This window comes from Aythya fuligula, chromosome 1 (genome assembly GCF_009819795.1).
Source record: "Aythya fuligula isolate bAytFul2 chromosome 1, bAytFul2.pri, whole genome shotgun sequence".
Lineage (NCBI taxonomy): Eukaryota > Metazoa > Chordata > Aves > Anseriformes > Anatidae > Aythya > Aythya fuligula.
In genome coordinates this window covers 115,357,657-115,499,335 of record NC_045559.1, presented here as the reverse complement: position 1 = coordinate 115,499,335, position 141,679 = coordinate 115,357,657, and the positions used below count along the sequence as shown (strand labels likewise).

Genomic DNA, 141,679 nt, shown 5'->3' with positions numbered 1-141,679 from the left:
ATTCCTGGGTGTGGCCGCTGGAAATTCTCAAGTGGGCAAAAAAATTTTCAGCTACGTCACGCACTGCAGGTGTGTATCAGGGGACCACTTCCAACCATGTATCCAGAGTCACAGCAGCACAGCACGGTCCTGCTGGCTTCACCACTGTCCCCTGACCTTTTTTGCTTCAGGGCAGGAGGACCACGCCGCTCCTTTCCTCTAAGGGCGAGCCTTAGTCAGCACGGCTGCGGGTTGCAGCCTCCCCGCCGCAGCCCCGATGGGCAGATAAAGCATGCTGGCAGTCCTGCAGAAGGAACAGCGGGTCCCCTAGCAGCTCCCACCACGTTTCCATCGGGAGTTTTGGGGGTGAGGCCTTTTCTTTGCAGCTTTGCTCAGATGACGCTGCTGGCAGTCTTGCCCATCTCCTTCTCCCTTTGTGGGTTTTTCTCGAGCCAGGTAAAAAGTTCAGTTCCCACGGCGGCTGGTGCAGCTAGACACCTGGCTTTTACTCACCAGGGGCTTTTATCTTGTTTCTTAGGGCCTGTGGTAAATGGCAGTGCGTGCGAGACACCACTCACACTACGGTTGTGCGTGAAGCCTCCTCTGGATGATCTGATAGCTTCATAGCACCCGGCAGCCTAATCTGGCTTTGAAACATGGAGTTTCTCCCTCTTCTGACTCCACGAAGACAAGTAACATTTGGAAAGCTTTCCCAACAAACCGAGATAAGGTTCGCTGCCTCTGAAAGTATGCATTGTTAGTAGCCGCATGGATATTTACAAACCTACCGTCAAAAATAAACATGCCGTGGAACCGGACTGGAAGCCAAGAAAAACTGATCTGACATCCAGCAACACGGGCTGCAGCGCTGGGCTTCACGAGCCGTGCGTGGGAAGCCTCCCAAGTTTAGATGCTCCACCGGGACCTGCAAGCAGAGAGGTGCTCCGTGGCTGGTTTTCTTTCAGTTTGGTTGACTGGTCTCTCATGAAATTTGGCTTGGTTTGGTCTTGTTCACTCTTCTCAGCTGTTTTAGCTCTCCTGGAGGGACGCGGATGAAATTGCAGCCTCGTGGTGGAGACACGTGCCTGGTCGATGGGTTGGGACCCCTCATCTCTCCTTAAGTGTGGGTTTTAGGTTGTCATGCAAAGTGAAATGTTGTCAGTGGGTGAAACTGAGCTGCGCCTTCCTTCCTCCCTTTGCGTGTCATCTCACACGCTCAGGACAGGCATCTAGAGGACACAAGGTGGGGGGTCGGGCTCCTTTGCATAGAGAACGGGAAAATATCGGATCTCCCGTGGTAAATAGGAAGCCTTTATCTCTCAGCACTGAATACGTAATCCTGCAGAAATACCGAAAACGATCAAAGAACAAGCGAACCTTTTAGCTTTCCTTATATTTGCTTTTCCCGCTTTTATTTTCCTTACCATCAGTTTGTGTTTATTAGGTCCTGCAAACTTCTGATTTATTTTTCAAGGATACCCGATGAATATTTGGTGCCAAACACCCGATAACTTAGGCCTGTGATCCAGAACTGGTGTCACCAGCCGTGCTCAGGGCTGCACTATGTGTTATGCAGCCCTATAAAAGAACAAATCTGACAGGTAGATGAGAGGCTTTGAGCCGATCTGGAGGTGATACGATATGATATGATGCGATATGCCGCTACCAAAATGCTTGGTGTGGATTCTTTTACTGAAAAAAAAATAAAGAATTTGCAATGGTTGCTCGCATTAAAGAGAAGGCCCAGTACTATCACAAAGCAGGCAGAAGTGTGGACAGCTAATGGTGGTAGATTCCTTGCTATTAAAATAAAAGGTAGGCAGAGGTTCCTGGGACTTGCTCCTCACAGTTTTTATTCCTGGCAAAGGGCTCATCAAGGACAGGACACATCGAAGGACTGAGAACTTTTTTTTAGTTGTGGCAACAAGAGCGCCGGTGACACGTAAACACAAGCCCCAGATAAGCTGGAAAGGTTATCTTTCATTCAAAAGGCATCCTTGCCATAAACCAAGCTGGACACAGCTTGTATGCTTCCCAAAGGGAGGAAATCTTCCTCTCGTGTGCCCAGGATCAGCAACGTCCATTTGCTGTGTCCCCACTTTTGCCTGCCTCTGAGCGAACACTGCGCTGATCTCACTTGGGGATGGCGTACCTCTGGGCACAGCAACAGCACCCATGGACACGCACGGCTCTGTGCTACATGTACTTTATGCCAGAAACATCAAGGAATCTCTTAAGCACTCATGGGGACACCTCAGGAGCCAGAGGATTGAAGGAGAGCTCAATCCATGCCTCAGCGTCTAAAGAAGGGACAGCGTTGCAGCATCCCGTGCCTGTAGCCAAAGAGGTAACTTCTGTGAGCAGGCAGAATACTTCAGAAAACCCAGTGTCTATTTTCAGTGCTGAAAACATGTGAGAGGCTCTGGAAATCCTTCTAGAGCTGAGGCTTGGTGTCCCTCTGAACATCTGATCTCTCGGTTTTTGTCAGTCTCTCTCTGCAGTGAATGGAAGTAAATCATGCGGCCACCGGGGTTTTCGGACGGGTATTTTCTGTAGTTTATCTGCACACGAACATCTTGCCGTGCTCTTCGAGTGGCCACGTGCCTCGATAGAGCAGCTGCCTCTTCTGCTTCATTAGAAGAAACAAAGAGGGGAAACGGTGCTGCAATGCGGGCTGGAAAATGCCAAGGGCAAATGGTACGATGCTGGCATGGCCACTGAGAACTCGGTGTGCTGGAGGTATGGACCTAAGAACTGCCATTATCGAAGGAGAAAGGGCAGGATACAGTAGATTATAGTGGGGAAAAAAAGCCCTGGGTAATACAGGTTGTGGGAAATGATGAGTCTGGATGCCTGAAAGGGTCTTCATGGGAGCAGCCAGCATCCAGCCAGCTGCGGGGCCGGGTTTGGGTCAACACGGCCTTACTCCTTTGGGTCCTCCCAAACGCATCTGGAGCCCACCCCACACCTGCACCAATTGAGGGAAATGACACAGCAGCCGCTGCCGAGAGGGTGCTGCCGTGCTTCCTCTCGAGCCGCAGAGAGGTTTTAACTGCTGCGCCTCGCTTCCTGCCCCCTGCGATGCTGCTTTCTCCGTGCTGCCCTGCATTCGCCCTGGGGACAAGGGCAAGGAGGAAGGAGAGCCCAGATGCTCGCATTCAAAAGCTCCCAGAAACAAAAGGTCCCCCCCTTCCTCTTCCTCAGGGGCTGCTGGCTGCAGCTGGCTGCCCCTTCGCCTTGGCTTTGCCCTGCGAAAGGATGCAGTGAAAGGAGTTCCCCGAGCGAAGCGCCGGGGTTTCACCGCGCTCCTGAATCACACCGCTTTCTCTCGGTGACGTGCCGGCGGTGCCTGCCAGAAAGCCCTGCCAGCCACCACCTTCCGCTCTAAAGGTTACTCGGCGGCGTCAAGGGATTCCCTCAAACGGCTGCGAAAAGTCTCTCTGAGCAAATTACGAAGCTTTTATTTTTTATATATATATATTTTTTTTCCCTTTCTGAAGGAGAGGATTTGTGTTACCATAGCCGTTGAGCCCCTGTCCTTCTCCAGCTGAGCCTGCGGCTCTGCCCAGCCTCCCAAAATGATCTAACCACGTCACCAGATTTTCCCAAGGAAAGCCTAGATGCAGCTACAGGTGACCCTGAAGACAATCCTCTCTGTGACCACAGTCTCTTTTTCAATCACACAACCGTGACTCAGTCGCTTACAGGAGGTCTTTCCAGGCGCCTGGGCACGGTGCAGATGGGGTGGGTGTACCTCGTCCCGCTGTGAGTGCCTGCAGATAGCTCTGTTTGCTCTGGGCTCCCTTTATCGTCAGCGGGGAATAGCAGGCATTCCCGTGCCGTGAGTCATCCCCTCTCTTTTAGACGTCGTCTACCCAAGGATGAGGCCAACTGTGTCCTAGAAATGCCTGCTTCTCCCCATTTTCCATACACAGCTGACTCAGGTGTAAATGTTTCAGGCTTTTGTTTCCTATTTGTTCTCAAACACAGATGTTTTCAAAGGAAAAAGGAATTTCCTCCTCCTCTCCCCTCTTCTTTTATGATTTCTCATCCATGGTTGTTTTGGGACTGCAGATGAATTCTGTCCTGTGATACATCGGGGACTAGCCCTCCCTGTTCTCTCCTCCCAGCTGCGATTTAAGAACCCAAATCTGGAAGACTGGTTGCATGGCATCCTTTGAAGGAGCGGGTGACCGACTCTTGATGCAATAGCTGTGCTTCGGCTAGGAAAAAATGTTGCTTGCCTACAAGAATTTCGTCTCTTTGATGTGTTGAATGCATATTTACATTCTGCCACAGATCAGGGAGCTGTAGGCACCATACAAAAATAAGCTGCAGATACCATTGTTCTCCAGTTGGTCTGCTCCTTCCTAGCCACCTCGCTGGAGCAGATAGCTGGATTCTTGTATGGGGGCCTGGGGAGTTTCAAGACAGGGCTCCTGTCTGGTATTTCCCCATTATCGTGGCCCTGATTTGGTGACACATCTGCATGCCTGGCTCCAGCCAGAGGGGGCCACTCATGAACATGGGATTGGGCATGGGCTCGGGGCCTCGGCTGTATCAGGACCTTCCTAAAGGATCAGACACCATGCGGTTCCTCTCTTTCCTGCTGCTTACTTATTGCTGGTGTTTCTACTCCCCATAGGTGCTGGGAAAGACATGTTCTTGCTTTCAGTCAGAAATGATATCACCACCTGCCCTTAGCAATGTTATTCTCTTGCCTCCCGAGCTTAGGCAATACTGCAACATGCCTAAACAGCGCATCCACAACAAGTAATGGCATCATCTTGCTTTCAAAACAAACCTGTGGTGGGTGGAATTAGCCATGCTGAATGATGTTGGCCTGATTGATAGCGATCAGTGAAGAAACTGCTTCAGCTATTCAGTCATTCACCTCTGGTCACCCTCATTTTGGAGAGGGTGGGAACTAGTTGTACTCTGTGTCTTCATACCACCAAGAGGAAGAACTGCTGATGTTTTTTAGTCAAGTGCCCATTTAGATGGGTCATTGGTAAAGAATGGGGGAAAAAGAGGGGCATTTCCACATCACCTGTTGTGGTTGTCCCTAATCTGTCTCCTCGGCTTATTTCTGCCTTCTGCCCCTAATGCAAATCTGGCTGCTCCCTTGAACAGCACAAACCACAGAACACCTGCCTGCAGCCTGTCCTGTGCACATATAGACGTGGTATTTCCTTCCTGAGCTAAAAGGATATCTGAGTAAAGGGAAGAGCACTCCGTTTGTGGTAAACAGTTTGGCGGAGTTTTTGCCTGTTATGTGCATCCAGTTTCTCAGAAATGTGTGAGAATGAGTTCAAAGAACATCCAGCTGGCTCTGTTGTCTCCAAGTCTGATCTTCCACCTTTCCAGAGGAGAGCTGCCTGGAGAGCAGTGTAACTTGGAGCTGCATTCTCCATCCAACACGAAGCAGAAGAGATGGGCCTATCTCTGTCCTTCACTTCTCCATAAGCAAAATTTTTATAGGTGGGGCAACACAAAAAGTCTATGTTTTAGGATGCCTAATGTCTCCCATTACATAAAACCTTGTGTTAAGATGGATAGACATTTGCCAGACTGCAACTGTTTGAAATCAAATTTTTCATTGCAGGTGTCTGCATCAGCTGGAAGGGACGTGCACTGAAATGTTTCCTAGAAAAAGGTTAGGGCAGAACAAGGTATACTTCTTGTTTTTAAGGGCCTGTTCTTCAAACTGCTGTATTGGTCCCCTTGTTATAGAACACAAGGTCTGATATATGGCAGGAATTGTGTTAGGGATGAATGTGTGTTTCCCCTTATCTAATTATGAACCTGCCCAGGAATAGCACATAAAGAGGAGGCCAGGTGAAGATGGGAAACTGGACTAGAAGATGGTAAGTCAGAGCTTTAAGAGAAAAGAATAAGACCTGAGAGAAGGTAGGGGAGGTGAGATGGGGGCACATGAGCAGAAGAGAACGGGATACGGGTATCAAGAGAGTTTGTGAAGGGAAGGCAGAAAGGCTGGTCTGATTCAGATAAAGGATGGAGGAGGAGGTATCTGGGCAAGGAGGTGGAGATGGGGTCACTAGAAGAAGGCTGAGGTTTCCTCCAGGAATTTGACAGAAAAGACTGAGGAGAGGTGAGGTCCTTCTGCAGAGTGCAAAGGGACAGGTTGTCCAAGAGAGCAGTGCTTTGGCCTCTGGCGTTGTAGGACAGGGGGACATTTTCAGTGGGACACAGGTGGCAGAACCCTGTGGTTAGATAAAGGTTGCTTTTTCTCTTTTTAAGAGAGAAGGCTAAACAGAAGCTGAAGGGCAAAAAGAGAGCATTATCAGAGGCTAGACTTCAATGCCAGGATGCTGGGAGACAGGAACTGGAACCAGGAGCAGGTCTGAGCTGCAAGGAGGCAGGGCTTGGGCACAGGGCAACAGGCTGGTGCCTGGCAGAGCAGCCGAGGGCACCTGGGGAGGGTTGTGTTGTGGCTGGAGAATCGTGCAGCTAATCCTCAGCTGTCTGAGCTTGTTAGACCTTAGATGCTAGAGAGGCTGAGTGCTGCCAACTGCAAGGCCGGTAGCTCTGGCTGGGGGAAGGCTGTCTGGAAGTGATGGGGACTTCAGCTGCAGTCACAGGAGAGGACAGACAGGGAGCTAAAGGGGAGAAGGCAGGGATGGCAGAAAGATGCTTTCTGACCTCTTACTCTTCCTCCCAACTCCAGGGTGTCAAGCCTGCACAGGGCACACAGAAAAGCACTTACTGCCTTGAGTGTGCGCTGCTCTCAAACACAGAATGGAAACCAAGCTGGAGAGTCCTACAGTTGTTCTGCTGCCAACAAAGCCTCCTGAAATGTGCTAATTGCATTTCTGCCTATGTATGGTTTGGTAACAGGGATGCCCAAACTACATATATATGTAAATTACAAGTAAGTGTATCTAAGAGTTTATCTTGAAGTGCATAGAAGTGTAAAATGAATATTGTATATTTTCCCAGTCTGAATCTCAAATGTCTCTTGTCTAAAACGATATCTTAGAGACTGGAACTCTATTTGAAGCACATAAGCTGCAAAGCTTGTGTTGCAATGGGAAACAAGTGGCTGACACCGAACTGTAACCAGCTGTTCCTTCAGTTTGGCAATAAGTGGAAGCAGTAGAGTTTGACTTGCAGACATGCTGCAGGCTTTCTGATGCAGCTTAATGTGGTGCTGTCTGTCCTTAAAGACACTGAGCCCTCTATAATGCTGAATGCTGGGAAAGCTCAGGCTCTGAGAGTATCTATCACACTTCCAGCATGAAAACTAGTATATCCATTCATCTTCTCTCTTCCTCAGCTTTCCAGCTTTAAATGGATCTTGTGAAGCTGGGCGAAGCCACTAATGATACATTAGTGATGGGGAGCTCAGAAAACACTGTGAAATAATTGGGTTTTAGAGCAGTGCTGGAGAGAGGTGCAGCACACAGGGCCTGCAGCCACAAGTTCACGGGTACAGAGCAGGCCAAAGACTGAAACAGCAGCGCACCGGCCATCTTGTGCTCTGAGCGAGGCAAGAACTTGAGGAGCAGGCAATTAGAAATTGTTTCCCAAGGCAGACAGGCAAAGACGATGATGTAAGGCCACAGGTGGCCTTAATCACAGCATGTCCTAACTCTGGACTCCGCACCTCCATTAACGTTGTTTGTAAGGGGTGCATTACGTGCGGTGAGGAACTGATGCTGAAGAACAAACATCAGCTGTAGGAGCAGGATTTCTCTGGCATGAGGGCAGACTTTGCCTGCAGGACCGCCCTGCAGACATTCCTCACGCAGACATGTCTGTGAGCACCGCTTAAGGAGCTGGTGCTTCCATAGGAAGGCTTCATATCAGGTGCCCTTCAGGACGTAATCTAAGGGCAGGGATATAACCTGTTTTTAAAGGAGATACACCTTTCTTCCCCTTACATTTACATCTGCCAGGCCTTGAGGACACTAACAACCCTTAATGGCCTGGGCCAGACGCACCTGGGGCCTTCCCCCACACCCAGCCCCTGGGTCCAGGAGACCAATTTCGGCTCAGCCTGGGGCTGTCTGTCCCGGCCTGGTACATGCTTTAGGTGTGACTGTCTCCAGCCCTGTCTCCTAGATGGCCATGAGGTCTGTGTCTCCAGCATAACATGGGCTCTTTGAAAATCTCCTCAGGACAGCTCTGCTCATTCTGGTACCTCCTGAGCGTGAAGATTTCATGCTGGTCATGAGCTAGGCCATCCTCACCCTGGTCAGGAGAGGAAGGCTTAGAAACCCTTCTCTGATTCAGTAGCTGGCTGATACCATCCTTTTACTACGGTCCAGCCCTCTGCCTTGCCATCTCACCTTGAGGCTTTGCAGCCAGAAGGCAAAATGCTCTGTAAAAGAGAGCTGGTGACCACGATGAGGACACAGGTGTATTGGGCGGGCCGTGCACAGTGCCTGCCTGCTTGCCAGTTTTCCTGCTCACTGGGCATAACAGCATGGGTCAATGTGTAACTCGGGGTAATGGCTTCAGATGACACCGAGAACAGCAAAGAAACATCCCACACGAAACTGTGTGTGTGTGTGCCGTGTGGTTTTGGAGGCGAAGGGGGAGGCCTGAGGTGAAAATCCAACCTGCTCAGCTACAGCTGTTTTGATCCTGCTGGGCCAAAATAAATTCAGGTTATGGGAGGTTTAGGAACAGACTGACTAGCTGTCCCCTCTACAAGTCTCTTTCTAGGCTAGTCTGCAGGAGCAGACAGAGTATGAGAAATTTTCCTTGGGATAGTCCCAGATTGCTCTGATCTAAAAAAAGGGCATGAGGACTCTCAAAAGAGACCACACTCCCTTGTGACCTGAAGCCGTTGTGCGCAGCAGAAGGAGAGTTTTGACCGTTCTTGGAAAAAGCCAGAACTGGGTGGACATGGGCTCAGAAATTTGCAATAAAAAAATGAAGCCTCGGAGATTTCACTCTAATAGCTGTGCGTGTCCAAGCGTGCTGCTGCCCGGCTGGCTCTGTCTTGCACCGTCTCCCCTCCTCGTGCCCCTTCCACCTGCCCCGCATCTGTGCCTTCCCGTTCATCAGGCACTGCTCCTCATCTAATCAAAACCTCCGGCACGGCTGCAGGCCAAATGGCACCAACCCCTCTGGCCAAACGCCAGTAAAGCCCAGGAACTTGCCAGTTTGCGTTGGCTGCCTCCGTGTATTTAGCTTTCTTTCACATTTTTGTGATAATACATCATGTGGATTTTGTGTGTGCGTGTGACTTTTCCTCCACCTACTCTGGAGCATTAATTTAGATCCGGTCCTCGTGGATCTTAATTGTCTCATTGACTGAGTCCTGTCGGTCCCTCTCACTGGACCTCACTGCACACTGGATTGTGAGCCTGTGAGGAAAACCAAAGTAAAAGGGGGTTTTATAAAGCTCCTGGCAAGGTGACCCCCCTGTCCTGACTGAGGTGTAGGCAAATGCCAACATAAGACAAACAAAAGGAAAATAAGTTTGACTTCAAATAGTCCTTGAAGCCAGTTCTTACAGCACCTCATCAGTATTTGCCTGTGTAAGGTGACACTGTCAGGCTGCCTTGCTTTGTGTCAGCGGCAAGTTTGGTGATGGTTCTTTGCTCTTGTGATCTATTGTGGATCTTGTGATATTTGTTGCTTGCTAAAAGCCTGGATGTTTGGGGTCACATGAGAATCTGAGCCATCAGTTTTTCTGCTGTTTCCAGGCCTCATGGACACAGGGAAACGGTTAAGGCCCTCCACAGTGAACCTGAAGACAAGGATATCAGAAGACAAATAGACCTTTGGGTAGGCTGAGGTTTCGTTGTTTACCTGTCTTCTTGTCCTTTTCAAAGCACACTGCTTAAGTCACTCTAATCCAATGTCACGGAGTGGGGAAGCTTGAATCATGAACTTTCAAGCACGCAAGATTGGTTGTATTTTATTTAGGTAGCAGCCCTGTGTTACTCTCCTTGCCTATACATCCTCCTCAGGCTTGCTCTTTATCCTGACATTAGTCCATAAGTGTTTTTTCCTCAGGAGCAGTGAGTACAGAAGTTGGATAGGAGACTGGTAATCCATCAGAGGACTCATCTTTTCTTACCCACAGTTTTCTAGGGAAAAAAGACTGCACCACGCTGAGGTTATGGACAGCTTTGGAAAGTCCAGCACTGAAGTTCTGCTGTGGTTGCCCCCCTCTCAATCAGTATGGGATTTCCCCCACCTCGGCCTGCAATTTCTAGCTCTCCTAAGTATGGAAACTGGGAAACAATGGAAAAAATGAGGCAGCCTGCCCTTTCAGAAGAAATTTTTGTAATGTCACTGTGCTTCCCTGCTCACAGCCCATAGGTGATGTTGATCGTGTTTACAGGAAATGCCACGAGCAATTTGCAAAGCGAAAGCAGCTTACTCTCGGGTTGGGGCTTGCCTGGCTAGGAAGTGCAGCGCCGCTTAAAGTTGCCAACCTTAGTGGAGGAAGCCATTTCTAGACCCTTTTTCACCTTATCCTGTTGTATGTTTACTCCAGGATATGGCACTGACTAAGCCCAAAAGCACACATACCAACTGCTTCTGTCTGTCCCAACAAATTTGCTCCCTCAGTTTATCAACTGCTAGTCTGGAACTGCAGATGGGTTTGGCATTTCTGTGGACTCCTCAGCCACTATCTGGGAAGTAGAAGAGACACAGTGTTGAAAAAAAAAAAACTCGTGCTTTTCTATGCCTCTCAGGGGCCTACAGCTCTTGGGGGCAGCAGGTGGCTGCTGAGCTCTCCAGGTAGCCCTGCTCATGCCTCGGTGCTCTCACAAACAGTGTGATTCTCGAGCATGTTGGGAGCTCTCTCTGCTCTGCTCGTCCCTCTCCATGTTTCCTTGAAATCCCCTACTTGCCATTCAGAGAGGAAATCTGGGTTATACAGTGCAGTTTCTTCCCAGTAAGTGCTAGTACAAAAACTGGGGGGAACTGGGTAGGGGTTGGGAAGGAGGAGAGCGATGGAAATGTACAACAGCACCACATCTATTCGTCTCCTTGTTTCACAGTGGGGTTCCAGCCTAGTCAAGAGCTCCTAGTCAGGATCTCCTACACCTTCTGTGGGCAGGGTGGGTGACACCGAACCCGGCCATGCCCTCAACACCACCTGGAGAGACGCCAGTCGGCACTGGCTTTCCACTGCATGCACCAGCAAGGAGGCCAAAGCACTAGCTGCACGTGGTCCCCAGCCTGCATCAATCACTTTTCAACCAACAAACAGCATTTTCAGCCTGCAGAAAATGAAAATAAATAAATAAATCATAGCCCCAGGAGGTCTCTGTGGAATTGCCGTGGATTTTAGATGTGCTGTGGCTGCTTTCAGTCCCTCCACTTACTCTTTGCATCGCCCCACTGCCTGCTGCAGATCCCAGTCTGTCTGTGCCTTTTCCCCAGCCCCTGCAGGGCTGGTGAAGCTGGCGACATTGCACAAGACACAAGCCTCAGCAGTGGCTGGGGGAAGGAAGCAGAAGCCCGAAGATGTGCCTTGTAGCAGGACTTAGTCAAGGAACATCTTCCTGTTTGCAGGGTAATCCTGTTAAGTAACGCAGCACCTTACCTTTCCCTATTGCACATTTGACCCGTTCTGTCCCCACTACAACCAGCTGCACTGGATATTGACAGGGACCAGGACCCGCCTCCATGGGGAACCACCTTCCATGAGTGCTCAGCCCTGCCTGAGACTACCCCGTGTTCCTTCTCCTCAGCACAGACACCACTTTGTGCCTGATTTTGACGGGCTGAGCTGTGTTTCCCGTGAGCCAACGCGCTGTGGTTTATGCCTATGCTCTCCGGTGCTGCCGTTCCCAGCCCACTATCATTTCACATCAGGGTGCTCTGCACTCCACCTTTCAGCTCCTGCTCATTACTGTGGGCACGCACATGCCATCATTAGTACTCCGAGATGCAGAGCAGGACCGGGTCCCTGTGCCAGGATCTGTAAGGAATGATCCTGCCAGGGAGCAAACACAGCTGGGCTCAAGAAATAGGGCAGGCAGGGAGCACACACCCAGCATTCAGAGGCAAGGAAGGCTGCCTGAATTTGTGCCATTCTTGGCATTTCTCCTTGTCCTTGCCGAAAGGAAAAGATAAAAGAAGGACCCATCCCAGCAGAACACTTGATTTAGTGCTCCCTCCTCTTCTCAAGGAATAGCAGCCTGCCAGGGATGTGGAGGCACACAGAGGGAGGTGGAGAGACACGGAGGAACATGGTGGGATATGAAAGGACATGGGGGGCATGGAAAGACGTGGAGGAATGTGGAGGGACACGAAGGGTCATAGAGGATGGCAGGATCTGGGGTAGGTGTGGAGAGGCACCCCATGAACTTGCAGCTGGAGGCACCTGGTCAAGAACCCCGGGTTGATCTGGGAAGAGGGAGGTTGCCTAAGACTAATTTCTTGTACTGCTTGCTGGGCTCAGGGCAGGGAGAAGGCAGCTGGTGCTGTTTTGGCCATGTGCTTAGCATGTTTGTACCTTGCCCGTCGGCAGGAGGAAACCTGCCTTGTGAGCATCGTGCCTGGCTGACAGGATTGGTATCTGCCCCATCACCCTTTCCAGCAGAGCTTCTTTTACACTGGGTAAAGAATCAAAATGTTGACCTGAGTGCAGTAGAAATAGCAGCAAAATGTCTAAAGCCAAACGCCTCTCTTAAAAAAGTGAGAGCAATACCCTGGAATAAATGCAGCTTTCTCATAAGAATGTGAGCAAATCTGTGCTTTGTTTTCTTTGGTTATTTATGCTATAATCATTGTTTGACTTGACCTAGTAGCTGTGGCATGCTTCTTGCCAACTTCTTGTAGCATGCAGCACACAAGGAATAGGCATCAGCTTTGTCTCTGCTGTCTCCCTTTGCCTTCATTTCAAAAATTACAGATCCTGTTAAGCTGTGCTTACACTCACATGAAAGATTTAGGCAATGCTGTGCTTTTTCTTTTCCGCAGCCAATAAACCAGCCAAGAAGTACACTGACCCCTGAGTTTGCGTCACTCCCTGAGATTTCTCTTTAGGACTCTCTCAGCTGCAAGTATCACTATCCTGACTATTTGGGGACTTCCAGCTTTGGCTCGGTTGAATTTTCTTCTGTCTGGAAATACATCCTCTTCAGTTGCTCTGGCCACATTCTCCATCGATTACCGGGTCTTACTAAGCCCAAAGATTTCCTCTCACCATAACTACTTTTTTTTTGCCAGGTTCCATTATAAACTGTCTTCTTCCAGATTGTCAGGTTATCCATTTGTCTAATATTTGTACTCATTTGCTGGTTGTGGAAGTGTGACGTGTTCATTTTCTGGTGTCTTTGTGTTTCTTGGGATGGGGCAGACCCAGTCTCGTTGAGCTCACACTGCATCACTCAGACACGAGGCACTTCCAGCCCAGAAGCTGCGTGACTCTCTGCAGGCAGCACCGTTCCCTAGCCAGCACGAGGAATAACCTGCCATTTGGCTCTATACCCACCCGGCAGTGCCTACAAACAAGCTCCTGAGTTCTGTACCAAACCCGCATCTTGGCCTGCCTTTATCAGCTCACTGCACGTGGTGCAGCTGGGCCCTCCGCTGAACCAGAAAGCGTGGCATTTGCCAGGACTGAAGTGTGTGTGAGTGTGTGCCTGTGGAGAGGAGGGAAACATTTTGTTTTGTTTTGTTTTGTTTTGTCTGAAAACCCAGCTCCTCTGTGCATCATAAAAGGCATTTTGGAGTCAAGAGGTTTGTGAAGGTTGTGAGTCGGGGTCATTAGAGCAGTGCTGTGCTGTTGAGACTCTTGCAGGCTACCTCTATGCTTACAGCTGCACAGAAAGAGCCAGGCAATCTCTTCTCCCGTTCGCTAAGCCTGCCTGAACTGGAGTGCTTCTGCATGACTGTGAAGGAAGGAGCTTAATTCTTCCCCATGACCTGCTTCGAGCAAAGCTGCAGCAACGAAATGGACCGTGCTGCGTGAAACGCAGAGTCACGCTAGCGTGAGTCAAACATCCCCCTCTGGTGCTGGAGAGCTCAGCTAAAGAGCAAGACAAAGGCAAACACATCAGCAAACTGAAAGCGGGTGCTCTCGTGCTTTCTTCATGGCAACAGCCCAGCAGACTCCGGCTGAGATCAGAAAGCACCGTGTCACCTGGAGGTCTGTGGAGAAGCAGAGCGATGTTGAAGCCTCCCTCCACCTCCATCATCAAAGCCTGCAATAGGTTTCTTTCCACGCGCTTTTTCATAGCCGCTTTTTCATGGCCCCTTTTTCAGTGAAAGCAGCCGTTCAAAAGGCAGCAACTCATGAGCACAGGCATAGCTTCGTGTGGCTGAACCAATTAAAATTACCCTTCAATGTCACAAGGTAGGGGAAATTCAAGGAGGAAAAGGGAAACCAAAAAAGTCCCACCTAGGGGACTGGCTAGTTTACAGGGACTGGTAGTGATGAGATCACACTGCCACAGTTCAAGGTTACCAGTTTGACTTTAGATAAGGTTTAGCAGCAGCTAAAATCTGTAATGGTGGCTGTTCAGTGGCCTGTGTGAAATTAATGGATAGTCTCTTGTAGCCATTTAATCTCAGTAGGTAATTGCTGTGTGTTTAGTAAGAAATATCACCAAACAGAACTATGAAAATCATTGGTGGACTGATGAATGATAATGAATAACAAAGTTCACTAAAGTCTGATATATCAAGTACTGATATATCAAGTAACAATTTATTCACATCTCTTTGCTCCTGAATTTTTGTCCTGTTTGTTGGAGATGGATGGTAGAGCTTTAGGGCAGAAATGTCAGCAAAAAATGTTTTCTATGCTTGCAACATGTCAAAATCTTATTATTTTTTCTATCCCATGCGACTCCGACTTTAAATGTGCCATAAGATAGCAGCATCCAAATGCTGGGCCTCTTCTATATTACAGCTTACAGAGAACACCTTGTCTGAAAAGATGCAGGCTGCTTTATGCTCTGTATCTCTATGTAGGGAGAATTCAGAGCTTCTGGTGCAGTCCTGTGGTGTGCTCTCCTTTTGCAGAGCTCACCGTACTAAAGATGAAGGTATTAGTAGCATTCAGTTTTGGCTTTCACATATATTTTTACTACTGTAAAATACTTTCAAAACTTCCGTACAGTAGCAGCCTTTTCATTTGTGTGCTTTAAAGGCATCTTTGGGTAACAGAAATTTACACATGCTGTAAGTATCAGCAACAATATAAAGACCAAAAAGAGGCCTATCAAATCTTTCATTCCTGTAAAATAAGGTGAAAGAAGAGACTAAAAATGTTATTCTCTGTTTTCTGGTGATAATATATGTTCATCAGCAAAGTACCAAATCCATTGTTAACTAAAGTGATAATCTCTGGTAACAAAGGTACTTTCTGGGTACTGGGGATAGACGTGCAGGATGCCTTTATTTTCATTAAATTTCTGATTAGTCAATTTTAGGTTCTTGCAAATATTGCTGTTATTTGCTCTTAGCAACACTGGAAATCAAACAAAAAGGCACTGCACTTTGTTGCTGTAGGTGTAGTCCTGACACCTGGTTCTGTGTATACACCAGATATTTTGAATCCTGGAGAAACTGCAGTCCAAAGCCACTGCTAGTAGGCAGAGAACACACTAGTAGGTGGCAAAGACAGAGTTCACTGAGTACATTTTGCGAAATGCTTTAAGTTATTTTTGTTTATTGCTTGGGATGGTACAAATAGATCCAAATTTAAGCTCAGGGATTCTTGGGTATTTTCCGTGTGAGATCTGTGTCTGTACAGAGAGAGTGTTATAATGTGCTTTCTTCTCCTTGGAGAGCGGATAATATCCCCCTGGCAACATGACAGATCACTTAAATGGAACAATAATATCAGGCAAGTGTTTGCAGTTGTCCTTCAGGGTGCGTTAGCATCTGGAAACGAGAGGGAACGGTGAGCATTATATTGGTAAGCAATTAGGAAGATAGAAGTGTGCTGGGGGGAGAGCAGCATAGTTCAAAACTGGAGTATTTCATAAAAAGAGTCAAAAGCATACCTTTAAGTAAGCAGTTTGGGGAGATCTTGTTCTGTGAGCTACTGATGTGACCACTGAATATAAGGGACAGTCCCTTTCTCTGTGGTGTAGGCTGTTGTCTGAGAGAAGAATTTGATCTGGCTTTCCCACCTGCCCAAGGTGGGAAAGACCCAGTCAGTTCAGTAACTGTGTCCGTGAAGGGCATATCTGTGCTCACTGACTTCTCTCAGGCTGGAAAGAAAATGAAAAATGAGCACAGAACCACCTCTTTGCATCTCTACGTGAAACAAGTTGGGAGACCATCTTCAGCTAAGCCTAATGGGAAAGCTCCATCAAGAGCAAGGTGCCTTGTATAGCAAGTCCTGGTCATAGTCATTGGCATTCAGCTGAGAAACAGTCCCCTGCAGTGCCCCTACTAACATTTATAATTTGTCCCTTGCATTGACTGAAAGCTGCTGGGATCCATGAGGCCCTGGCCTGGATCTGCTGTGGCCAGATGGGATTGCTGGGCCCCAGTCCATTTCATGTAATGCCATCACTTGCAGATCTATGTGCTTCAGCTCAGCTTTGTTGACCAGCCCAGAGTTTCTGCTACCTCTATGCTAGCCCTACTGTCTGCTACAAAACTCAGATTTTCACTCAAGTTCACTGTGGGTCCTCACCATGAGGTCCAAGCGCCACTGCCCCACTTTCCAAGGTGGTACTTTCCTTGAGACAAAGGTATGAAAGGTTGATGTCTCCAGCAAGGAGGAGAAATGTCTGAAGTACTAATCACATTGCAGCTGAAGATGGAAATTAGTGTTACGATACCAAAACAAGCAGCTAAAATATGAAAGTCAGGCAACTCGGTCAACTTAGAGTTTGACATAAGGACAGGATGATTCCAATTAGATGTTCATGCTTTTATTTCACTGGTCGTTCCATTTTTTTTCCCTGCTTTTCACATTATTTTTTTTCAAATCTAAACTGTTTTGAAGGTCAAAGCCTTACGAGGCAGAACAGGTAGTGAAGTTTCAAATAATTTTGCAGCAATGGTCTATTGCCCACCCATGCTAGGAACCCACAATGTAAAATAACTCAAAAGTCACACTTCAAGCATTCATTGCAGGCCCAGTTTGTCCCCTAGGGGTTTTGTTTTTCAGGATTCATGTCCATATGTGCTCAAATTTGCATGTTGTTTTATGCATCCAGAAGAGCTAACTTCCTCCTGTTTCTTTCCTTTGGATGGATGCTATGGTTTTCTGTGGGGATGAGTGACACTTATGACAGACAGGCTGACAAAACAAGGCAAAACCATGGGAGTCTGCAACATCAACAGTTATGTTGGTGTTTCCATGTCCCTGCTGAGGATGGGAAATGTTTTGCCATCACTCTTCCTACGTACAGAGTCCTAAAGTGTTCAGAAGGGCTAAATTTCTCCTGAAATGATCTTCAAGTGTTGTGCTGTTGTGATAGGGAGAGAAGTTGGACTCAGTTCTCACACGCCATAGTATAGCATGGAGCCTCTAGCAGAAATACAGTGGTGTAGTAGGACCTTTTTTGTGGACTGGCACCTATTTGAAGCAATCAAATCCCCAGCCACTGCAATCAAAATAGCCTTTTCTCTGTATTGTTAGGATAAATTCCTGCAATCCATACCATACCTTTCTCTGTGCTTGTCTGCTAACTATTCAGAAAGAGCTAAGCAATCATGCATAATTCATTACTCTTAATTAAAATGTAAATTTATTGTCAGCCTTTTTGGGTAATTAAAGCACCACTGGGGGAATAGGTTTACGTTCTGTATCTGGAGCTCCTTTTGCTAAAATAAACACATGACGCTTTATGCTCTGTTTGAAGAGGTGCAATTGATTACCAAGTGGGACAGAGCTGAACTTCTAGGGGAGGTCCATCAGCTGGCGTGTGTCTAATATTCAACAGAGTGCGAATCCACTTTGCCATAAACTGAGCTGGCTTATTCTCTGTGGAGTTAGATGCCTGCATTTCGGATCTGGCACAGACATAAAGTATTATTTATAGGTATATTTCTCCCCCCCCTCCTCCCATCCCCTCCCCAAATCCAGCCTTTTATTGGCCTCAAGCTGTTCCTCAGGAGCCTTCAGAGCTACTTTGATGGATTGCTGTGCTTACTGTAAACAGTTGACTTACTAGAGTGTCTTGCAGGTTAGGCTTCATTCTTTATAGACCTTGAAGCTTCCCATGCAGTTGGGTATCCATTAAACGAAGGATTAAGTGCATAGAAAAAAAAAAAAAAAAAAAAAAAAAAAAAGAAAGAAAGAAAGAAAGAAATGTGTCTTCCACAAGGACATAGTGCGAGGGTGCTCAGCAGGGGACTTGGTTGTAATTGTTAGCATTTTCCCCTCCCCTTCAGTGCAATAAAATCTTCAAATTAAAAAGGGATGTAGTGAAGGTGGTCTTGGGATTGTGGACGAAGTGCAAAGAGCTCCTCATGAAAGAAAACTGCCATGGGGCCATGTGGGGGGAGAGAGAGGGAGAGGCTTCCCGGCTCCCCCTTTCAAAGTGCTGTGGGGATTAGGCGTGTTTCAGCACTGCTCTTTGGATTATTTCTTCCCTCCAACAAAAGCATGACCTCTCTGTCTCTGCCTGTGTCCTGTCTCTGTCTGTCTCTGCCTCCCGCAGACAGGCGGACAGAGGTCATTTCAGCTCTGGGGGAGGGTTTGGTGCTGAAGAGAGACAAAGAAGGGAGGCTCTTTGCTGTGCCATCCCCTGAAGTCACATTATTCTCATGCAAAGGCTACGCACATCTCTCTCAGAAGGTCTGGCATTCATTACCTGCCTTCTGCCATAACCTTACGGTTTCAGAAATATGTGGGGAATTTCAGGATCCGATCCCCCAGCCTAATCACCACAGGGGTTGACCATGGTCTAAGCCAGGCCTGAGTGAGCCTCGCCATGCAGCCCGAGGGGGTGCGGGCAGGGTGTGCGCAGCAGGGCGAGGGGCAGGGAGAGGACCAGCATCAGGGCTGGTTGGAAGGGCCGTCTCTGGACAGCCGTCAGCTCTGCTGCTGAGGGAAGTACCAAGTGAAACTGATAATTATCTACTGCACGTGTACGAGCTGCAGGCCTTTTGATGTTGGGGCTCATGTGTGTTGAGTTAGCCAGCACATCTTAATCTGATTGTCTTTGCTTTTTTAAATGAAGATTCAGAGAGCTCTTATCTCCCTGTGTCCCTTCCCTGCCTTTGAACTTTTGTTTCACTGACGTTTTCACAGACGCAGCCTTCCCCCTGCCAGGCCCCACCAGGGCCAGCTCACTGAGGTAAAATGGCAGGTGCCGCTGGCTCGGCGAAACAAGGAGCTCTTCACCTGCCACCGCCTTTCAGCCTGCGACCTTGAAACCTGTTTCATCGGTGGCACCAGGCAGTAGAAGGGGGAGGCAAAAAGGAGAGACAAAACCCATGGAAGAGGCTCTGATGGGTTCAATAAAACCCTGGCTGTTCTGGCTTTCCCTGAGCACCAGCCATTTCCTCATGGGTGCAGGGAGTCTCCAGAAAGCAAACCCTAAAACTCATCAGCTCCTCTTGCAAAAGTCAGAGTCTTTGTCCTAACCACAAACACTTCACCAGCACCCCACCCGCCACAAAACACAATAGCTCATTCCCTCCATGGTTCTCCAAGCTTTTCACAGATATTAGTCAACATTTTCATGTTATTATTACAGCTTTACTTTATTACTCTCCTTTTTTTAATAAAAATGCTCATGCTGCTTTGGCCCTTTTTTTTTTTTTTTTATAACCCAGTCTGTTTTAATAGCTGCATATAAGACTGAATTGAGGGGAAAAAATGGATGCGTTTGACTCATTTCAGAATCGTTTCTGAAATGTTTTTCCAGCAGTCTTGATGGCCTGCATCCCTCTAGGGAGGCTCAGGTGCTGGCCAGCATGAGCTGACCTTGCTGTAGCTTGGTCCAGGATAAAAGCTTTCCCTCTGCATCATGCTGCACTTTTCCTCCTGCCTCTCATTTCAAGTCTGTAGGCATCTGTTGCCTGCTACACAGGCACCTTCAGTGGGTACAGTCCTGCCTGGTGCCCTCAAGAGCCCCTCACATGGCCAGGGAAAGGCCTGGATAGGGCTCAGGTGCCTGGGGGACGGTGGCTGAGCACATGCGATGGCTTCACAGCATTATCTCACAGCCACACCGGAGTAATCTCTTAGGTGGATTATTTCCAAAGCCACAACGAGAGCGTGCCATTTCCAGAGTCTCATGCAAAGCACTTGTGGAGCCATTTCTCTTTTCGTTTGCCCACCAATGAAGGTTGGCTAAAGGCTGTGAGACTCTCAGCCTCCTCACAAGAAGATCGGCATTGCACGCCTGTAAGGGTAGATATTGATGCTTGTTCTTGGAGCCCAGAGGAGGGTTAAGAGCCCGGCCGTAGCTCATCTGGCTCTGAAGCCCTTTGAGCACTGTCGTCAAGGGAGGAGGCAGCCAGCTGACAACTGCTGGGTCAATCCCAGAACAGCTTGCCAGGGAAGCCTATCAAGTCACAGTAATCGGGTTTGATTTAAATCTTTCTCCTTCTCATCACCCCTTCTGGATTAAGTCATCTCCACCAAAGACGAGAGAGGCTGTCTTGGAAGAAGCACAGACGTGCTCTTGTATGGGTAGGCAAGTCACCATCACTTTTAGATCTTATCGTCTTCATCCCAATTTTGCTGCTCCATTGGAGATGACACTAATCTAGGAAGCAGAGGCTTCTGAGCCCGATTATTCACCCTGGGGTCATCTGATGGATAATGCATGGAGCTCTTACCCCGGTACTGCAGTGGCTACAGTGGGGTGTGTGACACTGCAACAAGAGGGACTGTGAATCCTGGCCCTTTGGGAGTGCACATACCGGGGAGGCCATTTTACAGAGTATTTTTTTCTTCATTTTGCACACTGTTTCTCACACTGAAAAAATGCAGCTCTTTACCTGAGGCTACAAGCTAGTACAGGCTTCCCTTGTGACTAAGCAGCACACTGGTTTGCAATACAATGTTTTCTGTGTGGAGCAAGGACATGAGTGCATGGGAGAGCTGGCAACCTAACCTAGCCCGGGTCTGTTCTTTCAGCGTGTCCCACTGCTGTGTCAGGACTGAAGACGTCAGCACGGTGTTGCCTTGCTCGTGGCCTCAGAGGAGGAGGGTGGGTGGGAAAGGTTATCGCAGCACAGAGAAACGGATCTCAATGACAGGCAGCAAAAGCTAGCTGATTAAGTGAATAAGCACCACCTTTGTTGTTGGTACTGCTCAGGGAAGAGTGGTCTCATGGCATCAGAGTGAGAAAAAGGGAGCCTAAACTGCCCTGGCCTTTTGGGGGGACGAGCAAAAAGGGAGGTTTTCTTTGCAACATGTAGGAGGATGTCAGGAAGAGTGTTTTCTCCCAGACTCATTGCTCTCCCTATGAGTGTGAGGGAGGCTGCTATATGCAATGCATGTGATCTTGCAGAATAAGAAGGATCACTGAACGGGTGACGCAGGAAAAGGAGGATTACACTGCATGTGATGGCAGAAGGAGGATGGAAGAGCATTCTTGCAAGCAGTGTAAGGATGGGGATTACTAAGGGATTTTCTTGGGGATCTAGGTATAACAAAGAATCTCTACCCTCTGCCTTACACTTGGGGTCTCTGAAAGGACAACTGGGAGGTCATAAGAAGCCATCTCGTGTATGAGTCATGTCAGAGCAAGTACCACTTGCAAGTGAGTATGATTTTTGGGGCCATACCCAGCAAGGATCACATCACTAGTGGCAGGAGAAGGTGTGGTGGGAAGCTTATTGCAACTGTGACAGTGACTTCTTCACCTTAATTGCAATAACAAAATTCCCTAGCTGGGAGGGGAAGGCTGAAGTTTGGTTGTGAGTCTTTAGAAGTAGCAGCCTCTGTGAATAACCCAGCAAAAATGGTCGAATTTTGGCTGAGTTATGAAGTTCTGACAATGAATAATTGCTGTTGTTTACATAACACCCACGCACAAACCATAAACGTTTGGCTCTTTGACCTTAGCCATGACCACAGAGATCTGCGATAGATGTTCTTCACGTCCTCCCTGCTACACTGCGCTGCTGCCTTCCTTCCAGCTGCCTCAGCAAGGCTGCTCGGGGCAAGGGGGAGAAGCGCTGCGAGTGACACCAACGGCAGGGACAGGGACAGGCTCAGCTTGAGGGGGGAAAACAAAGCTGGCAAGGGGCCAGGCTGCAGGAAACACAAGAGAAAATCAAGGCCCGAGGAACAGAAAAGGATGAAGAGAAGAACTGAAAGGATAATTGCAGATGGGGAGACTAAGCTGTCTGCCAGCTCGGAGGTAAGAGCAGCCTTTGTATTGTACATACAGACTGCTATCCGCACATCATTTCATAAAGGACAGAGCACAATGCACGCGATGACAGTTGTATTGGCAGAGCAAGAGACAGAAAATTAGCAAACACTGAAGCGGAATTACCAATGGAGGGTCAAATAACAGGAGGGAAAGAATGGGCAAAAAAAAAGCTGGGAGAAAAAAAAAAAAAAAAAAAGAATGTCTTCTATTACAATAAAAAGGCTGTAACAGAAAAAAAAATGTTACATTCTTCCTAAGGGTAAGGCTGATTTCCCCCAGTGCTCTCCCTTGTCCCTGTCACATATCCCCTCACCTCCTGCCCAGTCTTTGTCCTTCCCTGCACCCAGCCCTGTCCCTCTCCAAGCCCCTGCTGAAGCCCCAACTTCTCCTGCTTGCCACTGCCACCCTGTCTCCCCACCCAACCACCCCTCCATCACCCGGCCTTCCTTCCTGCACCCTCGGCCTCCTCCATCAGGAGGGGGAAGGTGGATATCACCCGTGCTGCCACCTCCACTACCCACCACAGCAGTAGGCTAAGCCTCGGCTGAGCCCAAACCCACATGGAGGGAGGCAGAGAAACTGCCCCAATATTCCCTCAGGGGGCTGTGTGCTGGTGGAAGGGGCACTGCTGCCCCGAGGCCTTCTCCTCTGGTGGCAGAGGACACTCAGGGGCAGGAAGGGATCTCCACAGCAGCACAGTGTGAGGTGCCAGCAGCACAGACGACAGCAGGATTATCCCTCTGCCTGGCAGCAAGGATGAAACCTGACCGGTGGCCACCGCCACAGCGTGCAAGCTGATATTTTTAAAGCTGAAAGGAAAAGTACCGTCCCCGCGTCTCTTCAGGTCCAAGCTGCATTTTGGGACCCTGTGAATGTCACCCTAACTGTTTCACAGCATTAGTCCACCCAAGACTGAGCAGATGGGGATGTGCTCTCCTTCCTCTCCCCCGCACAGCATGGTTGTGCTCTGCTGCTCCCTGTGAGATAGTGAAGGTCAGATCAGCTGGGTGCCTCTTCCCCAAAACCGCTGCGGTTACAGCTGGATGGGAGCCACAGGAGGGTTTTCAGAAAACAGACAAGGAGTAAATAGGCTGTCCTTGCCTTCCTCCTCAGTTGTGAGGAGAAGCAAGGGCAGGCCCACACCGTGGCCTCCCTCAAAATGGTGGGGCCTGGGCAGCAGGAAGCTCAGCAGGAGCAACCCCCTGAGCATCTCCAGTGGGTTTTGGAGTGAACTCTCTGCTCATGCCCATGCTAGCTGGTTAAATGCCAGCTGGGTGTTATGTATTAGTGTTTCACTTATAGCACAGACAACCTGGCTGATCTACCTAAGACAAAGCAACTTTCATTTGCAGCCCTGGCTAAAATATGCACCTTCATCAAGGTGCAAAAGGGCCTGCATGAGAGAGTTTTCCTTCACTTCTAGCAGTTAACCATGCACAAAATGGTTTCAGTCTGGAAAGGAGAAAGCTCAGGGGGATTTTATCAAGTATATAAATAACTGAAGGGAGGGTCCCAAGAGGATGGAGCCAGGTTCTTTGCAGTGGTGCCCAGTGACTGAACAGGAGGCAGTGGGCACAAAGTGAGGTACGGGAGGCTTTGTCTGAACACCACTAAGCACTTCTGTGCTGTGAGCAGGACCAAGCACTGGCACAGGTTTTCCAGAGAGGTTGTGGAGTCTCTCACCTTGGAGATCTCTAGAAGTCATCTGGATGTGGTGGTTCTGCTTGAACAGGGGGTTGGAGGAACAAGAGGAAAATCCAAGCCCCTACTGACCTTTCTTTTATCAGGCTTAAAAAGGAAGCCTCTGCCCTTCAGGCTGGAAGTGGACTCGTGTCAGACACCAAATCCCACAATATCTACTCAAACAAATCTCAGGTGAGTGCTACGATAGCAATTCTGTGTGAGGATGCACTCCAGCATTTGACCAATAGCGGTAGATAGATAGGTAATTCTGTTAGCAGTGAGAAGTGTAGGTAATTTGTTGTGGGAATTTGGGATTGTAGCCACAGTGGCTGCAACAGAAACTCTGAGCTATCCCTGCTTAATTAGAAACATAGCTGGGTTTTGTCAAGGCAGGTAGCTTCTCTGATGTCTGCTAATGGACTAAATTGCATTTGTTTAGACTGGAGTGTTTTTTTGGCCACCCTGACTGCTGGGAATAAGAACCAGACTAGGCCCCGACATAACCAAATATATCTCCCAGTTACTCATTCAGGGGTTAGAGATGTTGCAACCTGCCAGCTGCTGGGCACGTATTTCCCATTACAGCTTCCCCATTGACCACACTTAGCTAGAACTCGGTCTGATCCCGTGTCTTGGTCTGATCCTACAGCCTAGAGATGTCCACACAGCTCTGGGCAAATCGAGGTGCTCAGCCAGTCTGAAGGTCTTTGCTCCACCTGCCCAAGCATAAGCACTGGTGCCTTCAAAAGAACATCCACATCCTGTTGAAGAGAGAAAAGCACAAAGGAAAGGGCAGATGCTGGAGCGTTGCTGTGTCCTGCATCCTGCTGAGGCGTGTCCCATGCTGTCACAAGCATTTCTGATGAAAAATTGGAGCAGCTACTGAAGCTGAAGTGACGAAGTGTAAACACCTGTCTGCCGAGAAGCATTACAGCACCTAGTTTCTCTCACAAGGCATTCAGAGCTAAGGTCATTCCTTTTCCTGGCCGCCCGCCAGGTTGTCCCTCTCCTGTAACACCACTACCTTCGAGGAGCTCAGTTCTCTCTGTCTCTGCAGCTCTCCTGGCTCCAGCTGGCCCAAGGAAGAAGAAAGAAAAGGGGAGATTTCCCAAACTTGCTCCCCTGGTCTGAGAGGAGCTGACAAAAGTAAGCTGCAGAGCCAGGAGCTCAGCATTTCACTTCAGCTGTCTCGCTTCCTTTAGCTACTGTGCTGAGTGCTGTTATTAGACTTGTTGCTCCCAAAAGCATCACTTTTAGGACTAACTCCAGAATGACTGTGAAATAAAGGCAGCTTACGATCCAGGCATAGTTCCTAAGGTTTCTAACCCTATCAGAGCGGTTGAATAATGAGACCAAGAGGCAGAAACCATCTGGAACAAATCCTTCAGCCTCCAGCACACAGTGTTTTGATATTCCCCCGTGACCTGAAAGCCAGTCCAGAGCTACTTCACCTACCCAAAGCACAGATGTCCTCATGGATGGGAAAGCTGTGCCTTTCTAGCACAGCTGAACTCCCCTGCTGCATGGGAAGAGCTTTTAGAAAAGGTGCAGACAAGATTTTTTGGTCCAAGGACTTTGTGGGGTATTCTCTTCACCTTCTGCGGGGGGCTGTGCACAGAAGCACGGAGAAATTGTCTGGTATCCAGATACTGTCTGGGAAAATCAGAGAGGCTCAGTCTGAACTGTGTCCAGGGGAAAACCATGCTAACAGCCACTCAGCAAGGCTGAATGTCCTTGGCAGCTATTAATTATTATCAGCCCTTTACTTCAACAGTGTGTGAGAGGCTTTAAAATGCAGCATTCCACAATCCCTGCACAAGCGATTATTGATTTGGCACCAAAAAAAAATAAAAAATAAAAAATGAGGGTGATAAGTTTCTGTTTGGAGTGGGCTGGAAGGACATAAATAAAACCATAAAGTCAGGAAAGTATGTGCTTCTTTTGAAGGACGTGTTGCTTTTTGCTTGTTGGGTTTAACTATTCCTTCCCATCAAGGTCTCCTTCCTACTTTTGGGAGGCAATTGATGGATGGGGAGGAAGCTTCCCTTTGACGTATTTCGTTGAGGAATCTAGAATTAGTGGTCACGGCTTGCTGGCAAAGAAATCTAACATTAATTTCTTTATGGATTTAGATTCAGTCCTTTTATAACAATTTTCAGAGGGCCCTTGACCAAGTTTGTCCCTGTAAATTTTTCCGTTGTTCCCCAGGATCCTTAGTGGTGGGAAGGGAACGCACCGCAGCTGTACAGAGATGTGCGAGGCTGTTGGATCTCTAACAGGGGAAAAAGCAGGGATCTTAATAGCTGTCGTCCTAATGAGCCTTGATCTTTGGCACTATGGTATGCCTCGCAGTTCCCTGGCATGGCAGAAAACCGAACCACCCCCACTTGCACAACAGCAGAAGCCAAGCTTGTGATTTGCCTTTAATTTGCAGTTTGTGTCCCGCTCTCCCCTTCCCCTCGCCCTCCTCCTTTTGTGCTCCTCGTTGGCACTGCAATCAGAGGTGGGTTAGCTTAATGCCACTGTGATTCAGGTTCCGATAACCGCCACCATCTGGGATGAATCAGAGGAGATGCGGCGGGGAGGAATGGCTCACGAGGAGGTGACTTTCCCTTTCCAGCCTTTAAGCACGACGGATTCACGCAGCCTCCATGGGGCAGCCCTGCACGCTCCTGCCCAGCTGCCTCCACATCTGATCCAAAGGTGATGTGCGAGGTAGTCGAGGTTGCAAGATAGGAAGCCTGCTCCTCTTCCTCCCTGTCACTGGCCTGGTCCTTCACAAATCGTCTAGTGCCAAGGGGCATCCCTAGCCACTGCTTCCTGCTGGTACGTCTCTACTGCAGGTGCATCCACACTATCAGGATGGTTCCTGGCATGCTTTTGGCCCAGATCCACTGGGATTCTCTCCCCAAATTCTCCTGGGCAGCTTGGGAGCTGGTGGGAGCCACCGGGCACTTTGCAGGAGCCATCTTGGGCTGCGGGGTGGGCCAGCCTGGTTGTGGGCTGGTCCCAGCCAGCTTGCCAGGGAAGGGTCTCAGGCAAATTTCACGTCCTAGCATAGAGCCAGACTATTTCTCTGAGGTTTTCCTTTATTTTCTTCCTCCTCGTTACCAGAAGAGCCCTGCACATGCCCAGCAGGTGGCACTCCACCATGGTTTTACACTGAAAAGCCCCTCCAAAATAGCCTGGCCCATCTCAGGGGGCACCAGTGCCGCTGCTGGCCTGGGGAAAGCCATGCTGGGGCACGCATTTTGAGAGGATGGGCAGGAAGGGCTTGGGAGGGCAGAGGAAGCTCAGCATTTCGGAGGCTCTGCGGGTGGCTGTGTGCTCACCATCTGATGATGCCGTCAGGCTCCAAATGAGATCAAGCTTTTGTCTCACCAGGCCTTGTGCACAGCCACTGTAAGGGACACGTTTTAGTCCACGCTGACAAGGGAGGACAGCGCTGCTCTGTGCATCTCTGGAGAGGAGCTTCCCTGCCTGCGGTCACGTCGGTCAGCCTGGCACACCACCTCCATCTCAGCACCCATTGCCGTAGCTGCAGAATCATCCCTTTCTTGGTCTCCTACTTATTTCATGACTCAGTGCTCCCCCGACTAAAAAGTATGGCTCAGAGCATCTCCTCGTCAGGAGAGTCAGGGAGCGAGCCCTTGATCCACCAGTCTTCTAGAGATCGCCTTCGCAGAGCGTGACAGGATTACTCTTACGATTGCTAGAAAATGTTAAAAATAAAGGCAGGCCTGCCAGATTCACTCCAGTGAATAGTAAGCCCTGACTTCGTGAGTTTAGTCATTTTTTTATTTTTTATTTTTTCTGAGCTGATTCCCTCAGATAGCTCTCCCTTTTGTCATTTCTGCTGGCTGTTCACCCAACTCTGTGCGGTGACAGATGCTGTGCAAGGACAAACTCACTGCCTCCCCGGTGCTAGATTAAGCCCAAAGCTCAGCTGTTCTCACCTCCTGTGGATAGCTGGATACCTCGGTGAGCTGGGATATTACTTTTTCTGTTGTTGTAAGCAGGCTTTGGGCTTGGAAAGCAGAAAGTTGCTGCTTGGCACCAGCAAGAAACTGCAGCTCCTGGGGTCAGTGCCTCCGCTCAGGTTCCTTGCATGAAATGGGAGTGGTGCAGGGAAGACAACACCACCCTACAGGACTGCTGAGCCAACAGCCGCGGCTTCCCACCAAGCACTTTGCCTGAGAGGATTTAGATTTCACCAGTCTCCTTTTCCCTTCTGACATTTCAAAAAAAGTTCAGGCTGGTGAAAATTTGTGCTGCCCTTTGGAAACAGTTGCCTCCACGGTCCAGATTTCTATCTGAAGGACGTGAGATGACAGGGAATAAGTAATTTGTTATTTCTGATGCGTGCAAGTGCGTGCTTTTCACTTTTAAATGTATTTTTGGGGGTTGTTTCATGCACAGAGGTGCGATTATTGGGCTTTCAGTATCCTTTGTCGTCCAGTATGAATGACACTGCTTACCTCTGGTACACGGCAGATGGCAAATACCCAAGCCTGAGCTTTGAACCTGTGTCAGAGGAGCAATACATCTCTTTACCTCAGCAGAAACAAGCCTTGCACTGAGCACAGAGTTTATCAATTTGTTGTGTCTGCAGTTTAGGTCCAGGTCTGTGCACAAAAATCCTGCAGGTGGGCACACCAGGAGGCTCTGCAAGCACTTCAGCTTCGTCCCCATAACACCCAAAGTTTGGGCTCTGATGCTTCCTGGGTTCTCTCCATCACAGACACCACCTCAGCTTCATCTCCTCCCCTGAAGTAAGTTGAACTGAAACTGCCCATGCCGGACAACCTGCAGGGTTTGAGACAAAACATCTGCAGTGTTTCCAAGTCTGAGATGAAGAGGAAATGCATCCTCCTGCTGCTGCTGCTGCCTCTTCTGGCTTACATCTTCATGGAGCTGGAGCCTGGAGGCTGGCAATGTCCTCAGTGACAGGTTAGATTAGGATTTTCCTTACCAGATGTGGGGCAAGGAGGGTCTGCTAGCACCCAGGCACTGAGAAAGAAAATAATAAGCAGCCTTGCTGGGAAGAAAATAAATTCAAATTCAATTTTTTGAATAAATTAAAAAAAAAAAACAGCTGCCACCATGGCCTATTCCCTCCCTCCTGTGCAGCTCTGTGTGGTGGGGCCACCCCCAGACACGAGGGGAGGCTGCTTCATGGCTCGCCCTGCTAGCCACCCTGGGTGGCACGTAGCTACAGATAATTACGGGGGGCTTGCAGGGCACAGACCTTGAGGTATTTTTGCCTCCCTGGACCTGTTCCAGCCTGGTTTCGCGTGCACGCAGCGCTGATCTCAGGGCTGCGATCAGAGAAGGGACTCGCAACCACGCAATTCCCTTTCCACGTGGCTTCCTAGGTTGTCCACCACAGTCTGACTGAAGAACAAGACACAAATCCCGGAGAAGTCTGTGGGACACGGCACTGTAAACTCATCACACGATAACCTAAGTTGAAGGGATGTCAAAAACAGGCAAGGAGAGAATATTAGTAAGGGTAGGTACAGCTCGTGCACAGCCAAGAGGTCTTCTCGGGCTTCTTCTGCCTGCTCTTGTTGCAGGCAAGAATCTCACATATGCTGGCAACAGGAGGGAGAAGGTAACTTCTTATGCATGTGGTACTCTTGAATGTGTGCCGTGTTTCTCATGGCATATCTGCTCTGTGGGCACACAAAGACCTTTCTCTGCAGGACTGTCATTTCAGCATCTTTCACTGGAAGCTTTGTTTCTCCTTAAAGTCAGCAGAAGCAGCCCTGCTGTTGGCTCAGACAGGGGCAGGAGGTGGATGTGTGTGCCTGTGGGATTTTTTCCCTACAGAGCATGAAGGAAAAAGGGGCTCGTTCCGTAAATGCAATCCAACTGACCCAAAGTGACCACAACCTTAGAGGAAGGAAAGAAGGGAAATTGTGTGTATATGATATTTGGTTCTTGCCATCTCAGGCAGCTGACGCAAACCTAATGAAAAGCTGCACTTCTCTCGCAGGCTGAAATGCCAGCTCTGGGTGCTGCTGCGATAAGCAGCTCCCAATTTAACTGAAGGAGAGGACACAATAGCAAAGACAAAGAGACAAAATGTGCTGTTTTCACTTTGGCATTTCATCCCTGCCATCCCTCCTGCCTAGTCTCTTGCAGCTCCCCCCTTGATACTTCACCTGGGAGCCAGAGGGCTGCGTGCACACACATCCAGACAAACCCAGCCTACTTTTGCATCACACCCTGCAGGCCCCCAGCCCCGCCGTCCTCCCGTATCACCCCTCGCTGTGTGCCTTTTGTCTCTGCAGACCCCTCGGGCTCAGCACCACCGCCACGGGGGCTCACAAGGCAGGTGTCCCAATTTCCAGCCCCGCCAGCAGCCCTGGAGCGGTGCGGCTGCAGAGAGCGATAAGCCACATTTATCTCTCCCCAGCGGCGGCAGCGGGCAAGAATCGTTTCTCCTTGACCCTGGGCACACCAGGAGGGCTGCAGCCGAAGCTATCTCAGACACCAGCTCCTGCTGGAGCAGCCCGAGCATCCTCCTCCCCCCCGAGGATGAAGGGGCTGGGGGGCCGTGGTGGATTTGCCCCGAGGTGGCAGCCACCCATCCACTTTTTTTTACCCCTCGATCTGCTTTCTTGCAAAAATGAAGGAGTTTTAATCATGTGAGTTGCCATCTGGAGGTCAGGCCGCTGTGAACAATGAGCTTAGGCCGTAATTATATTTATTTTGGGTTGGTTTCTTCACGCAGCTCGTTTTAATGCCTTGGGCCTCCCATGTACATTCGGCTAAAGGAACAGAGTTAATTGGAGGAGTCTGGCTCAAATACTGAAGGTTACTTGAAACCTGCAATTTCAGGCAGATTAAAGAAATCTATGAAAGCACTCAAACGAACCACAGATCCTAAAGGGTGCCCGTAGTACAACTCCTATTAGCTCGCAGTATACCGCAGACCTGGAAAAATGCTTGCAATGAATTTTGGTTGCAGGAGAAGCTAAAAACCTGTGGTTTAGAAACTGCCCGTACCAATGAATTGACCTGCCGGCCGCGACACAGCCTTGGCTCCCTTGCTAACACGATTGTTTTACAACAGCTGGGGAAAGACTTGGCAGGGTAAGGAGTTATCTGTAATACCTTTAAGATAAGACATTTAAGAAGCACCTTCTCCCCACAAGTTCCTCGCCCTCTCCAACCCCTCACAGCAGTCCTCTCACCCTCCTCCTGCCCCTAGCCCATCTCCTGCGGATCACTGGCTCCCTGAGCAAGATGAAGGGCATCCAGGAGGGACAAGGAGAAGGACAAGAAAGGCAACTTGCTTAAAGCCAGTTGTCGTGCTGGAGGGAACAGCAGAGAGAGCCGCTGGCAAGTTGGTGTGTGATTAAGCTTGACCCAATGGTTGGTCCTGTCCCCGTGTGGGAGCGATGCCCTTTCTGGGGGAGAGGACAGGGATGTGTGCCCAGGCCTTGTGGGCTAACAGGCCACAAGCTCAAAAGAGACTGTCGTCCTTTTGTCTGTCCTGTGTTTTGTGTACGCTGCTCTTTGTGGCTGGAGAACCATAAGAGACCTCGTTAAACACAGAATCCGCTCAGCGTGTTCACCTCGTGCTCCTGGGATGATGAGGTGGCCAGGAGGAGCTGAGGTCAAGAGGTGAAGCTGCTTTGGGTTGTAGATTGGAACTTGTCGGTCAAATAAAGATGAACGGCCTGGCAATGAAGAATGGCAGCACCCTCAGATGTGTTGTGCCCTGCAGCTGTGTCCTCCCCACACTTTGCCCATCTCAGTTCTGTTGCTGAGAAAGCTTTCCCCAGGAGAGATCTTGCAAGAAAGAGAGAAAGAGAGAAAGGGAAAGAAAGAGAGAGAGAGAGAGAGAGAAAAGAAAGAAAGAAAGAAAGAAAGAAAGAAAGAAAGAAAGAAAGAAAGAAAGAAAGAAAGAAAGAAAGAAAGAAAGAAAGAAAGAAAGAAAGAAAGAAAGAAAGAAGAGACGGAGGAAGAAAACATTCACAGCTGCCTCTGTGAGGGCCTCTAAAATGCAGTAGTTCTGATTAGAGTTTCTCTGAATTGGGGAAGAAAGTCTGCTTTTATTTTGACACTTTTTGTCTGTTGCCCTTTAGGAAATTTCAGTCAGCTGTGCCGTTTTGCCTTTCATCCCATAGTTCTGCTGCTTTGACATTCAGGTTATGGACCAGGAACACACTGGCACCAGTGACAGCCATTGTTTTCATCACAATGCTTGGGTTGCAAGCTCGTCGGGGAAAATTGGCATTCTATTCATGGCAACTGTTGCAAAATCCCAAACATCGCAAAGCAAATGCCCCGTCTTTCTTCTGGTTTCTTGTCTCCCAGGGAATGTCTGGTACTGTGAGCACTTTGCTGGGAGCCAGCGAATGACCCAAAATTTATTTTATTTTTCAGATGAATAGGGGCTTTGTTTGGATATTCCGTGTGCAACGATGTCAACATTAAGGTGAAAAGTACTGGAGGGGAAGAAGATACAGCAGGACGATAAAGGAGAAAAGAGAACGAGGAGTAATTGTGAGTGGAGGAAAAGGAAGGGGGTGGCTAGGAAGAAATGGTAAAGGCAGCAGCAGAAGTGAGAGAGGGAAGGGAAACCAAAATCCCCAGTCCACAGCAGGAATCGACGTGCCTTCACCTTAACCCTCACGTGGGGGTGAGGAGGGTGTGCAGCCAGTTATACCATGGGTGGCTGAATAACCAACGAGTCCAGTAGCATATATCGTCCTCACTGTTAACAGGGGCTTGAAATCTTTCTTTGCTCTGAGACTACCCAGCCCTCTGAGACCATCCAGCCAAAAGCCCATTTATTTTTCTCTCAAGCACGGTTGTATTAATAGAAGCAGCTCAGGAAGCCCTCATCCCAGCACTGTTTCAACACTTTATACAGCAGGGGGTCTTAATGGGATCTCCTCCATCCAGGGTGCCATTAGCTTCCTCCCTGTCTCTCCATTTTCCCCTTTCTAATAAAATGCTAGTCTAAACACACACTAGGGTGTTAAGAGGAGTGATTTCTACACGGGATGTGTGTGTGTGTATGCATGAAGGAGCTCTGACTTGTTCAAGCCTTTAGCTTTGAATGTTTTCACCCTTTTCAAAAGAATTAAAAAAAAAAAAAAAAAAGGAAAGAAATAAAATCCTACAAAGCCTGGGTGCCACGGTGCCCCTGTGGTAACCCGCACGGGGCCTGACGCTGCCCAGCTCAGCACTCCAGCATCCCAGCCGGGCTGAAAGATGTCTTCACATCTGGGCTGTGTGAGAGAGCAGCTATTTTGCTTCCAGAAACTGCCTTATTAGCATCGCTGCAGCCTACACAGGCATCTCCTTACCCAGTGAGCACTCACCTCCTCCCCTCGGCTTTCTGCCCAGGAAGGCAGGAGGTATTATTCCCGTCACAAAGGCACTGATGTCTGCGAAGCCATCAAAGAGGCTTTTCTGAACGTTTATACACCAGTGCGAAGAATGAGCGCTTTGGAAAAGGATTTTTCCTCTCTTCCTTGGCCTGATTATTGCCTGGCTTCTTGCTCTAGCTGTCTTATCTCACTATTTACCAACTAACCTGGCACACTGACCTTTTGGACTTCATGCCGGCTTTTTCCTCCTTCTTCCCAGAAATGACGGCCGGCTTTCTGCGCAAACGCAGCCGAGCATCACAGGGCTTCTGCTCAGGAGACCATGCTTTCTGGACAAAACTAGCTTCTGGCTGCACATTTTCAGGCAACTGGGGCATCACAAGGATGCACTGTTCAACTGCTTCCCAACATGAAGCTGCATGACAGCTCGCAAATTCAAAGAAAAGGAGTCCTCTCCTTACACCCACCTCCTGCCCCTGGTTTCCTCCCATTTCTCTTGAACCATTTGGAGCCAGAAGTCTAGGGAAAGACTGCAGACAGCTTCCCAAAGGGAGCTGTAGGGAGCAGCTTGCTTCCACGTATGTGCCAGCCTGGGCTGCGTCGTGCCTCATCGGCTGTGTTTCGCTGGACTCCCGCACCCGTGTGTCCAGCAGCTCTCCCCCTCCTGCAGTGGGGAGAGGATGGTGAGTTGGCAGCATTAAGGCAAACACCTCGCATCCCCTCAGGTCTTTGCACTTCCAGCCATCCGAAATCAGACTTTCTTGCCCAGCCAGAGCGTTGTGACTAAGGAGCAGAGACCCCCAGTAACTGTGGCTGGTGTCAGCAGGTGCCTTGAAACAAGCCTGTGTCTGGGACAGGAGGCAGAGCAGATGTGGACACTACTATCGTACCAGCCTCTTTCCTTTCTGTCTCTTTTGTTCCTCCGAGTTCGTATTTTTGTGGGTAAACCAAGCAATGCATGGCTTTGCTTCTTACTGTCACACACTTGGGCCACCCCAGGGAGTCACGACGCAGATTTTCCATTAGCGTCAAATGTACAGGGATTTATGAACTCCCATAACCTGGAGCTGATGAGAGCAGATTAGGGAGCAACTGTTTTTAGATAACTCGCATACCTAAGAAATCAGCTAATATAGGGCTGCCTGCTGACAGGTCACTTATTTCCCAAAGAGCGTGAGAGAATATCACGGTGACCTCCTCTTGTTATATTGTCACTTCATTATACACAGGCACGTATACGTGGAGGGTTTGGTATTCATTTCTCTCCCTCCTCACACTGAGCTAATGCCCCAAGCTTTGTGCAGAAATCCTGCCCTAGGACTTCTCCTTGGTACATCCCTTTGCATTGTGTCTGCACCGAAACACAAGACCAGACACATCCCTTTAATTTTAATGTTGATAGCCATGCCAGTGGGTCCCAAAATAAATATATCGCCTTCACCACCTCCTCCAGATGTGTTCAGGCTGCCAGTACCCTGTGTGAGTCTTGCCCATCTTCATTGCTGTAGGTTACCTCACCCTCCAACCACTCTGCTAGGCAGAAAGGGCTGTCCCGTGTTTATATGTCCCATGGCAAACCATGTCCCACACCACAGAGTGTGAGGCTTTAAGGTGAGTGTCTTGTGCCTGGTCACGCAAGAATCCCCCCCTACCAAAATGAATACCTCCAAACCCTGTGCCTTTGACATGGGATCATCACCACGTCCTTAGCAATGCAGATTGTTTGTTTTTAAGAAAAGTTTGGTTTAAAGCCCGCTGTTCCTTCCAGGATCGTGCTGGCGATCTTTAGCCAAGGGAAGTGACGAGAGATGTCCTCGGCCTTGGTGCTTTACCTGATGGAGGGGTTGTAAAGCATCAGAGCTGCCAGGAATGAGACACGTGGATTTTTTTTTTTTTCTGTAAGAAACACTGCTGTAAGGTTTTTCTGCCATGAGGAAGCAGTGCTAGCAGCCTCCCAGCACTCCCCCGTGCCACTTGAGGGATCCTAGCAGCGCAAAGCCACGCACAGCTGCTCACTGCCAAGGTCAGCACCGCTCAGGCTGGGAGAAAACCTCCCCAAGATATCCACGACAGCCTTGTCCAGCTCAGATGCCCCTGCGTGCTTCGCATTTCTCAGTCGAGGCTGTAGCCCTGGGTCAAGTATTTCCTGGAGGAGCAGGCATTCAAGTAAAGCCACCAATGTCAGCAACAAAAGCCCAGAGCATTTGGAGAGAAGATGGATGGACCAAGCTGAAATGTTGATGCAGCTTGCCATAACCTCAAGCAAAATTGAAGTAGATCTGGTGAATGGAGCTTAAAAATGTACGTTTCTCCCCACTCTGCTGCAAGGGATGGCTAAGATGAAATGAGCGTTCAGGTGAATTTTTCAACCCTAAGAACGACCTTTTGGTGGCAGCTGAAGAGCATCAGCTGTAAATGTTTCTTCTACCCAGCTGGCTGAGAGTGGAAAGGAGACCACAGCCCTGCATTGGGCTGAGGTCCTGGACCTACTCTGCTGAATTTCTGGGAATGGTCAAAAGTGGCTTGGAAGTAGAAACGAGCTGGGAAGTGTCTGCCATCTGCCCCAGCCATCACTGCTGTTCTTGTTAACCCCAGGCTGAAGCGGGCATCCCTGCTGGCTGGATCTGTGTGACCTGATGAGGGCAGAGAGAGTCCTTTCTCCCCCTGAGTGGAAGTAACAGGGCACAAGTGTGATTTTCCAGCAGATGGCAGGTCCATGGAAAGCAATGCTGGCTTAATGAGTTGTGTGCCACACGCCTCCCAGAGGAAAGCAGTAGCAAGCTAAGGATTTCAAAACTTACTACTCCGGGTCATGATCTGAGCTGCTTAAAAATCCAAATGGTGCCTGGGAGGCCTGACAGGGGCAGAAAGAGCAGCCCGGAGTCCTGCATGTCTTTATATGTTCTGCTTCAGGTGTTTTGCTCCGTTTTGGAAGAGGCAGAGTAGGGGAGAAGAGGGAGTGCTGTCAGGCAGCTGGTTTAGCACCAGGAATCCCCCAGGTTGTGACCAGACCAAGTTGCCTGGTGTATGACACGCCTGCTGTATTCTGCAAAAGCACTCTGGTGCTTTTTCTGGTGCTTTTTCTGGTGCTTTTTCTGGTGCTTTTTTTTTTTTTTTTTTTTTTTTTTTTTTTTTTTTTTTTTCATTTCAGACCGGCTGGTGGGGCTGCACTTTGATTAGCAGCTCTGCACACTTCTGCCTCCTGGGATCAGCCCAGCCACTGCAGTCACTTTTGGCATCCGCAACGGAGGAAACATCTCCTGCCAGAGGCCACCAGATTCCAGCCTCCCCCTTGCTGTCAGTCTGTGTTTTCTTCTGCTCCTGCCTCGTCTCTTATCTTCCTTTCCATCCCCGGGAGCATAGCTCATGCCTCCGCAGATCTCTGTGCAGATCACATTCATCTCTTCTTCGTTATCTCTGGCGCGGTGGGGATGGCTGGCTTCTCCCTACGGCTGCGGCGTCCTTCAGAAGGGGTGCTGGCATGTCCTGCATGATGGCTCTGCATCCCCTGATCTGAGCAGGATCCTAGCTGAGGGCTAGGCTGCTGTGGCACCTACACAGCCAGGCACTTTCTGTGGGCCAGTGTCCTGCTGACATGAGGGCACAGCCTCCACTGTGCTGGGGGAGCAGCGGGGTCCAGCATAGTGAATTGGGGTGGGATTCGGGTGATGTCAGTGCCCCTCGTCCCCACACAGCTAAGGGATGCCGAGCACTCTCATCCCTTTGGTGGCTCTTGCACCTCTTAGTGTCAATAATTTGCTCTGAGGGACAGCTGACCTGGAGAGAAAAGGTCAAACCCGAGCAAACCCTGGTAGCACTACCCTGCTTTTTTTTTTTCCTCGGTCTGAGCCTCTTTTCTGAACCCTGAAGTTTGGAAAAGGTGGTTGCAATTGTGGCTTGAACAGCTCAAGTGGATAAACCATTAGTCCTTTCCTGCTGTAGTTAAAGGCTTTGCAACCCTACTCTGGATGAATTGTCTTTTTTTTTTTTTTTGTCTTTTTTTTTCTTTTTTTTTTTTTTGAGGTTTTTGCTGTTTAACTTGGCTTTTGTGTGCATGAAATGTAGTGGAATGGATTACGGATGTGTGCAAAGATCTGTAAATAGCTGTTTCTTGCTTACAGCTGTGACTGTGTACTGTTTATCATGCTAAATGCATTCATTATTTCTTCCAGAATCAGCTATTGTTAAGTATTTTAAAACTAGGAGAAAAGTAGGAGAAAATCAAGCAAGGTAGGGGTTGGTGTTTTCTTTTTAAGACTTAGTAGTAAAAAGTCAGGCACAAGCCAAGGCTTTTGGACAGTCTTACATCCCTTGAAAATAATATGCCAGGTTAAAACTAACCATATAAAGAACCTACTTTTAAGAATATGCTTTTCTACCATTTTACACTACCAGAGCTTTTTTACCTTTCATGTGTCCCCTCTGTAATGGACATACAGAATTCCTAGGAAATGGTTTTCACCCAGAAAAAAATACTGATAAACCATCAAACATGCTGCGTTACTCCTGGAGAGGGAAAGCAGTCAAAGGAAAGCGAGCAGTGAGTTGGCGAAACAAGTGATTCTCCTTTAAGAAAAAGGAAAAATGCATGATATTTTGGGGGAGTTGCTAGTAATTAATTTATATATTTGACTTCAGTCATTTGTTTTAAACTTTGACCGTTTCCGTAAGATATTAATGACAGGAGTTTGGACTCGCTTGTCCTGGTATGTCATGCCTGCTTACTAACTGTAAAACAAATACAATTTTAAAATGGCCTGGAACGAAATCCAATTTTTAAATGACAATTTTAAAAAATGACTTGCATTTCACCCTTAGATGTAGAGTGAATGTTTTCAAAATATCCTTCAAGTGCTAGCTCTTTTTTGGTCTGTGTTCTTAACAAGTTCACGGAGCCTGGCATCGTGTCCCCCCACGTGCACGAGGCACACGTGCTGCACCTCTTCTGCTTGAACCGAGGTGTTTAGAAGAAGACCCAATGAGTGTGTTGAATCTGCATTAATCACCCTTTACTGCCTGGAGTTTCAGCGTGAAGCACTTCCTTGTCGTGCCCATCGATGCAGGAATATCATTGCTAACAAATTCCTGGAGACCCAGCTCACACGGATGGAGCCTGTGCAGCATTTGTCACGTTGGGTTTGAACTCAGCTGCACCGACGGAGCCCCACGAAGACACCGGCAGCTTTATCCACGTCCGGCCAAGCCTGTCGGTGCTTTATTTGCACAAGCCTTATCTAGCCTACCCCAATTGCATGCGAAGGCGTTTTGCTCCTGTGGCCTGATCTCTGCTATCTGCCACACAGAGCGTTAAAAACGCCCTGGCCTCTTGTACCTTTTCGTAAAGAAGGCGCCGTGCAGGGCAGATAAGGGGCAATGCATGGCAGAGGCTTGGCAAACACTTTATGGTGCCACTGCCTCTGTGAGGCTGGGAGGTACAGGAGGCACGGAGTGTGCCTAAGGAACTGCGCCACGATTGCAAAACGCCGAGCGGCAAGGTAGTTAGGGCCATTTTCTGGGCACGGACAATTGCACAATTTTTACCCCAGAAGCACTTAAGTCAACCTGCTTTGTCTGCCAGAGGTGGTACCACGCTCACCTACACGCAGAACCAGCCTTGGGTTGGGATAGGGACGGATACACCTTACACCTTGTGCTGGACATAAGTAGCACCCAGCCAGATCTAAGACACCGTGGAGCCAGGTGCTCACCCAACCCAGCCTGGTCACATTCATGTCAAGCTTGGCAGGTGTCTGAAAGAGCCACAGCACGGCCCAGGCGGCGGTGGCATCCTCGCAGGGCAGCAGGCAGGTGTGCTTGGGCGTGCCTGCCTTCCGCAGGTATTTTATAAACACAGCGTGCCGTCCCATTTGCTGTAAATATGCATTACAAAGCAGGGAGTTATGTGTACCAAACACAGCTCTGCAGCGCGCAGCTGGACCGGGAGGGCTTTTCTCAGCGCATCTTAGCAGGAGCCCTTTTCTTTTTCCTGTGATGGAGAGGAAACACATCTGAAACTCTGCTGAATGGTTACTGGCATCAGATGTTAGGCATAGCTCAACCACAGCAGCTGGGGCAAATGGGTTCTTGCAATATGTTAATGGACCTTGCAAGGCAGCAGCCCCTTGAGACCTGCTCTGCCGCTGCTGAAAGACTGAGCTCCTCTAATTGTACAAGAGGAACAAAGACCTCAAAAGACATCACGCCGGTTGTTGCGTTAGGGACACATGGCTTTCCACCCAAACACTAGGCCAGATCCCTACTCTGGCAGGAAGATCCTGCTCCCCTAAGCACTCGCACATCTAGTTCTGCTTTCAGGAGCTGCCTGCTCCAGGTGGTGCGAAGCTGCTCAGAGGCACATTTCGGCAGTGATGCAGGTGTCCCCGTCTGTACTGCCTTTCATCTGCCCAGCCTGGGCACCCCACAGTGAGCACAGCCACTTGAAAGCTGCTCTGAGCATGTGGCACTAAGCTGGGCAGGCTACGAGCTGAGAGCTTCACTGGGCTCTGCTAGGAAGGGAAGGGACTGCTTGGCCCTCTGTGCTGACCAAAGTGTAAAGTGTCACTGGCTGGGCACCAGCAAGCTTTGCAGGCCTTCTCTGTTGCTTACTTAAGGAAAAAAGAAAGAGCAAAAACATTTAGCTAATGCTTTGCAATGAAAGGAGTTATGTTCCAGATCCAGGGGATGGAGTTACCTGCCCAGGGCTGCTTGGGAGCTGCCACAGTGCCTGTAGTGAGTGGTAATGGAGAGGAGATGATGGAAAGCAGGGGTGAGATGAGGGAGAGGCACCTGCAACAGCCTGCACCAGGGCTCAGCCCTTCCTATGCATGGTGTAGGCAGGGGGGGCTGCGAGGACACGAGCACAGGGACTCGATACAGCCTCACAGTTAGCACTGACCTGCCCCAGGTGTGCTGGGAGGTAGCACACTGAGGCTGGGGAGATGCTGGTCAGGAAACCAGCTTGCCTGTGATGGCTGGATGTTTGTGTGTGAGGCACAACGTGCCTTTCCTCGGCACGGTGGGAGCAGTCAGCAGCCAGGGAGGTTCATCATCTTCAACAAATACCCTCCACTTACAAATAATTGCATATCAAACCTGAAAAATAAATCTGAAATTATTTGCAAAGGGTCTAATGGTCATCATGTCACACTTAGTGGGGGCTTCCCACTGGTGAGAACTGTCTTGTTTTTCTGGATGACCCATATGGTAAGAGACGGAAAGGAAGAGATGTGAATGTGTCTGGTGGAAATGGAGATGACAGGTATCAAAATACGTGAGTGGAGAAAAATGTAATCTATTTAGCAAGTGCCTGCCTTCCTACGGCTGCGGTTTTCAAAGAGCTTAATTAGCTGAAGGTTGAGTCTTAACTCAATGACTACACTGTGGTTTTTGTTCTGAGATAAAATCATTGTGAAAGTCTCGGTGCTGCTAATAAAGAGTCCTGTTTCTCTTCCTTTACCTCTTTCTCCTCCTTTCTCCTTTTTTTTTTTTTTTTTTTTTTTTCTGGAACTGTGAGTAGGGAGGTCTGGGAATCTGAAAACTGGGTGGCTCTTGGCACAGCTGCTTTTGTGCTATCTGGACACGTTCACACAGGCATTTCTAATGTACGCGAAACGCTTAATAACAGCATCGGGCTTCGGCTAGAGGGACTTGAAAACAACTTCACAGAGATCGTGAACCGAGATTTAGTGGTGAGAGGGGCCAGCTCCTGAGCTGAGCAGGGCTGCTGCCAGAGCTGACACGCTGTTGCGTCAAAGGCAGCCCTGCATGCAGCACGTTGTCGCTCACGGCGCAGGCATGAGTCACGGGAGACCCTTCGGTTTTGTCTCGGCACACAGGCTGTATATCAGCTTAGGACACACAGCCCTCAAGCTGCTGTATAACCTTTTTCTGCCGGAGAACCCGCTATGTCGACGTCTGCGATGCAGAAGGTGACTGAATGGAGAGTGCCTGTGAGGGGAGTCGCCCCGAACTGCCCACGTCTGTTCCTAATTGCACTGCGAACCTCTTGTGGTGGAAGAAGTGGTTGATTTTAAGATTACTGAGGCACATGTGGTAACAGTTGATGTTGTACTGTAACACGGTGCCCTTGCTGTGAACAGGCCGAGGGCCGATTGCAGCCGGCCTCCCCTCCAGCTCCCCGCTGCAGTGCCAGAGGGAGCACTGGAGGTGAGCTGCTCTGCCTTAACATCCGTGGAGAAAACAGGGATCACAGAAGGGATCAGAGGTGGGCCTAAATGCCCTCAGGAGGTGTCTGTGTCTTCCCTAACACTAGAACAAAGGCATCTTCCCCTGCTCCCAGCTGCCCTCTCCTGCCTCCTCCTCATGCACCAGCTCTGGCACTGCCTTGACCCCTGGGAGAACCAGTTCAGCTCACGAAACCAGCAGTGAATGGTCCTTCTGTCCTCCTCCCGGTTCATTTCCAGCTGTTTCCATGAGCTGGGATGAGGCAGGTGGGGGCAGAAGGAGAGGACACATCTGGGAACCAGCCTGTCCTTCCCCCTGCAGTGAGGCATTGCCCTGGCCTCGGCTGTACCAGAGCCTTCACACTCTGGATGCGTACACCGGGCATCTCTGCCCAGTGGCCAAACTTTACCGGGATGAGTCAGGTCCTGACTCTGTAAAAAGGGGTTGTATGAATGAAGGATCGCGTCTTTTGCCTCCGTTTACAGATGAGGACAGAGCTTAGGTATGACTCATACATGAGAACTACAGGTGACATTTAATAACCGGCCATTCCTCGCTGTTATGAATGCACTTAGTGATGTATTTCCCTTCATTTTCTACATTTCCTGGTTTAATATATTTTTTTTTCAGTGATCTGGGTTTCTTGTCCTCCTTTCTATCCCCTTTCTTCTCCTGGCAAGGTACCTAACATTTTTGTGTCTGATTGATTGTGAAATCAGAGTAACAATACTGCGTACGTAAGAGAAACGCTGGACATATTAACCTTTGGAGGAGGCGAACTTATTGTCCCAGCTCCCACTGAAATGTCCCGAACTGGAAGAACTTTCAGCAGGGAAAGAGGAGAACAAGACCACAGCCACGGACACTGAACTCTCCAGCTGTGTGAAAGATTAAAATAATAGTCACAAATACGTCTTTCAACACTTGTTTCTTGTCTTAAAAAATTGCATGAAAACTCCCAAATATGTCTGTGAGCACACTGAGATTTCTACCGATATTAATAATCACAAATTCGGTTTGTTCTTGCAACTAATAAAATAATTAACGCCAGCTACGTAAAACGAAGAGAGAAATATGCTAATTCATTCTGGCTTACAAATGAAAACCAGAAAAAAAGCTAACCCGTGAAGCTAGGACGTGAAGGCTCTTCAGTTCCCTCCCAACCCAATTTTCTAAGGGGCAGTGGAAGAGCATCCAAACCTCCTGCTGCCAACCCTCCTGCCTCTCACGGCCGACATGCGGCCACCCGGTCTGTACGGTTATTATCTGGAAGTGCAAAACCTAACAAAACAGAGCATTAAAAAACAATCCAGAAAGCATCTGCACACAGATCGGGTGCTTATGAAAATCTGGAAGAAAAAAAAAAAGCAATGTTGAAGCTTTCTTCTTGGCAGCTGAAGCGGTCCTCATGATCCCTATTAGCAGGCTGTAGCTGGGGGACAGAACATTTAACTGCTTGTCAGCGGGGAAGAATATAGTGTTGTGTTGGTTACGTAACTGGAACAGAAGAGCCTCCAGATATTCATCCATTCATTTATTTGTTTCTAATGACTTAGCTGTGAAGTTGGAGAAATAAGGAGAGAAGTCATGGAGGCTGTTTTTTCCCTTCGACCTGTGCTTCTCTCCTGGGGAGAGGGCGGTGACGTCCCATTGTTCGGGGGCTATTCCTGGGCTCTGGAGATCAAGGACAATTTCTTATTCCATAATTGCAACCAGCCGCTGAGGACGACTGGCTTAAGGCCATCCCTGCCACATCACTGTCCCCACCGCTGGAGAAAGGAGCAGCTCTGTCCACCTTCCCAGCCACATGCTCCTTTCTTCTCCCCACTCACCCAGCCTCTGGCAAGCCTAAGATGAAAACCAGTCCAGCAACCTGTTTTGGAAAAACAGCCCTCATCTCCCCAGAAAACAATGGTTTTCAATGAGATCAGGTGCCCGAAGGCAAGGCTTTGTTTTTCAGCAAAATTTCATGCTTAAATCAGCTCAAACGGGTCTTGAAACTGCACCTTTTATCTTTTTTTTTTTTTTTTTTTTTCCTGCATGCCTCAAAGATGATGAAACTCTCCCTTTTCCCAGAGGTCTTTGTTAAGACCATGAGCAGGAGACGTGACAGCACGAAGGCTCAACTTGTGCGGTCTACCACCACCCTAAGGCGCAGCAGCATGGTGCAGTGGTGCATTATTTGGGCGCATCGTGTTCAACACTCTTACAGGGATGTTAAGCACAATTTTGACCTCCGTATTGTAAGAGTCGTAAGAATCACAAGTCACTGACAAGTTATGTACTTTCAAAAGTACGTGCTTCTGAGTCAACTTCATTTGCTTTTAGATGTTACAGCACCGGTATTTTCAAGCTTTTCTCTGCCATCAGAAGGTCTTGAAACTGTCTTTCTCTCCCAAACCATTTTTTAATTTTTATTTTTGTTTCTAATTTAACCAGTGAAAGTTGACATCCACCCTTAAGAAGACATCCAGCAGGCTTTGGAGGAGGCCACCAGATGCACACTTCCTTGCGGTGGCCTTGCTCCAAGCCCCGGCAGGACAGATGGGCAGGAGGGTCCCAGCCCCTTCTGCGAGCACATGGAAGATCACACGCCGCTTGTACAACTGGCAAGGAAGGGTGCTTAAAACTTGTGAGCTCGAGTGTTTGTGCCAGAAGTGTTAGCTTTTATAGGAGATTAGACACCGCTTGACACAGCAGGTCCTCTTGCCAGATCCCTGGCGCAAAGACAATTAAATGAGCCAAATAACCACATCCATCTCAGCGTGTCCATGCATGCACAAACAATTACTCTGTGGGACTGTTATTAAAGAAAATTAAATTTTAAGTCTGCACCCGGCCAGGAAATCTTAAGGGAGCCTAATTTTCTAGGAACCATCAAATGGGCACAGCCTGGGTAGCCCAGGAAAGGTTTATAAATCCACTCTAAAACTCCCTAATCCTGTTTATCTGCTACTGTACTTCTCTTAAAAACCTAGCACTTCTGAGAAATTGAGGAATCCAAAGCCCCGGGGACTCCTTTGGACTGGTAAGAACTGCGGCATCTGTTTCCAGTCAAGGCCATTTTTGGTCGCTCAGGGCTTCGTCAGTAGTTTCCTTTTCAGCTGAAATGAGACGGGTTTCTTGCCCTCCCTCAGCAGCGAGCTCAGTTTTTAGCATTCTGTGCGAAATCTCCTCACCTGTTTTCAGGGAGATGAAGACTGGCAAAACCTTACCAAAAAAAAAAAAAATGTATATATATATCCTTTTGCCTCTCAAACAGATGGGTGTTGGGTTTTGACTGGTTGCTGCCTGGAATTTCACTGAGGGAGGTGGGACTCTTCTTGAGCCTTTGCAGTGGTCCAGTGGATGGGATCTGTAGAAGTGGAGGGAACCCTAGAGCCCCTGGGAGAGCAAAGCCTGTAATAACTACTGTAATGGAGGTACCGCACACTTGGACGTCTCTGCAGGAACCAGTGCATGAAAGAAAAAGGACAGGGATGGAAAGCTGAGGATGCTGGAGGGGTCTTCACAGGCCTGGCAGTCCAACAGACTCATCTAAAGGGCATTTGTTTCCAACCCGCAGAATCTCCACTTGAAAATGCTTGAAAAAAGTGGCCATGGGATAAGGAGAAAAATGGAAGTGTGTTTATGCCTTTAGACAGGTAATGTTGACTCTCCAGGGAATTGGTATCTTGAGGGGGAGGATGAAATGGGGCTAAAGAAGGGCACTACACTGGAATTAGAGAGTATGAGTCTCAGCTCTGCTGCTTGGACCCCAGGGACTTTCAGCACGCCCTTTCCAGGCTGCGTGTCTCTGCTTCTCCATGCCTAACAATAAAACCGACCTCTGCAGACCTTTCGAGATCTGCTGTTGCAAAGAGCCACACAAGTGCAGGGTACTTTTTTTTTTCTGTACATGATAAATGTTCCTTTGAAGTCTCCTCGGGCTGATCAGATGATTCCCACTCCTAATGGGGACAGCTGGCTCATAGATGTAAGAGGCCATCCATCAGGCTGACCCACTGAAAGGTTTCTACTGTGGCTCCGGTTGTAGCTGCCAAAAGAAGCACTCCCAAATTGCCTTTGAAATACTGTATTTTTAAGTGGATAAGGAGGGACTGGAATGTCCTCATCCAGCCTTTATTATCTGGCCGCTTTTGAATGATCCTTTTCAAAAAGAGGTTGGGCAGCTATGGGTAAAAAAAAAAAAAAAAAAAAAAAAAAAAAAGAGAGAGAGAGAGAATAACAAGGCTTAATGCTCCTTTATACATTTTATAGGTTCGATATAAAAATAGTTATAACAAAAACACAAATCCCACGGTCTGCCTTCCTATTTGCACAGGCTGTAATGAGTTGACATTTGAATGAGTCTGGAAAATTGTATTTAATAACTCCTCAGAGGCCCCAGAGTGGGAAAACCTATTATTGCAGCCTGATTTGGAAGTTATTGTTTTAAAGACATTTTCAGAGTTGCACACCTCCTTCAGGCTGTGAGTTTACATCTTCTGAGCATGCCAGTCTGACGGCCCCCGCTCATGATGCCTGTATGGCTCTTTGTGTTGCCCCATATTGTGAAGCTTCTGTAGATTGCAAAGGATGAGGAACTGCTACATGAAGGTTGGCTGCAGATTTGTTTTCAGAAGGGAAAAAAAGGGTGAAATCCATTGATCTCTAATTCCTACTCGCTTCATAGACTGCTGTATTATAGGATGGGCCATGATAAGCACGTACAAGACTAAATGTCACAAAGCCTTTGGGAGAGAACAAACTGCATGTCAGTGACAAAGCAGAGGTTTCTGCAGCTTGCCTGGGCTTACTGCTCACCTTGTTTCTGTAGGGAGATTGCTGGAAGAACTCCTGACATTGTGAACAGCGGGTTCACATTTGCCTGGTTGGATGCTAATCGTTAAAAATGAGTCCACAACCCTTCTTGGGATACCAGGGTGGGATTAGAGGAGCCCTCAGGGTGGTCTGGCTGGCGTCAGTGGTATCTGGCACCCAGGCCTCATGGATCAGTCCACACACATGTTGCTCAGAAGTGACCCCGACTGCATTTAGGAGGGGAAATGGGAGAGCTAGATATCCTGTGGGAAGGGTAGGGATATGGGTGGGAGATAGGGCTAAGGCTGAACTGTGATTATTTTGGTAGGACGTGTGAGGCTGTGCAATAAAATACTAAGAAGCCAGCCTTCATTGCCTAAATAAATTACCTGAGTTTTGGATGCACATCCTACAGCTTCAACAGAAGTTCCCAAGGTATGACTAAGGTATGATGAAAACATATTATTTATTTTAAGATCCCAGATGTTGCTTTAAAGCCCAAGTTTTAAGTATCTACACATGAAAAAAAAATGTGATCAAGGCCCAATGTATTGGAAGAAGGAAGCAACAGCTATGGAGGTGGTCTTTCTGAGACAGAGAAACTGCGTGGCTTCTGGTGGGAACATTCGCAGAGCATTAGGAAACCCCACTTACTGCTGGTACGTGGGGCTGCATGATGCAGCACTGACTTGTCTGATCCCCAGGTCCGCCGGTGAGCCAGTCACATAACTCACAGCTGGAGCACGGACACCCCGTGATGCCCGCGAGCAGTAAGTCATAGCCCTGACTAAGGCGTACGCGTGTGCATGCGAGGTGAGTGTTGGTGCGTTTGGATGACAAAGAAGTTGAACGTATGTGCAAACATTCATTATGTGCATACACGCTGAGCACTGGGGGATTAAAATTTCATTAGCTGCTGCAGAACTCCTGGATGATAATTTCGGGATGGCAAGCACAAAGATCCGCAAATAAGCCTATACAAATGGATTAATTTCTTCCAAGTGGAGAACGGTTTATGTGATTTGAATTAAAAAAAAAAAAAAAAAAAAGAAAAAAAAAAGGCACAGAGGTAAACCACTCATTTAAAATTTTTTAGCTAATGTCTGGATAGGGAACTGCTCCTAAAAATGAATTTTACAGTGAATGACTGAACCGTCTGTCTCTTCTCTATGCATTTGCAGAAGCCCAGTCTTGCATTCAAACACCCAGTTATTTCTGCTCATGGGATGCAGCTCTCGCCCTGTCCAGCAGCCCCAGAAGGACACAAGAGCCCACAGTTTGTAAACAGGGTGCAGAAATTAGATAAATGTGTGGAAAGCTTGGGCCAGCACCCTGATCCCTTCCAAGGGTGAAATCACCCTGCAGAAGAGGGCAGGAAGGAGCTCCACGGCCTGTGGTGCCTTTGCACTGCTTCATGGAGCCCCAGGCCAGGGAGACAAAGCATCATCTTTATAATTTTGTGATTAAGAGACTTAGTCTGGATCTGGATTTGCTCCACTTTTGAAAATGCATTTGTAAATGCTGGTGTGAAACAGCTTTATGGAGCTGAGATGGCCTGTTCTTCCCCTCCTCCCTGAAATTTCCTAAATGTCTCTCTTCACAGGGGTTGCGCGTTTGTATATAATTATTTCTTTTCCTATATATTGATCCTTGTCTCCTTCTCCCGAACGCACTGTAATTATATTTTCTCTCCACGGGCAAGGCGCGATCTATCTCTGTCACACAATGGGCCTGCTCTGTCAAAGCGGGGAAGAAAAAGCCTCTGTTTGCAGGGTGGTTTCAGACAGGGCTCTGACAATTGCAGGTTCTGATTCATACCTGTGCAACCGCTACTCTGTAATCAGGCAGTGATTAGTCACTGCCAGCCAATTAGCCTGCCCAGCTTCCTAAAGCAATTTGTCTATCTGCAACTTTATAAATTCTGATTAACTACTCTGTGACAGGGCCACCAGCTTGCGAGCAGGGAGCTGGACCCTCCTCGTCCTTCACACAGTTTTGGTCCCAATTCAGAAAGGATGTGGACAAAACAGAGAGGGTCTGAAGATGACCAAAAGGACAGAGTCCAAAGGAGTGCCACAACAATGGCCAAAAGGGCTGGAGAACCTGCCCTGGAAGACCAAAGGGATCCCATCTTTTCAATATGGGATGGGACAGAGTGCTCAATAATCTCATCTGGGCTCCCTTTTCCAATGAAAGGGTGGACCTGGTGATTGTTCAAGCTCCTTCCAACCTGGCCTGTTCCACAATTCTGTGACTCCATACCCATAACCAGAGTTTTATCAGAGCCTTTATTGCTTTGCTTAGCCACGGGGAAGCTCAGGGACCACCTGCAGCCCTCTCCCCCCAGCTCTGTGAGCCGAGGCATGCAGTGCCACCAAAACACAGAAGTGTGGACACCCCAAGGTGAAGCGGGCCAGAGCTGACCTCAGGAGGGCTGAGCTGTGCCACGTCCTCCACTACTTGGTGATGTTGCAAGGGGATTTATGTTGAATCCACACAAATCCTTGCCTGCCCCAGGCCTCCTCCTTCTCCTCCCCAGCGCCGCTCCCAGTGGTGAGCATTGCTGCCGGGGGCGAGCAAAGCTCTCTGAATCACCAGCAGGTTTTCCGTGACGAGCTGGCTGTGCAGCCCAGCAGAGTTATCGCCAGCCATTGAAGTATGTGGGATGAAGTGTTTTCAGCTGAGCCTCTGCTTGCTGGTACTCGGAGCTGCCCTGGACTGCACTCAGGCCTAGGTGGGCCTCATTGAGGTCACCATGTTGGTGAAAACCCAAATACACTGTTGTAAGGAAAGGTAGCTCGTTCCCTTTCCAAGAGAAGTCCCAGGGACACACACAAAAGGAAAACAAGGCCCTGACACGTGGTTCCCACCTTTCTACATGGCAGACCCAAGCTCATCGCTGTAACCACTCTCTCCTGCAGGCACAGCCAGCCCTGGCCCCATTTCCCTGCCCATTCTCTGGGGCATCCTGGGCATCCTCATGGTGCTGGTGGCATCCACCAGGGTTTGGCACGTGGGGCTGCCTGGCAGCTTGCACCCTGCAAGAGTGTGCTTTGAAGTAAAACTCTAGTGCGTGACCTAAACACATACTTACTTTCTTTCACAGGCTCACATGAGTTTTTCCTGTTATCAGAAGTCATCATGCTTCCCATGCTACTGCAGCACATTTCCATCCCTTTCCCTTTTTTTTTTTTTTTTTTTTTTTTTTTTTTTCCCCTTTACTGACTCATTTTCATTGAGAGTCTGAAATTTAAGGAATTTCTTTTGTCTTTGTGACAAGAGAACTTGGCTTCTTGGGGAAAGGTTCCCTGCGCCCTCTTGGTTTCCACCACGCGCCTGATGCCAGCTGAGTCAGACAGCTATGCTGAAGCAAATTAGAAAAACAGGAAAGATGCTAGGCAGCCTAATCCAAGTTCATCAGAGCAAAAAGCTGGGAAAAAAAAAAAAAAAAAAAAAAAAAAAAAAAGACATCCTCGATACCTCAATAAAACTTGGATACCTTTACCTGGCTTCATTCAGGGTCCCACCCCCTGAAGGTAAAGAGCAGAAGTTCTGACCTCGCATTTCACCTGCTCTTCTCACAGCTGAGCAGCTCCCAGCATACAGAAACATTTCAACAAGGATGATGCAGGTGCTACTAAATCATTTATTTTCTGTCAGCTGCAGGATGGCATCAAAGCTATCAAGGAACTCCCAGGTTCAATTTTTAGCAATAAATCTATTTTTCAGGATTTTCATTCTCCATCCATTTTTGCTGATGTGTTTTCATTTTTCTTTATCTATTCACCTAGGTACCATTACAATTCAGAAACTAAAAGAAAAGAGATCATTACATTATGCTGGGTAGTGGCCATGGCAGAGGTAGAAATGCATGTAATGCATATACTGGATGCTTCCTACCAAGCAGAGCAGAAATACAACTGCTGGTGCTCTTGCTGTTCAGAGTCTGGTGGCTCAATTCTCACATCCATATTGCACACTCTTTCTCACTGCACCACGGCTGTAGAGGAAAACCCTCCATCACAGGGTTCATCTGACCACCGAGATGGCCCCCAGAGAGGTGCCCGTGGTTGACATATCAATGATATTCACTATTTCTGCTTCTTCTTTGTTTTCCCTCTGCAACAGAAAGCACGAATAACACTAGCCTATTTTCTCATGCCTTGCATGTTATAACTGCCTCAGTCCCTGAGGCCTCCAGCCCCCAAGGTGTTTGCATTTCACTGCATTATTTGTTGCTGCATGCTAATCCAATAAGCCTGAACTGACATGAATTACCATACTGCATAGGGAAGGCTAAGTTTAGCACTTGCGTATTTTAGACATCTGTCAAGATAGACTTGGACTGGAGGGAGTCTCTGGCAGGCTCGCCTACACTGCAAGTGGTCAGGGACAGAGGCATTTCCTCCCTGTACTGCGTCTCTAATATTAAATCATTTTTACATTATTAAGTTCACATGAAGTCTCTTGGTGCAAACTCCAGGGACCTGCTGGAGCCTAGTGCCTGGTTGGAAATGAGCCGTGAGACCTCATTGCTCCGAAGCGTGACCTACTGTGCTTCCTCTTCCTCTAGCAGCTTGGGTTTTTGGTCACTTCACGCTGGGACTTATGGCCTGCTTGTGTCAAATGTCCACCCTCTTCCCCAGGCATTTGCTCAGTAGAGCTGAGAATTATTTTGGGGGCTGAATAGAACGCATGTGCTGGAAATTATGGTTTAAGGGACTTCTGGTGTATTTATTTGTGCTTTATTTATTTATTATGCTTTATTTTATATAGTTTATGCTTTATTTATTTCTTTATATTTATGTATTTATTAATACATCAGCCACCTTTTAAAGAGTTAAAAGGGGTGATATCATTCCACAAAATTAAAAAAAAAAAAAAAAAAAAAAAAAAAAAAAAGTCAGGTTTTGGATGCAGAGAAGCATTTTGCAACAACTCCAAATGACTTTTTTTTCATTTTTCGCATGTGACTGAAAAAGCAAATCCGCTTTGACCTCAATATTTTTCCTTTTCCTCCTCTTTATTTTAGTAACTAGATTTTAAAATGAATTAGACATTTCTTACTCCTCCCATAGCAAGCCTTGGCCAACTTTTACCTGTCTTTATATGCATAGTTTCTTACTTAGGTTGCTCCCATGCCAATTTGAAATCTCTTTAAATAGTGGCTGGTCTTTCTCCCCCTTCCTGCTACAGTTTTGGTCTTCCTTCCTTCCTTCCTTCCTTCCTTCCTTCCTTCCTTCCTTCCTTCCTTCCTTCCTTCCTTCCTTCCTTCCTTCCTTCCTTCCTTCCTTCCTTCCTTCCTTCCTTCCTTCCTTCCTTCCTTTTTCTAAACCTGACATTGCATGATTATAACAAGCACAGTCCATACACAACAATAATAAAAATGAAAAGTCCCTGCTGACCAGCATTGGAAAAGCATCCTCAGGCAGTTCCTGCATGCTTGTGCTCCCTCATGCTGCCTTCTCCTGCATCAGGCTCCTCTGCTCGGCAGGGCAGCGAGCAACCTTGACTGCTCCAGAGGGTCCCTGGGGGCCAAGCTCCCTTCCCAGTTGTGCCAGGTCTTTCTTTCTGCTGGTGAATAATTTTTGACAAGTTCTATGTATCCTAGCTTGCTCCTTTTAAAAAAGAAAATTATAATGTCTACCTGACTGAGGAAGACAGATTGTTATGATTGATTAATATTTCAAAAGGGCCTCATAAATCTATAATCTCTCCACAGTATTACAATTCGCTGCTATTGCTCTGTTCCCCTGGTTAGTCTCTGGATCCCCTATAGGCAGTTACTAGTCTCAATTTACAATAGAGATATATTGAAATGTACAATAAAGGAAACAGATAAAGAACATCAAATGACAGGGCTGTGGAGCTGGAAAAGTTTAGTAGCCATTTCCTATTCTGTCAATAACCTTCTTTTTTTTTTCTTATAAATCAAACTTAGCACCACATATCTGACATGCATTTGATATAAGTTTCTGGTTTTGGTCTTTACTCCTGATGAGATTTTCAAAATCTCTCTCAAGGCACAGAATTCAATTTCTGTGTTGGGAGTGCTTCAGTCTTGAGCAACAGGTGGAAAATCTCTTGAAGTTCCCATCCACAGATCTATTCCTCTGCGATGTTCACGATGGGCAGCGAGATCTTGGCATTGCAAGTGAGTGAGGCATGACAGCCAGGGTACGGCTCCTTGCCTTCACGGCCCAGCAGGGCAGGAGGCAGGCATGGGGCCAGTAGACAACCAGGGGAATGGTGGGGCCACCAGGGGCAGGACTGCTCCTCAGAGCCACCTGGGCAGGTTGTGGATGGGGGCTACAGGACTGCCATGAGGTTCTCCAAGGCCAAGTGCCAAACTCTGTAGGTTGGAGGGATGAAACCCATGCAGCAGAGTGAGCTGGAGGCTGACAGGGAGGAAAACAGCTTTGCAGGAGAGGATTTGGGGGGTATGGTGACAGCAATGATGGTTGAACCAGATATGTCTTGGATGTCTTTTCCAACCTTAATGATTTTATGAACAATCCAACCTAGTGCCAGCTTGTGGAGAAGATGGAGCCAGGTCTTTTCTGAATGCCCACAGTAGAGGAAAATAGACAAAAGGTACAAGAGGGATAACTCCGGTTAGTTTTACTTGACTGGTTTGGCTTTAGAAGAGGCTGTAGAAAGAGGCTGTCTGAAGAGACTGGGGGATCTCCATCCTTGGAGATAGTCACAAGGCCCTGAGCAATGTGATCTAGCCATGGAGATGGCCCTGCTCTGAGCCACAGGTGGGGCAGACAACCTCCAGAGGCCCCTTCCAACTTAAATTATGCTTTGATTCTTAGCTCAGAATAAACAAATTCTGACATTAATTATCCTGCCTTAGCTTTTTCCTATCAGCCAGTCTCGGAAGTAATTTATTGCTCCATGGGCTTTGGGCGGCTTGGAAGAGCTCTCACTTCTGGAGCAGAATGAGGGGGAGCAAACCGAGGGAGACTTGGCAGGAAGCTTGAGGCTTTCATGATTTAATTCAAAGGAAGGTGAACTTTATGTGCCTTGACCCTTATTTAAATCCTCCACTCTCATGCTCTGAAGTTCACAACCCCTCCTTTTACTCTCACCGCAGTTACACCTCCTTCAGAGCCAGCGCCGGCGTGACTCACCCTGGCGGGCACTGCTGTGCAGTCATCTGCCCGAGCTGTCTCCCTGCTGCGAGAAAGCTGCAGTAAGAGAAAACTGGGAGCAAATTTAACCTTATTTTGGATTGCCCGCTGCCATCTAGGAGCGGTGAGAATTAGGAGTCCATTTCCATTTACCCGCTTCAAAGCGAAATGTGCTCTCTGCCCAAGGAAGTGTGGGGCGCAGCTGAGGATGCTGCTGCTTTTGTGCTGGAAATGTCACGAGGTTCAAAGTGCATCTAGGTGCAACGTGTGTGTGGATGAGTCAGGAGATCCTTGCTTCAAACGTGAGCTCTTCAAAGCGGCGCCTTCCTTTTCTGGTGCGTCTCGTCTCACACAGACCTCTCCTTTAAAGACCACAAAGCTGTAACAAAATGCTGAACGGCTCTTATGTGTGAGCTGAGGCTGCCATCCACTGCAAAGCAGGACTCCCCCAGGGTTTCTTGCTGCCCCAGGCAGATAAAATGTGGCTGCCCATCTTTATTGTTCCCTTTGGAGGTGCTGCATGTGGCCATCCACCTTGGAGGTCTATTGCTCCTGCCAGCCCTGCCCCAGGGCTGCCTGCAGGGGCAGAAATTCGGGCGCTCATTAAAAAGAGATAAAAAACAATTAGGTTGCAGATAAAACAAGTTATCTCTGCTGAAAGGCTTGTCAGTCCATCGCTTTCTCTGTGGTTAGAGAAGGTGTCCTGCCAAGCTCTCTGGTCCATGCTGGTTGCTCCATCACTCTTTGCACCAGGCGTGGTCAGCACCCGAATGGGAATAAGGTCTGCATCTGAGCCTGCTCCACAACACACAGGCTTGGAGCCTGGCCTGGAGCCCTCAGACACAGCGTTTGTAATTAGTTCTGGTAATTAACCCCGCACCCCTACACCCCGTGCCACACCACTCTCCTCCCGGCTGGTCAGAATGGCACTATCTCTTGCAGCATTACTTCACAAAACACAGCCCTGTCCGCGGCTTAAACCCTGGCCTCTTTAATTAACTGACAACTTTAATCCATGTGTTACACTCTGCTTATCTGGAAACTGACTTTTACTCCTGATAAGCCGTGATCTAATTGCCCTCCAATGGGGCCCATGCCCTGCTCCACCCTGGCGGTTACCCGCTCGCTGCAGCGATAATCCCCGGCCTTGAAATGCTGCAGCGGTGACAGCGAGGGAGTCCTGGGTCCTGCTGGTATCAATATGGAGGAAACCAGTGTGAGTTTTGCTAGTGGATTCTGGATTTATTTGCCTTCTGGTTTTCTACTTTTAAGGAGAAATTCAGAGTCCTCTACCTGGGAGAGTGACTGGTTGACCTTTATTTTGTTAATGTGTTTCTCAGCCATTTGCTCCTGTTCAAAAATGAGAGCTTGCAAAAAATAAAAATAAAAAAAATAATAATAAAAAAATCCCTCCTCAGTTTGGGGATATTTTTCTAAGTGTTTCTAAAGAGTTTTGATGCTGGAGTCACATGTAGGTTTTATCTGTCACTGGATCCTGCCAGTTTTAGCCTATTCGGCCAGCTTTCTGCTGTTGCACTGTTATGGAGATGTGCAAACCATCCTGGGTTCCAGGCATGCATGTGTTCCCTTTCACTCTTCCCTTGTGGAGCAACAAATGAGAGAGCAGCTTTGCAGGGAGATCTGGAGAAAATGCGTTATCAAAGTGAGAGCTTGTCTCCATCCAGTACTGCTGGGAACTGGGAAGAGAAAGGATGGGGAATGGGGGAATGACAAAAATTCCTGGTGGCCACAATTCAGTAAAGGGGTCTCGTCACAGGGAGCTCCACAGCCAGCAGCAGTAAGAGGAGATGAAATGGCAAATGTGCAATGTGCCCATGCAGGAGAAGCAGGGAGCTGACTGAGGGGTGCACGTGAACCCTGCCCGAAGTCTCTTTGCTGGCTGAGGCCAGCAAGATGGAAAACAGCCAGCACACCCCGGTGCTTTCTGCAGCTGAAGCCTGGGACGCTTTTCCCTCCTTCCTTATTTCCTCACCCTCAGTCCGTCCTGGTGCCCTTTCAGTCACTCAGTCTTGCAACGTCAGCAGCACGGGGATCCTGAAATGCTCCAAAGTCATTTCCGTCTTGCAGTCCCTGACACGGAGACCTCATTATCCCAGAGTCCTGAGTCTGTCTGCCCTTTCCTCGGGGATTTTATTCCTGTGGGGTCCAGATATTTTTACAATCAACACAGGCAGTGCTGTGGGAACTGGGGAAGGTTGCATGTCCTCCCTACCTCCAAGGGGACCTCTGTGCAGGCAGCACACACACAACGTGGCTCTGGGCAGAAAGCTTCGTTAGCATTGACACGGCTCCTAGACCTTGGGCTGCCATGCAGGGCAGAAGAGAAAGGCACAGGAGTGTGTAGATGTCACACTTGGGCAACAAAAAGGAGATATTTTGACTGCCTTTGCTGCTGGCACTCGCAGGATTCCCCCAGGCCCTTATGGCACTGACCTTCTGATGAAATTCGGTGGAATTGTGTTTACCTACTTGTACATGGACCGAAGGAAAAGGGAAGCTATTTCATTATCAGCTTCAAAGCTATGGTGTAGCTGCACGCATAAAATACCCGTAAAAGGAAGCAGTGGCAGACTGGGATTTAATGAGAAAACCACCAGCAACCCCGGCGCAGCACCGAGCTGTTGCAAACCGCCCGCAGCAGCCCCGGCGAGGCAGCCCCAGCCCAACATTGGAGGTTTTCTGGGTTTCTCCTTCCCTCTAACTCCAGGGCAGTTTATTATTTTATTTTATTTTCACTTCTTTAATCTTACTTTAAACCAACAGGCTGAGTAAATAATGGGAAGTGTTTTTAAGCAGGAAGATAGCACGTTAATTGCTGTGAAAGACTTGAGAAAAAACACCCCCCCTTCCCGCTCCCCCCTGCCCAAGGTATCTGTGACGTTGGGCGTGTAAACACAAGGAGAAAATCAACAGATAGATCAGGTTGTTTTGCTTCACGTACAACTTTATTACCAGGCCAAAAAGGAAAATGTGAAAAAATTGAGAGGAAGCCTAAACGGTTTGTTAACGTGGAAAGAGGCGGCCAAGACAGAAAACACGTCTCCTTTTATGAAAAGAACATCTTAAAAAAATCATTTTTGAGGCATTGCTGCTCGAGGCAGCCATTTGGCTCCCGGAGCTAGAATATGGGCCAGAAGTAATCAGGAATGGAGGGCAGAGGCAGCATACATAACGAGGGAGCCTGTATGTGGGCTCTTATCATTTGGAAGCTAATAGATGATGAAGGCAGCTTAATCCATGCAAATATAGAATAATGACAACCCTGACTTTGTGCGTCATAAAAATAGGGGGAATAGGAAAAAAGAGAGAGAGAGAGAGAGAGACAGAGAAGTAAAAAGCACCAGCGTTTGAATCGATGTGCGTCATTAATGGATGAGGCTGGAGAGGGAGAAATAATCAATCCCAAGGAGCGACGGCTGTGCTCCTGTGCCCACGAAAACCCGAGGGAGGGGAGACGGAGAGGAGCAGACGTCAGAGCGAGTGCTGCACGGGGAATGAGAGCTGCTGACCGCTCTGCTGCCAACCCAATTTTGCATCCCGGGTGCTGGCAGTGCTTCCTCGAGCCCAGCGCCCACCTGCCAAGCCCCACCAGCTGCCAGCCCCTGGAAGGCTCTTGTCACTGCCTCAAGGGGACACATGCCAGCCTGGCCCAATGCCAGTGGCATGGTGTGGCGGGATGGATGTCCCTCGGCTGAGCCCCAGCATCTCCTGGTGGACAAAACCTTCTCTTCCCCATCGGTGGTGGAGCAAAGGCTGCGCTTTGTGGGCATCTGGTGAAAAGGCAGCGAGTGAAGCCCTGCCATGGTAACGGTGAGATTAATTAATAACCATTGGAACAACTTAAGAGGGGTTGTTGCAGACTTAGTCATCGCTAGAAAATTTTATTTGGCCATTGGATACTTTCTTAGCGTTGTCTATGAAACGATACATCTGGTGGGCAGGAGGTTGCAGAGTCCTCACCAATGTGGCAAGCTTCTGACCACCAGAGGTGCAAGGACACATGGCCATCCACCTCCAGTGCCACCAGCCAGTGACAAAACATCAGATCCGTCCCCGCATCCACAGAGGGGACGGAGGTGTAGCTTCAAACCCCAAAGCTGCTGTTTTTTACGGAGAAAGCTTCCAGTGCAACCTGGCGTCACCTCATCCTTGGCCTACTCCTTACCCCCTCGGTTCTTAGCAACCCACTCCTCCGCTAATTAGCAGAGAGGGGGCTGGATAATTCAGTATGCTTGGAGGCCAGTGAGATGAGATCCGAGACATTTTTCTTGTCTGGAATCTCTGCTATTTTTATCAAAATATACACTGAGTTAGTCAGGTCAGATCTATTTTTGGTAGCCTCCCTGTTGCATTTTATACCACTTTCTATTAAACTCCACATCTTCCATTATTCCTCTCTCCAGAATTAGTCAAATGCCTGTCATACCTCTGGGGTTAAGCTCACAGACTGATTATTGCCTGGGTTGGTTTCCCACCTCCCACCCCCTGCACGCAGTCCTCGCTGTCCTCCGGTGCCGTGGCCCTGCCTACATAGGGCTGTTACCTTGCTGCCCCACAGGTGACACAGGTGAAAAGTGCCCATTTTCCTAAGATTTGGGGACGGAGTTTACTGCCCAGCTGAACGCATGGGTCTCCTGTGCTTCCCCCTGAGGTGCCAGTGCCCCCCGTACTGGCAATCCCATTACACTTGGTGTCTTTGCCCCCGTCCCACCACATAACCCATGCCCAGGCCCTGTCATCTCCATACCTCACCCATGCCCTGCTGTAACGAGGCCTTCTCACCAGGATCTCGCCCAGGGCACCATCACCCTACTTGTCTGCAGCCTCTCTGCCTTCCCCTGGTGAACACACTCGAATGGACTGAAGCTCTGCCAGGTTGTTTGTGTCGAACCGGTACAGGCTGTTAATAACCACGTTCTTAATTAACATCTCACCCGGTGTTCCTGAGCCTGCGAGAAGGTTCACCGGGCTGGGCAGTCACACTGGCATCCTTCCTAGGGCTGTGTGCAAGGTATAGATTTCTTTTTTTTAGATTCTAAGATAACACGCTTTAAAGAGAGATTACGTACTTTCTTATCAGTTTAACTTTTGCATTTTTGACTCCTTTGCAACACTTAGATGTGTGCCACTTTTTTTCACGGGTGCAATTTACAGAAGCAACAGGGTATCCAGCTCCTGAAGGACACTTTCAAAAGTTTGGGTCCTCACAACTTGTTATTCAATGCATTGGTTTGGGCACCTCAAAGCCTGGCAATGCCTCAGCCTCTTTTAGCCTTAAAATCAGGTATCTGGTGTGCAAATATTTCTCCAAATATCCTCTGCAACAACTCAAAGAGATCCTTTTCTCCACAGCATCCTCAGCCTTTTAAATTACTCTGTCAGCTAATTTATAGACCAGTAGTTCAGCAACCTTCTGGCAAGCTTCATGCTTCCCTATTGCCCGAAATGATCTTGTTTGCTTTCACATCTTCAGCAATTGCATGTCGTGGCCCCTTCTTGGCGTCACTGTTTTTAGATACCATATCTCACGTGATGCTGTCCATGCCCCTCTCCCTTGGCAGCAGTCACTGTGGGCCGCTGGTTTCAGAAGGCAGCATTTTTTGGCTCAGACTTCCTTATGGCCCTTCCAGGGTTTCAGGAGGTGTTAGTTATCACAGGTGGCACGTAATGAAAGCCGAGGTGAGGCGAGTCCTGGTGGCGCCGGGAGTGCACCTGGAGGCTTTAATGCCGGTCGTTCCTACCGGACTTTGCTAGCAGGAAAGATTGCATCACCTGCCCCATCACGCTACCGTGACTTCAAAGGCCACGGCAATTAAACTGAAGATAAAATCTGCTATACAAACCCAGCTGCATTCACTTGCACTGCAAAAACACCTTCCTGCAATGCTCCCTGACACCGTCTCTGGATGTCCAGCAGCCTGGCTGCTCTGCTTGTGGATGGCCAGCAGGCAGCTGGGGACGTGCAGGTGGCCCTTACTTACTTCTTACTCCTTTCCCCTCCTCTTATAACAAGGGACTTTTGGTCTCTCTTCCCTGGTGCTGAAAGTGGCTCCGTGTGCTGGTGGAGGTTTGAGGCATTTGGGTTTCCTAAAAGAAAAACATGGTGTCCTGCAGCGGGACAAAATGTTGCTCAGGAAGGCAGTCTGGCCCTGTGGGAGGGATGTCACTTGTCCAACCTCCTGCACCAGCTGTGTCCTACAACATGGGCTCCAAGCTCTTGGGCACCCTGCTGGGACAGCCAAAACTCCCCAGTCTGGCTCTCTAAAACACAGCCTCTGAATAACCCATCCAGGTTTTCAGGTCAGTCACAGTTCACACTCAGCCAGAGCATTTGGAAATATACTTCCACTTCACCAAATGCAATCGGCCAGGCTGAAGAGTTCAGGACGGCTGCCTCCTCTTCACCCTCGGGCTCGTGGCCCAAGTGCTTTAATTTCCAAGCTTTTTGGCAGGCTTAACTGGGTCTCCTGCTTATTTGCTCTTGACAGTGGGAGCAGTGACCCCATCATGGGGGATTTTTGGTCCAAAGTCCCACGTGAACTTCTCTGGTATTTGCACATGGGGCTGAATGTGCCGTGTGTGGCCTGTCTGTGCTCCTCCGAGGGAACAGCTAAAGCCTGATAGAAAGAGACAGAGAGAAATCCTATTATAGTTTCACCCGTCTAATCTGCAAAAGCAGAGCAGGAACAATTTTTAATTTTATAAGCACCCACTTTTAACCTTATTCAGTGATATTGCCCTTTTCCACAATCAAATATTAAACTATCTTCAGCTTAACACCTTATTACACAAAGCTTCTTAGAAACAGAAATAAAATAAATAATCTCACACAAAGGAGTGCCAAACCAAAAGGGCCTGTGAACGCATGGCTGATTCAAAGCCAAAGGGATTTCAGATGTAAGGTATGCACATTTATGAAGCTATTACTCACCCTCCTCAGAAAACGCTCTCAGTTAAAATTTTAATCCAGCTGAGGTGTTTGCTCGAGGGGGGCTTTCCCTGCGAGGTGACAGAGAGAATTTTCCTCTGATTTCAGCCAGTCGGGAGTCCTCCTGTTACAAACCGCGATGTTCATCTTCTCACCCTAACTTTGCAACATTTTCATTTTGTTGAATATTTACCCTCTGTTGTTGTTTTTTTTTTTTTTTTTTTTTTTCAGGCTTCTGATAAGAATTTTCCTTTTAGAAAGGCAATTAATCCGAAACAAAGAGCTGAGCCCTCCTGAAAGCTCCAGAAGAGATCAGACCACTTTTGCATATCACTCTAGAGATTATAAGAGCTCTGGGAGCTTTTTGGGGAGTTACTTGTTGGACATCATAACAAGACTTTGGCTGGGGCTCTGGTCCTCCACATAGGCCGGCCCACTCTTGTATTCAGTGATGTAGCCAAACAAATTGCCCAGAAGAGGCAGAGTCTCCCTGAAGGTTTCGGGGGGTTGGACTAGATGACCTCCATGGGTCCCATTCTGCCACTCGTTGTCCTTATGTGGTTTATCTTTAGCCACTCCTTCATGGACAGAAATGCTGTAGCCCAAGGGAAGGGTTTGGCAGGGGTACCGATTGCTTCTGGCATTACACAGGTGGGCAGTAGCTCTGCCTTTTTAAGATGACAGGTGGGGATACCAACATCAGTGCCTTCAGCTTACATCATTTTGCAGAGAAGTCATCCGAAACCGCTATCACTTCTTACATAGCCCTGAAATATGGAGCCATAGATCCCTGTTCTGGCTCCTATGATGCTCCTTGCATCGTGCACCTCCCTGTGATGGTATATCAGCATGGGGAAGGGTTGGCAAGGAGATAAGCTGTGTACCGTGCACTCTGCTGATTGCCATGAGATACTCAGGAGCCAGCGCACACACGTGCCCTCTGCAAGAATCGAGTTTCATCATGGAAACTTCATGGTTGTTGTTGCTTTTAAATAATCCCCAACTGGGTCAGTCCTCCCTTTCTCCCCATCTGTTTCATATCTGTGGTGAAGAAATAGAAAAGTTGTGCTGGAGGAGGGGAGGAAAGCTCGTACCTTGCTCCTCACTGACGAGCCCAGCATCCTCCAAACCCTGGGCTTTGCCTTCACTTCACCTTCACCATTACGTTTTTTTGTTGTTGTTGTTGTTGTTTTGTTTTGTTTTGTTTTTAACCTTCTCGTGTAAATTTGTTAACATCACTTTTCCATCTGACCCACTTAGAAACCTGCGTCACTGCTGATGTTTCAGCACTGAGCAATCTTTTCTCTTTTTCTCCCCCTTCTGCACTTCGCTGTGCGCATCCCATCCGGGGGGGGCAAGCACGCAGGGCTCCCGGCTGAACCTTTGCGTGCATGGGGATCTCTATTTATAAGTTCAATGCCTGAGCAGGCTCAGCTTCACAGGAATTGTCTAGAAGGAGCCGTGCCACGTTTGTGTCAACGCCTGACGGGGCCCTTCCCACCTCTGGAGCCCGGCGTGGTGAGGGGATGCTGCTGGTGCAACGCCTGCTCTGCGCCGTCAAGCAACGCGGCTTTTTTTAGGCTGACAACCTGTAATGCTGCTGGTGCCGGGGAGAAGTGATGAAGGTAGCATTGCACATCGCCAGGCAGGAACCGCTTCTCTTAGGAGAACTTGGAAAAAAAAAAAAAAAAAAAAAAAAAAAGAGGAGGGGAAAAAAAAAGCACAAAGCAGAGTGCGCAATTGTTAGCAGCGATGACGTCCGTGGTCACATAATCTCTCCTGAGCTACGTTTTGAGCAGGATTGGGTGACAGCGTTCAAGGGAAAGGAAGAACCAGCCCCTGAAGGGATGCTGGAGTCCTCCTAACACAGCCCGTCGTCCTCCAGGCTGGAGGAGTACTCTGCAAATTGCACAGGCAGTATCTGGCTGTAAAAGACGACCGCCAAATATGCATTTTTCTGTGGGGAAAAATGGTGCTGCCAGCGAGGGGACCATAGCAGGAGAGGGCCCCCAAATCCACCGTGTTTCCCTGGCTCCAGACCTTGCTCAGCTTGCACGGAGAAGGCAGCAGGCAGGATGAGGGCTTGTCTCTTGCTGCCAGCTCGGAAACATGCCCCAGGCTCTGGCAGGTGACCTGGGATCCTTCCATCCCCGGCACTGTCACCTGTAATGGGGAGCAGCTGGCCACGTTAGACCCTCCGGCTGTGCCAAGAGCAGGCTGGCTGCCCCTGCCCAGGCCTGCAGCGCTCCTTCCTGCTCTGCCAGGGGACGCCACCCCTCCGTGAGGCAGCTCAGAGAGCTGGCAGGACTTCCTTGTGCAAGTTTTGGGGGTTTTGGTGGCTTTGTTCTCGTTGGATTGACTTTCTGGAGCTCTGTAATATGGTGTGTAGGGGCATTATGCAGTGTAGGCCTGGCAGGAGCTGGGGGCGGTGAGTTGCAGCGTGGGGACGTATCTTGGAGAGGCTTTGTGTGAGGACTAATGGTTTTATTTTTTGTTTGGATACTTTGTGTGGTGAAGCCTCTGTGGGGCTCAGTGCCAGCGGAGGGACCTCCCAGCTGCACCTTCCCTTGCTCCTGCGCCAAGCCGCAGCCCCAAGGGTCAGCAAGCCCTCCTCACCTCAGCCAGGACCATCTCCTCGTGTACCTGCACTCTCCTCGCCTGGCAGACCATGCCAGGTCCTACAACTCCTTTCCAAACCACTGTCAATTTGTTTGGAAGTCAAATGACTTTGGTACAGATTTTTTATTTTTTTTTTTCCACAGCCAGTGTTTTATTCCTGCCAGTGATCTGCTTGCAGGAGAAAGGGCGACAGAAAAAGGCCCTGAGCTCAGACTCCTCCACGTCATGAAATCATCAGGGAGAGACTCTTTGCTGCTGTATTATGAACCGGGTATGTGCTGCATCCTGCCAGAGAAACCACCCGCCAGGGAACAGTCAGGAGGGTCTGAAAATTCATTGCTCAGGCAGGGGGGGAAGGGTCATTGGTTTGCTGTTGGTTTGTTTGGTTGGTTGGGTTTTGGTTTTGGAATAGGGCATTTTAACAAATGGGTTTGCAGCCCCAAATGCTGGGTGTCCTCATGCCTCCTAGCTGCCATGCCCTTTCTTTGATCCTCCTTCAGGGCCCTTCAGTGTTTGAGGTCAGAGGAGAAGCGCTGATCAGCTTGGTTTGGGCTCAGGTGCAGGAGCAAAGTTGCAGAGGGAGACTGCAGACGATTGATCCAATGAGATCTGAATGAACGTGCTATTTGATCTGTAATTATATAGCAGACGAGGCTCCGCAGGGCAGGCAGAGTCAGCATGGGGAATCGGATGCGATGTGCTTTTTTCCTGCTCCTGTAAATTAGCTGCAAGTGCACCTTTACCTCTCATCTTACCGTGCTCCCTATCAGACATCTCTGCCTCCAGCTCGGTGAGCAGAAGAGGAGTACTGAGCACAGGGAAAGAGAAAAAGAAGAAGACAAATGTTGCTGCATCCCCTTTGGCGCCCTTTTCAAGTGCAGTTACGAAAACCATTCTGCTCCCTTTCTGGCAAGACTTCACTGGGCAGCATTAGCTGTGTGCTGCAGTGGTACTTTATAAGGCTGCAATTTAATTTGGGAGTTAATTTATGCAAGTGATGCATCTCTCCCTCTCTTCCACGAGCAGGCAGCTGTTGGGCACGCTCCCCGCGCAGCAGAGCAGTGGCTGCCGAGATCAGATGGAGAGGGAGCTCCGCAGGAGATAACAGAGAAAACCACAGAGTGAGTCTTCTTGGAGGATGTTTCTGGGCACAGGAAGGAGGAGAAAGTAGTTGGGAACAGCCAGCACGGATCAGCTGAGGGTAAACCATGCCAGATCAACCTGGCTGCCCGTGGTGTTAAAAATCCTGAGGGAGGAGTCAGCTCCTCCATGGCACTCAAGGCCAGGCTGGATGGGGCTTTGGGCAGCCTGGGCTGGTGGGAGGTGTCCCTGCCCATGGCAGGGGGGTGGGTCCAGGTGGGCTTTGAGGTCCCTTCCACCCCAACCCATCTATGATTCTCTGATTCTGTGATAAATGCATGCTTCCAAAGGGTTTGAGTTTCACAGCACCTTGGGAGCAGTGACGCTGTCTGATTTGGCCGGGAGGCTTAACAGGCAGAGAGCTTGTCAACGAGCAATAACAGCTCCGCCAGAAAATCTAGGGCAGCGTCTCACCTTACCGGGGACGAGTGCTCGGCTGGTTGCAGACACATGAGACTGCAGCTCTCGGACACTCCAGAAAGCCTGGGAGCTGGGATTTCAAAGGAGATACAGCCTATTGGCTTTCGGGCCAAATTTTCCATGAAAAAGATAAATCCAAAAATAAAAAAAAAAAAAAAAACAGACATAAAACAACAACAACAAAATAATAATAATAATGTATTTCCCCCAGCTAATTGCATACTTCAAGATCAGAAGTCCTGTGCTTAGGCACAAAATAAGCTCCCCGCAGATTTTTCAAAGCTTGGCATTCTCCCGGGAAACAACACTTTTTTGGGGGGACCACTGCAGCCGGTTTCCCATGAGGAGGAAGGTTTGTTTGTACATGGCTGCGGTCCTTTGTACCGGCCCTTAATTACCGCATGCTAATAGGCTAAAGAAGGTCTTCATTTTCAGAGGATGAATATGGATGCTTTCGCATTCATCGCTGTGCGTTATTTGCACGGCGTCTGCAGAGGTTTCCGTGCCCTCGTGGTGATAAATCAGCGAGCACTAATTGCTGGGGCTTGCTCTGAGGGCCCTGGACTCAGCTGGACTCATACCGTCGAATTTGTGAAGGCAGGGTCCAGTCCAAGAAGGCCGCTGAATTAGGCTGTAGTGAAAAATTCTTGAAACTTGCGCAGTTTGGCACCGAAATGCAGCATCAGCTAGGGTTTCGCAGGCAGCTTTGACAGCTTTCAGGGGTCTTCCAGGGCTCAAGGCTTCTCTGCATGTCTCCAGTAGCAGCATCGGGGCAAAAAAGCTGAAAGCATGTTGCAGAAAACCAGCCTTGCTTTTCTGGCAACGTGCCATTTAGTGTATCTAGCATTTGGCTCGTACAGTTGCTGTCTCGGACGTATCTGCAGGAAGGATGCCTTTTGGATCTTCTTCTCTTGGCTCAGAACTTTCTCAGCAGAATTTCCCAAGATCCCAAATTAATCTTGGTTAGGGGGGGAAATGAGGACCTTTTCTCTACACTGTGTCCATCCGTGGACGTGGGCAGTGTGTTTCCTTGAGCAGAGCACTGAAAGCACTTCCCCGACAGATGCACCAAAACCTCTCGTTTTGGCAAAGGTGGGTCTGGCCGAGCAGCCAGGCAAGTCCTGGTGATCAGCAGCACAGGGTGAGGGATGGGGTCGGTGCTGGAAGGTGAGCATTCCCCATGCCCTGCGAGCACAGCCAGGGTGGCTGCGCTGGGGACACGCATTCCCAGCCGGCTGGGATCATTATAGCAAGGATTATTATCTATAACCACCTCCTGCCATCTCCCATCCCCTTGGGCTCAGGAACAAGCCCCGTGTTTAAAGCAGGAGTGCCTGCGGTGGCAGGGGGGACCCTGAAATGCAAACCCTGCTCCTGCCAGCCCCTCTGTGTCCCCCCCTCGATGCGTCAGCGTGCACCCTGCACGGAGCAGCGTTGGGGGCTGGGAGAAAGGCACACAAAATGCTGCTGTCCTGCTGCACACACAAACCAGCGAGCAATTTGCATAACTGGGGCGATGCTGATGTCACACTCAGCATCTCCTCCGGGTGTACGGCGAGCTCGAAAGGATCCTCCTAGAGCTCCGTGGCTTTTTGGTAAGCTCTTTTTTTTTTTTTTTTTTTTTTTTTCTGTCTCGCCTGAGCCGATTCCTCCGCAGAGATTTCCCTTTTGTGTTACTGTTCTTCCTCCTCTCGATTCAAAGTGTGTTTACCGCATCTCATTGCATCTCGAGCTGCTCCTCAGCTGGGATGCAGGGAAGCATTTTTGTGCAGGGCACCGTCTCTCCTTCCCCGTTCCCAGCTTTGAGGAGCTCACCCAGAGCCTCTTTGCTTTACAAATTGCTCCAGCCCAACTCCTTTCTGTTTGCATATATATATTTATTCTGATTGCTTTTAACGCTGGTTGCCTTTGCTGTGTCTGTCACAAGGACCAGGCAGCTTCGCCAAGCTCTTAGCTCGTCCTCTGTGCTGAGCAGTGACTCATCTGTTCTGCAGGCTGCCTGCCTGGCAGCCCGCTGCTGTCCTGGAGCACGGTCCAGCAAGGGATGCCTGAGAGCTTGCAGCTGTGGACGCACGCGATGCGCAGCGGAGAGGGGGAGGCTCCCGGCTCCTGTCATCTTGCATCGCCCTGTCCCTTCACTTCTGGCTGGTGACAGGAGAAGGGGTTCGGAGGAGGGAAGTCTCGACAGGGGGGATGGTGGCTTTGCATGCAGAGGCGAGCCAGCGCTGTGGCCGAGCTCAGCTGCCAGTAATGCGAACCCAAAGAGATAAATGGGAGATAAATAGTCCTACTCCAGGACTTGAGGGTCCCTGGCATACCCTGGGTCCAGCAGCAGCGGGCAGGATGAGAGGAGGAGGATGGCCAACAGCAGTCTGATCAGGGCTGGTCCAAACTCTGGGGTGATGGCTGGAAGGAGGGTGCTTAGCCTGCTTTGTAGACACGTGCTGTCTAGCACCTGGGCTGAGATAATGAAGCAGGGCCCCTGAAGGCTGTGCTGTTTGTTATTCAGCCCCCTCCGGCGGGATTATAGCACGTGGCAACATTTTTTTTCGGCGTGTGATAGGATTTTCTTCCTGAATTTCACGCTGAGCTTGAGCTCACTAATCTCCCACTCGGAGCACGACGGAGGACTCCTCATATCATGGGCTCAAAGTTTTAATCCCGCTCCCAGACACGGCCACGCGGTGCCCACTCGTGATGCTCCTCTTATCGTTTGGAGGCTCCGCGGCTCCCTGCGTCCCCCTCACCCTCCCCTCGCCGTCCCGAGGCCCCTGACATCAGCAGATGTCGGCACAAAGCGGCTCAGGAGGTGGCACGAAAGGATGAAGGAGCAAAGCCGAAAATTGAATTAGTGCTTGCTTATTAGACGGGCAGCTGGCGACGCCGGGGGGCGGCCACGTGTGAAGCCCTGGGACGTGTGGGGCAGGCTCCTGCACCCCAAACCTGCCCAGACCTGAAATCTCAGGGGCTGAGGTGATGCTCTCGGTGTCCCCACACCTCCCCTGCCTGCGAGCAGTTGCTCACGGTGCTGTCAGCAGGTTTATTAGCCTCTGAGTGTGTGAGCTAATTGCATTACTAAGCACGGGCAAAGCCAGGCATCGGGCAGCAGAGCTGACAAAGTGACGCAGAGGGGTCGGGTGGGCTTGCACGTAGGTGCTGGCTGTTAATTTGAGGGGTTTCTTCTTCCTTCAAAGGGCATGAAGATCTCCTTCCTTGCTCGTTGCCTGCTCACCCTCCTTGCAGGTGGTTTGCATGGGGCCCTCCCAGAGGCAGACTGCGGCCTCAGCCACACATCGCTCCTGCCTTTGGGCCCTGTGGTGGTGCCGGTTTTGAAAGTCCCAATTTTCCCTAAAATGCCGATTTTCTTTGGGCCGAGATAGCACAAATCTACCTCCAGTTTCATTTGTTTCATCGGGTTGGTGATGGGACTCAGCAGGTCAAGTTGGTGGTTGGACTTGGTGGTCTTGCAGGTCTCTTCCAACCTAAATGCTTCTGTGATTGGGTTTTATCTGTCGAGCTCAGCCCCCCGTCACTCCAAAGAGAGCACTGCAGCTAGCAAGCACTGCTGCAGCTCAGTTATACGGGTATTAACATTTACTCTGCTGTGACACTCACAGCTAGAAGCGATGAGGGATTTTTATATTTTATTTTTTTGCTGCACCAGCAAACGTGCTCTGGCCCCAATCAGCTGGAGACAGCTCTGCCACGCGCTGGTCTGACAGGCAGAGAGCTTCTGGCATCTCTGAGAAAACCCAGCCGGGCAGCCAATTATTTCTCATTACAGTCAGATTTGGTACCTGACTCGAGTGGTGCCTCAGGTGGACTCAAATGGTCAGAAGTAGCCCAGAATCACACCTCACACGCCTATTTATTGGGATGTGGCACGGGACTAGAGGGCAAAACAGCTCCCACCACACCTACATCTAACATACCTGTCCCCTGCTTCGTGTCTTGCCTTTGACTCTTGAAAAACTGAATGATAAAAACTGATGATAAACTGAAACCCCAGAGCAAATCTTTGTCCTTGCGTTTGCCTGGATGAGCTAGAAAAGCACCTTTCTTTTCAAAAGATGGTGCTGCTAAAGACTCAGCTGCGGCTGTGGGCTGCAGTTGGCTTCTTTGTTTCCCACAAATGCAATCTATCGCCCATGCCTCGCGTTCCCTGTTTCCAGTATATTACGGGACTTTATCAGCTAAGCTTTTATGTCAGGGGCTTTATCAGCTAAGCTTTTATTTCAGCTGGGGAATAAAGGTTAAAAAGACCAACCCCGAGCGTATCTGTGAATGGAGCTTGCATAATCCGGCAGCGCCGGGGCTCTGCTGACGCAACCGGCTGGGGAAAATGACCGAGGTGCCCGCTGAGGGCCGGCGGTGACTAACCCTCCTCAGCAGCATCCCGGCTCCTGCTGGAGCTGCTGCCGAGGCTGCGGGCTAAAATAGACCCGAAGGCAAGCTGGCTGGGAACAGCAAGGGCTTCTTTATTTGTTTTCATAAGGAGCGCTCTGTGCTGATCGCCTGCGGGCTCTTTGTGCGCCTCTGTAGGAATCAGGGAAATAAACAAACCTGGAAGCGACCGCCTGCACTTCAAATCCTCTTGCTGGCATTTATCAGCCCCAGGCACGGTCCTCATGTGGGTTCTGAGGGCATCTGGGACCCAGATGGGAGCCACGGGTCCACTGGGGACACTGGGTGCTGCCCAAGGCCACGCAGCAGCCCCTGTCTGTAAGCCCTGGTGGGGTGCCCCGGGTGAGAAGAGCCAGAGCAAAGCCCCCGTGAAAGCCCCTGGAGCCTCCCCAGGGCCAGGTGTTCAGGGCCTGACCCTCTGTTTAATCCTGGGATGATCCCTGCCGTGTTGTGTGGGACGGGCTGCCTGCCTGGGGCTGGCAGATGCTTTTCCAGCCTTGTCCTGTGGCCTCCATGTTCAGTGATGCTTCCCACGAGGCCGACAGGAGAAGCCAAGGAGAGGTTAGTCCTTGACCTCGAGCTCCTCCAGCACCGGGGCAGGGGTGTCCTCGCTCCGTGCTGGCCCCCCAGGCAGAGATAAGGCACATCTCAGCCCCTCGCAAGGGGCCGTGCCTGCCCCTGTCACTCTGTGACTCCAGAGTGGGGACAGAGATCTCAGGACGGCTCTGCTGTCACCTCTGATCTCTGCAGAGACATGGCTGCAGGTGGCTCTGGTGATTATCAGGGTTATTTTAAAACACAACAAGAGGCAGCGGGCACAAAGTGGAGCCCAGGAGGCTCCCTCTGAGCAGCAGGCAGCACTTCTGTGCTGTGCGGGTGAGGAGCCCTGGCACAGGCTGCCCAGAGAGCTGTGGGGGCTCCTCCTTGGGGATCTCCGCCTGGGCCTGGCCCTGGGCAGCCTGCGCTGGGTGGCCCTGCTTGGGCAGGGCTTGGAGCAGGTGGCTTCCAGGGGTCCCTTCCCACCTCACACATCCCACGATGCTGTTATTTATTTTTTTTTCAGAAGATAAAAAAGATGAAGAAATTCACAGAAGCAAAACCAGTCAGACCACAGCTCAGCTTCCCCACATGCCCTGGCTTGCACGTCTCTAAGGTTTGTAGGAGGCTGTGCCCAGCTCCCACTGGGACTGGCAGCACCGGGCTGCAGCCGTGTGCTGAGGGCAGCAGGGCTTTCTCCTTGTGCTACGCTACTGAAGTGTCATCTGCAGCCGAACTCCCACTTTCCACCAAGCCCTGTGCACAAACTATGTTCCTGCCACAGTGTGTACAGAAGCGATAGCTGTGTTTATAGAGTACTGGCTGCTGCAAATGTACCCCTGCAGGCTTTAAATGCTGCTGTTAGCCCGTGCCGGGTTTGCTGGTGATTGCTCCAACCATTGCTAAATGAATGAAATTCATTCATCCATTGCTGGAAATGAATGAAGGTGTGCATCAAATGTTGCTCCCGATGAAATGTGCCTTTTTCCCGGGGGGCAGATCATGGGGTGCCCTGGGAGGTGCTCTTCAGGTGAACCCCACCAAAACCACGTTGTCCCCACCACATCCGTGCCAGCCCAGGGATGCTGTGCCCATGCAGAAAGCACACAGACGCGTGCCAAACCCTTACTGCCCGCCATACAGAGTCAATATGCACACAGCAAACACCCCCAAGCACGATGCACATCATATCTCAGCAAAACAGTGATTAAAAAGTAGCTTTGCCGGTGTTTTGTGGTAGTGAGCCAGCTTGTGCTGTGTTTTGCAACAGGCTCAGAAAGGTGCAATTGCGTGAAGGCAGCGTGGGAAGTACCCGTCGCGGTGCCATTCGGCGGCTGAGTTATGGTTTAATTGCTGAGATAACTTTTTCACATGAAACTGAAGTAGGTATAGCTGAAAAGTGGAAGCCAGAGAAGCTGCCTCTTCCCTATTTATGACTGAGAAATGGTTTAGGACAAGAAAAATGGTGTGAAGTGGTGTGGGGGCCTTTTAGGGCATGGGATTTGAGCTGGCTCAATGGAGAAGGAGAGATTTGTTCGGTGTGTGAGTGCAGCTGCACGTCCCTCTGCACCGAAAAAGCTCTGCAATTGCCCCCATAAAACAGGTAGAAAGAAATTTCCATATATTTACCACACGTAACACCATTCCTTGTGCACCTCAGGTGTGTTTCTGTGCAGCCTACAAATTATCATCCCTTCTCAGGGTGTCGTACACCAAGCTGAAGTATGACCTATTCTGCACAGGGGGTTTGTATTAGGACGTATATTCTGTAAAAGCAAAAAATGTCACAAGTGTGTTTCTTCTTTTCTCTTTATTTTTATGGATCTGACTCATCCTGGGGGCAATGCCATGAGACTCAAGGAGATGAGGTTTGTGAGGAGGTCACACTCCATCCTTCTCTCAAGCAAGTGGCGTTTACCACCACAGCTGAGAAAAGCAGCAGGTGTGTTTCTTCACCCAGCTGCACCTCTGGGGAATGTTTCACATGGGCAGGCCAAGCATGAAGAACAACCCTTAGGGTGCCCCCACCCCTGCCAGCACCCACGTGTTTTGCTGGAGGGTTTGTGCACTGTGCTGCGCACCGTGGGTTGCTCACGGGCTGCAAGTGGCAGTCACCTTAGTGACTGTGGGACATATCCAGCTCGCAGCTTGGAAAAGCTCAAGCGATCTCTCAGCTGCCCACAGAGGAAAACCAGAGAGCAACTGGCTCTAAATAACTCCAGAACAAGCTCAGGAGGGCCAGAAGAGAACTGAAGGGGTGACACCGAGTTCATTTCCCACATTCAAATACACAAGCACACTCTGACATAAAAAGTTTTAAATCTGAAATGGGGAGGAGAAGGAAGACTTTTTCCCCCCTCACTTAAGGTTTTAAAGACACCTCTGTGGTGAAAACCAAAGGAGTTTTAAGTGTGGGAGAAAATAAATGTAATATTGCAAAAAACATCTGAACTGTAGGAATATTACACACATAAAAATACAGCCCAAGCCTGTAAAACTTTAACAGTGGTGGTATTAAACATGCAGAGAGGACCAACAGAGAGCAACGGGAGAGCAGTAAAGGAAAGAAGAAGCTGGCAGACGGAAAGATGCAAAAACATATAGTTTAGCCCAGGTGATTTGGGCATCAGCCCAACACAAACTAAATAGTCTGTGGCCCCAACGAGAATTAAATGCTTTGTCTCATTTGTCAGCAGCACAGCTATTGGGTTGAGCAGGGGGCAAAGAAAAATGGATGTAAAGGCTGGAATTTATGAGCTAGGAGAGAAGCTGAGATAAGGAAAGAGCGCATCAGGTCAAAGCGAGAAGGATGCCTCCAACCCACTGCGTAGAAAGGACCACCATCTGCAATTGCAAGGCTAGTAGCTTTTCATGAAGCCATCAAGCTGAAAGCTGTGAAAAGGGAGAAAAAAGAGGCAATGTGGCAGCTGGGTTCAGGGAAAGAGCAGGAAGTGGGGACGGTGATGGGATAGCCATGCAGCACGGGGAGAAAAGTGTTGGGAGAAGCTCTGCAGGAAGGAATGAAGAAATACGGGGCAGCACATGCCAAATTGGAGGAAGGAGAGGATAGGATTACTAGCTGCAGGCCCTGCCTGACTTGCTCAAGTCGGGGCACGGGGGAGACCAGGTCTGTCTGATTCCTTGTTGCCAAGCAGGAATGCGCTCGTTAAGATGTGGTGTAGTGGAAGAGATTTAGTCTGGGTCAAGAACCTGCCAGTGGGTAGAAGACAGGCTGTGCTTGAAAGGGGAATTAAAATCTAGCAGCAAGTTTCTGGTGGAGTTCGTCAAGAAGCTGCCGAGGACGCTATCTTAATCTGTTTTTTTCTTTAAGTGACCTGAGAAGAAAGAGCAGAAATGACGTGAAGTCGGGAGTCACTGTGGGTACCGATAAGGGCTGGAGTATGACGTAGGAGGAGCTGAGTGCCCTTACAGCTGAGATTGAGAAAAATGGGATGTAATTTAGCAAGAAAAATGCACCGCCGTGTACTTGGACACTAACAACAAGAATTTCTGCTATAAGCTGGCAGCTTATCCACAAAGCAACAGAGATGGATCACTCAGGCATGAGATGGCTCGGAGCCACGAGCATCTCGCGGCTACGAAAAGGCAAATACAAATGGAAGCAACATCAGCTAGAATATTTCTAGAAAGGCCTGGAGGCAGCAGGGCCAGGGGCTGAGAAGCCATGGAGGCCTTGCCCAGGCTTGGGACCATGCCTGGCTGCTGGGGCCTCCTCTTGTGGCAGCCCTGTCTCATGCCCCAGGTGATCCCAGCATCTCCCCAGGGCTGGGGGCTGTTGTGTCTGCCCCCCATAGCCCCTCTTTCCTCCAATGTGCCCACTAAGCAAGGAGAAGAGTTATTTAAGCTTGAGGACAATGATCGCCATTGAGCAGATGCCTCTGAACCATCCCCTGGCTATGTTAGAGGAGAAATGACAAAATTAATGACTGCTATAGGAATGAAACGCCACAAAGGCTTTCCTGCAGGAGTCCTAGGGGCAAAGTGTTGCCTAGTTTTAGGCTGGAGCTTTGTGAGGCCATGGAAGGGATTGCATACTATTGACTCTGTGTGACAGAAGAAGATGCAACAGAACAGCCCAGGAGATCCTGTCCGGTCCTATGATTTCAAAAGCGTTATCTGTAACTAGAGCCATCAAAATCAATAGAGCAGCACACAAGGGCACCTAGCTAGGCACTGGTATTAAATCTGCACATGAATCATGGCCAGTATTTGGGGGCAAGTAAAAAAAAAAAAAAAAAAGAAAAAAGAAAAGAAAAGAAAAAAAAAAAAAGTATGGTTTATTTCAGACTTGTATTTTGAAAGCTCCAGTCATGACCTTGAGGAGTATCCAAAGTACAGAGTCTCCAGGGCAAGGCAAGAAAAGTTAGCCAGGACAAACAAAACCACTGCATCAAACTGCCTCCTTTGTAGAGCAGTGCAGGTCTCTGCTGTGCTCCTGCAAAGACAGTACAGGCACAGACAGAGCTCCTGCCCAGCTGTCCCATGGCCTTGAAGGGACCTCTGCTCCTGCTAGGCCTGCGCGGACTAGAGGGCCCTCAAGCACCCCAATCCACCTTCTGGCTCCCTTGTGTCAGTCCAGTTTGGAACCCAAACACCACCTAAACACTAATTCATTAGCCCTTTAAGTAGGTGACAAATTAAGCCGTAACAAGAAACCCTTTGAGCTTGTGTGTCACAGCATGTTGAGGGAGCAGCTGAGGCTGAGGAGGCCCATAACCTTCACAACACAGCTAGGGCTGGGACGTGCCACCTCCTCGGTTCATCTTGTTTAATTTAAAAAGGCTCCTCCTGCCCCTGAGGCCTAGTTTATCCACAGTACTGGTGGTTTTTGTGTGAGGTTTCCATTGGCACATGTTCTGTGTGCTTTGAGAGGGACCTTCTTCCCTCAGCTGCCTCCTGCACCCCCTTCCTGAGGGTGTCCTGCTGGTCAGCCTGAACTGTGCCTTAGGGACAAACCTGAGGGGATGCTGGGGATCTGTGGGGGAGAAATTCAGGGATCTGTCATTGCACTGGAAATAGCAGTTGACTTCTTCTGTGCTACAGACTGGGTTTCAGAAAGCTTTAGCTGTCCTTCTAAACGTGTGATTTATTTTTTTATTCCAACAGAGACAGGACTGTCAGAAAAGGAGGGGTAAATGGAGAATAATTGCAAAAAACGCCATGCAGGAGATCACCTTTTGCCTGGGGGCTGCATTTTACTCCCTTCTCTTTGGTATTTTCTGGAGTTAATATCAGATAGAGCCTGTGACGGGACAGCATGCCTTGGGTTCATGGATGCCTTGGGTCTTAATGCTGTGGGATGCCAAGGACCCTACTGAGAGCGACTTTGCAGCCACACCAAGGGCTGCACTTATTTTTATCTGCAGAAGTGCTGAAATCTGGCCCCAGTACACCCTCAGAGAGCAGGCTGGCAAAGCCACCAGCCCCAAGTGGCATTGGGGAACTCATTGGACCAGACCTCCAGCTCACCCAAGCCTGTCTTCTCCAGCATAGCAAGACTGGTAAAATTCCTCCGTGATGCTTTCCCTCTCCTACCACACCTCTTGCCCCAAGGGGTGCTTGCTGACATGCCAGCCCACCACTGTAGGATGTTCCCAGCCCATTTTGTCTCCTTGGCTCCCTGCAGGCAAAGGGCAGCTGGAGTACAGAGTGAAGAAGGAGGAGAGCTTCTCTGATCCTCTGTGGAGCACTAAACCTGATGTGCAGGTAATGAAAGATCAGGGGCTGAACAGTCAAGCACACACATCACTCTATCCTGTGGCAGCTGGAAAGAAACCACAACCTTCAGTGAAAAGATGCCGACTAATTCCACTATTTCTGACCCTTTTAGAGGAATTTGTTTTTCTCCCTTGTGAGTGCAAGGATCGATTTAAAATAGAGCATCCAATTCACTCTGGCCTCTAGATTGCTTTTAAAGCACCAGTCCTGTGAGAATGCCCCCCTCACGTTCACCTCCTGCCCTTCCCCATGCAAGGCAGCATCCTCCTCTCATCGCTCCCCGATGCTGTCTTGCTTCCTCCTCCTCTCACCCTGCTGCAGAACCCCTGACACCACCCCAGCGGGTGGCTGGGTCCCCAAAAAGTGGTGGCATTGGTGACAGCACCATCAGGGGTGTGGGGCTGTGGGCTTTGACACCCTGTGGGTGCTGGCACGGGTATGCTGCTGGTTCCTCTCCGCACGCTCAGTCTCTACACCTCCCAGAAGCGAGCTGATGAATCATGCTGAAGAAATCCAATTTGTTTGTCTGGCCAAGGGGAGAGCTAGGAGATGACTTGGTGAGGGCTGACAGCACCTCTGGGGGAGAGCTGCTCCGGCCAGGAGAGGTGGATCAAGGCACTGAGGCAGACAGGTTTGGTCCAGGAACGAGATGTGCACTCATGCTGCAAGGGCAATTAACCACTGCAGCAGCTTGCCCAGGGACACAGAATTACTGCTCACAGCTCTTAAATCATGACTGACTGCCTTGCTCCAAGATTTATTGGATCTCCAAAGGAAGTGCTGGGCTGGATGCACAAATCACGGTCTGTGTTATATCAGGGGTCATACCAGCTAGCATAACGGCTCCTCCTGACCTCAGAATTTATGGCTGATGTCAGGGGGACAAATAACTCCTCCAGCAGGCACTGCTTTTCAGAGGGAGTGCTCCCAGGGCACAGCTGTCTTCAGGGAGAGGACAGCCCCGCAGTGATGCTCTGCCAGGTGAGCAGCGTGCAGGCATGTCCTGCCTAGGGTCATCCTACCCAACCAAAACAGAGCATGAGTTGTTGGAAGGAAAGGGACGAGAGATGTTTTGCTTATCTTTTAAACAAATCTGGTTTTGAAAACAAGGTTTAAAAAAAAATGAATAAAATCTTTTTTTTTTTTTTTTTTTTTCTGACCATCCTGTTTTAATACCTTTGTGGCACAAGGTTCTGCAGCATCTCAGCAAACATTGCCTGTTTTGGGACAGCACGGCAAGGTCATGGGGAAAGGTGTGCTCCTCCCGTAGTGCCTGTCCCTCCGTAATGCTCTCCTGGTACAAATTTCCATTCCCAAAGTGAGCTGCTCACTCCTTTTGTGTGGGGACTTCCAATTTTCTCCCCATGCAATGATGATTGCGGCAAAGGCTGTAAGGGGGAGAGGGAAGTCTTTGCGAAATGATAACCCCAGGGGTAAATCTTCAACAGAATATGCACAGCTTCAGCTGGGTGACTGTCATTTACATTAATGGGAGCCATGCAGCTAAATAACCTCACTGGAAACACCCCGGTCCCCAGCTGCCTGGTATAAATAATAAAATAACGTAAAAAAAAAAAAAAAAAAAAAAAAAAAAACAGAGGGGAAGGAACAAAAAGGTTCTGTTCTCCCACCACAGGGGTCCAAGAGACCTGTGGCCGAAGCAGAAATGTCACTTGTCCCTCACCCGTCGCTGTGTGGGGCAGCAGGGAATAAGCATTCGTGATGCTGGGGGAAGGCTGGCAGCTCTCTGGGCATATGTTACTGTAAATTTGAAATCAGAGCCTCTGAGGGGATGCAAAATGACAAACCCAGCCGCCGGTGGGGGTGCTGGCTGCCAGCAGAGTGAAGTGTCGATTATTTCCCATTTGCAAAAGGACGCGGCTTTCTGCAGCCAGACTGACGCGCGTGTCCCCATCCCTGCCACACGCGGGCTGGCATAAAAGCAGGGCACTGGGAAATGCTGTTTGCAAACCTCCTTCATCAGGGACTGAGACCAGAGGTGTCTTTTTTATTCCTTTTCCATGGGATGCAGCTCAGCAGCATCAAACAGCTCGGGAGAAGAAGGTGGTTTATAAACTGAGCTCTTGGAGCGCGTGCGTGTAAATAAACCAGATGGTGAGGGTGTTTACATTAGCACTCATGCTGGAAGTGCTTAGATTATCTTCCTTTTCAGCTAAATTAGGGACCAATTGGGGCCGGGAGTATCGCTTTAACAACCACTGTTCTTCCTGCTGCTGGAGAACGGGGGCTGTTGCCTCCCGTGGAAAGCTTTATTCATCAGAAGTTTCTCCTGGTCCAAATGAAATCTTCTATATTTGGGGTCCTGGCAAGTCAGGGCACTTCAGGAGTGCTGGTGGCTGCTTAATCAGAGGGCCCTGGTGAGGCTCAGTCATCCTAAACCAGTCATCAAGGCCATGAGTCATGTCACAGGTGGGCTCCAGTGATTCAAGGATGAGACGCTCCGTCCTGATGCATTCCATGATATTATTACCCAGAAGAAATCTCATTCAAAAGAAGTGCTTCTAAGCTGTGTATCCCACCTCCTCCACTCGAGATAGCAGCCTCCTCTCCGACAGCCGCCTGCTGAGCTGCTTGGAGGAGTGAGAGATGCTTTTTTTTTTTTTTTTTTCCTACTTGACCTCCACTTGCTTGCCATCTACCCAGGCTTGCGTCCAAAGGCTTTACCCTGCTGGCTGGGACAACATCAACCTCTGGGGAAAAAGGACTCAGACACAACCAGAGTGCTGCTTCTTTGATGGCAAGCCAAAGGGCAGGCACGAAGCCCATCCACAACCAGCTTTTGAAACAAGGACAGCCACATGTGAGTGATGCTCAGCTGTTGGTACGGGTGGGTCGGCATCACCTGCTGCAAGCAGCTGTTTGAGAACTGTGTGCGTGCCATCGTTGTGCCCTGTGCACAGTGACTGAGGGTCAGGAGGAGTTTTGTGGCAAAACCTTTCCCCACTGGTGAATATTCAAGCAAAGGGGTCTCAGGGGCAGCAGCACCCGGCTCACTGCAGGCACTTCCAGTTTCTGAGAGCTGCTTCTCAGGAGAGTAACGCGTAGATGTGCATCTTCTGCATGTCTCGGCGTAGCAAAAATGCCCAGCTGTTCATTTTGTGGTCACAGAGGGCTGCTGTTCCTCCCTCCTTATTTATGAGACCGAGAACAAAGGAAATGTTTCCGCCTGCAATCTATTATCTGAAATATTGGTGATAACTCCTGCGTCAGCATTTCTGGTGAAAGGTAAGGAGTACCACACCCCGGCAATATGAGCTGAGATCTTGAAAATAAAGGATTCTTGGTCTTGAGTCACACTCCTTTGTTACAAATAGGCATGAAAATAACTCTATTTTATGCTGCATGTGTCCATACTGGGACGTGTGCTTATGCATATGCAAAAGGACGAGGCTCGCAAGACAAACAGCGGGGATGAACGGCTCTCCTGGGTATAATCTAGGTCTGCACCAAGATCTGGGGGAACTTTATCACCGATTTCAACACAGCTTCACTCTGTGTGGCGGCAGCAGTTGTGACCTGGGAGCTTTGCACTGCTGGAAAGGGGAAAAATCTCCACTTGTGGTTGCAGCACTCACCTCGAGCCTTGGGAGGCCCGGAGATGTCAGAGGCTGCTGCAGAGTATCATTTATTTTATAGCACTTGTGCGACAGCCGCTGTCTCCCAGCGAGCCACGCACATTTGGAGCCCGGGATGACTAAGCCAGCTGGCTTTGCAGGCGGTAGGATCTGAAAAATTGTTCCATTAAAAAAAAAAAAAAAAAAAAGAAGAACTAAGATGGTAAAAGTTCCCTGCAGATAGGTTTCAGCACGTCGTGTGTGGGCTCCAGAGAAGCACGGGGAGCTGCTCCCTCAAGCAAGCAGCAAGGGGCACTGATGCTCATCACGAGCAGGGCAAAGAGGAACTGTGCAATGTCTCATGAGAGCCAGCTGACCTGGAGGAGCAGATGGGGGGCACCAGCATCCTCACGGTGCCCTGAGACACAACGTTGCTGTAGCTTGGCAGAGATGTACCCCATAGCCCGGTGTTTAGGACCTTGTTTGCAGCATGGCTGGAAGGACAAAATGCTACAACGAGGAAATCTGATCAACGTGTGACATCTTCCCACCCAACCAGCTTTAGCCTTTCTCTCTGTAGCAGTGTCCTGCCCCTGCAGGGCTGACGTTGGGTGCCCCACCAGGATGAATACCAGGTCCCAAAGGAGAGCAGGGACCAAAGTGCTTCTGCCCCAGCTCTCCCACACACTGTCAGGGCGGTTGTATACCATGCCTTGAACTGCCTGGAGTTTATTTGTAGAGATTGTTGGGCAGTGGAGGTCTCAAGCAATGAAAGTTTTCTCTAAGAACAGGTAAGTTGAGACCAACCTGGAGCACAGTGACTCGGGCTAAGGCTGTTCCCAAAAGAACATCTGAACATCAGTACAATCAGAATATGGAGTTTAATGGATCGGTTGCAGCTGAGGCTTCTCAGGGTTTATACCTGTTGCTTACATGCCCCTGACTTGGCATCCTACATGGGTTGCACCCACTTACCAGTGATACTGCTAGCCTTGCCCATTCCCAGCTATATGTCCAAGTCCATAGCAGGCACAGGAATGTTTTGGCCTGAGAAGATAAGGCATTTTAACAGGATGCCTAGCATCTCCCATCCAAGATTTCAGTGTCATACCACTCCGTGTGGCAGATGAGCACCCTAGGCATGGTGCTAGCACGAGAGCGGCAACCCTTCTCCAGTCCCTCCCACTCCTAGCAGGGTGGCCCTGTCCCAGGGGTGGCTGTGATTCATCTTATTCATTATCAGTCTTTTTCTAGCACAATCTCCTTATTTTTTAGATGAAAATGTCAGTTTTATATAACAATCCATGGAAGCAGCAGGCTCAGTAGAGTGCAAGGTGGCTCCTCTGCCTCCTCACTCCCCTCTTGCCCCCTCGCCAAGCACACGTGGTAGCACCAAATGAGCACAGAGGGACACCCAGACACCTAGTGGGTTGGGTGAGACATCAAAGGCGAAAGGTTTGGGTATTGACTGAGAAACACACAGGCAATCTCGCAACATTTGGCTTTCCCATGCTTTGTATTGACTTTCGTTTTCTACTTATGAGAACAGGTAAGAAATCACTGTCCGTGTTTTCACGGAGACAGCTCTCTTGTCAATAGACCCCAGTTCTTCTGGTCTCCTCCTTCCCTCCTTTTTCCGCAGATTAGCTTCTCAGTGAAATGGAAAATTGTCTTCAGATGATGTTGGCAGAGGCAAGGCTGACAGGAAGACAAATCAGGCAGTGGGCATGAACCATAAATATTGTTAAATACTTATTTCAGTTTGTGTTGCTTGACTTCTGGGAAATTATATATAGGCTTTAAAAGCATAGCTGCCAGTGAATGTATGTGTTAACGATGGCATGACTATGACTGTGCTTGCCTCTCTATACCAAAATAATATGTAGGCACCCCCAGGGAATATACAGGGAGGCACCAGAGCGATGGGTAATGGGCCTTGCACCCAAAGTCAAAAAAATACTAGTGTCACACTAAAAAAATTAGCATAGTTTTAAGTCTTTCTGAGGTTGTAGGCCCCATGGAGGGGTGCACACCTTCGGAAAGGTCACACAAGCAGACAGGTGTGAATAAACTTACTGTTCTTTGTCCTGTTTCCCATGCTTGCATGGACATCCAGGAGGCCAGGACATCCAGCAGAAAAATGCCAAGTTAGCAAGTTGAGGCTGAAGACAGACTCTGGCCTTGGTCCTTGGAAGAACTGAAACCCACCAGGCGAGGGTGTACAGAATGCTCTTCATCAAGGACTGGCATCGTATGACTGGAGAATAGCTGGCATAGTAAAGACAAGGACAAGAACAGGGAAAACACAGTGCATTGAATCGATCTCACGCTCACCCATGAGCTCAGAAAAATTGTTTCAGTACAGAGTAATTACAAGTGGGGTTGTAAGGAAGATACATGGGTCAGGTGGAAGTCTTCCACAAGACCAAGTAAACCTCAATTTTTGACATCGTTAACTGATCTTAATATGTTTTGACGCCTATCCTAAAATGACATTTCTGTTACTGAAAGGCAATAGAGTCAATATTGTTCCACCAGTGACTTGTGAGAGTGCAAGAGGACTATGCAGGGCACACTGATGATCTTCCAGTGAAGCAATTTGGTACCGGGACAGACACACAACAGGAGGAGACTGAAAGACCTGAGAGCATGACTTTTTCTACCTCTTCACACTGAATGTAAGGAAAGGCAAGAACTTCTCCCTGTCTGCCGCAGAAGGGACCTAAATTCAGTGACCCAGGAGATCTTCTCACCTCTGTGCTTTCTGTGTGCCTCTGACATGCAAAATCATGACGGCCCTCAGAGGCTGGGAAAATACTGCTCTTAATCCATTAGTAAATTCTGTTCAGTGCCCACAATGCAGGGTCTTAACTGGTCTGCACTTCTGAGATTTTCAGAAGGATGCTGTGCTCTGGGCTCAGTCAATAAAAGCCCGTGAAGCCTCTAAGAGCCAAAGGTCATTTATTTGTGCAGAACCATATCATTGCGGGATTGGGTAACAGGTAAGAGCTTACTTGAGCCAGAGGTATTTTTACAAACTGAAACAAACCTGCCCAGTGGTCACATTTTGTCTACGAACTGGGTTTGCTCTCTTTGTATGAGATAATGAGACTCTCGGAAGTGCCATAAAGGTGTAGAGGGGAGAGAGGAACCAAGAAAATTATATTGCTTTTTAAAGCTACGCTATGAGTGGGAAAGATTGTTATCAGGCACCTCCTTGCTTACAATGCCCGCCTTTGAAACAAGAGTGCAATGGAAATCTAGAGGTCAGTAACACTAAGTCAAGAACAGCCTCTTAGGAAAGCTGCTCAAACTCAAATCTATTGCTGTCATAAGCCAAGCAATGTAACAAATCCTATTTTGCTAGGGAGATCCTATATTAGAGAACTTTATTTTCCTAGGAAAGCCATATTGGAAATAAGAACCAGACGAATAAACAACGTTTTCATGACCCAGTAAGTGTACGTTTTGCTGTACCGAACAAAGACCAAACAAAACTCACCTTTACTTAAAGATAGTGCCTTTTTTTTTGTCTTGGTAGTGGCCTTTACAAATATGCCCTTCTCTACTAACAGACTAATCCATCTGTTCCCTTTGTTTCATTCGGCAAAGATAATAAGTATTCTTGATCCCTATATTTGAAGAGCCCTTAGGAAAACATGACTTGAAGGAGAAATAAAAAGCTGTAGCAAAGGACTCCATTCCTAGGTAATTTCTTCTAAATCCTTCTCTCAGTTTATTACCCTGACAAAGAGTCTCTCAGTTGCAGAGCAGAGCCCTACCTCCCGCAGGGGATATACTGAGGATTATCTACCCTGAAATGAAAGTCTGTTGACCTAGGGAAAACATTTCACTAAATAACAGCAGTTGTGAATTGAAGGGACCTGTGGGGTATTAGACACGGTTTAAAAGCAATTTAAATGGGGTAAGGAAAATATGTGGAAATAGTTTCAGGCAGGAAAGCTAGATAAAGTATGTAAATGAATACATTTGTGGGACGGGCAGAAGTTCTGCGAAAGAAAAATGCACTTTCTTTTCTGGAAAGGTGCCAGTGCCCTCTGAAATGGCAGCTGCAGAGGTACTCCAGCCTGAGCAGAGTCCCCAAGACACTGAAGGGCGCTGCCACACAGCAGGAGATGACCCAGCCCCACCACATCTCCTGCACCCTGGTGGGACTCACCCCTCACACCAGGGGCTCTGCATTTCAGATTCTCCCCTTGCCACCTACCCTGGGTCAGCCCTGCCTTCATCAGGGCCTTCCATGTTTTTGAGGAAATTATGAAGCTACCAAAGCTTGAGCTGTACCAAACTAAAATTGGGGGAACGGAAAATTACGAAAACTACTAGTCCTGAGCCTGTCCTCCCATCCCACCATCCTCTGGAAATTAAGACCCACTGCCAACCTCAGCAAGCGACTTGAGCATCCAAGCACACAAAGCATGCAGGTGCTGGCATCCTGCGTGGCCTCTAGACCACAGGAATGAAAGCACTTTTGCTGTTCTGAGAAGAGCTGTGGAAATCCAGTATGCTGGTTAATTGTAAAGTATGATTAATTGTGTGTTAATTGTAAATTGTAATTCAGAGTAAAGAAGTTTCTTAAGGGTGTCATTGAAGGGATAAAAGTGTCAGTGGATCTACCAGATACAGTCTCCATACTCTTAAAGTCATTAAAAAAATAAAATAAAAAATCCTGTATAGAACAAAAGGTGATGTGGTAATGTGAAACACCTTATTGGACTGGGAAATGTAACTGATAGGGAAATTTTGCAGTTGTTGAATAACCTCCTGGGGAAATGATGGAATAGGCATGCAAAGTCATGCAAAATGAGGGTGGAGAAAAAGACCTTGAGTCTTGTTCTCAAACCCAGTGCTCACCAGGGCACAGCCGTAACTGGCAATTTAAGTTACATCAGTGGCAAAGGCTTTCAGAAGTGACTCATGGCATTCATGTTTCTCAGATTTGGGGGCATTTCCTTCAGAGAATCCTCTATATTGAAACCTTGTTTAGTTTTCCCAAACAATGCTGAGTAGCACCCATGAGAAACAAACCCTTTATGTGTGTTGGATGTTGGATACCAAAGGTTCAACACTAATTACCAGGCCTTGACCAGAGCTTTCATTAAATATATAAGTCTACATGGAAAAGGGAAAGGGGAAAGGGAAAGAAGAAAGGAAAAAGGGGAAAGGGAACGGCTACAGTGATGGTTACAACATCTCCCTGGCATGTTCAGTCCAAGGATATATTATTGCTCCCTCAGTTGTATGCACAACAGTTTGCATGCCCACCAAATGCCCTGGGTTAAGAGGAACGCGTATAAATATCTCTTGAAGAATTGTGCGTTTTTGGCAAGGAGGGTTTAGGTGATGCAGTGTGAGCCTGCCCAATGAGCCTGTGTTGCAGCCAAGCCCTGGGTTTTTGAGTGGTGGGGCAGGAAGGGTGGGAAGGCACAGACCCTGAGCCCTGGGTGCTCCTCCAGCCCTGCCTTCTCCTGGCTGCTCCTTGCTGTCGCTGCTGCACATCCGTCCACCCAGGATGATTCGCATGACTCAGCCAGAGATGAGCAGGAAAATGAATTTCATCATTTTGATCCAGTTAAAAATATTCTGTCTGGTGCTTTCTCTCTGTCTCCATCCTACCCCATACCTTTTTTTTTTTTTTTTTTTTTTTTCTTGAAGAGAAATATTAGCATGTATTTAGGAAGGTGAATTGTCCCCTGAGCTAAATTAACACCTGATCAAATGTGCTAATTGCACTTTGCAAGCAGAAACAATTGAAAATAAGCTTTTAGGGCCCTGGCAAGCAGGCATGAAAATTGAGGCCATCCCAAAGAAAGCAGCGTTTTTTAAGACAGCTGTCTACAATATTTTTCAGTGATAAAAGTCAGATCTTTTCATACCGAAAACACGGAACAGATGGATAGTCTTTTCTAAATAAGTGTGTCAGGCAGCTCTTTTGGCCCGTGCTCTCCATTTCCAGATATGACAAAATACTACTTGAAAAGAGAATGCGATCCATATGTTTGTCTCCAGGACTTGCACATGGATTTCTTACAGCCCGTGTAAGCTCAGGGAGCACTTCTCTGAGGAACAACTCTTGCTGCTTCTTAAATCAGGAGCAGAATTAGTATGGAGGGTTTTTATGCCTAAGCAGACAGTGATTTAGACCAAAAGTGGCCATGATAATTATCATTTGGATGGTAGAGTTGGCTTGCTGGCTCTAGAGGCCCTGGGCTGGGACTGCCACTGCTATCCAAAGATATTGGATGAAACCATTAGGATGCTACAATGCTGAGTTTCTAGCAGAACCAAATGTCTGTCTGCATTTAGAAAAAGAAATCAGATGGTTTTAAGCTAACTAGCTGTAGCTTTCTGAGAAGAAGGTTATCAAAGCGGATTTTAGCTTTCAAAGTAGAGGCTCCTTTGAAGATGCAGCACATGGGGAGAAGATGGCACCATGCGTTTGGGGGGCACGTGACACCACTGGGGACAGCAGAGACCTCTGGCAGATGGGGGAGTTGAAGGTTGCTCGTCCCCAAAAGCCAGTGGGGCCAGGAGTGATAGTCATCTGGGAAAGAGGGCCTCCGTTCCCACCACAAAGAGCCAGTGCCTGCTTTTTATGAAAGCAGGCAGCTACCATGGTCTTGTTCTCCAGCCGGGAAGCAAGCAGCCTCTTTGCTGACACCAGGCACCATGCAGACGAGCTGCAGACACTCTTTGTGCCATCCCTAAGCAGTCTGTCTACATGATGGGATTGATGCTCAGGCATTTTTTTAGTCACCCTTTCTCCTAATTTGCTTGCTTCAGTAATTAGCCAAATTATGTTAGTACTTCTCCCCCTCCAAATAATCTTCACCTTTGTGCAGGAAGCATGCTAATTTGCCAGAAAGCTACACGGCATTTGCATGTTTTTCCATCTAATTTGGCAGCAGCGATGCTTAAAGCAGGTGCGATGCTAATAAGGCAACTCGAGCAATCAGCCCAGGTAGAGATTTGCGGATTGCACAAGAATTTGTTTGGAGAAACTTTCCATCTCCATGCTCAGCGCTAATTTTAGTTGGGAGAGGGGGCAGGGAGGGAAGCTGAGCAGATAAGCCTGGCTGGTAGGACGGCCGCGGTGCTGGGTTTTGCTGTGAGCCTTTGAACAGAGGTGTGCCTGTGGGGTACCAGAGGCTTAGCTCTGCTACACAGTGGCTGATGCTGCAGTAGCACCCCCCAGGTGTTAGGGTTTGGGGTTTTGCAGGGGAGGGACCTGTCTCAGGACATCGGCATGAATTTTGGAAACAGTGCTGCTGGGTGGATCTGAACACAAGATCTGAGACCCTACCTCACCCTGCAGTGGTTACTAGCACCGAACATCAGACATTAGCAGAGAAAAAATGGGAAATCTGTTACTGTCAGACACCCATCAGGGCAACACAGCTGCCATCAAACCCTTTTTGTGCTGGACCAGCCAGGTGGGGAGAAGCAAGGGGTGGCTCCTCGATGAGAAGCCCTTGGGCAATGCTCAGCCACCACCCTCCTGCAGGTGCTCCGACTGCTCCCAGCTCTGCCCCGAGGTTAAATCAGACTTGACTTAAATTTCCTTCCACTGCAAGCGTTTCCTTCAGTTAATCGCTTCTCAACAATAGATAATCAAAACACTTGCCTGTATTTTATTTTTAAATAAACCAGGTGAGGGTCAAAAGCAGATAGAAAACAGACTGATTAATGACAGGGGTTGCTGTTTTGGTTTCTTAACTCTCTGCAGATGGAAAAGCAATTAATTTTAGGTCTGATTACGTTGTTTTGATTTATTCTTCACGGGAATCCTTATAAAGACTTCCAGTGAGTTTTGCCCCCCCCCCTTAACAGTGTGGATGTAAAGGAGGCCACAGCGCAGCTTTCTGCGGGGGGGGGGGGGCGGCAGCATGCTTCCCTGGGGAGGATGAGAGAGGATGAGATGTGTCAGCTAGCTGAAGTAAAGCAGGAACCCTTATTAGTTTCCAATACCTTCTTTAAACAAGCAAGAGGATCCTGCGTAGGGACACCTTTAAAAGCACTCTCTCTCCCTCAAGGAAGCCAAATCCCCAAGACTTTGCACTCTTGCCTCCAGCCAGGCAAAGCCTCTTCCCACATTTCCTTGGAAGGTTTGCCTTAGCAGGGGTAGGCAGAAGCTGTGGAAGAGCCCTGGGAATGGGGCACTGGCCCTGCTTCAGGAGCATGCAGGTGCCCTTGAGAGATGCCCACAGAAGAGGGTGGCCTGTCCTCAGCTTCACATGGGGAGTGGGATTGGAGTGGGAGCCACGAGCTGGGGGAGAGGGGAGAGAACATGTTGAGAGACCCAGCCCTGCAGCCCAAGGTGAGTGCAGCAGGAGGGCAGGAGGTGCTCCAGGCAGGCAGCAGCAGTTCCCCTGCAGCCTGTGGAGAGGCCCCTGGTGGAGCAGGCTGTCCCCCTGCAGCCCATGGGTCCCACATGGAGCAGATCTCCACGCTGCAGCCCATGGAGGAGCCCCCGGTGGAGCAGGTGGATGTGGCCTGGAGGAGGCTGCGGCCCATGGAGAGCCCCCGCAGGAGCAGGCCCCGGGCCGGAGCTGCAGCCCGTGGAGAGGAGCCCCTGCAGGAGCAGGAGGCATCGGCCATGTGGCCATACCCATAGACACCAGTGGTGCCAGACGTGTGTGGTCTGGGGAAGGAGCAGCCAGTGGGGTGATCCCTGGGGACCTGCGCCCTCTCCATGATTGATGGTGGACCAAGACGTTCTGCCTGCTCCCAGCTTTCTGTTGCAGCTCACACAAGCTGGGTGCATGGTCCCCTGCCAGGGTCAGTGCTGTTTTTCTCTTGAAAAAGAGCACGCAGTCTTGGGTAAATTGTCACAGTTTCACAGCACAGGAATTAGGGGCATTTTTTAGTGCAAGCACAATGTTATCTCATTACATGTGCTCTCAGGGCACCATAGCGTGAGGGAAGCAATGAAAACATCTCTCGCCTTAGGGCAAGGCGATTTTCTAACTGGGACAAGAAGAGTTGTCCTGGGCCAGAGCCAGGCAGAACGGATTGCTGGCCAAGGGAGAAGCTTTAGTCCTCTAAAGTCTCTCCAAAATCCCATTGGCAAAGCAGAGTTACACCACTGAGAAATAAACATCCTCATTTTAAGATGAACTGCACTGACCAAAGCTGTACAAAACACAGGCAATGGGCACTGGGATTTGGCACACCTCCCTTGCTTTTCACTTTGTCCCACTCAGAAACATTTATGGACCTTTTGCCTGGCTTGACCTAAAGCAATATTGCTTTCCAAAGAGGCTGAGAGGTTTCTTGAACTTGGCCCAGACTCACGTGACTCTGATCGCAGGCTTACTTAACCTTTACGAGCTAACCCTTTGGTGAGGCTAAAGCAACTCCAGGGTTTGTAGCTAGACCTGAAAGGAGGGGGCTCTTGCAGAGCATGGCTCAAAACCAAAATGAAAGCCTCAACGTGCCCAGTGTAGGACTCGCATCAAGACCTAAGGCTGCACTGTGCACACATGCTAAATAAAATCTTGCCAATGATAAAGCTACAATGCTGATAAATGACCTGTGCTGCGTTGAAAAATGAATATATATTATCCCTCTAGATTATAACACAGGAATATGTCTTTTCCTATCAGCAAAAAGCATCCTACTGTTTATTTTAGTTGGCAGACTTGCTGCTAGGAAGGAAATGAGAATATTATCTCTAATGAGTCTTCTCATAATGGTAATTTTCTAAAAGAGGTACCAATTCTAGGTTTGTGTCAATAGTCCCTCATCTGCAAGCCACGAAATAAACCTCCCAAGCCTATTACAGTATGCAGCCTCACTTCTCCACAGCCACTGTGATAATGTCTTGCTACAGCAGCAATTCCCATTTTATTAGTGATACAGATTCTTCCTGTGTGTGCACAAACACATCTAAACCCAGGTTGTGCCTCCAGTCTCCTCTAAACCAACCTAACTCACATTTCTTTTTCCCATTTATCTGTTGATCTTTATTCCCATTTATCTGTTCTTTGCAACAATCTGGCTGCTCATCATTTAAAATACTGCCCTGTAGGGCTGGCATCATGCCTCACTTCTTTGAAGGGTCATCATTTTAAGTGATTTGACCCATGCCTGCCAAAGCCATTTGAGGGAATTAAGGCAATGTCTCAGGAGGTCTCTCTGGCATCCGTGGGAGACACAAAGCCACCATGATCCTCATCACATCTGCAAGTGGCCAAAGAGCCCACCTGCCTCCTGGATCTCAGCAGCGGTTGGGTGAATGAAACCCTAATCAAGAATGCTTTACAGGGTCAAGATCCATCTCCTTTTAAGACTGTTTCCAGGTGTGACTGAGATGTGGCAAAAGTCTTTGATCCAATACATGCATTTGCACCATGTAGCAGGTGATGTGAATAGGCAAGAATTATGTCTGCACATACCAGTTCCACTGCTTTGATTTCGAGTTTGGTAAGAATTTTACAAAACCATCTTTCTGCTTGACATTTACACAAAAAGGTTGCTTTGAACTGCATGTCTAATTGGCTCAGCTGGTCTTGATTTGATCACCTTGGGCCATATTTCTCTGTTTCTAAAATGCAAGTGAAAAAATAAAGAAATGTCTGGGGAGCATTGAGAAACTTGGAGGTCCCCATATGGAGAATACTGTTGGAAACACAGTGACATGGATAATGATGACAAAGGTGTGCAGCTGAATAGGGCAGGATTTTAATAGACCCCTAAAATAGAAACGTCAGCCATGGAGCACATACTGAGTGTATATGACACTGGCTTGTTTTTCCCAACGTCTAAAGACCCCAGCAATCTATCAAGAAGACAAAAGCATTTGAAACCTTTGCAGAATGCCTTTCAGCAGGACTTTGAAGTACTCCTGGTCAAGGACACACTGGTTAACTATACCCACAGGGAGCAATTATTCCTTGTGTGTTGACATTAACAGCAAGCCCAGGAGATATTTGGAGTTGTCCTGTGGTGGCAGGATCCAGAGCTCACTCCAAGAGCACAAACGCTTCCCATCCTTAGCTGGATAAAACTCTTCATGGACAAGAGTCATGTGTTCAGCTCCTTTGGCCTTGGCTTCCAACCTGCTGTTTGCTTCCTTGAAGGTTACTTTGGTCAGTACAGTGCAATCTCCTACAGTTCCCCCTCTTCTCCAACTTGGGAGCCTGGGTTTGTGCCCAGGCCATCACTCAGAAAGTCTTAAACAAGCCTCAGACCAAAGAAGGAAGGTGTCTTTCCTATGGAAATACGTGCTTTAAACTGTCTGGGAAAAGGAGGTCCAAGACGAAATTGAAAACCTGGAGTCAGGTCCACTTTAATAATGGGAATTACAGACGAAGGGACTGGAGAGTGCTTCCACACCAGCGCCAGTGTTTTAGATCCACATTTGCAAGCTTTGCACTGACGTAAATGAAATGCACGTCAAATGCAGCAGTGAATTTCTTCTGCTTCATCATAAGCCTATAAAATGAGCGAGCCAAAACTGAAGGTTTGGGGAGGTTCACAGATCTTTCAGTCAAACCGGGGCCAAGTCTCCAGCAAACCTGAGCCAATGTCTTTCACTTGGAAAGCACAAGGTAACCTTAGAGTGTGATTAAAGCGAGAAGCACAGAGGGCTTTATGACTCTAAATGCACTCGTTTACCCTGAGACCATTTCAAGACCAGAACAATGTGTCCAACCTCATTTCCAAGTCCAGATTTGTTTTTCTGTGGTAAGACAAAATGCTTCAAAAAAAATAATAATAATAACAATATATATATATATATTTATATATAAATTTCTATCTTTCTATTACAGCTTTCTCCACCACTACATGGGCTCCGCATGAGGCTGTGCTTGGGCATACCTTCCAGCTGAGCTGCAGCAGGCTGCAAAGAGGGAGAGCTCAGCTCTCACTCACTTGGCAGGAAGGGATCAAGAGATGTTTTCATCTCTGGCTTCGACCTCCAGCAGCTCTTCTGAACTTGGTTCTTCCTGAGCATCAGGTAGGTGTTTTGGATGAGCTTCAGCTGCTGAGATGTAGACATCTGCAATGCAAATATTTTTGCCTGCGTGTGGCTCCTTGGCAATGGATGTAGCCCATTCTGGCAGTGATATCTCTCTTTCTGATGGAGATGGATGAGATGGAGGGTGCCCAGTAAGTCACTATTTGTCTCCATTGTGAGCTTAGGCTGAGACATCTACTCTGCAGACCTCTGAAGTTAGGTGAGCTGAATCCTATCCCTACATCCCAGCAAAGAGCAAGCAAAGGGACTGGAAAATGCATGTTGTTCAAGCTGCGCCACAGTTCTCAGAGACTTCCAAAACACATGGACAACCCAAGAGCAGGTTTCCCAGGGTTTGTCCTCTTCAGATTCCTCCCTGCGTGTTCATCTCACTAACATCCTTCTCCTGCCAAGCTGCTGGGATGCTGGCAAGACCCTGGAGCTCACCTGCCATCACCGTGCCGTTTAGCTGTTTGTGTCTTTTGATCTTGTGCCCTATCCATCCAAGTTGGCTTCAGGGGTGGTCAGGAAGTGCTTTGTGGTCCAGGGTGCAGGGGAAAGGGGAAAAAAGCATTCTGTGAACCCTGCTGGACAGAACAGGCTTCTATGTGGTGGCTCATAACAGCAGGGGACTGGATGGGGTGACCCGTGTGGGCCCGCGATGTTCCTAAGGGCAGCAGTAGGAACTGCCAGCCTCCGAAATGCAGTGGGGAGCATTGCTGCCAGGTGAGAGCAAACTGCAGGCAGGGTAAATGTACAACCAGGGTCCATCAGGAGAGCTGAAAGCCAGCCAGGGTCGGTGGCAGCCAGTGAGCTTGCAGGCGCGGGAAGGACATTGCTTGGAAGCGGTACAGAAGACCTTGATGACTCCAGACACCTCTGGTGTGTGCCTGCGCAATGGTTACCTCAGTAACAGGTGGTAAAAGTCCCAGGAATAAGCTTTGCCGCCCTCCCTCTCCCCACCAGGCCCCGTTCACGGCACGCTGATGACAAATAACCCCCTCGTCACGCAGCACGGGCACACCACTGCTTGGAAAGGAGGGCTATTTTGCAAGGCTTAGCGGGATTTGTTTGTGCCTGCCAGGTCCCGCAGCCCTCCCGGCACGGCGGTGTCACTGTACCCGCACAGACCGGGTTAAAGGCATCGCTTGATTCGTGTCAGCAGCTCGGTGCTGCTGAAGGTGCACTCGTTGCTCTGTCCTCTGCTGACAAACAACGCGGCTTTTTGTCACCCCTCAGCAGGCAGCGGGGACGTGTCCCGAGAACCAGATGAGCCCAGCCACTCAGGGAGGGGAAAGGAGGGGGGGAACGACTGCTGATTGCCCCGATGGAGAGATGCTGCCTCCAAGACGTGAGGAAAAGGGAGAACCAGGCGTCTTGTATGGCCACCGACCAAGGGCAAGTACAGCCCCATGAAGACAGGCCCGCCAAAAGGTCCCCAGACCGCTGTGCTGTTGGTAGGAGGGACGTGTTTCCTGGCTTCCAGTCGCAACCTGAACACATTTGTTCAAGATTAGAAGCTTTAATAAACAGCACTGGGCTATTTTCTTGCCTCGATTCAGCTGCAGCTAACACAAGGCCAGTTGCTGCTCAGCTCCCTCCTGTTTTCCTTGGCTCCCACGCACCTCCACCCCATGTTTCTGGAGGGAAGGCTTCCCACTTCCCAGACGGCGTCCCACCACTGCTCCGCAGTGCTGTGCCTGGCAGCTCCCCTCACATAGTCTGATGGGGCACCTGGTGTCATATCTGGGGACAATCCGGGCCCTGTGAGCGCACCAGCAGCACCAGGGTTTGGCATCTTTCTTCTCCTGGCAGGGGTGGAAAGGGGACCCTCCATGGTTTGAAAGCAGCATGCATAAAAAACAGAGCCACAACAGGCTGCAGTCTGCACCCACGAGGCAGCGGTGCTCCAGGCTGGCACCTGAAGGAAACTCAAGGAAGCACTGAAGGAACAAGCTCTTCCCTTGGGGAAGGCAGGGGTTTTCCACCCAGGCACAACCTTGTCTCCTGCCTTGAGGCCTCTTCTTCACTGCTGGGGATAGTCTGGGCTTTCCCTGAGGACTGTCTGAATTCCCAGCTAGAGGGACTTTGCCCAAGAGCTTTGTCTCCCCACCAGGACTTGTCTGCAGTCCTGTCCACGCCATGTCAGTAGGTGCTACCCCACCTTTTCCCCAGGGAACCCACCCACCAGGTCCCAAATACCATGAAACCCATCCTCCAGGCACAGACTTTCAGTCCTAGGGCTGCCATCTAATGGAGGGGGATGCTTGGGCTCATCACTACTCTCAGGAGAGCGGGGCACCTGCCCCCATCCCAGGAATGCCACACACGAGGGGACAGAAAATGACCCAAATGATGGTCTCCCCAGGTGTGCCTGGCTTAATGTTCATTTAATCTGGCACGTTTCATTTAATCTGACTCTGGCCATCCAGGGATCTCACGGCCACCTGGCCTGCTCTGCCCGCCACTTCCAGGCTGAAAGCAGCCCCAGGATCTGTACATTGTGCATCAACAGAGCACTTTTTAATTAAAAACAAAAAAAAAAGGGGTAATGTCTAACCCACCGTAACAACCCTGGTCAAGGCTCATCTCTCAAAGCCCTCAGTGACTTGTAGATTGGCTTCTGTGCCCAAAAGCTCCTCCAATTTTCCCAGCTCTGCGAGTGGACATAATGAAAAATATTGCCTCTGTCTACAAACCTTTGACCTGGCTGTGTCCTGAGACATTGCAGCTACAGCAAAATATGCTGGAGGCCTCATTGTCTGGTTCTTTTCCAAGGTAAAGAAAGCACTTCACCTTGGATGCTTGAGAAACATGAGTTTGCATCTGATCCACCGGGGGACTTTATTCCGCGGTGCAAACAGGCAGCGAGTGTCTCCTCTGTGCCCCGAGCAGTGTGAGGGCAGGGCACGGGGAGAGGGTTTCCCAACGTGGTAACACCAGGCTGGAGGCCTCTCTCCAGAGCATCCGTGCACGCAAACCCTTCCTGCAGCAGCTGGCAGTGCAAGGCCTGTGGAAAAGAAACCACAAGCTCTATGGCCATGCATTTTCCCCCCCATTCATGCCATCCGTCTTACTCCAAATTTTACAGGTAAAATGCTGTCGGGCTCTGTTGTCTTGTTTCTTTTTGTTTTCTTTTCTTTTGTTTTTCATCTCTTGCCCGAACCAATGCATTGTCAGCTGCTCAGCTAACAGCCCGAATGTGCCAGCCGCGCGGCTGGGCTGCCTTCTGCAACTACCCAGGCGTGAATCTGAACGAGCAGCTGACGTGAACAGCGCAGACCCCACCACCAGCACGCTCCAAGCATCAGCTCCAGGGAGGGAGAGCAGGGCCGTACGGACGCAAACCGATCCCACGCTGATTTCTGCTGCACTTATGATTATTTCTAGGGCAGCTTCTGCACTTTTATCTTATCGAACCAGATGGAAACGCGGACTGCCTCTAGGTTTTGTTTGAGGTTTTGTTTGTTCGCTTGTTTTTCCTTTAAGTTTATGTTACTGAACCATAAATGAGTCCATCTGTGGGTACTGCTTTAGCTAGGACTTTGTTTCAGAGCTACCTGTCTGATTCTGGGGAGGTGCAGGAGGGCTGCTCCTTCCTGGGAAGATGGAAATCGATGTTACAGGCAGCTGCACTGGCACCATTGCTTATTTGGGTTTTCTGTACAGGCCAGTCCGAACCTCTCTTACCCTGTGCTCCCTTCTGTGATGAGTTAAAATGACAGGGCATTGCTGGTGCCAGGACGAGCAAACCCAGCCTAGGAGGCTTATCCCAAGGTGTCTCCTCTGCTGTGTGCTCCTGGAAGAACTCCTGCCTAGCAAAAATCCTCAACAATCACTTTTCTTTACGAAATCCTTTCGCAGGCTCCACCGAACCACCTCGCCACGGAGGCACACAAATTGAAGCCAAGCTTTCTGCGTTGCTATTTTCTGGGCTGTTTGGAAGTAGTCTGTAAATTATCGGGGGAGAAAGGTCAGGCTGCTGCTGAACGCTTCGGGAAGCCAGCATCGTGGAGAAGGGGCTGGCGTGCTTTGTCTGCAGCGGGAGAGGGTTCAGCACGCACATCCTCTGCAACACCCGAGGAGCCTCAGAGCAAAACCAGCAGAGACAAAGAGACGCGGCCCGAGTGCTTCTCCTTAAGTAAAAACAAACAACAACAAAAAAGCAGGAAATTAAACCCCAGACCTTCCTCAGGCAGTGCTGAAAACTACGAAGCAGGCTTCTCTCAGAGGTCCTTGCAGCTCACCTCGGGATACTGCTGGTGATGCCTGGTGGGTTTATCTCAAGATCTACACCAGCAGAGCCAAATCCCCTGCCAGACCTCAGCCGGGTGTCCCCCAGAGGAACAAAAGGGCCCAGAGCCTCCTGCTTGGGAATGGCCTGCGTGTGGGGAGGGCAAAGCACCCTTTTTATTGCAGAATCATAGGATGGCTGAGCTGGGAAGGGAGCTCTGGGGTCGCCTGCTCCAACCCCTGCTCGATGGATGTCGGAGGTGGGAGCAGGATTTGGGTTCCCAGCGACTTTTCCAGGGGTTATTTCCCTGCAGCAGCGCGTGGAGTCCTGGGGTGAGGGGCTGGCATCGGGGTGGGGGGGGAAAGGAGAGAGCACGGGCAATGGGGCTGCACAGCTTCCTTCCGAGAGCACTGTCAATGAGAAAAGGAAAAATAAAACTGAAATAATTGCTGCTGGGAGAGGGGGAGGAAGAGAAATGTCTCTGGAGGAATACACAGGAGATGCCCAGAAAAATACCGAGCGTGACCTTTCGGTTTGGTCTTTCCTTTAAAGCGGAGAAGAGCGAATACATCCCAAAGACATGGGGCTGCTGCCATCTCTTGGCCAACCTCGGGGCTCCTGAGCACGCAGGCACCCGGAGCTGCCTGATTTAGAGATCTGAAACACAGCCATTGCTTGCTGCAGCTGCTTTATTCTTTCCGAGAGGGGATTGCTGAATATGTAGAAGTCCTTTGGTACAGCGTCTCCGAGCTTCTGAACCTTTAAGGCATCAAGCCAACAAAATTGCGTGTGTGCAGCTATGCCAGAGGTGCAAAGTTTTGTGTGCACCGCGTACAGCCGAGCCCAGGTAACTCTGACTTTACTACACGGATGCCCTTGGTCAACCAAAGACTTTGTGGGGGCAGAGCCCACGTCACCTCCCCAGCTGCATCTCCCAAGTCCACGTGCAGCAATAAAAGGCGTGGGGGTGCTCGGTGTGTCACTGTCACAGGCCTTTGAGGGCCTACTGGGTTACCTGGAGGTGCTTGGAGCCTCGTGCTGCTGCCAAATGCCATATTTATGGCTTTCCATGTCACTGTCATTGTACCCATCTGCCCACTAGCCCTGTGCCCGTGTCTGTGGTCTCCCTGGGGCACAGCCCAAAATCTGGGGGCCCAAGGGAGTCCTTTGGTTCTCCGGAGCACAGGCAAGGCTGCCACCATGTGGGGACACAGCTCTGCTGGGAAATTGCTCGCTGAATCTTGGGGTGTCCCTCTGCCAGGAAGATGGTGGGAAAAGCCCAAAGAAAATGGAAAAAACTGGGGGCAGGAGGGGGAAACGTGGCACCCACTGATCTCCTGAGCATTTACACCAGGTGTTGGTGCCACAGTGTCACTGCCACCACCGTGGTGTCATCGGGGCCCTGTGGGAGCAGGGGGAATGGCCCCAAGGCCCCCTTCCTGACGCACCCCGCCCAGGATCCTTGGGGTAACGCTGCAGGGATTTCTGTGGAGGGGAAGCCAAAGCTGTTTCTGCTTTGCCCTGCTGCAGGCAAACAGGGTTAGGTGATAAAAATGCAGCACAATGGGGACGGAAAATCACCCTGAATGGCAAGCCCTGAATACAGGGCCACCCTACGCGCGGCTGCTCGGACCCTACAGGGTGCCACCAGCACCCAGTGGGCAGGGTCCCTCGCTGCCTTTCAGCCCATGGCCAAGACACTGCTGAGTTTCTAGCCGATAGCTGGGGAGGCAGGTGATGTATAAAGCTGCCTCTCTGTCCGTGCCACCCACAGAGGGGTGGCAGCCCTCCTGCACGTGTCCTGCCCAGGGGCTGGGGGCTCTGGGGCTGGGGACAGCCACGGGATGCAATGGGGACACGTCCCCCCCTGCATGATACAGCCGGCGTGTCCTCATGCGCTGGCTTTCAGCAGCCTCTCGTGTTTTTAATTAGCTAATGGATCGCCAAGGGATTTGAAATAAGCTGTTCTCAAAGCAGCAAGAGTCAGGCCTGCCTTCCCCAGGACTTGTCCCAAAGGGGTTGAAGACCGGGAGCCACCACCAGAGCTTCTGCCCCTCTGTGTGGCCCCAGTCCTGCCCTTGTTTCCTGCCATCAAGACTTCAACCTTCGGCCAAATGAGCAGAAAAAGGGGCCCTGAAATATCTGAAATCCCATTTCCTGGGACTGGCAGACACACCCCATGCTGCTCAAACACCTGCAGGTAATGTCTTCGCACAGACCCGCTTCCTCCAGGATACCAGGCTTAAAATAAGTTTCCTCCTTTTTACACCACTGGGAGGTTCGAATGAGGGCTAAGTGCTTCTGGCTGGTTCATTTCTCTCCTCCTGGCTCTCCTCGTAGGGAGGAGAGATGCCAGCAGCTGACGGGGAGGCACAGAGGCTCCTGCAGAGAGATGCCCTGGAGCTCCCGGCGCGGTAGTGACTGCTCCCTCCTTGGTACGAAGCCGTCCTTTCCCCAGACACACTCATTCACGCGTTTCCCTGGGAGATGGAAACTCAACAGACTGCACATTTTTTGGTTGAAAGCTTCGGAATTGCCCGATAATTAATCGCAGTAAAAATAGGTTAAAAATAGTGTTAGACTCCTGGGGGATGCCTTGCTTTCTAATTAACAGACAACCATCTCCCTCCTCAGGCACGCTCCCTCCCCTCCTGCCCCTTATTCCTGCAGCACATCCCTCCTGAGGAGAGGAGAGGAGAGGAGAGGAGAGGAGAGGAGAGGAGAGGAGAGGAGAGGAGAGGAGAGGAGAGGAGAGGACAGGACAGGACAGGACAGGACAGGACAGGACAGGACAGGACAGGACACCATACTCTCCATACCATGAAAAAAACCAAACTGCGCGTATTTTCTCTCTATTTTTTTTTTTTATTATTATTATTTTTTCACAGCTAATCAGCCAAAAAGGAGTGGGTTTGCCTTTTTGGCAGAGCAAACTCCCTCTCCCCAGCTGTCTTCAGCTCTCCCCGAGGGCACGGCCATGTGCTCCTTCATGTGAAGGAAGTGTTGTTTGCTGTCCTGCCTCGTTTTGCAGGCAGGACACGGGAGCACCCAGGGATGTGTCAACTGAGATGAACTGGTGTCTGCTCCTGGGGAAGCACTGACCCGCTCTGCTTAGGAGCCAAGGTAGCTCTGAAGCTCCACCTCATGTTGCAGGCCTCAGACTTGAGGATCTCTACCAAGAAGAAAGCACCCTGTGTGCAAGGTGACTGCATCTGTGGGGTTAACTGCAGGGATACAGGGCTATCACTGATACCATGTTTTCCTTGTGTATCCCTGATGTCTATCTGCTTGGAATGCTGTTTGGGTCAAGCATGAGTGCTGAGACCTTCAGTGCTGAGCCTCGATGTAGGCTGGGAAGCCACGGCTTCCTTGTTTGGACCCACACAGAGTAATTAATACCGACATTTGTGTCAGTACCTGCATCCAACCATCAATCAGTCTCAGTCATCCACATCAGATGACACCCTCCACATTGTGTCACACATACGAGGTCTGCATTGCCTTCTTCACTCATGCAGCGAGCTTAAGAAATGGCAAGAAAATGAAATTCTTTTTTTTTTTTTTTTTAAGGAAAGCCTCGGAAAAGAACAAATCAAACCCCCAGAGCCAATTGCATGTTTCCTATATCTCTTTATTGACTGCCAGTGACCGAATTCTCAGGCTGAGTGCCAGATACCAGTGGATCAGGTGGAGCTACACTAGAAGTACAGCGAGGGCAAGAGCAAGGGGGTGAGACACGCGGGCTGGGATGACCTCAGTGGGATTTGAAGCCTCTGCAGAGTGCTGAGCCCCCTCTCTCCCCAGAGAGCCTATTAAGATGTTGGAAAGGCGTGCGTGCCCTAGTGCCAGATGTCCCTAAGGGAAGTGACAGGCTGGCGGTGTGCACAGACACACTTGAACACTTTGCCGAAATAAAAATATGTGCTGCGATCCCCGAACGCAACACACTGCTATTCGTTCTGCAGCTGCAAGAAACCTGTGGTACATTTATCACGCATGCACAGCGTCCCAGGAGAGGGGCTTGGCTTGGCCGAGTTGCGTTTTTAGGAGCAGCCAGTTTAACCCTGTGGGATAAGCAAGTCTCTGGGGCCTTCCCCCTGCTCCAAGCCCCATCACAAGCATCGGTGCAGCAGGAGCCAGCGTTACTCGTGCCCTCCCTCCTACCTGGCGGTGGTTGTGGACCACGGCACGGCACCAAGACCCTTCCAGCAAGCACAGCGGCGTGGCAGCACTCGCAGCCCGTGCCATCCCGATGGCATGGCTCACGGGCTTAAGATTCAAAGCCCACCAGCCACTCCCCCAGCCCCTCGTTCCACCCAGGGGAAGGAGAAAATAAACAAAAAAGGGGCGGGTGGGGGGGAATAAAAGAAATAAAAGACCCAAACAAACCCCTCTAGGCATTCACTGATATCTACGCGATGGCTCCGGGAGCGAGACCTGCGGCCGGTGGCAGCCTGCGTGCTGCAGCGGCCGGTGGGCTTAGGAGGAAGGCGCAGAGGTGGGCTTCTCCTCCCGGGACACGGGGATGGGCCTCTCGCTGTGGGTGGGGTCCATGTTGGAGGGGACCTTGGGGCCTGAGAAGGTCAGCATGCCGTCGCCGGAGAGGGAGCAGGTGATGGCAGACTGGTCCACGTTGGCGGGCAGGCGGTACCGGCGGTGAAACTCACGGGAGATGTAGCCGTGGTCATCCTGGGAGGCGGTGGGGGGAGAGGAGAAAGCCCTGTTAGAAACCCCCCGGTGCCCACCCAACCCCACTGCTCCATCGGAGGTGGGTCCGCATTGAGCCTTTGCCTTTTATTCTGTCTTGCAGGTTTGTAATTCAGCCATGGAAATGGCCAAGCTCTTTCTCTGTACTAACAGCGTCACCAATAAATAAGTAAATAAAAAACTGTATTGAAAAATACATGCTGCTTCCAGGCTAGAGCTTTGTCTGGCCACAAAGTGCATGAGAAGAATTAACCCCCCACTGGTATAATTCACTTTTCAACCCCCACCGTTATTTCCATGACATATGTGTTAAAAGTTTCCAAGCCTGAGGCTCCTGGTTGTTTTTCCTTTTGTTTGGTTTGGTTTTGCTTTTCTCTTCCAGATTAGCGTATGAAAACTCTCTTTTCACTAATGATTCTGGCTTATGAAAGCTCAGCCATGCTGTGGCAGCGCTGGGTAATGCTCATTTTTTCGGTCCGGTGTTATTAGTGAACAATGCACATTGTCATCTGATGGTTATGGAAGATGATGGTCAAAAACAAACACAGGAGAACTGGATTAGCTCATTATTGCCAGATACCAGGTTTGGGCTCTATAACAGCTGGACATGTCAATAATGACTATTGCCAAGTAACTCTTTCTGTTTTTTTTTTTTTTTCCTTCCACTTGGGGATGATGGAAAGAAAGAAAACAGAGCTCAATTCCCCGTTTTCTTCACTGCCACAGTTACTTCCACCTACCTGTCTTTCACTGTGCTTGCCATGGATTTCCACAAAGTCATCGATAATCTTCACGCTCAGATCTTCAGGAGAGAAGTGTTTTACATCCAGCATGATCGTAAACTTGTCCCGGTCAGACCTCACCTGAAATGAACATTGTTAGGAAGTAAGACCCAAATTTGCATACAGAGGCAGTGTTAGCATCAAAGACCGAGGGGCAGCAGCATTTGGCATCACGGTTCTCCCTCCTGCAGCTACAGGCCAGGCTGATTCACAGCCTGCTGGCCTCAGCAAAAGTCTTCCTCCCCATCGCAGTAAGAGAGCCCCAGGGATGCTGAGGGTCCTTGCAATAACATTTCTATTGCCCTGGGCAGGTGCATCCCTTCTTGCTGCAGTTCTTTTGCCAGACAACCCTTTGACTGCACTCTGAAATCTGCCAGATGCACCAGGCATTTGTGGCCAGCAGCAAGACGGGATCAAAATTAATGTTCTGTGACAGTATGTGTTTTGTCCTTTCAGCAATTTACAGTGTCTTTGTGGTTTCAGCTCTGTAGCTAGATTCTGGCAGCAAACCAGTGAGAGCAGGCTAGAGAAATCCCCGGTCCCCAAGCTTTGGGCTACAGCCCCGCAGCTACATGTTCCTCACAAGCTTCCCTTGGGGAACTGCTCCTCAGTCCTCCAGTATGGCTTGGCAGAAAACACAGAGCTGCCGAGGCGGAGGAGGGGGCTGGAGAAGCTCCTGCTTGTGCTTGCCCGTGTCCTCTCCAAGGCTGAGCCGAGCTCACGGGCATTTATTCCGGCAGAAGCTCGGTTCCTCCCTCACCACACGGATGATGGCTGTGAGGACAACACAGGCAGCCTGGTACGTGTCATGAAACGACTTTCTGCTGCTCAAAAGGAAACCTTCTCCCAAGCTAGGGCTTGCCCGGGCAGCAGAAGGGGCAGGCGGCTGGGTCTGGCAGCAGGCTGGAGGTCCTCCTCGCACCCCAGCAGGGGCTGCAGCCTCTGCCCTGCTCGGGAAAGCAGCGAGTGGAGAGGAGCAGGCGGAGGCACGGGGAAGGGGAGGAAGGCAAAGGAGGGGAGGGCGAGGACCCTTACCTCTGAAATGCCTGACTCCAGCACGCTGCGGAAGAGGGACTGCCGGTAGTAGGGGCTGATAGTGGAGGAGAACAAAGGCAGGAGGTCATACTCCAGGAGACCCTCTCCGAAAAACTGGTCGAACAAACGGCTGGGAATCAGGGGTCCCAGAGCGCGCTTGAACCAGGGGTGCTGGATGGTAATGTCCATGCTTGCTGCTGCTACGTCTTGTTCCAAGGGAGGGCGAGGGGGCCGTGCAACCGCTCGGAGGACAGCGATGCCTTTGCTGGCCTGCACAGTGCAGCCCGGGGAAGGCTGCCCCTATATATACCGGTCTCACAGAATGAAGGCATTAGTGGGATTTCTCTGGAAAGACATGATCTCACGACAAAGGCAACGTGGTCAGCAGAAATGCGGAGACTGACCTGGGGATGACAGTCTGGTGGGAACCAGCGCCAGATCTCCTGGAGGGACGCTGCCAGGCTGTGATGCACGGGGCGGTCCCTGCCCAGGGGCACGGCACGTCCTCCGCAGGAGCTGGATGGAGGGGACACGCCACAGAGCTTCCTAGGGACGTCTGGGGAGGAAGGCTCCTTCTGTGGGTCCTTGCCACCGGCCCTTGGCTTCTCCTTCATTTGCTTCTGTTCCTGCCGCTCCTTGAAACAGAGACACAAAGTCTGTTAAAAACAAATGAAATAATAGTTTTCTTCTGAGAGAGAAATGGTTCGACTCGGGTTGGAGGAAGGGAAACCCTTGTGCAATGTGCTGTATGGTGTCCCTGCACCTCTGTGGCGGGCTCACGTACCCCCAGGTGTCGTGGCACAGGCCCTGACAGGCACACAGACGGTGTGGGCTCAGAGAGGATTTGCTCCCTGACAAGGCTCAGCACGAGTGACAGCCAGACCCCCAGAGCCACTTGTTGAAGGACTGCGTCCCACAGGCCTTATGGACAGAGGAGGCATCTACACTGGGAGTCCTGCCCACCTCAGCACCTTCTGCAGTCTCCAGAGGGCAAGAGAAAAGGAAAGGGCACCTCCAAAATGCCTTTCTGACCCGACTCCTCCAGGCCAGAGGAGCTAAATTCAAGCAGGGGCTGAGGCAAAGTAATATTCAGCTGAGCACGGCCTGCCATCCAGGTGCCTCGTCGTCTTGGGAAGTCCTTGGCCTTGATCCATCCCCATGGAGGCAGGCATTGAAAAGCGGGCAATGCACCCATTACAGAGGCTTTCCTTAATGGAAAGCAAAAAGTGGAGTGGAAAAACATGCAGCCAGGCAGCAGAGACTGCTAAGAAGTCAGACAAAAGCTTACATTCAACCTCACCTATTTCCAGCAAGGAAAGGTCATGTGGTTGTGCCTTGGCTCTCAGGCATGAGGGTTTTTCTAAAACCAGGTGCCAAAACAACACCAATCTCTCCTCAAAACACGGAGAGAAAAAGTGTGACAGACAGACCTAACCTCTTTTCAGTCCCATTGTCCCAGATCAGTCATTTTGCTTGAGAAAATGGACGGAAAGCAAACAAAAGCCATAAAAATCTTCAAAGCTTTTCTTTTCAAGAGCGCTCTGAGGTTTGGGCCTTTGCCCTAGGGCAGAAGAAAATCTCTCCTCAGCCAGCCAGTACCAGGGGCCTGGTAGCCTGCAGATAACCAGAGGGTAGCAGTGAGCTGATACATGCAAAATGAAGGCAGTGTGTTGGGAACATCCCTGCAGCGTGTTGGGAACATCCACTCCATGCTTCCCAAACCAGGGGCTACACCAGGAGCAAGACAAACCACGATCCGCGCGTGTGTGTGCTAAGTGGGATGGTGGGCATGGGCTGCCGAGAGGAAAATGCAAAATACCTCTTCACCTAAATTTCATCTCAAATGCAGTATATCATGATGCCTTTAAATATTTGAGAAGTATTTATGGCTTTATGGCTTTAGTTTCTTCCGGACATATATTTTCATGGATTTTTTTCTAGAATTAATCATATCCATTTTGTCTTTTACGGGCATTTTTGTCTTTTATGGGCAAAATATTTCACTGAAACATAAATGTCATTCACAGCAGTTTTTCTTCTGAGACAGACTTCCAAGTGTCTGCCTCTGGGCAACGAGCAGTCTCCTGAGCCTCCCTGCATCTAACTTTCAGTGGTCTAAACCTTAGGTGTCTGGTCTCGGTGAGTTGTCTAGGCTCCCTGTCCATCAGTGGAGAGAGACAGATGCCTCCAGATGGCTCCCATCACAATGTGGATGGCTAGGAAAGGTGAAATCTTTCAGCATTGCCTACATCCCAGCTAAGAAGGTAATCCTAATTCCAACCTCCTGGACAAGAAGAGCTGGTAAGATGAATCCCATCCACTGCGACTTGTGCCTCCTCTCAGAAGGAAACTACATCTGGGAATACCAAGGGGGAGGGCAGTTATGAATTTTTTTGGCACCAGATTAAATAAAGAGTTCGGTATGAGAGGAGACAGCAACCATTTTGTGCTATTTCAGGGGCCCAGCCCTCTCACGGGATGCACAGCCTTTGTGCACCACTGTCACCGACTGAACAAAAGCAGTGATACTTGCTGGCATTCCTGTAAGACGAACAAACTGCTGCACGTGTTCAAATGCACACCAAAAGCTGTATGTCAAAGGCAGGCTTTCCCAGAGCCTCACTGCAAATTTGTAAGGTGAGTCCAGCTCAAAAGGCCTGCCAGCGGGATCTACTGTCTACCTTCTCTTTAAAAGAAACCCTTCGTAAGCTATTAGGAATAACTGCCAGCACATAAGACACTCCTAAAGGCCAGGTTGTTGCCCAGGACAAGCTGCAGAAATCCCAGGTTGGGTTTCTGAGTAAAGCAGGCTCCAGCGACGAAGAACAGCCCTCGCTTTTTGCCAGCTACCATTTGTTCGGCCGCATGACTGACCCTCAGCTGCCGATTTCTGGGTGAGACCAGGGCTGCTTCCAGCCTCCACGGCAAGCCCTGTGCATGAAGAGAAAAGCAAGTATTTAAGTGAGCGGTCAGGGGTAACCGTGGAGGGTTTGTATGTGGTTCTGAAGTGCTAATACCATCTCGAGCACTGGTTTTGTACTGATGTGTTGCAGCCCCAGGAGAGCCAAGAAAGGCAATCTCCCTGCTCTGATCTGCATGCCCTCTCAAGTCAAGTGGTCTCTGCTGACCTGCAGAGCGTGGAGCTCTTCACAGAACTTTTGTGGAAGATGAGAACGAGTTCTGATGCTTTTTCTATCAAAAAGACCGGTCAACCTGAAAAGGTGGGACTGTGCTCACTTGGATGGCCCTCTGCACTTAGATGTAAACTGGTTAGCAGCAGTGTAAGGGAGGGAATGATCTCTGCCCATATTTAAAGCTAAAATTGTTGGAGCATGATAGTCAGAGTTTTCCCTTTGGAGGAACACCTCTGTGAGGTACAAAAAAGGGTTCATGACAAACCCACAGCCAAGGACAGGTAATAATATGAGTTTGTTGCAAGTTTTCTTCCTAACAGCCCTGCTGTGATGAAAAATACCATGAAATGTCTGAAAGAGAGCTGGTAAACAGGAAAATAATAATAATAATAAACATGCTTTTCTTAATCTTGCACAAGCCCAGCTTGGGAAAGGATGTGAGAAGTCCATACAGGTCAGTACACAAGCAATAAAGCCAAGGGGACAGGCTTGCTATGGAGACAGTGCTGTCAGTTTTGGCTCAATCTTTGCTGAGCTGCTAAGCACTTATTAGAAGCTTTCCCTAGCAGTGAACACAGTCTTTTTCTTTCATTCTTCCTCTCTTTCTTCCTCTCTTTTTCTTTATTTCTCTTTCTTTCTGTCTTTCTTTCCATCTGAATATATGAGTCCTTCCACCTGAAGACATTTCCCATTCCTCAAACACCCACATGCCACCCAGGGGACTTCCACAGTCAGCAGCTCCCAGCCTTTCCAATCACCTCTGCCCTGGGATGCCTACGGAGGAAGGAGTGACTGAGTGCAACTGCAGCTAGACTCACTTTCTCCCGTGCTCAACCCCCACTGAACACCACGGAAAGCACCGAAGTAAGGATTTCTGCTGAGTTTCGGATGCTGTTGATATCCTGCTGAAGTTTGTGATGGCTGGGAGGAGGTGAGGCCATGTTAGCAGTGCAATTTGCACACCATGATTAACCACAGCTGGGGCTGCTGAGGGTAACACAATGGGAGGGCTGACATGAGAGGAGGCAGGTGTTACATCCTTTTCTCATTAGAGGAACAAATGTTTCTTGTTGAAAGCAAAAGGAACACTTGAAAAAAAAACTCTTTGAGGATAGCTCTTAGCAAGACACCAAGTGGAGGGTTGCTACCTGCCGCGCACCTTTAAAGATCAGGCCCCGTATTAAGAAGTTTAAACATAGCTCTAGTAGCCTAACTTTCAGAAAGTACATTTTTTATTTTAAAAGTTGGGTTGCTTTTCTTTTAAAGGGAGGTCAGCACGTCCCTGAGGAGCTCTGCAATTCCCTGCTCCCACAGCCATCAGCTGGTGAGCGATCCCCCTGCACCGAGCAGCCTGGCGTGGAGCGAGGCGTGAAGCCTGTCCCGGTATAAAGCAGGGCAGCTCTCCCCTCCCTCATCTCTGCATCTCTTCCTTGATGAACCACGAACCTCTGCACCACAGGTGTCGTCCCAGGTGGTCCCTACTCTCACTCACAGTGGTTTTTGTCCCATGGGGAGTGCGCTTGCAAAGTTACCCACCCCCAGAGCCAGGGGGAGAGTGAGCAGAGGGGGGACAAATTGTGGGGGTGACATTTCTGGTTTTCTACCTAAAAAGACATCTTTGTCCCACTGTTCTTAAGATACAATCCTCTGCTTTATTGCTGGCCTTTGGGATTTCCACCCCCACAGCTCCTTCCTCCCCTTTTTTTAAAGGCATGGGGCAATTTTTATTTCCTGGCTTACACCGACCCACAGTCAGATTCACTATTCAGCTGTATGCTGGAAAAGTTAAATGTCCACTCTCCTCATGCAAAGGCTGATATTTATTTTATCTAAAGATTTTATATAATACCAACAGTCTGCCTTGGTGCAGCCAAAGAGGCTTAAAAAATTACTAGCAATCTCTTTTTTCCACCTCAGAGCCCACATCCTAAACACTGAACAAATCCCATCAGTGTTTGGGGCACATAACATCATTGTTGTCAAATCAATGGTGAATTTACATGCTGTTAATCCTTGGCATTTATTCAAACAAGCTCAGCAAGTTTTAGCAGCACAATGCATTTTATGTTTCCATCAATGGATTTACATGGTGAATGAGGGATGCTCTCCCCTTCCCAGTCTGCAGCAGCACCCCAGAGAGGGGGAGACGTGAGGGGAGCATCCAGCACAGGGAGCGGGACAACTGGGAGAGGAACAGATCTGGAAGCTCACAGCTGCCAAGTAACGGTGCTTCTCCCCGTCTGTAGCAATTCACAGAGGAGGTAAGTACCAGCACGGTGGCTGGGAACAGTAAATGAAATGAGTTCTCACCCAGAAAGGCTGAGGTACAGCCTGAGCCCTTTTCACTCCTCTAGTCTTCTGTACGAATAAAAGCACCTCTCTTGCAAAGCCACAGAGCTTGCTGCTGAGAGTCCCTCTGCCCTGCAACCAGCCCTAGTCCCCCTCAGCTTTCCAAGGCTCCTTTTCCTACAGGATCAAATACTCCCTTTGCTTTGAAACCATACGTGTCAGGCTAGAGAACTTGAGAGTGCAAGGCTGTTTTGTGAGATGATATTTACTGATATAAGGCAAATAACGAAGCCAAGTCATGTAACCCTTTGAGAAATTAAAACCTCAAACGTTTACCGGAAGAAAGGAGAAACGATGTCCGTTGATTTTGATACGAACTCCTACCAAAATAAAAATAAAAATAAAATAAATAAAAATAAAAATAAATATATCTTCAGACTGAGAGTTCTTTACTTACAACACAATTTTTTGATTTTAGGAAATGAAATTTTCTCTTTTAGTGCTCTTGACGCTTTAGATGTGATCTGTTTCTGCACGATCTACATGAGCATTCCTGCACTGAGCAGATCTTCCTACAGAGCCTGTATCAGACTGTTTTTATAGATTTATTTTTTTTTTCTCCAAAGGAACCAATACTCAACTTCTTCATTGCATGACCTAGAGGGAAGGCACAGCATACAGGGAAGGAAGGGGTATCTCAGGAAATGCTCCACCACAGACAATGTGGAAGGCGCGGGAAGCAGATGAGACAAACACTGCAGCCAGCTGGTAATTCTGCAGCCGACCACACTCTCCTGGTCTGTGCCTGCCTCCCCCTGTCTGAGCTGGGCTCAGAGGGAACCGCAGGACCTGCAAATCTCCCTGCACTGAGGAGAAATACAGCACGGTCACAGCTTTCATCTGGCTCAGAAGAGACCCGCTGTGTCCATCCAGCCAAACTGCAAGCAAAAAACAAAGCTAGCTCTTGATGGGCTAACGATCCCTGGTGCCACCAGGACGAGACTGTTACGGTGGCAGCTGTCCGGTGACTTGGAGAATTTATTTTTACAGCAGCTCGGTGGTGGGAACCTTGGGAAAACATCGCTTGGCAGAGCAGGGCCCTAACGATCCCTTTGCCTAAGCCGCTCCCAAATCCCCTCGCTGGCTTTGTGCGCACTCATGTGAGGATGAGCATTAGCGTGAGGGTGCTGGAGGTTAGCAGCAAGAAGATTAGCAGGACGGGCAACGCGCTGGGACGGGCTCTGCCTGCGTCACTGTGCGCACACGCTGAGAGCGCGAGGGCGTGCTCTGGGCAGCTCTCCCCAGCCGCTGTGCACCACAGCCTTACGGCTGCTCTGCGGGAAGGGAAACCAGTCAGCGAGGGCCAGCGACCCCCTTGATGTCTCTTACAAGTTAAATAGGGCACACACAGGCCAGGCACTGGAGCGCACTCGTGAGGAGGGGACCACAAAGTAAGGGATAATCAAGTTAAGAGCACCATGTCTCCCAAACTCTCACCCACTGGAAAATACGACACGCAGGAGTAGCAGATGGGAACAGACTTGAGCCAGAGGATGCAGCACTAATGACCAGGGCTCTGATGTGCATAATTCAGGTTAAATTACAAAGATTGCCACGGGATCTCCGCTCTAAACCAACCTCTCTTTTCCCTTTGCTTCTTTTTTTTTTTTTTTTTCCTCAGATGCTTTATGCTTTTTGTCTAAAGGTCATAGCCAGGGAGACTGAATGTGGTGAGGGAAAACAAGCAAACAGAAAAACCCCTGCTGCAGCTGTTCAGTAAAAGAAAAAAAAAAATCCATATTTCACAGCTGGAAGGAACAGTGCAGAGGGAGGGAGCTGCAGCTGGGGGTGCAGTCACGGGAGGAAATCTTAGAGCAATCATTTTTTAATGCAGGGCCCCAAATCCAAACTCCACGCAAACACAAAAGTCCTTGTATAATATTTTTCACTTGCTGGAGTGACACAATGATCTGCAGATCACAGAGGAGGTTTTCAGTGACCCAGCAAAGATGCTCTCGGTTATAAAAGTTTTAGTGTGCTTTATGCGCTGCTGTGGGTGCGGGAGAGCAGTTCTGGTGGTTTCTGAGAGCATTTTGGCAGAGGAGCAAATAGAAATTTGCACTAAGAAGCACTGTCCAGTCCTTTAGTGTTCTCACCTGGCAAAAGGGGTGCTCTGCAGTCTTGCTGAACTACCTGAGAAGCCACCCCCTTGTAGTCCTACATGCCATTTTGGCACTAAATGTGCCCAGCCTTCCCTTCTCTCTTTGAGGTCTCACGTGGCTCTGCTCCTCTGCCTCCCCAGGTGTCACTCAGTGGGATACCTCTGTGTGTTTCTGTGCTGACAAGTGATTAAAACCTTCTGGCAAAGCTGCTCAGTCTTTCTCTGTGGCTGTGTTTCTCTGCTGTCCTGTTCCCCTCCTCCGGCAGCTGGGTTACCTCGGCCTGCGGGGATGCAGCTTGGTGGAGGCAGTACACGGCCTGCAAAGAGAATACCTGCTGCAGTCAATAAGAGCTTGACAAGAGGCTGGCGTGTGTCTCTGAGAAATTGAGGACGGCCTTATTGAAAACTGCTCCACTCCCCCTGGGATTCCCAGAGCCTGAGATTTTCAGGCCACGCAAGAAAAACTGCAGCCCTTGCAATGCTATATAATAAATATACTCCTATAAAGCAGGAGAGGCGCTGCCCTGGAAAAAAACTGCCCTTCTCCTCTGAATGTTATTGCAAGGATTTTGATGCGGCTGCTCCGTGCATGCCACAGTTGGCAAGTGCTTTCTTATCTCCACAAATTGTAGCGCAGGCAGTTTTTCCAGTGTGTTCACAGCACATCAGCAGCACTGTGCAGCCTTCGGTTGCAATCACAATGTGCTCCGCATCCATTTAGCATCTCTTCCCATCGGCTGCCGCACTGCAGAGCGGGATTTTCCTTTACAAAGCTTGCTCTAGGGGCTGAAAACTTGTGCAGCTCTGGAAGGGGCTCAGGGGGGTCTCTGTTAGTTTCCAGTCACACCTAAAAGAATTGTTTTAAACCTCTGAAAGGCACCAACCCCCAAATTTCCTGCAAGATGACCCGAGTTGTCTTGTCAGGAATCCCACCCTTCCTGTCAGCTCACTCTGTCAACATTATTCTCTACGCGAGGGACTGACACAAGTGCTCAGTTTCACATCACCTTCGCTTTCATTTTCACCCCTAATCCACGGGCTGATTTTCCAAGTGCTTGCCTTCCAGCTCGTTCTGGGCCACACACAACAAGAGTTTCCCAAGCAGCCCTAAGCCAACATGCCTATGGCACAGGAAGGCAAAAGGAGGGAGCTGCATTATCAGCTCAGCAAAGAGCTGAGGTTTCACAGATGCTGTTGCTTTGTTTCACACCTTTTTAGCTTTCTGCCTTCCAGGATTCAGAAGTCTTTGGAGGTAAGGACTGTTTTTAACACACTCCTGCATGTTTACTTCTCAAACTGAGTGATTTTCCCTGGCGCAAACAAGCAAAGCTGTACAAATGTGAAGGGAAGCTCACCTCCAGAGCAAAACCATGGAAGCGGCCCTCAGTGTCAGACTCCTTTTGTCAAGTTTATGCCCTATAGCACATAAAAGCTGGAGCTGAAACACAGAGCTTGAGCCCTAAGCTCTCTAAGCAACGTAGCTGCCTCCATGGGCTGACACCCAACCAGCCCTCTAACACAAGAGATGTGTTTGCAAGCCTGCTCACCTAACCCAGTGACAATGCTGGAGATGGCACCCTAGGCTCCCCTGGTCACAGAAAGGAGCAGTTAGAGGGAGACTGAGGATGGGCAATCACCAGGAAGGAGGAACCAAGCAGCAATTTCTTTTTCCCAGCCTTTAGCTAGACTTCATGTGTGCTCAGGCCTGGGCACACAGAACCTATGGTGTTAAAATGGAATGAGGAGTGCCAGCTGTAGGATTTAACCTCGTTAATCCAGCAATTTACCACTATCAGTAAATCAATAGCAGCTGTTAAGGAGGCTGCACTGACATACCTGCTCAGTGGCAGGGCATTTTGGTTTTTTTCAGCTGTGACTTTAAAACTTCTTCTGGTCTAGAAGCGCAGTACAGCAACGTTCCCATGGCATTCCAGTGAACACAACTGCTTAGGAAAGCAGTTTATATGGGGATAAAAACGAGTAGGTTCTTTTGTAGGCATTGGCACGCTGATTAAAGTGCCATGTAGCTCGCCTTAGGGCATTCATTGTATCTGCAATTATTGAGAGAGACAGGGACAAAGGACAGGGAGAGTGTGTGAAAAAGCACACAGAAAAGTGCTTGGATGGGCATCTGCTGCTGTTCAGCAGCATGTAGGTCCTCTTCCCTTGAGGCACATCGGGTCCTCGGAGGGCTTTCAGGCAGCCCCCAGGGCTCTGGTGGAGCCTGGAAGCCCCTTGCTGCAGCCCCCTGCTGTCTGAAAGCACCTTTAAATATGAGGAGTGATATCACGAGGAGAGTACAGGAACACGATTCAGGCCTTCAGGCCTCTGCCCCTGAGCCTGACAAGTACTGGGGCTACAGGAGAGCTGCTAATCCTTTCAGTGATGGGACAGGGAAGCCTCTGTAATTTAGGAACCACTAAAGGCTGGAGTATTCTCGAGTTGGGTGCTGAGTGACTGAGCCAGGCTGTGGCTTCAGCTGCCCTTTCCTAGCAGACCTCAGGAAGCCTTTCCGTGACACTGCCCCCTTCTCTCACTGCCTCATACCATGAAAGTCAGCAGGAACCACTGATGTTGCTGTGTGGTTGCTTTAAACAGAAGGTGATCTTTGGGGAAAATAATTGTTTACTATTGTTCCAGCATTCATTATTGCTGCATATATATATATGTGTCTGTGTGAAAGCATATTTTCAGCCCTGAAAACGAACTCCAAACCCTCCTGGGGAACTCCCTTTGCCTTTTGCTAGCCCACCCAAGGCAGGTGGGTCCCGAAGGACGCTCCCACAGCCACCCCGTGCCGTGTAGGTTTCCTGCAGCAGATTCACACCCCTGGTGTTACCTGGGGAGCTGGTGATACTTCAGCTAGAGCTACCTCACAGAGCTAAAACTAGCGCTGTAAATATCGATCTGGGCCCTGCTCTGCAAAAAGGCTCTGCTGGATGCTGCAAACAGAGAGTATTTCTCGATTCTGAATCAGCTGGCAGCAAAGACGTCTGTTATCGCGGCTACTGCCCCGAAATCAAGCCCTAGAACAACAACGAGAGGAATTCACATGAGGCAGCACGGCTCTTCGCTGCGTCAGGCCCGGCAGCTTTGATGCTGGTGCTTTCACAGCACTGACTAAACACATCGACCGGCCCTGCATCGGCCACTCAGCGATGGGAAATCATGTTTGCACGGGGTTAGAGCTCCTTGCTGTGAGGAGGAGCAGCTTGGCTTTGGGTAAAATTTTCCAAGGCACCTGTGTGATGCAGCTGGAAAAGCAGAGCCTGGTGCCGAGCTCTGCACCAGGAGTTTCCCTCACACCTGGAGCTGCTCTGCGAACACTTTCCTCAGTGCTCCCGCGCTGATATAGGGCCAGGCAGGTTTTTCCCAGGCTACCCTTCCCACTCCCAAAGCAGATCCCACATTCCCGTCCCCTCACGGGCCCATGCTGTCCCCCCAAATCTCCATGGTGGCCTCCAGACCTCCCAAAAGCTGTGTCAGGCTCCCCGAGCACCACCTCCTGAAGACACAAGCTGTGTGTGATATTTCCTCAGGTGAAGAAACACATTTGCAGGGCTGCCTGGTGCGAGCCTTTTCAGCTGAGAGCCACAGGAGGGAGCTGCAGCAAAGCACATGAAGGCTCGAGGGGCCTTGTGCAGGCAGCTTTTAGGGCTTTCAGCCCGGTCACCCCCAGGCCCTTTGGAGTGAGGGCATTATTTCAGAGGGATTCGTGAAAAATAAGCGAGAACAGCCCGTCTGCTGTTCCTAACCAACACCTCTCTTCTCTAGGTGTATCTCAGGGTAAGCCTGGCGCTCTGCCTTTTAAATGTGTTGCTGCAAGCAGAGTTCAGCAGCAGACAGACACGGGAACAACGTGCAGGAGCTTTCACCCCCTCCGCCCCCAACAGCTCATCTGATATCTCTGCCCTACTTCACTTGCAGAAATACCCACTATTTTTAGGCCTAGTATTTGCTGATAAAAAAGCTCTGCTGTTAGGGCACAGTCCCGTGACAGGATACAGCCACAGCCAGGGAGCAGCCTTCCTCTCCATCCTCCTCCTCCTGCCCTATTCCTGGGGCTTTCCTTACCTCCAGACAGGCGGGTGGGAGAGATGGAACAAAATAAGCACTGGGGAAGGGTGGAGGGAAAACCACCCATCCCTTACGACACGGCTGGGCTGTTAGCAAAGTCCCGGCCGGGTCAGGAAACCACGACCAACTGAAGCTAGCCTAGAGCCAGACTGCAAGCAAAAAGCGATGCAATGGGGACAGTAGATAGGCAAGCTCCTTCCCATCCAGGGGATGGAAAATGCGAAGTTTGTGTGGGTTCAATGGGCACTAGACCCTTGTGTGGGCCTTGAGCTCAAGGGGTGCTTGATGTGCTTGGAGGAGAGACCTCAAAAAAAAAAAAAAAAAAAAAAAAAAAAAAAAAAAAAAAAAAAGGGACCACAAAAGGCTCGGGAGGTCCCCTGAGATGAAAAATCGTGGAGGCCAGGATTGTACCTGTGGAGACAGGGCAGCTCATGCATACACACCCTGCTTTATTCCCTCTCCCCTGGGGATCTGCTCTTCCTTCCCCCAGCAGGCACTGAGGTGTGAATCTGTCCCCGTGGCCTTGTTAGCAAGTGCCAAGGGTACAGGGAGAGGTCTGAAGAGACCGGCTGCCCCCACAGAACCATCCAAACCACCCAGGGCAGCACAGAAGGGGGGTTCTCTCAAGGGACCACCTGGATTTGCTTGTCCCACTGACTCTGGTTACTTTCCAGTCAATCCTTTCGGCCCCTGGGGCAAGGCACACTCCGTGAAGGGGGACAGAGTGACATGGGTCAGGGACAAACCCTGGGGCAGCACCTCACCTGGCTGGGAAAGAGTTACACCCCCAGGGGCAGGCAGTGACAGCAGGAGAAAACAAAAAATACGGCTACTGGTTTCTTTTTTATGTATGTATGTATGTATTTATTTATTTTTCCAGGGAATAAGTGCAGTGTGCAGCACAGCCAGAGGGCAGGGATGAGGCTAAACCCTTATCCCTTTGCTGAAAGTCTCCTGCCCAGCTCGTACCTCTTGTTTGCTCTTTCCAGACTGCCACTGGCGAAAACCATCTGATTTCTACAGCACCTCTCTCTGTTTCACTCCACCCCATATGGAGATGGATGCAGAGATCTCACCCATCTCTCAGCCGTGCCGTGCTTACTTGGGCTGCTATAATTAAGGATCTTTGATAAGATCTACTTATATAACCATGGTGATTAATGAAGTATAGACGTGGAAGTAGATTAAGTGAGATTACCAGCTACTGCTCCGCTCTAGCGTACACAGCTTGCCTTCTCTGATTAACTTTTGATGCTGCATCTTAAATTGATTCTCTTTCCTCCTGGTTGTGCCTTGTTTCAAGATGGGGCAAAATTGTCCGAAGCGCTTGCTGGCTGTGGGTTACTAATTATCCCTGCACACACGTTGTTAGCAAAATCCCTTTAACCTGAAAAGCCAAATCCTGTGTGCCAGCCTGGAGCTCCAGGTATTTTTAATTAACACAGAGCCATTTTCTACACAAAGCACTCTAAGCTCTCAACCTTGGGCTGTGTTTCTTCATTTTAAACTCATTTTATATATATATATATATATATATATATCCAAGCATTGTCCTCTTTTGCTTAACAACCATTTCTTTCTTCTCATTTCCTCCCTGACCCGACACTCCTAAAAAACTGGCTGCTTCCCTATCTCCTTATTTTTTTCTCACCTCTTTATCTCCCCAGCCCAGCAAACCAGGAAAACAAATATGGGTGTCACCTTTTTCTCCTCACCAGGTGTCAGCTGGTAGCCGGTGGTGGCATTGGGTTTAAGAAGGTAGGAAAGAACAGAAGAGGGTTTGTGGCAGCATTTAACCCTGTAGGTCTAGAGAAATTGGGGTGGGGAAGTAACCTGCGGTGAGCCACTAGCCTGAACAACCCCACTGCTGCAGAGTGTATGCTTAAAGACAGGGAACACATCCAAGCTGACCTGAGTCCTGCAAATGTTCTCATTTTGATTTAGTAAAACAAAATGTGCAATAACAAATAGTTACTGCTTTGGAATCCTATTTTTCCTCCAGAGAAAAGTGGGAATCTCATCATTCCTTCATGTTTCCTTTACTTTGCTGGCTCATGACTTCCCTTCCACCTTTCCAGCTGTGCTGCCAACATGAACCTCAAAGGGTCTTCTTCCCTCTCCCTCTCTCACACACCTTAGTTTCTGCCCTAGCCCCCTTTCTTCTTTCTAAGTTTTGCCCTGTGTGCAAGACAAAGTCACTTCAGTTTTGAGGGATTTGGCTGCTAAGAAGCTTTCATCCTCATTGTGACGTGCCCACATAACGTGGCCTCCGGTGTTATCAGGCCATGGCCAAGCTGCTGCCCTTCAGCAGGCAGATGCACTGCAGCAGATCTTCCATCCAACAACAGCTCGGCCACACTGACACAAGGGGAAAATATCCCACTTTCAGATAATCAGCTGCAATACTGCAAGCAGATGGATGTAGGTGAAATTCTGGCTCTTTGACACTGGGTTAATCACAAGCTCGTTGGCACCTCATGAATTCACAAGCAAAAAGTCATTTTGTTTCATTCCTCGCTCCAAGCTTAGACATAGAAGGAAGCATGGTGTGAAACGTCTGGCTGTTACTACTAAGCAGAGCACGGAGATCTCCCTTCCTGGCACACGGTGGGTTTTATGTAGGTGCAGCACCCCTCTGCACGTGTGTGTTTTGGTGCAGGTCCTGGTGCTGGCATGTGCACAGCCAGGCTGAGCGCAGGAGGGGAGCATCCTAATGAGCCATTTGAGGCACCTACTTTTGCTGGAGGCATCATAAAATCTCTGCTTGTCATGTGCAAAGGCAGCCTGGGCTGGTGGGAGGTGTCCCTGTCCATGGCAGGGGGGTGGAACCAGGTGGTTTTTAAGGTCCCTTCCAACCCAACCCAGTCTGCGATCCGATGATTCTGTGATTTCCAACATGGGCGTTTTGTTTTGTTTTCTAACAGCATCTCCAGGTGAAGTTACCTGCCTGGGAAACACAGATGTCAGTGGCAGCAGGCTTCAGCAGAGCATTGGACTCACAGAGGGTCAGAACCTATTGCATTTCAACGAGTCCGAGCAGATTTTAATTCCCTGAGAAGAAATACACATTTCAACACATCTTAGCTGAAGGTTTTAACAAACACATTAGAGCAAGAATCAATAAAATTTCGTTCAGCTTATCATGTAAAGCATATACTCTGCAAACAAACGTCACAGGCTGCTTTTAGTGATGAATCAAAGCCACCAGGGACTTCTGCTTTGTTAGGGCTCATTGCAGGCCACTGTAGTTGCAGTTCCCCTGACAACTTAGGCTAGGTCAACCCTCACAGCAGGTTTCCCCCCAGGAGACTGCGCTGATCTAGCAGCTTGCTGCTTCTGAAGGCGTCTGTCCCACTCCTTCATCGCCCTCACTGCAAGCTACAGCTGCAGCAGTCCTGATCTTCCCTGGTGCTGGCTCTGGCACTTCTTCCCCTACTCAGTGAGAGTTCAGCTCACTTCATGAGATGGAAATTACTCTGCTATTTGCAAGGCTTTGTTTCTACTGGTTTTGTGAGTTTATACTGCAGCGCTGAGCCTAAATAGGAGGCTGATGAACAACAAGCAACTGTTGGGAAAAAAAAAAAAAAGTACATCCTCGACCAGGCAAACCTTAACGGGCACACACACTGCAGTGCCAAGCCAAGCAACAGGATCTGTCCTCTGGTAGCAGGGGGGGGTCACAGGGAAGCAAGTGAACCCCCGTCACTGGGTATAACTCTTGTCCAGGTAGTGAACTGCTTCTAAAATTGCTGTTCTGTGTTTAAAGTGGACGCATTTTAAACATCTTTTGGAGCCAGGCAGAGAAATAAACGTTGGGCTTACTTTCTCAGAACTGTCCTCGGTGTTAAGTTTCCATTGTATTTTGTCAGAGCACGATGCAAGCATGTGTGTTTGTGAATAGCCCTATTGACCACAGCGGGGCTATGAACGTTATGCAAAATAAAGCACGTTTGTAAACATTTCAGAGAATTCCAAAATACCTAAGAGACAAATTCTGCTTGTAATAGACCGAGTGCTCAGCCTGTTGTCTGCATCACAACTACTCTTCCCTTAGCACCGCCTCATTTACAAGGCCTCACAGAAATTACTTATATTGTTATAACTGCCAGTGGAAACTATTGTCAAACTACAAACACCAGCCATCATGTTGTGCACCTACCAAGAAGAATGTTAGTGTAACTTTACTGTGGCGTAAACTGAAAAGTAATTTGAGGGAGGGAGGTTCGAATGCCTAAGTTCTGCTCATGGGCAGTGATTTTCAGACTGCAACACAAAAACTTTGCTGCAAACACTGATCGGGTTGTATCATATCTGTGTCTTCCACATGCATTCTTATTCCATTTCAAAATTTTCAATTCAGTCAGCTCAACTTTGCAGCTTTGGGCCCATAATTATGTGAAGCTTCCCAAAGTGACTAGAAAGAATCTGATCTGATAGCAACCCTCCACGTTAAAGTAAAACTGCAGATGACACCAGGCTGGGGGAAGTGTCGATCTGCAGGAGCGTAGGAAGGCCCTGCAGAGGGACCTGGACAGGATGGGTCAGTGGGCAGGGGTCAGTGGGATGAGGTTCAACATGGCTAAGTGCTGGGTCCTGCACTTTAGCCACAACAACCCCATGCAATGCTACAGGCTTCGGGCAGAGTGGCTTGAAAGCAAAGCAGAGGAAAAGGACCTGGGGGTGCTGATCAATGCTCGCTTGAACACGAGCCAGCAGTGTGCCCTGGTGGCCAAGAAGGCCAACGGCATCCTGGCTCTTCTCGCAGACAGCTACTGATAGGTACTACAGACAGCTACTGACCAGCTACTGATACGGCCTCAAGTTGCACCAGGGGAGGTTTAGGTTAGAAATTATGAGACATTTCTTCTCAAAAAGAGCAGTCAGGTATTGGAATGGGTTGCCCAGGGAGGTGGTGGAGTCACCGTCCCTGGGGGTGTTTGAGGAGAGGCTGGACGTGGTGCTTAGGGACATGGTTTAGTGGGTGACATTGCTGGTAGGGGGTTGTTGGACCAGGTGATCCTGGAGGTCTTTCCCAACCTTAATGGTTCTGTGATTCTATGAATATGGCCATTTTTTATTTGCAGTTCATCTGTTTTTTGTTTAATTTCCTTCAGAACCTTCCCACCTTGATCAATTACTATTCCAGCCCTTCAGGATGTGATAACAAAGGTCTAACTCAGATTTCTTGTCTGCATCCTTTGTACTGATGCCTAACTGCAGAAAGACCCTTTAGCTCCTAAGCAGCACCACCACTGTCTTCTCTGTAGTTGTAGAAACTTTTTGTCAAGCCCATTAATTATATGCTTCAGTATCCATCAGAGGCTTCACAGTTTCCTTGATCCCCTGGCTAATGACTGTCATTAGTTTTTTTATGTACATATGTTGGGTTTAGACCTCAAAATGTGATGGTAGCTCCAGAACTACCTAGTCAAATGAGAGCACTTTAGAACAGGGTACCACTTTGGCAAATAACAGGACTGTGTCCTGCTTCAGGAGTAGGGCCAGAATTTTATGGGTCTAATGTATTTTTTTGTTGTTGTTGCTTGTGCTTTCTGATGTCTGACTTCAGTGATTTTTTTTCATCCTGGTTTGTTAGCTTGTTCTCATACTGTGTGCCAGGAGATCACAGGTCTTCCTGACTGCAACCTGTTACAAGGCCCCTCACTACAAGAAGGACATGGAGGTGCTCGAGTGAGTCCAGAGAAGGGTGACGAAGCTGGTGAGGGGTCTGGAGAACAAGTCCTATGAGGAGCGGCTGAGGGAGCTGGGCTTGTTCAGCCTGGAGAAGAGGAGGCTCAGGGGTGACCTTATCGCTCTCTATAGGTACCTCAAGGGAGGCTGTAGCGAGGTGGGGGTTGGCCTGTTCTCCCACGTGCCTGGTGACAGGACGAGGGGGAATGGGCTTAAGTTGCGCCAGGGGAGGTTTAGGTTGGATGTCAGGAAGAACTTTACAGAGAGGGTTGCAAGGCATTGGAAGGGGCTGCCCAAGGAAGTGGTGGAGTCACCATCCCTGGAAGTCTTCAAAAGCCGTTTAGATGTGGAGCTGAGTGATATGGTTTAGTGGGGACTGTCAGCGTTAGGTCAGAGGCTGGACTGGGTGACTGTCAGTTCTGTCACTCCGATCATGGCGGCCGCGCGCGCACGCGCCCCGCCGCCACCGCGTGGCGCGAGCACCCCCCGCGCGGGAAGAAGGAAGGGAGGGAGGTAGGGGAGTGACTGCGCGCCAATGAGGCCCGTCCGGCGGGGCGCGCATGCGCAGTCCCCCCTCTCCCCCTCCCCACACACACGCCGCCGCCGCGGGGCCGCGCTTCCGTCGCGGCGGCTGTGACGCGTGCGGGGGGCGCCGGGGCCGTCCGGCGGGCGGGCGGGCGGTGGGCGAGCGATGGCGGAGTACCTGGCCTCCATCTTCGGCACCGAGAAGGACAAGTGAGTGCCGCCCGGCGGGATGGGGCGGAAGGAAGGGAAGGGAAGGGAGGGAGGGAAAACAAGCGGGCGGCGGCTCCCCGAGCGGCGCCGTCCCTCAGGGCCCGGCCGCCGTTACCTCAGCGCCGGGCCCGGCCCCGCCGCCTCCCCGTGAGGCGCCGCCGTTCCCCTCCCCCCCCCCTCCTCCCTTATCCCCCTATGTGGGGGGGGGGGGGCGGCCGCGCGCGCTGCCCCCCTCCCCCCCCCTTCCCCCCCCCCCCCCCACCTCGGAACGCGCGTGCGCGCCACGCTGAGGGAGGGGGCGCGCCCCCGCGGCGGCCGCGCGCGCGCCCGGCGGCCCCGCCCCTGCGCCCCAACCCCCCCCCCCCCCCCCCCCCCTCCTTTTTTCCCCTTCCCGTTTCCTCCGCGCCTCGTGGCCCCAACCCCAGCCCCAGCCCCGGCCCCGGCCCCTTTTGTTTCCCCTCCCCGCCCGCCGCAAGGACGCCGGCACCGCCGCTCGCCCGCCCCCGCCTGGGCGCCTCGGGTGGCTTCCGCCTGCCCGCTGCCTCCTCGCTCGCTCTCCTTCCCCCTGGGGCTTTGTGGTGCCGCGCGGCAGGCCCCAGTCTTGCAGCCCGGCCCCCTGGCTGGCGAAAGGCGCTGTTTCGGCAGCCCTGCGTGGCCTCAGAGTCCTGCGCCGCTCGCTCGCCTTGTGTCCAAAAAGCCAGCGGGACTCTCCGCAAAGTGCCGGACTTCGGAGCCTTGCTGGAAACCAGACAGTCGCTTGTCTTAAGGCTTTCAAGATCACCAACTCCAAATATCAAAGCTTTATAGTTGTTTTTTTGTTTGTTTGTTTGTTTATTTCAGCATAATCAGAAAAAACAGTAAGTATAACATAACATTAAGGACATATTCTCAAAAACACATCGCCATTCACGGTAGAGCCTTTTGCCGGAGGTCAGACATGCTTTGCACCTTCATATTCCCCCCCCCCCCACCATGAACTGAGGAAAGAACTGCTGGTATTAGCCATGAACACAGAAATAGTCGTCTTTCTTCCAGGACAACTCACATATTTTGCTTCACACACATGTCTAGCCTGTAATAGTTTTCTTGCCCTCCAGAATTTTGCGTTGAGTTTTCCCAGTCCAGGTAACTACGCTCCTTACAGCTCTTCCTTTCATCATTCCACACGAATTATACTAATATATGTGAGAGTTTTACTGGCATTCCTAAACCAGCCTGGTTTTGAAGCTGTTACTAGCTGATAGTTGATTGAAGAGAAGATGCAATTGCCTTGATGCAAAAATAAATGAATAAAGTTTTATTTTTAAATAATTAGTTGGTGGAAATGGCTTAGTTAAAGAATATATATGAGCAAAATAACTTCATTTATCTAACATGTTTTTTCCTCTTACCTGAATTACTTCCACTGTTACATTAGCAGTGCTCCTTTAGAGTACCATTAATGTGCGACTTCAAAGTGGTGGGTTTTTAAATCATTCAGAGGTGCAACTATCATTTTTAAAGTACGTTTTTTTTGTCTAGACATGGGGGGTTGCATGAACTAGGATGCAACTCTGTAGCTCGCAGTGTAACTTTTCACCAGTTTTCACCTTATTTCCCATCCTGTCACACCATGAAATTGGCGTAAAGACAAGAAGGGAGGATTGGAAGAGTAGAACAGCTGGGATCGCTTTTGTCAGTTGTGGTGTCATTAACGTACTTGGGGTTTGAGCATTAGGTGAAATTTATTAGGTAATTCACTGTGAATTAGGGATATAGAGGAATGATTATGAACAGATTTGCTATAACGCTCTCCTGGTTTTTTTCTACATTATATTTTCAAGATAAAGACATTTGGGGCATGTGTTTTATAGGAAGTGCATGTTAACGTCTTTCTATTCCAGTATGTAACTACTTTGGCTTTTTTACTTGCAGAGTCAACTGTTCATTTTATTTCAAAATTGGAGCTTGTCGTCATGGAGACAGATGTTCTCGGTTGCACAACAAACCAACATTTAGCCAGGTTTGTTTTCCTTTTGTTTTTCTTTTCCTTTTTTTTTTTTTTTTTTTTTCTTTGTGGAAGTATATTCTTACTTTAAAACATAGATTCTCAGATACAAGTGAATAATTACAGAGCTCCAGATTTAACTAGTTCACTTTTGGCCCCAGTTTATATGGGGTTTTGCTTTTTTGGGGGTATTCCATTTACTTCTCCCAGCATTTCTAATTATCTCCTGTCACCCTTAATGGCTGCAGGAAGCGATGCTGTTGTAAGCTTGCCTGTAGTAGAGACCAACCAGTGCTAACTTTCAGGTGAGTGTGCCTTCTCAGTGATGTTTAGGCACTTAAACCGTCCCAGATTTTTTTTCATTATCACAAACAGTGGCAGCACGTTCCGCCCATCTCAAAGGTGTGAACTTAAGACTTTTATGCGCATAAGAGAAAAAAAATGATTATAAAAGTGACTTTTCTGTCATTACCTTTGCTCTCTAACCAGGCTCTTAAGTTTCAAGAGTAACTTACACGCTTCCTTTGAAAGTGAAAGTATTGTTTCTTGAAAGCAACTTGCCTGGTTGCTGAGGGTATACACATCGGTTAACTTGACAGATTATTTACTTTTTTGGCTATCTAAATATTACTAGAGATGAGACCTGTGACTGCACGTGTACTTAAAAAATGGTGCAGTGGATGATAGGGCTGCTATTACTATTATGAGCTCTACAGTTTTCAGAAAACTTACCTGGAGAGCTGTACACTTTGCCGTTTTCTATCACTGCTGATTGTCAGGGCATGCAGGTAAACAGATTTCTTTGGGAGTGCTTTGTAGTAGTAGTAGTAGCACTTGCAGAATTTGTTGAATTATAAGTAGTTTTATCTGTAAAGGGTAAAGTTAATGGGGTCCTCTGGGCTAGTGTTGGTTTGGGGAGCACGAGGGAGGCAAGTAACGTCTACAAGACTGGAGCTCATCGGGTTAAACCTCATAAATGTGTAAGTGGGCTGGGAGGGCTCTGGGTGGGCTGTCTAGGCTGCTGCTGGTATTTCATCCACAAAAACAGTTTTTCCACTTATGGGAACTCACTATTTTTTAATATACGTAATGCTTATCAGAACATTGACCATTTTCCAAACCGCTCCATGCTACCGACATACATGGGCAGCGTGCTGAAATGTGCTAGGATAGAGGCTTGAGTTTCAATCATTAGCTGCTAGAAAATACTTTGCCCTAGACAGCTTCCACAGTGGTTGTTTTAACATTAAAAAGAAAAGCTACATCTTTGCACCTAGTTTTTTGTAAGAAACAACAGTTCCCACTGTCCCTGCTGTCTTTAGTTTTGCTGTGGAAACTGCAGACAGAAATGCCACCTGAAGTGGGTCGGCAGGACGTGCTGCGCTCGGCTGCCTTGCTGTATGGTCACATCTGTAACGTACCTGGCAGTTGTCTAGGATCCATTACAGAAATCTTTATTTGTATGCCGACTGGTAATCAGCTGTGATAGAAAACAGAAGCACGAGTGTGTTATTAATGGGAAGTTACTGCCACCGAATTTTTATCTTCCCTTGCTATTGCTGGTGCAGCCCTTGTTGGAGGGCTGCGTTAGGAAAGGTCATGCAATCCAGAGTGATCAAATTACCACCAATCAGCAGAAACACTGTAACATATGCATGCTTCTGGCTCTCTCCAATTGTAGGCTAAAACATAGTTATTTTAAACCTGGGCCGTGGAAGCACAAAGCTTTGGTTGGAATGACCATACCCATGATAAAAAAAAAAAAAAAAAAAAAGAACAAAAAACCAACAAAACAAAAAACAAGCGTGTTTGATATAAATGTGATATTACAGATTCTGTGCGTGTTAAGTGGGCAGCGTATGTAGGTATGACATTGCTGGTCCTTGTGATTTCTTTAAGCTCTGAGTTCTTAATGTGACTACTAATATTAATGTGTAAGCTAAAATTATTTGGGGACTGCGATTCATACTAACGAACGTTGAGCTTGTATTTAAGTAATCAAATTTCAATTTTTGAGCTGCTTACAGTGATATGGACATTTGGATTTTTTTTGTAATATTAGTTTACTAACTTAAACATGGTTTGTTTTTTCAGACAACTTGATTTTAAGAAGAACGGTACAAATGTAAGGTTTCAAGTCTGCCTGGGCTAATTCTTCAAGTAAAAAGCAGAAGGGCTAAAAGGATATTGTCCTTATTTGAAGGATCGGAAACATGTGAACCTATGATGCTATTATATTATTTAAACAGAAATTCCACCAAGAAATTCCTGATACACAAAACAAGACGTAGCTCATGCCTAAAAAACCTTGTTGTCCGGTGTAACATTTTAGACTTTGTGGCATTATGTATTGTATGCTGTGCACATAACGCTCTTTTTTTTTCCCTAGACTTACAGTAATGAATCCGGTCTTGACAATACGATAAAGCTAGGCATATCCGTAATACCACGTAGCTTGATGTTTTAGGTTACTGTGCCTCACAACTCCCATTTTGAGGATAGCTGTTGAGACAAACGCAGCTCTTTCTTGGTGGTTAATTAAAACTGTTTTCATAATATGATGGTCTGGATGCAATTTTGGAAGATATTCTGCAAATTCAAAAGGAAGCCTTAAGAATAAAATATTACTTTTTAGATGTTTGCAAACAAGTTGTCTCTTTGCAATTGTCTATTATATGCACAGCAGCCAGTAGAATTCCCCTTTTTATTTTTTTTCCCCGCAGACCATCTTGATTCAAAACATCTATCGTAACCCCCAAAACAGTGCACAGACGGCTGACGGCTCACACTGTAAGTCCCACAGTTGGAGAAATTTTTTTAAAGAATGGTGTTAAAGAGCCCACTCCTAATTATGAGAAAATAATGTTGGCTTCTGAGCTGCTGACATAAAGCTGTTGCAAACAGGACAAGTGATGGAACTCTTCTTGCGCATAAATCAAGAACTTGTCAAATGTGTGCAATTCAGAATGCAGAACGTGATTTCATAAATTGGACCTCGTGCAATTTCTCTTTTGCACTGCAAAGGAAAATGTTTGCTTTCTAACACTGCATTCTTTTTTAAGAGTTCAACTGCAGGCATTTCTCAAATTCTTGATCTAACCAAAAAAAAAATAAAAATAAAAAAATAGGTATATTGGTGATGCACGGTAAGTTTCCCAAAACTATGGGTTTTCTTTCATCTTAACTTTTTTAGGAAAATGGAGATTTCATGTTATGCTCTGATATTGTATTACTTCTGTTCCTGGGGCTTTGCTACTGTAAAACCATTCAGGAAGACTAAATTCAAGCAAATACTTTTGCCTATGGTTTGAATACTGCGTTTGGATGGTGTCTGTTACATATCTGCCTGAAGTCACGCAAACCCCTCCATTGTAATAGTAGTAAAATAACTGAAAAAGAATACAATACTGGAGTGTCATGAGATCTCTATTACTTTACAGTGTTAGGTTGATTCAGAAAGGTCACCAGCTAAGTGAAAGTTCTCCTTCTTGGGAGAGAATAACCACCTCTTTTTCAGCACAGACTCGGCTAGAGCGACCCTAAAGGAAACCAGTTTCTTGTTAAAATTATTTTCTATAATATAAAGTTGTTGCGTTTTGTATTTCAGACCATTGCCCTCTTGAACATTTACCGTAACCCTCAAAACTCTTCCCAGTCTGCTGACGGTTTGCGCTGTAAGTTCATACAAGTTCCTTCACTGGTTCCCTGGGCTTGATTGTCAGAGCTCAGTGTCGACTTAAGCTGGTCTACCATATTAGTTTAACAGATCAAACTGACCACATTTCATTAAATATGTCCAAAAAAAAAAAAAGAGAGACCCAAACTTTTTTGTCCCACTCACCTTCTTCCCTACTCTGAAAGCTGTGAGGGGAATCTGAATACCATCTATTAAATTGAAAAGAATTGAAATTGTATTTCCCCTGTAAAGCAGTCTCGATGCACTGCTGTCGTTTCCCCCTCCTTTCTCCCTGCCAGTTGCTTGCATCCTAGGAATGCTTTTCTGTATGTTTTATGCTATCCGTTCGGTTCCACTGACTCAAAGAGCAGGCCAATGACACGTTGACTTCATCCAGAACAAATTTCCTGCTCTGTAACTGTTAAGAGAACTTGAATTTGAAACTCTTCAGACTGCATGCAGAAATTTGTCCTAGGTTAATGCAGCTTTTATGTAGAGTCTACTTTGGAAGAATACGCTTTGACTGACAAATGCTTCCCTTTTGGCAGCTGTCCTTTTGGATAGGTGCACGGTTAAAATTCTCTCCATGCTTTGAAAATTCAAATTCCAGAACCAAGTTGCATATTTACATAGGAAAATAGATCTTTTTTTTTAAAGTACTTTTGAGGAGGGGAAGCCATTTGGGTATGGTCATGAACTAATTTAATGACTCTTCATGAGGTAGGAATGGACAAAAGAGAAAACACCTACTCTAAGACTGGCAGAAGTTAAATGAACAAGATTGTTTATCTACAATTACTTATCATTGTGATTGAATCATCATATTAGAATAAAATTAAATTTTAAAAGCTCTAGTATCAAAAAGGATCGGTGTTACACTTTAACTAATATTTCTTGTCGAAGTGAATATTGATTGTGTGGTAATAAAGCTTTGTTTGGCTATTCCTTTTTTGACTGTTGGGTTATAGACTACTTCAGATTAGTTACCAGCATTTAATTAGACGTGCTTTGTGAAATCAGCCACTGCCTTAAAAGTCAACGCTGTGTCTTCTGCTTCTAAAAGTAATAATGGCCTGATTAAGTACCTTGTGCTTGTTTTACGTGACACAGTCAAGCTAGATGTGTAATGAGCTGTGTAAGTTTGTCTAGATGCCTAAAGAGTTTTATTGGTTTGTAGGCCCTCTTGCTGCAGCTGCTTAGTAGTCAACGCTGGTTCGGTAAACCAAAAACATCCAGTTGGGTATTTCCACTGTCCCTAAATTCTCGATGCGCTGGTAACTAATTTGTACGGTTACAGCAGTTTGGTCTGTGGAGCTGTTTCGATTGTACAGCTGCAAGAGTCCTGAGTTGAACAGATTCTCTAGCCTTCTCAATACTGGTATCCGACTTTAGTTTGTCTTGACGAGTGGGCAGTCATTTAACGGAGCCTAACTATACCTCGTGTGGTAGAGCTGGAGCTCTGTTACCAGTAGGTTTGCTGAAACTCCCAGCTCCATGATTGTTGTTGTTTTTTTTTTTTTTTTTTTCCCCATTTTTTTTGTCCCTACTTAAGTACTGCATGTATTTTAAACGAATAACTTGGGTAGCTGTTTAATGCGTTGTTTGTTGTTGCTTAACTGTCTTCCTTTCTATTGCCGTCATAGAGGATTAACCTTAGTTTTGAACAGCAGTAGTTTTTCTGAGTATATTAAGTAGTTGTTGGGCTGCTCAAGGTTCAGATACCGGTGGCCCTGGGATATGAACGTTTGTAAAGCCTGTGCATATGTATGCTTCCCACTTAGAAGGACCTTCGTGTAGTCGTTAACTAACTGTTGCTGATGATCTCTTAATTTGACAATGGAATCAATCTCCTTACAAGCTTCTAGCACTTGTCCATTTGGTAAAAATTAATTATTCCCTGTGTGGCTCTCGGAGCCCTACCTGATATCTTAAAAATAAATCAGTGAATAAATCCTTAGATAATAGTAAGCTGTTACAAGTGGTGTTGGCACCACCTTGAGAATACAGTTAAGTATTAACTGTCTAGAAGTACTGGTTTAATGTTTGGTATTTCCTTAATTTGCTGTATAACCATGACGAAGCGGTGGGGAAGAAGAAAGCTCTGAAAAGCAAACATGTTTCAAATCCAGAAACATTGTTAGCCTGCACTACATGACAAGCCCCTCCTGTAGCCTTCTTCAGGAGGCAGCTGGGTGGAAGAAAAATAATTGCAGTTCCAGAGTGTGGCTGGTTACTATTAGTGACTTTGAAGAAAAAATGTCATGTTCTTCCAAGTGGTACTGTTAGCCAAAAATGCTTGAGCTCAAAGCATCTGTTTTTTCATAGCAGCCCAAACTGAATAAACTTTGCTTTGTTGGCTCGGTTTCTTTCACATTCTGTGAACTAAAACAGCAGTGTTTGTAATTTAAAGGCTGGAATATTTTTCTAGCATCAGATGCGGGGTTCATTTTAAAACTCCTCTGCTTGATCTTTATAAACCACTTAGCTGCTGAAGAGCTAATACAATAGGCTTTAATGTATACAGCTTAATTTACCATAAAGTGCTGTAGACTGACAGAAATAAATGAAACTCATTTTTTGTTTCTTAATCCTCTGAAAAATCAGCCAAACTTATATTGTTTCTTGTAGCAGCAGGCAAGCAGCACTCATTTGTGAAGTCCAGCTTGGAGCATGAAAATAACCTGACTATATAGCTGGCTTACCTTGCACTAAATTACTTTTTTTGCAGGAATATAGAAAAACTCAGTGATACTCAAACAAAAATATTGCTTTCTGTCACAAAGCATTGTGATACCCTTCTTTGAGACCACTGAGGAAACTCATTTTAGTAACTCTTCTGAGCAAATTCTTTAAAAATAAATAAATAAAATAATTCTGAGTTGTTTCACATCGTGAACTCCCAAATTCTGGTGTACATGTGCTGGAGATGGAGAGGTGGACTTGTTAAAATGAAATTCTGCATATAGGAAGAGAAACACTAAATTGTGATCATCCTTAGAAATACGCAGATATGACAAAACACTTGCCTTCTGTTTAGGTAAAACTGTTGGTAGATAGTGGGATTGTACATCAAATTGAAGTGATATTTCAAAGCAGTTCCTTTCCCCTTCCTCCCTTGAAATTTGTGGCATACAAGTGTGGTTCCGATTTAAAACTTGTTTGGATTTGATCATGTCAATATAGCGTTTTGACATAATACTTAGGGGGACTTACAACTGTTCACACATATTTTAATATTCCTATTAGTTAGCAAAATGCTATATGGTGTCCTTTATGCTCCAGACGGCATCTCTAGATTATGTTTTGTAGTATAATCAGAATCTCTTCTTCCTTTATTACGGGCTCTAATCGATATGACTCTTGATTTTTACAGGTGCAGTGAGTGATGTTGAGATGCAGGAACATTATGATGAATTCTTTGAGGTATGTGGAAAAAGCAGTGCTCAAAATGTATCAAAGCATTCTCGAATTTCTAGAAGCAAATAAGTTAGATTCAGCGTATACCACAAGTAAATAGATTCAGAGAAAAGAACTGGTTTCCTTAGGTGTTTATAAAAACTTGAAACTTTCAATACTAAGTGTTTGCTGGTATAACCTTCAGTTGGTTTGCCTTTAGCTTTGCTGTGAGTAGTAGGCTTTGTTTAAAAATCAGCAGCCTAAGCCATGTAGCATTTGGTTTCTGTAATCTTCTCTTCTGCAAATTCAAAAAATGTGTAATTCTTTGTATAGAAATAAATCTAAGGAATACTATAGCCGAGAGACTTATATTTAGTATTTACAGTGCATGTTCTGTGTTCCCTAAATACCATATGCTTAATGTTTTCCATAGCTACTTATTGTATCCTGTTAGCGCTGTGCTTAGAGATGGACACAGAACAGGCCAAGCAAGTACCAATATTAAAATCAGAAATGTGAAGACTTTTTTTTTTAAGAACAACTTTCTTTTGTACTTATTATCAGTTAAATGTATTACTTCTGTATTTTAGTTAATGTGCCCCAAAATTAAAATTAAAATTTTATTTTTTTAATTGTTTGGTTTGTGTTTAGGAGGTCTTCACAGAAATGGAAGAAAAATACGGCGAGGTTGAAGAGATGAACGTCTGTGATAACCTTGGAGACCATCTAGTTGGAAACGTATACGTAAAGGTAGGATAAAAATAAATGTTTATTGTGTACTGAATAATAATTAACTGGTGCTGTACTCACGTAATTTTTGTGAAGGTCCTCAGGTCCTAAACTTCTCTCCGACTTCCCAATATAAATTGGAAAGTGAAAATAGTAGAATCAACACAGTCTCCACTGATGGACTGCTTAGTTTGCCAAGATTAATTGTGGGTCTTTCTTCCCATCATCCTGCTGTTAAAGCATCTCACTATGAGCAGAGGTTTATTTTCAACAGGTGTGTTCATTTTCAACAGGTACACTTCTTTTCTGACTTCCCAATTACACCAAACCTCTTGTAACCAGTTGACATTTGGCAGTAGCTGGCTGGTTGAAGGTGTAAACTGACCTTAAATACGGGTAGAATGAGCGAGATTGTTTGAGTCTTTTTACTGTACATTCCCATAACAAGGAAGTACTTTGAGGCCTAAAATTCTTGTCTGTGTAGGCCATCATAATTTAAATGAGTGAGAATTTCAGTTCTCATGCTGATTTCTCTTAATTTCTCTTAAATGACTGAAAAATGACTACTACCTTTGGATCGTTGGCAATATAGGAAGGTACTCCAAAGGATTCGCCTTTGCTTGAAGTTGTACTAAGAAGACAGCGTTCTCACATTCTGTAATGCAAGCTGCAAAACTAAAAAGGCCAAATAGAACATAACAAAGAAGATAATATTGGTGTTGCAATTAGCTTTCCATTGATGAGGATTTGGAGCTAACTTTTTTACCTTTGATTTGACTGTCCCAGGAACTCGTAAGTAGCTTCTAGTTTGATTGCTAGCCTTAGGCCACAGGTACGGTGAAGCTGATTTGACAGGAGTCTTTGATCTACTTCTGCTGCTTCTCTGTAACATGAGCAAATGTGTTAATTTTGCCCTTAGTTTCGCCGTGAAGAAGATGCAGAAAAGGCTGTGATTGACCTGAACAATCGCTGGTTTAATGGACAGCCCATTCATGCTGAGCTTTCACCTGTGACCGACTTCAGAGAGGCCTGTTGCCGTCAATATGAAATGGGGTAAAAAGTGACTTCCTGTTGGCTTACCTGTACAATGCCTGCACAGATAAGATGGCTGCGTGGGGTGTGGGTTTTATGTGTAGCTTAGAGTAGGAAGGGGAAAAAAAAAGAGGCTTCAGGTAACATTATGATCAATGTCCTGTTACCAGGAGGACCTGCAGGCAGCATTTTGACATTTGCCATTTTCTGCATTTTGATCTAGGAGCTAGTCAGTTTCAGTAAATGATGGTGATTTACTGCTCTTAGCACGGGAGGTGATTAACTTGTAAATCGCTGAAGGTCTACTAGGTAGGGCTTAGGGCAAACTGATCTGGTGTAGAGCTGAGAATTTTAACTGTCTCTTGTATTCTGTTTCAGGGAGTGTACACGAGGAGGTTTCTGCAACTTCATGCATTTGAAGCCCATTTCTCGAGAGTTGAGACGCGAGTTGTATGGGCGTCGTCGTAAAAAGTGAGTTTGCTTTTAAACACAATTAAAATAGATAAACTGTAGATCAGTTGCTGAACATTTTGGAGACAAACCTTTAAACTTAAATCCTCTCTTGCTTTTTCTGGCTTATACCAGTGAAGGGCTTCAAGTGACCAACTTAGAACAAAGGAATGAGTCTGTAAAACAACTGAAGTTATGGTTCTATCGGGCATATCTGTGGATGAATTCAGGACCTGGTGTGTTTTTACTATTTCTCCTAGTCTGATTTAAGAGTTAATGCCTGGCTTTTCTAGCCAGTATTTGTTTGTGACTAACAGGAGGTTAATATTAATACTACCTTACATATTTATTAAGGCACCATGTAGAAAAGCTTATACCACTGCTGTTACTGTGACATCTTTTTTATGGATGGCTCACTTTGAGCTGGATTGAAACTCCTTATTTTTAGGGATTTGTTGTTTAGGTTAAGCAAATAAAATTGTTGGGTTTGCTTTTAGGCAGAGCACAACTTTGCCTTTCAATCTTGGGCTGGGATTATGAAAATGTTTTTTCCTATGAATGTCTCTAATTGGCAGCATCTTAGAATCTGTGAGGACAAATTTAACTTTGGAAATTCAGATTAAATTGCTTAGGTACATGTATTCATGCCTAAATATTTTCCTGAAATATCACAATATAACACTGATTTAAGTATAAATGTAAGCTCTTAAGATGCTTGAATGATTTGTGTTGGGGGGGAAGAAAGACAAAATATGGTCATCTTAACATGGTCACTCTTAAGAGTCTGAATCTAGGTTTCTTTGCCATTAGTGCATCAATCTTTTATTGCAAGAAAGATCAGACTTGCGTGTTTGGCTTTGGAATATGATTGTTTTACCCGTAGGCCAATTTCAATCTGTGGTAAAACAAATAAAATACTTGAGTCCTCCATGCAGTTTGGTCTTTATTGGCCCTGTTTAAATTCTTTATGAAGCTGAACATGTCACATGCTATCAGTAAAAGTTTGATATTTAAAAAAAAAAAAAAAAAAGTTCTTGCATCAGTTGGGCTTTGCAGGTAGATTGTATAGACTAAAATGGCCTGAAAGCAATTTTCAAACAAAATGGAATGACCTGCATCAAAGTTTCAAGTAGAAACTAATGGAACTTCTGAAAAATAAGTTAATTTAGCAATTCTAAAGCTCAGTGGTATTCAAGAGTTTTGTGTGTGTCTCCATGTCACGGTAAAGTTTGTCCCCATTTATACTCCCATCCCAAAACAGCTTGCTTTGGAACAATTTTCTGTAAACCTAGACTTGGAGCATTTGTTTCCATGATCTTTTTAGCTCTGCAGCTATTTATTTCTACAGCTATTGAAAATTGTAGTGTTTACTTGTTTTTTTCTGTTACAGAAAACTTACAAATCCATCAGTGTAGCTGTACTAGCAGTACGTTCTGTCTGTGGTTTTAGCTTTCTTCCTGAATTTAAGTCATCAACCCTAGAGGCAGAGAAGATTATCTGCAAACATTGATGGCTTCTGGAAGTGGAGGGGGAAAACAAACAAAAGAGAACTTAATATTGAGCTGCTAGTTAATGCAGTTGATTTAATAAAACTGGACTTGTAAACAGCTGTAGGCTTACCCTGTGTGTAGTTAAGAGCTATTCATAACTGCAAAAGCAGGTGTCCCCTTTTCTTGCTGCTTCAAGTAGCAGCTGCACAAAAGTGCATTTGGGTCCTCCGCGTGCCTTTCCTGAAGTTTTGTACATAAATTACAATGGGTGACTGGCAGTGAACAGTTGAGTCTTTTCACAATATGTGTTGCCTCCTCGGTGTTACATTTGTTCAGTGCAGAGAGACAGGGTTTCACAGTCTGAGTGCCAACTTACCAGTACTTGTAATCTCCTATTGTCTTTCTTCTCTGCCATGACTTTCATCCTCAAATGTTCCGCTGCATAGTACTGCAAGTGAGTGACTGAACGCGGTGAAACAATAAAATGTTCAAACTTTCTTTGAAGGCATAGATCCAGGTCGAGGTCCCGTGAACGTCGGTCTAGATCCAGAGATCGTGGTCGTGGAGGTGGTGGTGGTGGAGGAGGAGGACGCGAACGCGATAGGAGGCGGTCAAGAGATCGTGAAAGATCCGGTCGATTCTGAGCCATGCCATTTTTACTGTATGTCTGCTAGAAAGTGTTGTAGTTTGACCAAACAAGTTCATAATGAGATTTTTTTTAAAGATGGGCTTCTGAATAAAAATTTGTAGTGATACAGTATTCTTTGTGTAACTTGTTTCTTGTGGGGGGAGTCTTTTTAACTGTCATTCCTCTATCTTGACAAATACCTGGATTAATACTATGCCTGAGGGAAAGGTGGTAAATGTATTGGAGGAGCGCCAGTTTTTTGGTTTTTTATTTTTATTTTTTATTTGGGTATGATTTGAACTGTTGATGAAAATGTGTGTGTATATAATATAAAATATTATATACATAGTAAAAATAATATACTGCTTAAGAAACAGTTACATAAGTTTCCCTTTTCTGCTATGCTGTCTGCTTATTTAGGTTAGTTTAGGCACATTTAAAAGGAAGGCTGTGCGAAGTGCATTTATTTACCAAGTAGATATGCTTAGTTACAAAAATGTATGTTTGTTTGTTACCAGAAGTCTGTGCTCTGTCTATCAATGTGACTGTGGCATTTACAATAAATCCAGTTTCTTGGTGTAAAATCTAAAGCCTATTTTCTAAGCGCTCCGGAGTAGTTGAGTTGCTACTCCTGGCAGTGACAGAGTTGATAGTTCAGGGTTTTTTTTTACGATTCTTGACTAAATTACTTGGCTAGAAAGTTACCTAGTGCAGCGTGTGTTGGGGGGAAAAAACAACAACAACGTTTTTATCGCAGTGATTCCTAACAGGCCAAGTGCGTTTCTTAAAAACTCATGTTCCATGCAATAGGATACATAGGAGCTATTGAAGGAAATAAAAGGTCCTAAATATGAGGACCACATTGCTTAACAGACTGAATTTTTTTCCCTCTCTGTTCTCCTAGCTGTTCTTTAACGAAAAGCATTTCACTAGTGTGCGAGATGATAGCAAACTATCATGCTAGTGGAAAATATTTTTTTCTAGCTTTATTTTTCATCAGGTCTGAGGTGTGATAAAAGATAATGGACAGATGGCAGTTTCCTCAGAGAAAAAAAAAAAGACTTCTTCCATTGAAATGCACAATAGCTATATTTCATAGGCTGTGTATCCCTTAAGGAGTTAAAGCTGTAATTGAAATGTTGCCGAAACATCTCTAGAGACTGTTTGTACAATGGCTGACTTTAAATCCATTCATGTCTGCTTTTATTCAGTTTGTGACATTGCATGGAATTTTGGTCATATTTCTGCAAGATACACTTCACATACACAAAACTACCTAATACAATATAGTTTTCCAACATGAGAGAATTTACTAGTGCTTCTTTAACTCTCAATCTAATAACTTGCTAAGTGATAGGTCTTCTTGGTTAATTAAAAAAAAAAAAAAAAAAAGAAAAAGAAATGATATGGAAGTGTCCAAAGCAGCATCTCTGTCACCAAAATAAGTACAAAACCATTTTGCTCACAGAAACTAGGAGCTGGCAAACCAAACGATAATGTAAAGTGGGTTTGTCTAAAAAATATATATATTTTACCTCTTGGAACTACATTCTTGCACCAACTCCATTTGAATTTATTTTCTTTGTACTGGATGGTTTAACCAAACAGATTGTGGAATTTATTCTGCCAGTAACTTTTTAAAAGAAAATCATCTCTACATGAAGGTTGCTTCACTGTTTACATTTTGTTGCAAATACATAAATCAGGACCCGATGATCTTTCAAGGTTGCTTCCAACCCCTTGAATTCTGTGATTTCTTTTTCACTGAAAGCAATTGAACAGTGCCTAAAATAGATGGCTGAACTGAAACCTGTGTTATTTTTGCTAGGTGTTAGGAATTGAACGTTTCTAACTCAGTTCTTGTTTGCAGGATATTAATCCAATTCCATTTCTTCTTCAGTGAGATTTAGGATTATTAGTGAGCTAATTCAAATCTCAAGCTCAAAAAGGTGAGAAGAGCTAATGTTTTTTAACACAGGATCTAATATAACATCATTCCTATTTACAGATGCTCAAGATCTTTTTTTATACGGATTGTCAGCAAAAGCTAATGTGCTCTTTAAACAAGTTAATTTAAACGTGTCCTTATAATGGCTTTCATCTGTTTATGTAAACACTGCTAAACAGCAGGTGCTTTTTTGCGTGAACAAATAGCAGAAAATCAGTTTCTAACCCCCCCCCTTATAACTTTTTATTAAGAAAGCAATCTTGAATTCCACCAAATGCTTCGTTTTATGGTCTGATTGCTACCCAAAAATTCACCACATAACTGGAATATGTCATAAAGGGCACAGAAAGCAAGAAAGCAATGGATTTTACTGAATACTCAAAGGGGGGAAAAATGCAACTTGTACGTTGATTGTTACTTGATAGTCTGGCTAGTGACAGCATCCAGCACATAAACCAAGCTCGTGGCAAAGCTGCAGTTAGTACACAGCCTTACAGGTGAACCTACCAGTAAAATTCATCAAACTTCAAATTTTAAACTGCACAAATTTGGTTAAAGAAGTTGAAAACAACCCAGTCCAAACTGGATTGGTTTGCCAATACAATGGTAGGAAATCATCCTACTGACTTATTCTGTTGTTGACCCTGTTGTCTTAGAGTAAGATTTCCCCTCTACCCGAAAGGTATACCTATGTCATACGGATATTTCATTGTTGGCTCTTCAGTTAAACAGTGGATCTTAATTTATGGAATTCCTTTACCTCAAATAAGTGACAGCATACAGTATTTTCTGAAGTCTGAGTCAATTAGGTTGAAACTGTTAATCCCAAATGGCTTCCTCTTATTTGTATTTGGCTCTTATTCTGTGAAAATGCTGCTTGTCCATGAATATGATGTATGTTGAGACTGTAAAACCAAATGGAGAAAATTTGTTCAAAATAAAGCCTTTTTTATAAGAATCTGACAAAAATTATCCCTTTCCTTTAGATGGGATGCTGCTCTTTAGATGACTGATGAGGACATAGACTACAAGTTTCAAATCCTTAGCTGCTGGCTTGAGCTACTTTTTCAAGTGATTCTTTGACTTGTTGGTTAGGGCTGGTGGAGCGTGTCTTTAATTCATAACAAAAATAACCATGTATACTTGATAAGGTTGAAGTATCGAAAGAGCACACCTTGGAGTTGGTGGGTTGGTTTTTTATTAGTTATTTTGGGGTTTGTGCTTTGTTTTGCCTTTTAATTGGTAAGGGCTCTGGTTGAGTAATCCTGTAAGTTTCTATTGTGGTGGTCTACAGAGATTGAGAATGCTCATTTTTGACAGAAAACATGTTTAATTAATGAAATCAGTAACAGAGAGAGGACATAAAAATGATTTTTCCTGATGTTGCATGGCTCAAACTGTAAAACTTTGGCAATGGACAATGATCATTAACTCCCACTGTCTTTTACAATTGCAGCTTAAGCTGAATGTGTCATCTTTAACATACTAGAACAGAAACTGTTTTCATAGCAGATGGGGGGAATGTTAATCGCTTGGTTCTCCAAGCACTGGTAACCGCCAGTGGCTGCAATATTTATGATTGGTCTGAAAAAATGCCCTGTTCTGGGAAAGTCAGAACTGAAAATAGGAGCCAAGTCGGTGTGCACTCACTTCAGCTGGTAAGGAAGTAATACCTTGTTGGTAAGGCTGTCACAGAGGAGAATATGTATAGCTGTGCTGATTTACTATTCAGTGCAAGGACGAAGCAGAGCTGTATTACTATAGTGCATAACTTTACCTTGGAATGCATGAATTTCCATTTTAAAAGAACTCAAAATTGCAGCCAACTATCTGTAGAACCATCAGTACATCTCAATCTTGAATTGACACATGATGCTTTCTAAAACTTTGCAGGAGTATTTCTGAATTCATTCCACTGGCCAATTTTATTGTATTTATTTACAAATGTCTCCAGTTTTTTTTCTCTGTGCAATTTTTGATTTGTTAAATCCACGTGTATGGGGAAACAGCACGTGTCCTGAACTACACGTACGTGGATGATTCTTCCTTGTCAGCAATGTGCTCATCAGTCATAAATATCTGATCTGGTAATGCACGTCATGTTTAATTTCTTGTAAAATCATATCCTCCAGCGAGAAGAGCCAATAGTGACTACTATCTTCACCCGTTGTTTCAGCAGCAGCAGCAGCACCATTTCAGAAGGTTCCTTGTCCTCCTCCATCTTCCTGCTGGGGGTTACTACCAAAAAGGTGTCAACTCAATTGCTCCGTTTCAACTGTCAATTAGATTTATGAGAATGGGTTGAATGGTGAGAGCTAACAAACCAGGTATGCCAACAAACGCTCTGGTAGCCGGTGTCTTAGTTTCAACATACACAAAGTGGGAAAGGGAAACGTGCTGCTTATCTCACCTCTATCTGCTGAGGCACAAACGACTACGTGGTGCTCCAGTGGCCATCGGGTTCAGCACTTCTCTTGTAGCTTTGCTTTTGGGGTTTGCTTTTCTAACTGGATTATTTTGACAGGACCAAAGACAAGTTACGTGCATTTGTACATCAGCAGAGCAGAAAGGTGATAACTCCTGGTGAAACGGTGGGCAGCGACTTCGCGGGTGAGCTGGAGCCCTGTGGAACAGTTTGCGTGAGTATGGTTGTCCCTTTGATCCCAGTACCTTAAAAATACTGAGAGCTCTGACAGCTGTCCCCACTGGCAAGAGAAGTTATCGATTCAGGTGTTCCTTTGGGATAGACTCATTGAGTTTTGAAGAAGGCTTGCAGAGGGCTATTTCCCTGAGCACTGCGCCGTCAGTGTGCTGGAGGTCATTGGCTTGCTTCCAGCTGCCACAGTTTCCAAAGTTACTCTGTTAGTTAGGTCTGGAGGGAAAAAAAAAAGAAAAAAAAAAAAAGAAAAAAGAAAAAAAAAAAAGGTTTCTGCTCTGGTTTTAGTGGCTACAAGGCAAAGTGGGAGAAAGGCAGCGCACAGCGATCAAGCCAATCTCCCTGCCCCTCAGTTTTTCACAGAAAACCCTGTAGTCTGCCAGGTTTAGGCCTGCTGTGCTTCTGCCAGCGCCTGACTTACTTCAAACGTTGCCACCTATGCAGCTGAATTCTGGCTGTATTTCAGACCATTCATTCTCCCTTTCTTCCTGGAGCTGTCTGGGATTCCAGCCAGGAGAAAGGAGGGAGGAGGCAGCAGCTGCCATTGCAGCCCGGTGCACCAGCATGCCTCCTGGGCCTGAGGGCCACGGGAAGAGCCAGGGGAGGAGCGACTGCTCTCCCCTTCCTGCCCATCCCTCTTTCCCCTTGAGAGCTAAGGCCATTTTTGTTGAAGAGAAAGTTGATAAAGCCGCACAGATCAGAACAATTGTGCATCTTCCATCGCTTCCTCGTCCTCCTTTCTCTTTAGTGAACATGGAAGATGCCTCCGCTCTTCTTGTGTTGGTGGAGAAAAAAAATGTTGTGCAGCTGCAGGAGGAAGAAACTTGACAAAGGGACTCTGAGGCAGGACTTGAAAACCTGATTTCTGGACAATGCACAAATGGAAAGTGAGCAGACTGCCTTACGGACTTTAACACTGCCTTCAATATCGCATTAATTGTTGCTGGGCTGTGGATGGGCAAGGCAAATTCCAAAATCTAAGCCAGGCCAAAATCTGACCAAGTAGTAGCCTCATTAATGCCTGGACCAGTCTTTTTGTGCTGGAGGGGTTTGACTCATGATTTTTGACCCTTTCACGTGACCACGTTGACCACAACAGAGACCTTTAATTGCCCTCCTTGCTTATGTTGCACAGAGGCGAGCCTTTGGTCTTTAGCCAGCTCTGTGAGTCTCAAACACACACACGGTGGCAACTTCAACACTTTTTGAAAAGACCATCTTCAGCAAAGGGGCACAGATCTGTAGGTGAAGGGAGAGCGATGGTTGACGTCCTTCCTGTAGGGCTAGGAGATGACTTGAGCGAGGTTTCTGACACTCTCCCTCTCCACCCAACCTGTGTTATAAAGTCTGGATGGGTGACTTGTCAGATGAGTGAAAACCAGGTCATTTGGGCTTGGAAGGTCATACAAGTCACAAGTGTAGAGCCATGGGGGTCTGTCTGTCCTAGTAACTGTCCCATCGTAATATTTTGTTTATCAGTGATTTCGAGGAGAAAAGGAGCGTGTCCTCACCAGGTTTGTGGATGACATCAAACCAGGGCAGTGCGCCTGGTGCGGTAGAGGGTAAGACTGTCCTCCACAGGCACCTGGATGGGGTGGAGGGGATGGGCCAGCAGAAATCACCTGAAAATTGAACAAGGACAGACTCAAACTCCTGCTCTTAGGTGGAGCAAGCCCCTGACAGGGCACAGAGTGCCTGGCTGGGGAATGGCTCTGCAGGAAAGGCCCTGGGGGTGGCAGAGGGCAACAAGCTGGACATGAGGCCACAGCACGCCCCAGCAGCACAGAGGACAAACTGCATCCTCAGCAGTATGCATGGGGACAGCCAGCTGACTGGGAAAAGTGGCTACTCCCCTCTGCTCAGCACTGAAGGGGAGATACTGCCTACTGTTTTGGGCCCCTGATATGGAAAAGTCGTCAATAAATAGGAGTTATTGGGGTGGATGCTTGGAGACAGTAAGGAGCTGGAGCGGTGGCCCTGTGGGGTTGCCCAGCCAAGGCAAGGGATGACTGGGGAACCTAGCAGCTGCCTCCTTGTGCCTGCAGACAGAAGAGAAGCCATGATCTTTACTGAGGTCATCAACAGAAAGGGGAGGTTCCAGCTGGGTGCAGGGAAAACATTTTACCTGTGAGGACAGCCAGGCGCTGCACCGACTGCAGGCCCTGTCCTTGGAGGCTTTCAAGACCCAGCTGTTCAAAGCTCAAGCAACCTGGGCTGATCTCTGGACTAACCGTGCTTTGGGCAGTAGCCTGGACTGCAGACCTCCTCAGGTCCCTTCCAACCTGAGTAATTTTGTCGTTCTGATGGCCAGCCAAAATCCTCGTTGCTGCCACTTTGACCTTTTTCACTTTCCTCCTGTTCTGAAGGAACTTGAAAAATGGTTTATCCCCTTCCTTATTGCCCCTTAGCTAACTGGAGCCAGTTCTGCCCCTCTTCAGCTTTCTGTTCTTCAGTGCTTCCTCTTGAGTCCCGTTTCTCTCTCCAACTTCTTGTTGTGCACTTCACACCATGTCCCACGTTGGCCATACCTTTTCCGAAAGTCAGCACGGCAGATTGGACATGGTACCTCAACTAAGCGCACCAGCGCCGGGTGCCATGTGTCCTGCAGACTATATTCCTGTTTGCGTAACCCTGTATGGTGTTTGCTTTTTGCACAACAGTGGGGCATTGTTGACTTGCATTGAGTTTGCATGACTATAATCATACATTCCATTCTACACAATTGCAGTCCAGATAGTGGTTGCTCCAGCAGCTCATTGCTCCTGCCTAGCTGTAAAATTTTGCATGTGTCCTTATTGGCCAAGGTCCTATTTTACTTTGCCACCTCATTTCTCCAATCTGTCAAAGATTGTTCTGAAGTATGATTGTCCTCCAAATTGTTTACAGCCTCTCCCACTCAGTTAAAATAAAATCTGGAGTGGCTCCTCTTTGGCTGCTTTTTCCTCCCTCTATATAAAAAATATTTCCTTGAGCTCATGGGATTACCTAGTGCACTCCCTTCCCAAAGAGGTTCTGAGTACCACCACTGCACAGTGCTTCTTTGGATCACTTCATTACTTATTCACAAAAAAAAAACAAAAAACACCTTCCTCTACCTGATCTTCCTCCATTAGGAATTCTACCACAACAGCATTTGCCCTTTGGTCATTGATTGCAGATGTGCAGCTGGTGTCTTTCTCCTGTACCTTTCAGTCTTCAGTAAGTGTATTCATCGCTGGTATGAGAAACAAGAATTTTTGCCATTTCTAAGCAAGTTGTTTAATGTTTCGGTCAGCATCACATCACTGCTGTGTAGATCAAGCAATAATCTTGATTATACACCAACCCTTTCTGCAACTCCTTTTTCCGTATGTGAAAAGCATTGGCAGATGCTCCTGAATCTCAGGAAATGGTTTAAGTGGCCCCACTTATGACAATGGCAGCGAATTGCTGGTTTATGGGAGTTATTACAAGGCTGGTTTGAAGATTAATCTAAGTGCCCCACTGATTGGGCTTGGTCATACTGTCTAATTAGGATGCAGTAGGGTCAGGAAAGCTTTATATATCCATTTCCAGCCACCGTGACCGATTTTAATGCTACTCATAGCAACGGCAAGACAAAACTCCCATTTTCTTTGAGTATTGCAAGCTTACCTTCACCTTGTTGCTGCCACGGGGAAGGAGATCAGCTGTTGAGCACAGAGCTGTGGTGCCATTACAGATGGCATTCCCGTTAGCACCACACATTATGTTCAGATAGCTTCCAACATGCCTACTGCTGTTGCTTGGTCTTACAAGTCTTCTCTGAGGTATCTCTCTCGCAGTTTGAAGGAGCTGGCAAACCCATCTGTGCTGCCACTTTCGTATCTCAACGCCCGTCTGCCTGAACATGCAGTGGCTGCTGCAAGTCTGGCACTTGAGACAGAAGAGCTGACTCAGTGCCTCTTCCCTTGATCCTTCCTAAAAGGCATAAGGAAAAAAAGGTGTGGTTTATCCCTCCTTGGGCTCGGTGGGTACGCCTTCATTTTTCAAAGATTTGCACCCATTTTCTGGAAGTTGTAGTCATGTTTGAGGCCCAAGGATTCATGTTTTGTTTTGTTTTGTTT

At 48.1% G+C, this 141,679-nt stretch overlaps 3 protein-coding genes across 4 annotated transcripts; 2 read left to right on the top strand and 1 right to left on the bottom strand.

Moving 5' to 3' along the window:
- Positions 1 to 66,005: 66,005 nt before the first annotated feature.
- Positions 66,006 to 95,304, top strand: LOC116499670. Its single transcript, XM_032204477.1, has 3 exons — positions 66,006 to 66,114; positions 90,570 to 90,757; positions 94,622 to 95,304. Exons 1-3 carry the CDS (start codon positions 66,036 to 66,038, stop codon positions 95,021 to 95,023), a joined length of 669 nt encoding a protein of 222 aa, XP_032060368.1. The 5' UTR covers positions 66,006 to 66,035; the 3' UTR covers positions 95,024 to 95,304.
- A 4,039-nt stretch (positions 95,305 to 99,343) lies between these two features.
- On the bottom strand, positions 99,344 to 101,704 carry CRYAA (crystallin alpha A). Its single transcript, XM_032204485.1, has 3 exons — positions 101,516 to 101,704; positions 100,439 to 100,561; positions 99,344 to 99,680 (listed from the first exon to the last, which is right to left on the bottom strand). Exons 1-3 carry the CDS (start codon positions 101,702 to 101,704, stop codon positions 99,471 to 99,473), a joined length of 522 nt encoding a protein of 173 aa, XP_032060376.1. The 3' UTR covers positions 99,344 to 99,470.
- A 17,821-nt stretch (positions 101,705 to 119,525) lies between these two features.
- U2AF1 (U2 small nuclear RNA auxiliary factor 1) lies at positions 119,526 to 135,896 on the top strand. 2 transcript variants are annotated; one of them, XM_032186054.1, is made up of 8 exons: positions 119,526 to 119,602; positions 121,517 to 121,604; positions 125,197 to 125,263; positions 128,639 to 128,688; positions 129,313 to 129,411; positions 130,310 to 130,443; positions 130,801 to 130,893; positions 132,868 to 135,896. In XM_032186054.1, the coding sequence occupies exons 1-8, from the start codon at positions 119,559 to 119,561 to the stop codon at positions 133,004 to 133,006; spliced, it is 714 nt and encodes a 237-aa protein (XP_032041945.1). In that variant the 5' UTR covers positions 119,526 to 119,558; the 3' UTR covers positions 133,007 to 135,896. The 2 variants fall into 2 exon arrangements, with proteins under 2 accessions (XP_032041945.1, XP_032041951.1); XM_032186060.1 differs by lacking the exon at positions 125,197 to 125,263 and adding an exon at positions 124,313 to 124,379.
- Positions 135,897 to 141,679: the final 5,783 nt, after the last annotated feature.

Bases quoted from the DNA above. Each gene is read 5' to 3' on its own strand.
- U2AF1 (XM_032186054.1), top strand. From the start codon at position 119,559: ATGGCGGAGTACCTGGCCTCCATCTTCGGCACCGAGAAGGACAA. The intron at 130,444-130,800 runs GTAAAAAGTGAC...ATTCTGTTTCAG, and splicing joins TGCCGTCAATATGAAATGGG to GGAGTGTACACGAGGAGGTT. The intron at 130,894-132,867 runs GTGAGTTTGCTT...CTTTCTTTGAAG, and splicing joins TATGGGCGTCGTCGTAAAAA to GCATAGATCCAGGTCGAGGT.
- CRYAA (XM_032204485.1), bottom strand. From the start codon at position 101,704: ATGGACATTACCATCCAGCACCCCTGGTTCAAGCGCGCTCTGGGACCC. The intron at 100,562-101,515 runs GTAAGGGTCCTC...TGTTCATTTCAG, and splicing joins TGGAGTCAGGCATTTCAGAG to GTGAGGTCTGACCGGGACAA. The intron at 99,681-100,438 runs GTAGGTGGAAGT...ACCGCCTCCCAG, and splicing joins GCAAGCACAGTGAAAGACAG to GATGACCACGGCTACATCTC.
- LOC116499670 (XM_032204477.1), top strand. From the start codon at position 66,036: ATGCTGATGTCACACTCAGCATCTCCTCCGGGTGTACGGCGAGCTCGA. The intron at 66,115-90,569 runs GTAAGCTCTTTT...TTTCTATTACAG, and splicing joins TAGAGCTCCGTGGCTTTTTG to CTTTCTCCACCACTACATGG. The intron at 90,758-94,621 runs GTAGGTGTTTTG...ATCCTTTCGCAG, and splicing joins TGGTTCTTCCTGAGCATCAG to GCTCCACCGAACCACCTCGC.